The sequence below is a fragment of the Bombyx mandarina genome, chromosome 10, assembly GCF_030267445.1.
Source record: "Bombyx mandarina strain Sakado chromosome 10, ASM3026744v2".
NCBI classification, from domain to species: domain Eukaryota; kingdom Metazoa; phylum Arthropoda; class Insecta; order Lepidoptera; family Bombycidae; genus Bombyx; species Bombyx mandarina.
In genome coordinates, this window is record NC_143217.1 from 7,289,482 (window position 1) to 7,433,660 (window position 144,179).

At 36.0% G+C, this 144,179-nt stretch overlaps 11 protein-coding genes and 2 long non-coding RNA genes across 23 annotated transcripts; 6 read left to right on the forward strand and 7 right to left on the reverse strand.

Moving 5' to 3' along the window:
- Positions 1–6,202: 6,202 nt before the first annotated feature.
- On the forward strand, positions 6,203–21,282 carry MICAL-like (protein). Of its 3 annotated transcripts, none has more exons than XM_028185627.2 (14): positions 6,203–6,615; positions 6,693–6,877; positions 7,115–7,176; positions 7,298–7,655; positions 9,748–10,388; positions 10,630–10,751; positions 12,208–12,285; positions 13,056–13,251; positions 14,026–14,173; positions 14,438–14,614; positions 15,018–15,132; positions 15,566–15,665; positions 15,995–16,133; positions 17,370–21,282. In XM_028185627.2, the coding sequence occupies exons 1-14, from the start codon at positions 6,464–6,466 to the stop codon at positions 17,552–17,554; spliced, it is 2,658 nt and encodes an 885-aa protein (XP_028041428.2). In that variant the 5' UTR covers positions 6,203–6,463; the 3' UTR covers positions 17,555–21,282. The 3 variants fall into 3 exon arrangements, with proteins under 3 accessions (XP_028041428.2, XP_089586629.1, XP_089586628.1); XM_089730503.1 differs by having other exon boundaries at positions 10,636–10,751; XM_089730502.1 differs by having other exon boundaries at positions 14,438–14,608; positions 17,370–17,582.
- Positions 21,283–22,358: 1,076 nt separating this feature from the next.
- On the reverse strand, positions 22,359–27,090 carry LOC114251386 (uncharacterized). The gene is made up of 3 exons (XM_028185620.2): positions 26,674–27,090; positions 26,054–26,348; positions 22,359–25,232 (listed from the first exon to the last, which is right to left on the reverse strand). Exons 1-3 carry the CDS (start codon positions 26,773–26,775, stop codon positions 24,265–24,267), a joined length of 1,365 nt encoding a protein of 454 aa, XP_028041421.2. The 5' UTR covers positions 26,776–27,090; the 3' UTR covers positions 22,359–24,264.
- Positions 27,091–32,703: 5,613 nt separating this feature from the next.
- Positions 32,704–41,449, reverse strand: Poldip3 (polymerase delta interacting protein 3). Its single transcript, XM_028185623.2, has 8 exons — positions 41,198–41,449; positions 40,929–41,124; positions 39,438–39,513; positions 35,644–35,763; positions 34,547–34,739; positions 34,240–34,414; positions 33,784–33,968; positions 32,704–33,678 (listed from the first exon to the last, which is right to left on the reverse strand). Exons 1-8 carry the CDS (start codon positions 41,257–41,259, stop codon positions 33,588–33,590), a joined length of 1,098 nt encoding a protein of 365 aa, XP_028041424.2. The 5' UTR covers positions 41,260–41,449; the 3' UTR covers positions 32,704–33,587.
- Positions 41,450–44,312: 2,863 nt separating this feature from the next.
- Positions 44,313–52,378, forward strand: LOC114251379 (uncharacterized). Of its 3 annotated transcripts, none has more exons than XM_089730505.1 (7): positions 44,313–44,454; positions 44,534–44,686; positions 44,774–45,062; positions 48,571–48,602; positions 49,464–49,621; positions 50,469–51,118; positions 51,534–52,378. In XM_089730505.1, exons 1-7 carry the CDS (start codon positions 44,445–44,447, stop codon positions 51,559–51,561), a joined length of 1,320 nt encoding a protein of 439 aa, XP_089586631.1. In that variant the 5' UTR covers positions 44,313–44,444; the 3' UTR covers positions 51,562–52,378. The 3 variants fall into 3 exon arrangements, with proteins under 3 accessions (XP_089586631.1, XP_089586632.1, XP_089586633.1); XM_089730506.1 differs by having other exon boundaries at positions 51,537–52,378; XM_089730507.1 differs by lacking the exon at positions 48,571–48,602 and having other exon boundaries at positions 44,320–44,454.
- A 3,048-nt stretch (positions 52,379–55,426) lies between these two features.
- Positions 55,427–65,312, reverse strand: Miro (mitochondrial Rho GTPase). 3 transcript variants are annotated; one of them, XM_089730504.1, is made up of 12 exons: positions 64,933–65,312; positions 64,183–64,391; positions 63,922–64,074; positions 63,213–63,344; positions 62,893–63,089; positions 61,624–61,813; positions 60,360–60,495; positions 59,524–59,654; positions 58,891–59,118; positions 57,635–57,828; positions 56,056–56,083; positions 55,427–55,704 (listed from the first exon to the last, which is right to left on the reverse strand). In XM_089730504.1, exons 1-12 carry the CDS (start codon positions 65,123–65,125, stop codon positions 55,594–55,596), a joined length of 1,902 nt encoding a protein of 633 aa, XP_089586630.1. In that variant the 5' UTR covers positions 65,126–65,312; the 3' UTR covers positions 55,427–55,593. The 3 variants fall into 3 exon arrangements, with proteins under 3 accessions (XP_089586630.1, XP_028041425.1, XP_028041427.1); XM_028185624.2 differs by having other exon boundaries at positions 56,056–56,094; XM_028185626.2 differs by lacking the exon at positions 56,056–56,083.
- A 5,260-nt stretch (positions 65,313–70,572) lies between these two features.
- Positions 70,573–72,419, reverse strand: LOC149502190 (uncharacterized). The gene is made up of 2 exons (XR_016323687.1): positions 72,027–72,419; positions 70,573–71,519 (listed from the first exon to the last, which is right to left on the reverse strand). It is a non-coding gene; the product is annotated as an uncharacterized LOC149502190 (long non-coding RNA).
- Positions 72,420–79,123: 6,704 nt separating this feature from the next.
- On the forward strand, positions 79,124–92,573 carry RpIII128 (RNA polymerase III subunit RpIII128). 3 transcript variants are annotated; one of them, XM_089730508.1, is made up of 13 exons: positions 79,124–79,225; positions 80,130–80,376; positions 80,753–81,084; positions 81,686–81,798; positions 86,777–86,952; positions 87,136–87,323; positions 87,870–88,254; positions 88,332–88,695; positions 88,767–89,225; positions 89,302–90,096; positions 90,623–90,759; positions 90,828–90,991; positions 92,327–92,573. In XM_089730508.1, the coding sequence occupies exons 2-13, from the start codon at positions 80,305–80,307 to the stop codon at positions 92,541–92,543; spliced, it is 3,402 nt and encodes a 1,133-aa protein (XP_089586634.1). In that variant the 5' UTR covers positions 79,124–79,225; positions 80,130–80,304; the 3' UTR covers positions 92,544–92,573. The 3 variants fall into 3 exon arrangements, with proteins under 3 accessions (XP_089586634.1, XP_089586635.1, XP_028041419.2); XM_089730509.1 differs by having other exon boundaries at positions 79,157–79,180; positions 80,223–80,376; XM_028185618.2 differs by lacking the exon at positions 79,124–79,225 and having other exon boundaries at positions 79,906–80,376.
- Positions 84,397–84,791, reverse strand: LOC149502191 (uncharacterized). Its single transcript, XR_016323688.1, has 2 exons — positions 84,671–84,791; positions 84,397–84,472 (listed from the first exon to the last, which is right to left on the reverse strand). It is a non-coding gene; the product is annotated as an uncharacterized LOC149502191 (long non-coding RNA).
- Positions 92,574–92,951: 378 nt separating the features above from the next.
- LOC114251393 (sphingomyelin phosphodiesterase 4) lies at positions 92,952–102,108 on the reverse strand. Its single transcript, XM_028185629.2, has 13 exons — positions 101,395–102,108; positions 101,009–101,311; positions 100,675–100,777; positions 100,175–100,391; positions 99,421–99,595; positions 99,007–99,299; positions 98,131–98,311; positions 97,941–98,062; positions 96,586–96,803; positions 96,080–96,210; positions 94,129–94,233; positions 93,930–94,052; positions 92,952–93,319 (listed from the first exon to the last, which is right to left on the reverse strand). Exons 1-13 carry the CDS (start codon positions 101,410–101,412, stop codon positions 92,990–92,992), a joined length of 2,319 nt encoding a protein of 772 aa, XP_028041430.2. The 5' UTR covers positions 101,413–102,108; the 3' UTR covers positions 92,952–92,989.
- A 3,366-nt stretch (positions 102,109–105,474) lies between these two features.
- Dus1 (Dihydrouridine synthase 1) lies at positions 105,475–110,765 on the forward strand. 2 transcript variants are annotated; one of them, XM_028170972.2, is made up of 7 exons: positions 105,475–106,339; positions 106,484–106,643; positions 107,096–107,291; positions 107,589–107,837; positions 108,261–108,516; positions 108,716–108,883; positions 110,568–110,765. In XM_028170972.2, the coding sequence occupies exons 1-7, from the start codon at positions 106,127–106,129 to the stop codon at positions 110,715–110,717; spliced, it is 1,392 nt and encodes a 463-aa protein (XP_028026773.2). In that variant the 5' UTR covers positions 105,475–106,126; the 3' UTR covers positions 110,718–110,765. The 2 variants fall into 2 exon arrangements, with proteins under 2 accessions (XP_028026773.2, XP_089586637.1); XM_089730511.1 differs by lacking the exon at positions 107,589–107,837 and having other exon boundaries at positions 106,035–106,339.
- Positions 110,766–115,395: 4,630 nt separating this feature from the next.
- Positions 115,396–116,626, forward strand: LOC114240438 (palmitoyltransferase ZDHHC11). The gene has a single exon (XM_028170973.2). The coding sequence runs from the start codon at positions 115,533–115,535 to the stop codon at positions 116,574–116,576; it is 1,044 nt and encodes a 347-aa protein (XP_028026774.2). The 5' UTR covers positions 115,396–115,532; the 3' UTR covers positions 116,577–116,626.
- A 3,187-nt stretch (positions 116,627–119,813) lies between these two features.
- Positions 119,814–122,917, reverse strand: BI-1 (Bax Inhibitor-1). Of its 2 annotated transcripts, none has more exons than XM_028170975.2 (5): positions 122,593–122,917; positions 122,071–122,297; positions 121,575–121,801; positions 120,583–120,753; positions 119,814–120,005 (listed from the first exon to the last, which is right to left on the reverse strand). In XM_028170975.2, the coding sequence occupies exons 1-5, from the start codon at positions 122,640–122,642 to the stop codon at positions 119,973–119,975; spliced, it is 708 nt and encodes a 235-aa protein (XP_028026776.1). In that variant the 5' UTR covers positions 122,643–122,917; the 3' UTR covers positions 119,814–119,972. The 2 variants fall into 2 exon arrangements, with proteins under 2 accessions (XP_028026776.1, XP_089586638.1); XM_089730512.1 differs by having other exon boundaries at positions 119,814–120,001; positions 122,593–122,896.
- Positions 122,918–124,921: 2,004 nt separating this feature from the next.
- On the forward strand, positions 124,922–131,799 carry LOC114240440 (pre-rRNA 2'-O-ribose RNA methyltransferase FTSJ3). The gene is made up of 10 exons (XM_089730510.1): positions 124,922–125,163; positions 125,348–126,105; positions 126,191–126,340; positions 127,105–127,215; positions 127,399–127,560; positions 128,733–128,940; positions 129,545–129,823; positions 130,704–130,898; positions 131,010–131,209; positions 131,315–131,799. The coding sequence occupies exons 1-10, from the start codon at positions 125,097–125,099 to the stop codon at positions 131,750–131,752; spliced, it is 2,568 nt and encodes an 855-aa protein (XP_089586636.1). The 5' UTR covers positions 124,922–125,096; the 3' UTR covers positions 131,753–131,799.
- The last annotated feature ends 12,380 nt before the right edge of the window (positions 131,800–144,179 follow it).

Consider the following 144,179-nt stretch of genomic DNA (forward strand, 5'->3'; position numbering starts at 1 on the left):
GTAAACAGTCAACGGGCTTATAAAAGAAAGAAAAAAATTACTTTTGCTTGTAGACAAGTCGACAAAAATGTTGAAATATATTGTATTTTTATTAACTGTTTTCTCTGTTATAAATATTTTACCAGTTTCGGGATTTCTTAGTAGCGACGTTGGACAAATACGAAGAGAAGCGATAGCACCGGATAATGATTTCCAAATGTAAGTATTTTTGATAATGACAATTTCACAACTTTCTGCTACATTATGAATCATGCAATATTGTAAGAAATAATGGAGATGACAAAATTCGTGTTTATTAAGGTTAATTATTTTTCTAAGTATATTATTCCTATGTCTGGTTCGAGATCATCATGTTCAATAACACATGACTTTTCATTACGTGTTTTTAATTTGATGAGATTTTCTGTTCTATTTTTTTGGTGCTGATACAGAACGCATATTCAAACCGAGTGGGCCGTGAGATCGTTCAGCGATAATACGATTAAGTAAAAAATAAAGATCGCGTAGTGTGCGGCGCAGTCTCAATTCCCTCAGGTCGCCCATGACCACACCATTCACGAATCGTAGACATAGATAGATTTTTATTGCCATTATATAATCGGTATACAATAAGTACATAAGTCTACCTGAGAAGAAGTAGTCTATGTTGCTCATGAACAGCAGCTATTTCAGAGGTACAACCAGGCCGCTGCTCAGTGCTAAAACTGCTACATCTATAGTCTATAATCTCGCATTTATTATTTTCATGTTATTATTTCCGAAGTTTCGAATACTTTAATGATGTCGTAGTCACAAAGATTCAAATGAAATCAATACAATACAAGCGAGAAAATAATAAACCTTAAAAGATGTTTTAATTACATATACTTGTCGAATGCACAATAATAGAAGAGAAACCTATAATTAAAAAAAATGATCCTTAGAGATAGAAGACAATCAAACGATAGAACCGACCCATTGGTTATCGAATCGCGAAATATTATAACTGTGCCCCCAAACTGCCCGAAAGGACAAGAATGGGTTCAAGGGCAGTGTCGTGAAGTATGGCGTAAGGCTGCTATACTTCCTAAATGCTCCGCTTATCAAAATCTCGTCAAACGATCATGTCGTGACATATCTATTAAGACACTTGGAAGGACACTTTGGAAAAAAAACACATTGTTTCTCGCAGAGAAGATAATATTCAAATATGAATAATTTTGTTTCAGTAATCCAGAAAAAATCAGGAATGGTCTACCAGGTGCAACTGAATCAAGACGCGGCATACTTAAAGTACCGAATCTTAAATGTCCTATAGGTTCTAGATTAGACGCTTTAGGCAACTGCCGTAAAAGATTTCCTTAGGAAGCGCATAAATTACATAATGACATGCTTATTACATTTTGACATAAAATATTCAAAAGGCAAATTTCCACTAAGCGATCACACACTTGAGATCGTAAACACAGAGGCCAGTGTCAACAGCGACTATACATACAAATACCAGGGCTCTGTCATTTGTTCGAAAAAATAAAACGAACAAAATGGTATCGAATTTGCATGCAATAAATACTCTGTGTTCGATTGCCCCCTGGTGGAAATTAGTCTTTGTCTTGTCATTGAAATGTAAATATACTGGTTTTTAATAAAGGTTTCATGAAGACGCAGTTTTTAATACACCTTAATGGCGTTGATGGGCAAATAATCTTACGATCTACCTGATATTATGCAATTTACCAATGCTCATAAACTATCCCGTTCGCGATTTATTCATGGTATTTCGAAGCATACCAAGAAAGAAAAAATCTAAAAAATTTGGTCATCTTTCATCTACCAAAGCAAGCGCACTCCGTTACTTTTTTTTACGATTGAAGCATTACTGGTGGCCCGAAGGCCTTTCCAATTTCACCAGGACAGGTGGGCGAGCAAAGGCTCAGCCAGGAGGGGTGGGATTTACTAACAGCCACCCGAGCACCTCCGAAGCAGACCTAACAACTCAAGAGCAGCTGCTTCGCGAATGAATCTACTACCGGATCGGAATCGTGACTCGCTGAGAAGATTCGGCGAGAAACTCAGCGAGCTGATTCATGGGTTAGGTTGCACGGCGAACTCTTTGTCGAGTTCGACAAGTACGGTTACCGGGGTCCCTAAGCCTGCTCCTAGTGTTAGAGCTGAAGGCGTCTAATGCAAAGCTTATTGGATCTGATGGATCCGTAAGGACGTGTCTAGAGCGTCGACGGTGACTGGCTCCTGCTTGATCAGGATTCGGGGAGTAGTCTTGCGGCGGCAACGATAAGGCGATTATCATGACGCATAGCCTTATCGAAGTACCGTTCCGACGCTGACTTCATGTATTTCTGGATAGATTCGAGGCCCAGGTCGTCGTGTAGGTCAACGTTCCTCACGAACCACGGAGCGCTGACGGCTAACCGGCAAAAGCGGGATTGTAGAGATTGGAGGGTGTCTATGTGTGTGCGGGCCGCGTGAGCGAACACCACACTCGCGTAAGTCATGACGGGCCTTATGCAAGTTTTGTAAAGTGTCACCTTGTTCCGAAGGGACCTTTTACTCCGCTTACAGATCATGGGGTAGAGTCTATCAAGAATAAACGCGGCACGGTCACGGTCTGATTTTTTTTAATTATTCGCCGCTATGGCGAACTGTATCTTTCGGTGTGGAAAGAAGCAGACGTTATCGGCATACATAAGCCCGGTAAACCAAAAAATCATCCGACGAGCTACCGCCCGATTAGCCTCCTCATGTCTCTAGGCAAATTGTATGAGCGTCTGCTCTACAAACGCCTCAGAGACTTCGTCTCATCCAGGGGCATTCTCATCGATGAAAAATTCAGATTCCGTACAAATAACTCATGCGTTCAACAGGTGCACCGCCTCACGGAGCACATTCTTGTGGGGCTTAATCGACCAAAACCGTTATACACGGGAGCTCTCTTCTTCGACGTCGCAAAAGCGTTCGACAAAGTCTGGCACAACGGTTTGATTTTCAAACTATTCAACATGGGCGTGCCGGACAGTCTCGTGCTCATCATACGGGACTTCTTGTCGAACCGCACTTTTCGATATCGAGTCGAGGGAACCTGCTCCTCCCCGCGACCTCTCACAGCTGGAGTCCCGCAAGGCTCTGTCCTCTCACCCCTCCTATTTAGCTTATTCGTCAACTATATTCCCCGGTCGCCGCCGACACGACTGTTTACTATTCGAGTAGAAACAAGTCCCTAATCGCGAAGAAGCTTCAGAGCGCAGCCCTAGTCCTAGGACAGTGGTTCCGAAAATGGCGCATAAACATCAACCCAGCGAAAAGTACTGCGGTGCTATTTCAGATGTTTCAAGAACGAGATAGATATATGTTTATGTGTGTGCCTTCAAAATGGGTGCTATTTATATAAGCAATTGTACGTATAGAACAATATGTCGTGTCCCTACTATATAGGTCTATGACATAGACGCAATTTTCGATTAGTTTCTTTATTGGCGCGGCTTATACCTGCGTCTCGATTAAACGCCTCCGCGTTGATTAAAGCCCATAGATTATACAATTAAATTAAAGCCCATTGTCGTTCGAGAGCCCGCGTCCGAATGTCCGATAGGGTTGGTCGCAAGGCCTCTTTGCGAGTCTTCAAACTCGCATAAGACCTCGAAATACTTAGACAATGGTAACGAGTTTGTGTAAAGAGAGAAGAGCACTCTCTCTCACATTACCTGCTACTACAGTATCAAGCACTCTGAAGTGGAGCACTGCTCACCACGACTCGTCGCTGCTAAGTAGGCATGGCAGCCTCGACGCTCTACAGCAATGAGTCGATCACAATTCTTGCAACGAAAACATGGCGCCGCCTTCTCGATTTCACCGCGTGAATGTCTTGCACCCTATTTAAAAGCCATCTGCCAATGCCAATGATGGCACTCTGCTATCCACTCAGCTCAGATCCGGGGTAGGGCATTGACTGTACGGCATGATGAATTATTCGGTTCTTGTCTATTGTCTAGTCTTTTTTGCGGAGATGAGTGGACGAACTCACTGCTCACCTAGTTTAAAGTGAATACCGGAGCACATAAACATGACAACCTAAAACCACTACCTACCTTTAGACAAAATCAAGGTATCAATTGTATATAGCATTTGTAGCAAATTGTGCAAATTGTAACAGTTATCGCATGCTTTAAGGCTTAAATGCCATTCAGTTTGCTTAAAGTTTAAGCAAACCGATGCATGACCATGATGAGCAATGGCATGCTTGGTTGCAGAAATAGACCATATATTGATACTGGACCGTGCGAACTAACAATACGTTTTGCTACCAGGAAACCCCGTTAGGCGATGGCATTACGCTGGTTTAAGATATAAAACGCTACTGCCAACCCGTATTCGCGTTTGCGACACCCGTGGGATGAGTTCGGGTGGTGCCTAAAAGTACATAAACATTCCATATTTAACAGCAGTTATAGGGGGTACACATAAACCTAATATATTTCACTGAGACACTGACTCCGAATGAGAATCGAAATCAGGCTCCGGGGTATATAGAGTATTCGTGTTACTTAAGAGTTATCTCACCGACCGTTTTAGCTTGTAGTAACAATCACATCCCCAATAGATAATCTATTCAGTTCGTTATCGCATTTACATACATTTTCAGTTCTATACCGCATACCGCATTGCCTTTTGATCAATAACAAAAATACTATTATAATATTTACATATCTGTACCATAATTCTTTTTTTTAAATAAAAGTTGGCTTCTTAAGATACCATGCATAGCCTATTCCGAGATTATAAAAATCTTCAATTATAAAATACATAAAAAAAATGAAAAATTGTATGAAGCGAATTGAGTTGAATTTGATTTATTTGAGACTATAATCGATTGGAATGAACTGAAATGAAACGAGATGTGATGAGATGAAATAAAGTCTCAATAAAATGGTGGTTGTTTACTGTGTAGGGACACAGTTTGTTATGTAAACAAAATTGTTCGTAGTCATAACATGCGGCTGCGCCCGCAAGCTCCGTTGCTTTTTACTTTTTAAGTTCAGTCACGAATAAACTCTCCAAATAACCAGTTATGTTATTTAATTATCTCACTTCCGATAACGCCCTGAACCATTATTGACCAGTATCAAAATAACTCCTAAAACTGAAACATATTAGGTGTACTATCTATGATTGAGACTTCAGTGGATTAAGTCAGCGTCGGAACGGTACTTCGCGACAGAAACGGTACTTCATTCGTCTATGCGCCATGATAATGGCCTTATCGTTGCCACCGTTGAATACTCCCCAAATCCTGCCCACGCAGGAGCCAGCCATCGTCGACGCCCTAAACACATCCTACGGATTCATCAGAAGTAATAACTCTTGCATTAACTGCCTTCAGCTCTAGTACTAAGAGCAAGCTTATGGACTCTGGTAACCGTATTTATCGAACTCGGCAGAGTTCAACGTGCAACCTAATCCATACATCAGCCCGTTGAGTTTGGTCGCGGTAGTAGATGCATTCGCGAAGCTGCTGCCCTTGAGCTGTTAGATCTGACGGACGCACTCGGGCAGCTGTTAGCAAATCCCACCCCTCCTGGCTGAGCCTTTGTTCGCCTCCCCTGTCTTGGTAAACTGGAAAGGCCTCCTTCCTTCATAAAAAAAACAACTTCAGTGAATTTTTTGCAGGAACCTGAATAGCTACGTCCAGCCCCTTTATATGTTTTTTTCCAATTTTGTGAAGTTCCACAGTTCCTAAGCGGTAAATTAGTCACCATTATTACACTTTCAAACCTGCAGAAACACCAAATTACTCAACAAAATATAATAATTCACAGAACTTCGCTGCTCGTGTTCCCGCAAAAAGTGCGTACCGTAGATTTTTTATTTGATTCGTACTCCCGTCCGCGTGTAGCTGGAATAGCTCCTTATGCTATCAGCGAATAGGTAGAAAACGAGAACCGAAAAAAATTATTCGTCCATCAGACAAGTCAAGATTCTTGTGAGTCAATTAAAATCTGGAAGAACATGACAAGCTATAATTTTGTTCCATTATCCCACATTTGCGCACTTTCATAGATGCTAAATGGTAAATAATTTAAGCTATATTATTACACAATGAACTAGAAACACTACGGTACCTACATAGACGATTAATTCACTCTGCTTCTCGCGCTCCCGTCAAAAGTTAAAACCATAGACTACACGTCAATAATTATGAATCAACAGCATAGATAATACTCTATAGCAAGTATCAACAAATTGAATGGATTTCGGATTGCCAAGTGCCAACTAACCAACCAAACAGCAAAGCGCAAACTACAATTTTAAAGTTTTAAACAAAATACAATGGTTGAAATAATATTAAACTTTTCTCAATTTCATTAATAAAAAAATGCTTATAATCTGTAAAACTTATGCGAATATAAATGTAAGATACAATATTAATAAATAAATAAGAAAATAAGAAAGTTAAAAAAATTAATGAATCATGTCGGAAAGAAAAGGCACAAAAGCTCTGGAGTTGTGGTGTAAGCGTTTAATTAAAGATTGTCCGGATATACACATAGAAAATATGACAACATCTTGGAGAAATGGAATGGCATTTTGTGCTTTAGTTCATCATTTTAGGCCAGATTTGATGTAAGTAAACAACTAAATGCTTTAAAAGAAATTAATTAAACCAAATTCCTCATGTATTCTGCTTTCTCTAAATCCAGTGATATGTCGAAATTAAAACCTGAAAATATTTATGAAAACAATCAACTAGCATTTAACATAGCTGAAAAATATCTTGGAATACCTGCATTATTGGACCCTGAAGACATGGTAGATAATGACGTTCCGGACAGATTATCAATTTTGACTTATTTATCCCAATTCTACCAACGCCTCAGTCATACAGGTAAATGCACGAAAAGAAATTCATTTATCCAATATTGAGTACATTAAACAAATACAGGAGGAAATATTTGTTATTCCCAGTTAGTTACACTACATTAGTTACATAGAATCATTAATTCTATACTTAAACTATATTTATATTTAAATTAATCCAATACTAAAATATTATCTAAAGAAACACTTTGCTTAATATTACATTCTTCCTTCTTGATTTTACTAAAACACTTCTTACTTTCAGTGAACACTAAGGTGTCAGAAAATGAATCGAAAGCTTTACCTACAAAAACAACAGAACCACCTGTAAGTTTAATAAAAGTAAACCAGCCCTTCTGAACACAGCTATTTGTGAATGTTTGCTTCTTTACTTTTTTCTGCACTTTGTATTTCTACTCTTTAACTTTTTGTTAATACTTCTTTCTAGACACCAGTAAGATTTGGCAAGACCGGTCTTGATAAATGCACTTCATGTGGCTTACCTGTTTATTTAGCTCAACGTCTGATGGTAGCCCATAAACTCTACCACAGAAGATGTTTCCGTTGTTCAAAATGCTCAGGACATCTGAATCCTAAGAGTTATGAAACAGTTGAAGGATCTGATTTTACCTGTGATAGTTGTAAAAATGATAAAACTCTATCTAAACTTTTGAACAACAACAATGATCAAAATCTAATGGGCATGTTGGCATTCACTGATGTTTTAGATGAGCCAAAACCAAAAGGTAATTTGTGTGAAGATAAAATTAGTTTCAGAGAAAACAAACGACCACAGTCTGTTCTGGGTGAGTTATTGATGAAATATTGTATTAATATATAATTAGGGTGTAGTAGGATGGCTGAAAATCTAATTGCCAATCTGAGGTAAAGTAAAATGAATAACTACTGTCCTCTATGGAGTTGTTCTTTTTACATCTAAAAATATCTGGCCTCCTTTTACATTGGATAATATCAAGCCATCTCAAAAGGTCAGATGCTGCTTATGATTACAATTCAGGATGAGGTATATGAGGAGGGAAATGCTGTAAAGATGTCTATGACTGTATGTTTAACAGTCAGGTACTAACATTGCATTTGGTGTAAATATTCACAATTCATTGCCATAATAAAATGGAAATATATTTTCCTAGTAGTCCAAGTTTTGACCTCTCTGCTAAAATTACTTTCTGTTTACGAAAAATTTCCAATCTGTACGAAAACAGAAAAGAAATCAACAGTAACATGCTTCGTTTCTATCTCTGAGCATCCACATATTTACAAATTTTAACATTACATAAACTAATGATAATCAAGATTAGATCAAACAGAAATACAAGCAAAATTTCATGAGACATAAAATAACTTACAACTTTAGAATAATAACAGGATTGTTAACATTTATTGTAAAGAAACTCACTTTGCAGAAAGGGGACACTAGTGTAACTTCCTTATCATAAAACTTTATTAACTGATATAAATTATTCTTATGAAATATAAAGTTACATTTTATTTTAATGATTCAATCAAATTAAATCAATAAGTAACCCCTTTGCCTTAAAAGATGTAGTGAAAAAACGTGAGTTATGATGAAAGTTATTGTCTTGAAATACCACTTCGAGCATCCCACTCCCTAATAGGCGCGCAAACACCTCCGCCGTTAACCCCATCACTCTCTTTGGCCAACCCATACCGCGGGCCTCGAAAGTCAAATACCTAGGCGTCACCCTCGACAGAGGGATGACATTCCGTCCCCATATCAAAACGTTACGCGACCGTGCCGCCTTCATATTAGGACGTCTGTACCCTATGCTTTGCAAACGAAGCAAACTGTCCCTCCGTAATAAGGTAACTCTCTACAAAACTTGCATACGCCCCGTCATGACGTATGCAAGCGTAGTGTTCGCTCACGCGGCCCGTACCAACTTAAAGCTCCTTCAGGTTATTCAATCCCAATTCTGCAAGATAGCCGTCGGAGCACCATGGTTCCTGAGGAACGTGGATTTCCACGATGACTTGGAGCTCGACTCTGTCAGTATGTATCTACAGTCGGCATCGCTGCGCCACTTTGAGAAGGCGGCACGACATGAGAACCCTCTTGTCGTGGCCGCTGGAAAATACGTCGTCGTCGACTTCGCCCAAAGCACGTCATTACGGATCCTCCTGATCCATTAACGGTGCTTTTAGGAACCACAAGCACCGGTCACCGTCCACGTCGAAACCGTCGCTTGCGACGAAGGGCTCGACGACCGAATTAACCCATAGACACAGCCCACTGCGTTTTTCGCCGGATCTTCTCAGTGGGTCGCGTTTCCGATCCGGTGGTAGATTCTGCGAAGCACTGCTCTTGCTAGGGTCAGTGTTAGCAACACTCCGGTTTGAGCCCCGTGAGCTCACCTACACACGTTAGGGTGAAGCTGAAATATCCTCTCAAGGCTAACAGCATAGGCTAAAAAAAAAACATTGTCTTGAAAAACTAAATAATTATAAAAAAGTTGAATAATTTATTAGAAAACGGAAACTTGACAATATAAGTTTGTCCCTAGGAAATTCTTGTACGCCAAAGTAGTAAAAAGAAAATGTCACTACCAGGCGATTACCTGCAAATAAAAAAAAACTTGAAAATATTTTGGTATTACTTTTAAACGTATGTGTAATGTATGTATTTTCCGTGTGTTGAATTCTTGCTCTTTCCTGTATATTTCTTAGTTTTTCTGGATTGCTTTTTGTTTTGTATTTACTGTGAAAAACGTAAGAATATCTTTTCCATTTAATTTGACAGTACTCAAAATGATAAATGATACTCATGGAGTTTCAAGAATCAACAATAAAATTGAAGAACGCAGAAATTATTAAATTGCATACAACTATTATTATAATGAAAATTTTATGTGTTTACAGACAAAATAAGTATGTTCGAAAAAAATATAGAAAAAGATGTCCCCATAGATAACAGGATGAATAATATTTTAAAAGAAAATTCCACTCAGAAAAATATAGAAGTAAAAACTGAAATACTGAATGAGCATGACCCAAAAGCTGTTCTTGATAGAACAGAGAGTAGTAATAAACCAATTAATAATTTACCTGACGTAGTATACAAAAGTAATGTTAAAAAATTCAATTTCTTACAAACACAACTTTCTGACGGTACCTGCAATGACTCAACTGTTGAAGAGAAAACTTTACCTAAATCTGAACACAAGTTGCAAGAAGATGTGAGTATTGATGTAAAAAGTTTCAACAAAGATGTTGTCCTAGAAAACAGTGAACCATTAATAGTCAATGATTATAACAATATAACGGACGATAGCAGACTAGCGAACAGTGCTAACGTTACACTAAGTAGCACTGAACCGATTTCTGAAGAGCCTATCGTATTAGAACCAGAAATCAAAATAAATGTACCGCCGCGACGTAAAAAGCAAATGGGTCAAGATTTTAAAAAGATATCAAAACCAAAAGACGCACCAAATGTAACACCTCAAGAAAACGAAGAGTATCCTGATCATTTGAATCCATTTTCGGATGATGATGTTGAGGTAAATACAAATATTCCATTCAAAAATCAAAGTATCTTTATTTATAGGGAATACAGTGCCTGTGTCCTAAATACACATTACAATGACCCAACTTATCTCCTCTAAAACTATTATACGTTTTTTAAAGGTAATTTATAAAATATATGTGATTTCTCATTTTTTCTCAAGTAATTTGTGTCTTGAAATGAACTCTGTAATGTAGAATAGAAATAAATTCTAATATTTGCTAAATGTTGTATAGGTTCAGGTCTCCCAAAATCGTTCCAAGACAGTGAGCACTAATCCTTTCGGCAGCAGCGACGATGAAAACGAGGAACTACCACCAATACCACCGATTTCAAAGCAACCTGAAACACTACCAGTGTAAGCACAGTCTTTTATCATCATATTTTCTAGAACACATTAATTACAAGCCCAAACTGTTGAGACTTGTCTTCGCGTTCTTAAAAACAATGCGAAACTTATATCCGTGAACAAAGTCTTTACTTTGAAAACTTGTTTATAATTCATCAAATAAAAAAGAAAAGTGAATAAAAAAAACATTGAAAAAAAAACTACATTAAATAAAACTACAAACTTTGAAAACTTTAAAAACGTTTCAAATTAGGAAATACAATAAATTCCAATCAACAAATAAAAATAAATTTGTCATTAAAATTAATTTTACTGATGATTGTGTGTATTATAAGCATACACCCCTCTGCTTGTTTTTGATGCGAAGCAGACGTGCGTTCCGTTTTAACAGTTCTGTGTGCTTGGTGCGAGTTTTTTAATGTTCTCGATAGCGTAAAAATTAACTCAAATTTTTATGCAGTTAGAGCAGCGCCCCTAGCGGCAAACGTTCCACCTCTATACAATTTTGAATTAACTTTTACGCTATCGAGAACGTTAAAATACTCGCACTCAGCAAACGGAGAACCTTTACACAGTACAAGTGTGACTTCGACCTCATGTCTCAAGATGGGTAGCGTCAGTCGCTTTACTTCAGACGGGCCTTGAACACTTTCGCCCAACTATGCAAATATGTACTTTAGTACAATTATCTATATATATAAAAATGAACTGCTGTTCGTTAGTCTCGCTAAAACTCGAGAACGACTGGACCGATTTGGCTAATTTTGGTCTTGAATTATTTGTGGAAATCCAGAGAAGGTTTAAATATATATGAAATTGCTCGGAATTAAATAAAAATAACAATTTTGTTTTTCCTTTGATGTGTCTCCCGTCGGACGGGTTCCTTTTGTTTGTTTTATGTTTATTTTATACAAAAGCTTAGGTCTTTTATTTATAGATTGAGGCACTACGAAGTCTGCCGGGTCAGCTAGTAATTAATAATTTATTAAATGTCAAAATTGATTACTAACTACATGTCTTCAGAACCCAAAACCGACCGTATTATTCGCATTATACAATGACGCTGTCATGGTGCAACAGGATATGACTTCTTGTCCGTTTCACCATAACGTTTTCAGAGACACCAGGAAAAACAAATTGTGGTTCACTAATCGGCATTAACTGTCATTTGTTATTCAACTTGGATTGTGTAGACAAGGCAGTTTGTGACGCGAAAAAAACGCTGTCATTTTTTTGCCTACCTTAATTTTATTGTATGTCTATCTCAATACATAAATAATTTCTCGTTAGTTGCATTTCATTATGGATGACCAACTTCAATTTCCCCCCATAATTTATTGAAGTAATTGAATGAATACTGTATCAAAAGAATATTAAAAGAAATATAAAATTTAAATCTCATACATTTTTGAACGGTCAGGAACGATGAACTCTCCGTGTGAATTTGCTAACATTAATTTTACAGAAAACGTCTCATAGCCGTCAATCCATTTTGGTCCGACGGAGAAGAACCTTCCACAGACGATGAAATTGACGACTTAAGGTAATCTATACTTCTATACTAATATTATAAAAAGGAAAGATTTGTTTGTTTGTTTGTATTGAATAGGCACCGAAACTACTGAACCGAGTTGAAAAATTCTTTCACTGTTTGGAAGATACACTATTCCCGAGTGACATAGGCTATAATAATCTTTTTTGAAAGAAATTAGGGACCCTTACTAAAACTCCAATAATGTAACCCAAGCTGTTAAAAAATTACCTAAAATATTCTTTAAATCGCGTACCCTGCGAAAACGATTGATGATAGAATAAAATAATGTACTACGACTTTGTAGAACACATTATTATTTACAAAAAGTGTCGCGACAGCATATGTCTGACTGTTATAGTTATGCCGCAATAAGTGTTCTTTGATAAAAAAAAAAAAAAACTTCATATATCGTTGTAATTTTTGTTAAAGACCCGAGCGGAGCCGGGGCGGGTCGCTTGTATGTTATAAACTCAATATATTCATCTTAGCTCTTGGATCTACTACAATAGTGAAAATCATTTTACTGGTGGTAGGACCTCTTGAGAGTCCGCACGGGTAGGTACCACCACCCTGCTTATTTCTGCCGTGAAGCAGTAATGCGTTTCGGTTTGAAGGGTGGGGCAGCCGTTGTAACTATACTGAGACCTTAGAACTTATGTCTCAAGGTGGGTGGCGCATTTACGTTGTAGATGTCTATGGGCTCCAGTAACCACTTAACACCAGGTGGGCTGTGAACTCGTCCACCCAAGTAAGCAATAATTTTTTTTTACATTAAACAGCTCAAAGATGTACAACTCTTCTATGGCGACGAGCACGCCGAACCTGCCGTCGAGCGCGCCTCGACGTAAGAAACAGAAGGCCCCTCCGCCCCCTGTGGTACTGGTTTCAGAGCCGCAACAGCCGGGCACGTCTATGGAAGATGTTGCCAGCCTATCATCGCACAGTTCTTACAATTCTACTGCTAACTCGAGTCACGTAAGTATTGCCAGCCCAATAAACCTGTCGAAAAATCTTAAATTATTATCATTTAAATAAATAAAGAACATAAAGAAAAAAAGTATGTTTTAGCAGTTTTAAAAATCACTGGTAGCGTTTATTTATAGCATTCAAAATAATCTTTATTGAAATGCAGATCTTAAACTAGAATTTGAATTGAGAATTTCTTATGAGCACTCAAATGTATTATTAAAACTAAACAAAAATGTTTCTCACTGTCCTTTATTTATTGCCCGTTTTGATTTATTAAATACAACATTCTTATGTACAGCTATGTAAAAATTACGTAATTGTTCGTTTTGTTCTGCGTTTTCGCATCGTTTAGCCGACTCGGGTGAAGCTATGTGCAGTTGTGGTTTGCACTTTAATCTCCTTTAGTACTTACTACTAACTATAATGAATGTTCACCTATGAGTGTTAAAAAATGTTTGCACAAGTCACGATGAAGCTGTTTTTTTTTTTTTTTTTTATTGCTTAGATGTTTGGTCGAGCTCACAACCCACCTGGTGTTAAGTGGTTACTGGAGCCCATAGACATCTACAATGTAAATGCGCCACCCACCTTGAGATATAAGTTCTAAGGTCTTAGTATAGTTACAACGGCTGCCCCACCCTTCAAGCCGAAACGCATTACTGCTTCAAGGCAGAAATAGGCGGGGTGGTGGTACCTACCCGTGTGGACTCATAAGAGGTCCTACCACCAGTGAAAAAAGTTCGTTCATTAAGTCACAGTTTTCTTATCTTCGACTTACAGAAGTACGGAAAAAGCACTCCAGTGCAGCTAAGGAAGAACATAACGGCATCAACTCCTCCTGACAGCATATCGACGCTGTCCGAACGTGCGGGCTCTCTTGAAAAAGGCGTCGATACATCCGGTCTCGGAAGTAACAACTCTAGTTTAGGTATTAATTTACCTTGTGTATTTTTTTTAAATATTAATAGGTGTTCCAGGCTCTTTACATCCGTGTTACGTCTACAAAAAAATATTACGCTTATGAATTTGTTTAATAAAAATTAACTTAAGTCACTTAGTTCTGGCGAATATCATAACGTTCCTTAGCTACATAGCAAGAACAGCATAACAAGAAGCATAAATTAATAACTCTGCCAAACTGAATGTTGTATACTTACTTATAAAAACTAATCGTGAATATTATCTCGTACAGTTGGGCGACGGACAAAGGGCCCAGCGCCGGGCCTCCCGCTGCCGGAACGACGCGAAGTGAAACTTCAGATGTCCCCAGAAGAGTTGCAAGTGCAGCTCGATCTCCTGGAAACGCAGCAACTCGGCCTGGAGCGGCAGGGGGTACTCATCGAGAAGATGATACGGGATAAGTGTGAGGGTACACAGTACAAATGCACATATTCATATTTCCTGATTGCACGGGTCTCTTGAGGTTGTTGTGCACACGCGGAGCTTCTCGACGGGCGGCCGAGAGTGACACGACATCTCGCCGCTTGTATTCGAAAATCTCTCCCTGTATAAATATGCACCTATACAATTTTTTCTTTGGGAAGCTATGGTTTACTTAATTTTTTTTCAATTACCTCAAACTTTAATATAATCTTCTTCAATATTTAATATCTTTGTTACTTGTAAATTCTTCAAATTACAACCTAAACTGAATTCCCGATTGATTTAAATTTTGTAAATTTCATTAAAATGTTCGATTTTGTTAATTATTTAAATATTTTCAACAAAGTATTTAATATAAACTCAAAGTAATATATTATATTTTTTGACAGGCGACGAGCCATCCTCCGTGCCGCAAGAAGAGGTCGAAGATCTTGTGATACAACTCTGCGAACTTGTCAACGAGAAGAACGATCTGTTCAGGAAACAAACGGAACTTATGTATATGTACGTTAAAAACCTTTATCTGTTTGTACGTATGTGTGATATCAGTCTTTTATGTAGGCAGTATTGCCAGTATCAATCGGCGACAGTCAACAAGTTCCATTAGGTAAACTGCATTTCCGTCTGCTAAATAAGGCTATTTAAAAATATATGTATACCAGGTATGTTGGAAATAATTGTGGTGGAACTATTGATTTCGATAACACGATAACACTTGAGGAATGAAAAATGCATCTCGAAAATGTCCCTAGTGCGATTCAGATCTTTATCAAATATCTTTTATTCTTAATACAATACTTAATTATTACAATAACAAAAAAAATCAACAAAATAGCATAATTTATTAATAATGATTGAACGAACAAAAGAACAGATACATTTGTATACTATAATCTTAATTTTATAAATATATATTTCTACTATTATTATTTTCCAGCCGTCGACAACAACGTCTAGAACAGGAGCAAGCAGATATCGAGCACGAGATTAGAATAATCCAATCGCGTCCAGCGGTCAACCGTATTGACGCGGATAAGGTAATTTATCACTTCAGTTACTGGAGTTAATTCAGCGCTAGTTTATTTTTTATTAAATAGAAGGTTGATCCAGGCCATCCGTCATTAAGTGGTTAAAGGAACCAAAAAACCACAATGCGAATGCTGCCAACTCTCTTGAGACATGAGATCGAATGACCTTTGGAATCGGGACACAAGACATCTTTGTCGCGCAAATACACTTGTTTCGGTGTGGAATTAATGCTATTATTATTAATAACACACAGTAAATGTTGCTTAAATCGGTTAACATTTTTTTAAACATACTTTTTAAAAAAAGTGTTAGTATAAAATAACACTTAAATAAATAGGCGCGTGAAGAGGAGCTGGTCACGCGGCTCGTGGAGATAGTGCGTCTGCGCGACGAGTTGGTGCAGCAGCTGGACGCGGAGCGGCGCCGCGAGCAGCAGGAGGACCTCGCCATCGCGGCATCCATCGCCAGCAAACGAGGTACTCTCGCCTCCAACCTGACACTTATGCGGTAGTGCCGCGTGAACCCGCACCAGCTAGTATCGTAGTCATACACTTATGTTTTTTTGTATTTGTTTTTTTTATTGCTTAGACGGGTGGACGAGCTCACAGCCTACCTGGTGTTAAGTGGTTACTGGAGCCCATAGACATTTACAACGTAAATGCGCCACCCACCTTGAGATATAAGTTCTAAGATCTCAATATAGTTACAATGGCTGCCTTACCCTTCAAACCGAAACGCACTACTGCTTCGCGGCAGAAATAGGCAGGGCGGTGGTACCTACCCGCGCAGCCTTCATCAGAGTCCATGTCTCCGCCCCATATAAGAAGATAGAAAACATCTCTCTATCTAAAGGAATATTTTATACAAATTCTCAGTAACTAGAACTGTTTCCCGAGTGCTGTGACTTGTCTTTCTTTCTAACGATGCCTGTGCAGAATACTTAACGGTAGACAGAGGCTTAGCTCTGCCCCTGACATTGCTGAAGTCCAAGGGCGACGGTGACCACTCACCATCAGGTGGGCCGTATGCTCGGCTACCTACAAGGGCAATAAAAAAGAAATAACTTCATACCGTCCGAATAGCTTGAAAAAATTGCATACGTATCAAGGACCGACGACAACACAATGCAATACAATACATGATAATAATTTTATTACTTCGGTCTATTATTCTGAACAGGATATCAAATTATTATTTTTTAATTTTAAACTATTTATATTGTAGGAAAGTGTCAATAAGGCTGAAAAGCATAGTTTGAAATGCTGTGTGCATCAGTACAATGCAAACTACTTTAGGACCATTTTTTAATGACTATAGATGTAATTTTACAATGGAGTTACAATGGATCATAAAGAACTAATAAGAACGTGACTAGATAAAACTAATACAGGTGAACCCAGTAAGCTATTTATAATTCAAGCCGGACATCTACTTTAAAACTTGTCTAGGTACTTTACTTTAGACATATCTATGTATGCGGTGCCCTAACAAATATTATATATACAATTGACACTCAAACACTCCAACATTGGGTCTCCATTTGGGTAGGGCTTCCAATCTTTCAACATCAAATGAATCCTAAATTTGTAATTACACTTGATTTGAAGATAGGTTATAGCAATAAACAAAGTAACGTTACTTTTACTCAGTACGTATGTAACAGTAAAGTTACTGTTACTCCTGTTAAAATTCTTTATGTTGTGTATTTCCAGCTCAGAGACAAAGCGAATCAAACAGTTCTTCAATCAAATCAGTTGAGGTTGCAGCTCCGAAGAAGAACAAAGTAAAGGATAAAATGAAAAAACAATTCAAAAAAGCAAAACACACTTTAATTTCTAAGAAAAAAGACGATTCGCCTGAACACAAAGAAGAAAAAGAACGTAAGAAATCTAAATAAATAGCAGTTACGCGGATATTGATTGATATTAACTTTTTTTTTGCTTTGAAAGGTACTGAAAGTACTTGCAAGTAAGACTGAATCATTCCACTAAATATTTTTTATTATTGATAAAATGAAAAGTCAATTAGATCTTTAAATATGCATGGCTCTAGTACTCCATTCAATGTAAAAAACAAACTCAGCAAACTACTTTTTTCATTACCCCTATACATTGTTTTTTTTTTAAATACTGCTTGTGTGACTGAGGAAGGGAGATCGACACATTCATGCTATATCACTTAAGCACAAAAATGGAGTATAGATGATTTGACATATATTTAGGATAAATCAATATCGTTTTCGTGCCAGCGTTAGTATATAGTAAAATACATAAAAGAATACATAAATTCATTTATCCGTAACACACCAGATATAATACAAAAGCAACATATAATGAGTCTTATTATATTAATGACCAAATAGTAATGTTGTTTGACAATCTTTTGTTTTGTGTTAAGTATATATTTTATATCATGTGTAAATTAACGTAATTTTTTTTATTGTTATTTTGTGTAGAACAAAAAAATGAATACCGTTATACTAATATGTATAAATTTACTTACTTTTGTACTTAACTAACATAGTATTAATAACATGTTCACAATAATTCCAGTATTATTTGTACAATAACAGTAGTATGTTGTAATACTTATTATTTCTCATTACAAATTATTGGTTAAGTGAATTAATTCAAGTCGAATTTCAAAAGACATTTAACTAATACCATAATATGTATATGTTTATAGTACTTAATCTTATAATTGCAATAATTTTAAATGATTCCCAGAAGCTCGCAATTGTCATTCAACTTTAAAACGCATCGGTATAATGCGCGTATTCTGATAGTCGCGTTACTTAATATAAACAACTAAACACAAGCAACGACCTCACCTCGACCTTTAACTTTGTGTTAACTATTTACTAAAAAAGATAGATATTTACAGTGGTGGATTTACACTAGGGGCAATCGAGGCAAGTGCCCAGGGCGGCAAAATTTTGAAAGTGAAAATCTTTTTTTAGTCTTATCAAGATTGCTCAATATAATTAATTAATTATATTAATTAATAATTTTGTGTTTAACTGATAATTCAATTCATCTATTAAATTTTGAATTACAACTTTGGCACTTTTCATAAAAAATATTAATCAAAATGATTAAATCAATTTATTTCCTTGGACATTTAAAATAATAATCGATTTTTCCATTTTCTGGAATTAAAGAAATTTAATTAGTTTCTTTTTTTTGATGTAATATAATATCATTAGTGAATAGTGCAAAATTTATAATTGTTAGAAAAAAAACAAATATTTATTTATTAGGTTTTTGGAATATATAACATATGATAAAGTTTCTGCAATAAATTAGTTATTTTAATTTTGAAAAAAAAAATATATAAACTATAAGTTTTGGTAAAATTCCAGTATTGGGCCGGATTTTTTTCCGGTGCCCAGGAGCGGCATTAAGTCTAAATCCGGCCCTGGATATTTACATAGATATTTAATATATAAGCCCCCGCTGACCCTGCGACGTAAAGTTGAAGTTTCAATTGTATTGTAGTATTGTAAAAGTCGAAATTCCCTTAAACACGCTCCGAAGTATCTCATAAAAAAATAATTGCAGAAGATACTGTACTCCATTTAATCGCGACCGTGCCTTCAAAGGTAATCAGTGCATACGTCAGCGAAAGAACTGCTCGCACTTGACATTAAATAAAAACAAAGATTTAACTTAAAAGCATTATATGTTGAAATTATATCACATCTTTTAATATGTATATTTCTCATCAATGTCCCATGTATCCTTTAAATTCACTTAACAATTAATTTTGATAAATTAATACAAAATAACCAATTGATATTAATAAGAAACACTCGGGTGTATGAAATTCGTAACAAGATTCGTGTAGCCCATAGGTTGTTTTAAGTAGTTTATTATGACTGAAATATACAGGTAATTTAACTCATATACTGACAAGATAAACTCTAGATATCAGCTTCGAGATTTCATTTATTATCATATAAACAGTTAAAAATTTCCAATACAATTATATAATTTATTTCAACAAACAAGCAGTTTATTTATAGGAATCCGAAAATTTGTCGACGTTTCTGCAATATTTTAATAGTGCAATTTTATATTTCTGTATTTGTAAAACGAATCAGATTGTTGTATGTAGAAACTTTAAAAATACAGTTCGCGACAACGTTTGTAAGACAGCCCGAAGGCTGTGAGTAGCCACTCTATTTATTGTTTTATTGTTTTTGTTTGTAATCTTACAGTAGAAGGGACAAAAAACAACATATCAAATATGAAACGTTAATCTGGAAAAATAGGCAATACTCGGTAGAACTTAGTTATCTATTATTGGTGTGCAGACTCAATAAATGACTTACTTAAACTGTGAACTGCATTATTAAAATTATATTATAAATTATTTACATGTTATTAAATTTAAAAATATATTTTTACACTAGTCTTCTCATAATAGTATATAGATGTGCTTACAATTTATTGCCTAACAAAAGATATTTTCGCAGGCCACAAAATTAAACAATGGATCTTATTTAGGCGAATATTCTCGAAATTCATTATCACAATAATTTTCTATAATATCACTTTGTTTGTACTCTACTTTAACAGATGTCAATTAATTCACAGCCTACATTTAAGTGTCAACACACAACCCAAAAAAAATTCTGATGTTTAAAATGCAATAATAGGCTAATTAATGCCTATGAATAGATAGACAATTAATTTTGACTAACACGAGAAAGATTTTATTGAGGAAACAGAATCCTTTTTATTAATGTGTTGGTACTGTGTGCTTTAATGCGAGCTTTTTGACTACATAAAAGTTAACTCATATTTGTATGGACTTGGAACAGCTTCCCTTCGTTTGCTAGGGGCTAAGCCGCACTAAGCACACTGATGTAGGTACTGTTTAGATCCGCGAATATAGGAATTGGGTCGCATTTTTGTAATCCGCGTATAGTGAAAACGCGAGTGAAGGAAGCGGGAATAAGAATCTTTTACTGTACCATACTAGGTATATAAACACCACTAAATTTCGGTAATTTTGGTAATAACCATTTGACTACTAGTTGAAATCCTGGACATCATTTATCGTTGAATTCCAGGATCCGTGGGTCCAAACTATACTCGCCTAAACATGTTTTTCGTGTTAATCGTAAGTTTCTGTATAAAAAAATGTACCTACCACCACCATCTACCATCCATACCACCACCATCATCATATATTATATTATTATTGTTAGAAAACTGCTAAATTTATAACGTTGTTATACAGCTTGATTGTTAAAAATACAGTTAAGTTACTAGGGTAATCGCCTCTAGTTTTTATTTGTATTTGCATAATTTTTATTATTTAGACAAACGTTTCTCAGCATAATATGATTCCGTATTATAATTCTACTTTTAAACGTAAATATATAACGTACGTATTTTTATGATTTTTAGTACTAAAATTGTAACAGTGTAAATTCAAAGAAACTACAAATAATATACCAACATATGATTTATTCATTTATTTTAAAATTATTCGTTCAAATAACATCAACAAATTGACACACTAACATTATTATACTCACAGATTCAAGACACCAGTTAGGTACGTAGGTAATCTAAGTGCACAAAAGGCACAAAAATAAACTTCGTCAACTACCTATTTTGTTTCTTTCATTTATTAATCCCACATTTCAACTTATCCACTATTACAAACATCAATTTTTTGACTACTCATGAACAAAGGAGAATGATTAGAAAAATAGAATTTCGTCCAAAGGTCGACCACTATACAAACCCATGTAACAAGATAATCCAAAAAATATGGAATAATTTATACCCGACCACAGCCAAGAATATACTGTCATTAAAAGTTAATTTTCAGGGTGGAATTCGGCTTTTTTTTCTACCTATGCTGATAGCCTTGAGACGCTATATCAGTTACTTACCCTAGCGTGTAGGTGCGCTCTCGGGGCACAAATCGGAGGTGTTGCTAACACTGACCCGAGCAAGAGCAATGCTTCGCAGAATCTACCTTCGGAACAGAAACGCGACCCATTGAGAAGATCCGGCGAGAAACTCAGTGGGTTGTGTCTATGGGTTAATTTTAATTTACTCGCCGAACCGGTGCTTGAGGGACCTAAAAGCTCCGTTAGTGACGTGTTTAGGGCGACGTCGACTGTTTACCATTCGATCCACAGGATCGGGTCGGCTTCTTGCGAGTAGTGCCGTTTTGGATATTCATTTTATTCACGTACATACACACATAACATTATTAAAAAAAAAACTGACAAAACCTCGCTCCTCACGTTCCCTTAAAAAACAAAGGAAAAAATTGGGTAACCGTTTTGTGTCGAAACATCTTCTAAACATAATATACAATTTCATTTTACGCTTGTATTAATATCGAACAATAGTAAAAGTCCAAAATAAAACATTTATTTTCATTTTAAAGTTCAAGAGTGTAGTAATAAAAAAAATCTTAGTGTTTGGACGAGACCTTTAGAACCCTGAAATTTGACGCACTTTAGAATGGCAGAATTAAGCACAATGAAGTCTAGTCTCATACCCGATTGGTCACTTCCAGAATAAATACATTTCATAACATAAATAATTTTGGTTTCCTTTTCAAGACCATTTTCTGTAGAAAAAGCATGTTTTTATAAAAATTTAAACTATTGTATTTCTATTTGAACAAAAAAGGTACATTTTTAAATAGATAATAAAAAAATTACCAAATTTAAATGAATCATTTATTTTATTTTTTTGCAGTCTCTCTTTCCAATGTTAACAATCTGCAGGCACATGAAGATCGAACTACACATCATACCATTTTTCGTCGTTCTTGGTGTAAATTTGCTGGGACTGTTGAACCAAACTAAATAGTCGCCTTATAAGATGCACTGTCAAGACACAAGTGAACTGAGCTGTCGCCGAACAGGGAGATTGAATGGGTCTTCATGACCACAGCACACAAATTGTTACACCGATGCAGTGGATTAGGTTCATGCGTCATGCAAGTCACATAAGACTTGCATGATGCAATCTAAACCAGTATGAAGCAACTGTGGCAAATTAAGACAGCAGCTTCCACAGCCTCTTCCAGTTAACCAACAAATGGACACCAGTACCTTGGCCTATTGTTTACAATGATATTTTAGAACAGAAAAGGGGTTCATGTATTGATACGATCACATTTTTATTAATAGACACAGGTGGTAATTCCATTCTATATAGTCAGGTCATAAATTCTGTCACATGTTTAATGTAAAATAATTGAAACAGGTTTATTCATTATGTAACCATTCATATACCAAAATGAACTTAACAAAACATAGATTCTTATGACATTAAAGTTTATTCACAATGACCTCCGTGATTTTGAATACAGGCCTTCAATCTGCGCGGCCAGTCGTCTATCGCAGCACGAACGAGGTCCATGTCAATATCGGCGGCTGCCTTAATCAAGGATGTCTTGAGTGACTCCAAATTGGGATGAGGCTTTGAGCACGCCTTTTCCTCCAAGTGTTGCCATATCTTGTAATCTAACGGATTCAAATCTGGACTGGAGGAGGGCCAGTCTTCGTGCCGGATGAAGTCGATTTCACGCGCCACCAGCCAGTCTTGTGTGCTCTTCGCTCTATGAGCTGGCGCCGAATCTTGTTGGAATACCCAGTGCCTGTTATTGAACATGGTATGAGAAACAGGTTCCACAAGGTTCGTCAGGACTGTATTTTGATACACAACTGCAGTCGTTTTTACACCTTTCTCACAAAAATGTACCTCTGTTAAGCCCCAATAAGAAACTCCCAACCATACCATGAGCGAGGATGGAAAATGACCTCGTTGGACACGCGGAATACGGTTGCTCGCTTCTTCACTACTGTGTGCGTACACCTTATCATTTTGTTTGTTGTAGCTCTCTTCTACTGTAAAAATTTTTTCATGCGAAAAAAGAATTTCCCGATATTTTTTTCCCGCGTACCGCTTCAACAAAACGCGGCATCTCTTCAGTCTCAGGTCCATTAGACGAGCATTCAAACGATGTCCTGTTTTTCTTCGATATGCCCGAAACCCTAAGTCTTCATTTAACACCCTTTTCACCGTAGTTCTGCTTAACCCCATCTGAAGGGCCAACAGTTTCTGCTTACGTTTGGGATTTCTTTGAATTCGCGCCTTCACAGCTTTTATCACTGCTGGAGTCCTAACAGACCGAGGGCGACCACTTCTTGACCTGTCATCTACACTAGAGTCTTAATTGTATCGTTTGATGGTACGATAAACGAATCTTTTGGTTATATTCAAATTTTTCAGTATGTTAAAAATTTGAATTGGCGCGTAACCGCAACGATGCAACGCAATAACTGCAACACGGTCTTATTTAAGCGTCCACTCCATATTTAAAAATGAGTAAAATTCTAAAAGTATACATTTTTATTTTCATGAACAATTCGAAATTCGAATTCAATAAACTTTTTTGTGGCCAGCATTCTAAAAGAAAAGTTTTTACTGTGTGACAATACTTATGACCTGACTAGGTATTTTAGTGTTTACTTGTTGGCCACTCATAGAGTATGAGCAGAGCAGTACTTCTTACCAATCTAATATGAAGATAGCAATTATTGCATACTAAATTTATTGTGTGTTAGGAAGAGTTGTCTATTTCAATACGTAAATTTTCCTTTTTTAATTTTCCTATCCTGTCTCTGAGGTCATCATTTTTCTTCTTTGAAGTTATAAACTTGCGCAAGTCATTGTGCTTCTGAGGACTGTTATTTGTGTCTAATCTTGACCAAACGCTACTTGCACTTTTTGTTTGATCATTAATTTTCTGCACTTGACTCCTAAAATTATATCCAAAATTTCCAGAAACTTCATCACTTGAATTACTATCATTAGAGTACTCTAGCCTTTCACCTAACCGTAACTGAACACTTGATTTGGGTTCTGATGTATGATACTTAAATTTATCTGATAGTTTTGATGCTTCCCTTTTTATATAATTACCCTTAGAATTTGCTACTTGTATAGATAATGGAGAAAATTCATTTATGCTTTCTAATCTACATTTGATTAGACGACGACTCTTTTCTTGTTTTTTTTCTTCATCATCAGCATGCATCCTCATCCTCGGTACCTTTGATTTAGCTTTCCATTCTGAATCTGAATTGTCATATTCAGAATCAACAGAGCTTTTTGTTTCACAGACTCTCTTTCCAAGTCTGGATGCTAATCTACTACTTTTAACTGGTCTGTTTACATAATTATCCTCTTCATCACTCTTATCTGCCTTCTCATTTCTAGATTGCTGGTATTGAAAAACTTCTTGATGATCATATACACCCCACGATTTACACAAATCACCCCAAGGATTTTTTAATGCTGAATCAATTCTATTTTTAACTTGCCTGCCTTGTCTCCTATTTGTCAATTTTTTATCACTATTAGTAGCATATCTTATCAAAATCATTTCATTTTTAGGATGATGAACACCTTGCCTCCAATGATGATTTTTATCAGAAATCACAGCTGACAAATTACCATCTTTGATTTCATGAGAATGAGCTAGTAATGCTAATGCTGCTGAAATATGGTCTTGACAAACCACATTGCCTGAAAAAATATGAGTAACTTTATTAGTTATTAACATTTTTTACATTCATAACATTAACAGTGATACTTTTTATTGTCCTTATAGGCAGACAAACACATGGACCACTTAATGATTAGTAGTTACTTTTTCTCATAGACTTCAGCTATGCCAGGGAAACAGCCAAGCTACTGCCAAGCCTATAAATTTTATAAAGATGTATCCATATATGTTTGCACAAAAACCATTTTCACCAGCAGAAGAACCAGCTTATTTGGGCCTATAGCAAGCTTACTTGGTAGCCACTTGACAATGTCAATGCTGAGGTCTATGATCATGAGTACCACTCACCATTAAGTGGATCATAGTCTCTGAAAGATGCTTTATAGAAACTGAAATACATGTATTACATTCTAAGTGATTCTTGTGTTTTTAAATAATTTTTACTTATTTAACTTTGCTTACTGATTCAGATATTGGCCTATTGTGGTAGAATATTAGTAATATGCCCATAGTAGCCAAAACCTCTCTTGTGAAATAAATTACAATTAATCTGATTTCAACACATTTTTATAATTTAACTATGATGTAAAAAAAAAATTTGCGATTGCTTAGGCTTTGAGGAGGCATAGGCTTCCCCCAAACTGAATGTAGTCCTACAGTGACTTCTGTGGGCTGACAGAAGAACAAAAACAGATTCTTGTACTTCATGTCTCAATAAAATTGTGGTTTAAGATTTTTTACTTTGTGAGATTACAGCAACCAATTACAGAAATTCACTTTTTGTTAGTATTTAATTTCCATTAATAAAAGTTAATGAATTTTATGTAACAATTATACCTACATGATGTGTCATCAATCCATTCCAATGAAAGTGGTTTATAATCTTCTAAGTATTGAAATATTTCCTTTGTTGTCAGCCCATCCACTCCATTTAAATGAATGGTATCAAAACGTATGTGCCTTTCATTGCCACTTTGTATACCACAATTTTCATAAAGTTCATCTATTTGCTTCTGAGTTATCGTATGTGTTCCAGTTAGATTGAGGCCAAATCTTTTAGCTCTTTCATCTAGTTTTGCAGCATCAACTTTTTCAAGCTTCTGCACTACAAGGCCATTTTTTTCAGCTTTGAAAACCTAAAATAAAATATAATACTTTGTGTTTATTAACTACATCAAAAAACATGCCCAAATTACAGTAGGTACATAAAGTTTGTTGCGTCACACATCATTATAAAATATGTATTCGGTGTCATATTGTGATCAGAATCGCACCAATCAATTCTAATTATGTATCTATTGACATTTCATCCTCATGTTTTAGTTATAGAGCACATTTTCAATAAATAACAATGCAATTTATCATAAAAACAACTCACGCGTCCAGTGAGCTGCTTATAATTAAACAATTATTACCTATTTTATATTGACATTTGTAGAGATTAACTAAATTAATATCTACCATAGTACAATCATCATGCGTTGCTTGAAATGGGTCGTCGACGTCCATGTCATCTATAATCATCGAATTATCATCACTCATCTCGCCATCTTCTCGTTCCATTTTTTTCTGTCACTTCTTTAAACTTAGAAAATAAAATTCACCTGCTTTTGCTCAAATCTAAAAACTGTATAAAATTTTACAATTTCACAGTTTTCGCTTCAAGCATAGATCATAGATAACACATAATATTTATGATATGGGTATGGGCCATGGAATGGATGGAATTATGGACTTATTACACTTGGCTGAATGTAGTCGACTGATTTCGGAAGTTTAGATTCTGATTACAGTTCTAAATTCAGTTACTGAATCAATTGTCAGTTTAAGCGTAACGAAGTTGGACGTGTCGTGTGTGTACGAGGATCACAGAACACTATTACTTCTAGCGAAGACGAGGATGGCCCCAGTGTTGTCTAGACAACAAAAAAAAAAGTTTTTTGTTTTTGTTTTTTGTTTCAATTTCTCAAAATAAAAAAAATAAAAACAAGAATATCGGTGAAGAAATATTTATTGCTGCGCGGAATGTTAGCAAATATGAACATTATGAGTAATTTTGAACCAGCAGACTTCAGAAATTATCTACGAATGGATTCGAGATCGTTTGACCTAATATTAAACCTTGTGACACCGTTTCTTCAAAAGCAGGATACTATCCTACGATAGTCTATTATATATATATATTATATACCTATTACATATCTAATCCTACGATAGTATAAGTCCAAAAGAAATATTGTTTGAAACATTAAGATTTCTTGCAACAGGAAATTCGTATCAAGATTTAAAATTTAGTTCTTTAATATCCCAACTCCTGCTGACAAAAATTATCCCCGAAACATGTCGAGCTATTTTTAAATGTTTGGCATATTAAATAAAAGTGACCGAAATTAATACTTCTTATTCGGAAGTAAAAAACAAATTAAAACGTCTTTACGCACGGAGAGCTATGGGACGACTGAAATCATTAAGTAACTAAATGCGATTACACCTTCCTAAATGCGTTTCTAACTAGGTTTCTAAGTGATTTAGTCAGTCAGAAACCATCCTTGCTATTAAATTCAGTAGACTAACTTACTTAATGCTATTACACTTCACTGAAATCAGTAGCGACTGAAGTCAGTCGACTACATTCAGCCAAGTGTAATAAGCCTTTAATAAGGGGGACATAGCATTTGTTGTGGTAGTAGTCATAGACAATACTTAGTAGTTCCATTTTCCAACAAAAAAGACGGAGGTATCACTCTATATAGCCTAATATTTCATACACTCGTGGTAGGACCTCATGTGAGTCCGCACGGGTAGGTAACACCACCCCGCCTATTTCTGCCGTGTAGCAGTAATGCGTTTCGGTTTGAAGGGTGGGGTAGCCGTTGTAACTATACTGAGACCTTAGAACTTATATCTCAAGGTGGGTGGCGCATTTACATTATAGATGTTTAAGGGCTCCAGTAACCACTTGACACCAGGTGGGCTGTGAGCTCGTCCACCCACTTAAGCAATAAAAAAAAAAAACTATTTAAATGAAAAATAGTATGGAGTGAAAAATGATATTATGGATGAAATGAGGTGAAGTTGATTTATTCGAGTTTATGATAAATTAGGATTAAATCAAATGAAACCAGATGAGATGAGACTTAATAGTCTCCGTAAAACGATGGTTATTTACACAGACTTTAGTGGACTTTTTGGAAGAAGTCGTCTTCGCTGCATTCGTATCTACCCATGTATCAGTGTTCGAATCCCGCAACCAAGTACCAATTTTCCTAATGAAATACGTAATTTAACAAATGTTCACGATTGACTTCCATGGTGAAGGAAGTGGGCCACGAGTTCGTCCATCTGTTTAAGCGGATGCTCTCAAAATGGAAAAAAACGCCGATTTTGAAACATTATTTATTGGTGCTCCGCTTTTATTGGTCTTAGCGTGATGTTATATACCCTATAGCTTTCCTCAATAAATGAGCTATCTGACACTGAAAGCATTTTTCAAATCGGACCTGAGATTAGCGCGTTCAATCAAACAAACAAACAAACTCTTCAGCTTTATAATATTAATATAGATGTATATAGATTATACTCCCAGACAAAGAGCAAACCTACTGTGCAAGTCTGATGATAATCTGGCCAACAGCGCGAAAGAGAAGGCTGACCTTTTGGTCAAACTCTTCGCCTCGAACTTGAGTATGGATGACGGGGGAGTCACGCCACCGAACATCCCTGAGTGTGGTAGCTCTCTACCGAAGATCTGCATCACACAGTGTGCAGTCAGGCGGGAGCTCCGGCTCCTGGATGTTCATAAGTCGAGTGGGCCAGATTGCATCCCCGCAGAGGTTCTGAAAACGTGCGCCTCTGAGCTGACACCTGCCCTAACGCGTTTGTATCACTTCTCTTAAGGTGTTAACAGGGTTCCGTCTTCATAGAAGACTACCCATGTCACCCCTATCCTATGATCGGACTCATCGAGCTATAGGCCTATCGTGATAACTTTGCTTTCCAAGGTGATGGAGCGAATAACAAATACGCAACTCCTAAAGTATTTTGAGGATCGCCAGCTGATCGGTGACCGACATTACTGTTGCCGTCACGGTCGCTCAGCTGGCGATCTTCCTGTATACCTTACTCAGGTGGGCTGAAGCCTTGGAGAGCAAGGACGAGGCTATCGCTGTAAATCTTCATATCGCGAAGGCCTTCGACAGGGTCTGGTATAGTGCACTTCTGTCGAAGCTACCATCTTACGAAATCCCATAGCGACTCTGCAAGTGGATCGCTAGCTTTTTGAACGGGCGGAGCGTCACAGTCGTTCTAGACGATTGTTGCTCCGATACCATTACTATTAACGCTGGCGTTCCACAAGGCTCGGTGCTCTCCCCCACGCTTTTCATCCTGTATATCAATGACTTGCTGTCTATTGATGGCATGCATTGCTATGCGGATGACAGCAAGGGGGATGCGCGATATATCGGCCATCAGTCTTTCTCGGAGCGTGGTGCAGGGGAGGTGATGAACACTTTTGTCTGAAGTGGAGAGCTCTCTGGGGCGAGTCTCCGAGTGGGGTAAATTGAATTTAATCCAATTCAACCCGTCGAAGACACAAGTTTGCGCGTTCTCTGCGAAGAAGGACCCCTTTGTTATGGTGCCACAATTCCAACGAGTATCCCTACAATGTTCCAAGAGTATTGGGATACTTGGGGTCGATATTTCGAGCGACGTCCAATTTCGGAGTCATTTGCAGGACAAAGCCAAGTTGGCATCAAAAATGCTGGAAGTCCTCAACAGAGCGAAGCGGTACTTCACACCTGGACAAAGACTTTTGCTTCATAAAGTACAGGTCTAGCCTGCAGTACTGTTGCCACCTCTGGGCCGGGGCTCCCAAATAGCAACTACTTCCATTTGACTCCATATAGAAGAGGGCCGTTCGGATTGTTGATAATCCCCATAATCCCATTCTCACGGATCGTTTGGAATCTCTGGGTCTGCGGAGGGACTTCGGTTCCCTCTGTATTTTGTACCGTATGTTCGACATGGGGAGTGCTCTGAGGAATTGTTTGAGATGATACCATCATCTCGTTTTTACCATCGCACCGCCCAACACCAGAGTAGAGAATTCGTCCACAGTGCATTTTCAGATTTTTTGCTACGTACCATCCGGCTTTGGAATGAGTTGAATGGAATGAATTCTTCAACCGTGCAATATTTATTATTTATTGAACTATTTATTTGGACGAAGTCATGTCGGCCATAATTTGAGTTTTCTTTACAGTAAGGGGCAGTAAGGGCAAGAGCATAGAATATACACTTGTGCCGCGCCATTATAGAAACGAAACGAAAATGGCGTTTAAGTACCTGCACTGACAGATGGTAGGGTCAACAAATAAAAAGAAAGATAGAAAGAAAAAGTTGTTTATTGTAAAAAAATATAAAAAACCAAATGAGAATGTACTTTACTTTACTTTATGCGCTGGCAGAGGGGAGGTGTCTCATTTGGGATGCAATTTACGTAGACACTTTTGCTGCCAGTCATCTATGTCGCACAACTCGGAAGTGGAAAAACTCGAAGTTAACAACAAAGTCAGAACTGATATTTTTTTGCATGTAGTACGGGCCATGTGCGACTAAAGACAGCAATAGTTTAGAGTGAGAGCGCATGATCGCCGCCGCCATTTTAAATTCGTTTCTTTATTGGCGCGGCTTTTAAGGGTCCGTAACGGGTTTGAAGTAAAAATATGCAAAATATTTCATATTATATTGGAAATGTTTTTTTTTTTTTTTTTTCCTACCTAAGCTGAGAGCCTTGAGAGGCTATATCAGCGTAACCCTAACTTTTGTAGGTGAGCTCACGGGGCTCAAACCTGATGACGTTGCTAACACGAGCCCTAGCAAGAGCCGTGCTTCGCAGAATCTACCACCGGATCGGAAACGCGACCCACTGAGAAGATCCGGCGAGAAACTCAGTGGGCTGTGTCTGAGAGTTATTTTACTCGTCGAGCCCTTCGTCGCAAGCGACGGGTTCGACGAGAACGGTGACCGGTGCTTGAAGTACCTAGAAGCACCGTTAGTGGATCGGGAGGATCCGAGATGACGTGTTTTGGGCGACGTCGACTGCTTTCCATTCTGTCCGCAGGATCGGGAATGTAGTTACCGGCGGCCACGATGAGAGGGTTCTCGTGTCGTGACGCTTTATCGAAGTGGCGCATCGACGCCGACTGCATATACTTACTGGTGGACTCTAAGTCCAGGTCGTCATGGAGGTCGACGTTCCTGACGAACCACGGGGCTCCGACGGCTATCCTGCAAAAACGGGATTGAATGATTTGGAATGATTTTAAGTGTATGCGGGCCGCGTGAGCGAACACTACACTTGCATAGGTCATGACGGGGCGTATGCAAGTTTTGTAGAGTGTCACCTTATTTCTAAGGGACATTTTACTTCGCCTACATATCATCGGGTAGAGACGTCCTAGAATGAAGGCGGCACGGTCGCGTACCGTCTTGATGTGAGGGCGGAATGTCATCCTACTGTCGAGGGTGACGCCTAAATATTTGACCTTCGGGGCCCACGGTATGGGCTGGTCGAACATCGTGATTGGGCGAATGGCGGGGGCGGAGGTGTTGACGCGCCTAGTCGGGAGGGGGATGCTCAGCGTGGTGTTCGGAGGGCGACCCCTTTTGAAGAGCACCGCTGTGCTTTTCGTGGGGTTGATGTCGATGCGCCACTTCCGGAACCACTGTCCCATGGTGGTGGCTGCGGTCTGAAGTCGCCGATGAAGCAACGCCTTCTTCCTACACGAGTAGTAGATGGCGGTGTCATCGGCGAAGAGCGCCAGATGGGTCTCCGGAGACCGGGGTATATCATTGATATACAAACTGAATAGTAACGGGGAGAGGACGGAGCCTTGCGGGACTCCGGCTGTGACGTGACGGGGCCGGGAACGCGTTCCCTCGACTCGATATCGGAACGAACGGTTCGACAAGTAGTCTCGTATGATGAGCACGAGTCTGTCTGGCACTCCCATGTTATACAGTTTGTAAGTATATCAAACCGTTGTGCCAGACTTTGTCGAACGCCTTCGCTATATCGAAGAAGAGGGCTCCTGTCGGAATGGTTGGAAATGTATTCAGTGGTATTGGAACGAAGCTCCTTATCGCGCGTTGTGAAAGGGGGCTAGACGGAATTTTTTTTTACGAAAAGTTGTCACGACCCTTTTTAGATCCGTCATTCTGACCAATCAACGTGTAGGCGCTTATCGCGTGACATTGCTCGTATCCGATTGGTCCGCGTAATGAGTACAGTTTCTCGAGATAGCGTTTCAACAATAGTAATTTAGTTCATAGTATTGTTTTTTTCTTCTTCATAATGCCGTAATTTATTATTATAACTTAAAAAAAAAATTACAATTCCTTCACTAATTAATCGAAAGGAACTTCGTTCCATCCGGGTGTCCCTTGACACCTCTGAAGTTTTTGTTATACTATTAGTTCAAACACTTATTTATTCAAGGTTTATTGAAATAAAAATTAACATTTAGTGAACAATAAGTACCTTGTAATAATAATAAGACTAAACAAAATATGACTTTTCCCTGCAAGTAAAACATCGTGCCCAATGGTTATTAGAGGCAGAGATTTATTGATATCATACCTATATGACTGTATTGATTGAAACCATGTGTGTTATACCACTCTATATATCTACAACACCCACACCCTCGAGTACTAATGGAACAAGGTAAAACTTAAGGTATGCTTACTCAACAGCTTAACTGGATAGATTAAGCTAAAATTTGTATATTTACAAATCAGTTATGACATCCATTACAAAATGAAAACAACATAGTGTATCCTAATGCCATTTACTTACATGCATTTTACAGTATTCAATTTCTTAAATGCTGATTAATACTTTTAAATACAAATTGAAAAATCTATTTCATTGTTGTCGTTTTTTGTTTGTTTGTTAATAGGCACACATTTCTAATAAACCACTATCAGTTGAGGAATTTTACTTAACACTTTAATTATATCCAAACACTAAATTTACAAGAATCTAAGAATAAATCCGTACAGCCTTAAATTATTGATTGCAAGGGTTTTTTAACAGTATAAGCTGAAAAGCTTGCTATTTTCAAAAAAACCTATCTTTTAGTGTCATTTACTGTTATTACTACTTTTTTAGTGTGAATACAATTAAACATAATCAAACATAGGAAACTGCCTTTTCAACAAACCCAAATCTAGCCATAATATCTGTTCATTGAGATGTATTGATTGAGTAATCTGTTACTTTTCCTTTTCTTTAGATAGAAGCGTAAAACCTTCTACAAATTACAATAACACTGTATAAAATATATTATTACTGGTGTCGTTTTTGTAAATTATAAATTACTAAATAATACTTTGTGGAACGTTGATAAGTCAGGTTCTACGTTAGAGTTAGTGCTGTATAATGCTGGTTTACTGTTGTTTCTGAAAATAATAAAAGTTGACGTCAACATTATTATATATGTATATACCAAGTGCAAGTCAGCCGTTTTAGATTTTTATTAAAAGACTTCCGTTCAACAGTAATACCTCGAAGAAGAATTCAGTGTTCTAGGCACGACAAGTAAGCAATTCATAGGCTGTCCGTCTAGCTGTCGATTGTGATATAAATCTACAGCCCTCTGTGCATCTTCTTGAGTTTTATAAATTACTTCTGCAGTACCGGGACGAACCAAACGCGATTCGACCATGCCACCTACATCTCCAAATAATTCCTGAAATTAAAATTGTTTTTGTTCATAAATTTTTATACTGCGGCAATATATATCCATTATTAAATCAGATTTAAATAGCTAAAAAGTCGCAACAACATGTTTTTGAGTTTGAAGTTTAGGCTTTGACCCAATATTTCGTAGGGGCGACATTCAAGTTGTAATTAATGTATATGACTTCTGCTAACCAATTAATATCAGATGTGATCATCTTTCCATCCATTTACATTAATAGAAATTACATAATTTAATTAGTTAATAAGAAATTAATTACCTCTATATCTCCAGCTGTTACTGTGCTTTTCAAACTACTAACAATGATTCTAAATTCTGGAGCTGTCTTGTCAGAGTTGTAAGCTTTATTGTTAGATTTGAGAGCAGCCATTGGACGTTTCTTGAGAATCGAAGGTGGTCTTGGTGGGCTATACTCCCTTTCGCTTATGGCAGTTCTGAAGGTTTTTTAGATTATTAGGTTTATTTCAAGTATTCATGCTCTGTACATTACTTCAAAATAAATATTTAATAATTAAAGTGTGATTGCCCTACTTATTATTTTAGTTAATTTTACAATAAAGTATTACCGATTAGTGGTACTGGGTGGTTTATCTCTTGCACCATTGTTGTGAGTAATTATTTTAAGTTGTAGACTAGCTTTGCGGTTCAACAATTTTGTTGGAATATATTCTTCCCCCATTGGATCATCATCATCATCATCTATAATTTCTATATCATTTTCCACTGTTCTAAGAATTTTTTGGGGTTGTGGATTTTTATCTGAAATTGTACACAATATGTAATAAACCAATAATTCAGCTGAATACATGTGATATCGTGTATTCTTAAATTGATTGATTGATTAATTTGAAAATACATTACTATCTCAAATAAAAAGAATTGGATATTAGGGAAATCCCCATACTTATTTTTTATTTGAAATTATTTAGTTTTTATTACTTAACAGGCGTCCAGATAGATGGTGATTAGGCTAGCTGGACCAGAAGGGCAATCTCAGATGATGAAGTGGGATGAAAGGTCTAAATTATATCCTGGTGTTTAAGCTCCTATACCGATTTTTATCAATATGGATTCGGTGATTTAAGCGTGAAAACGTAACAGACAGTTACTTTCGTATTAATAATATCATTTGTTATATAGCTTTTAAACAGCATAAAAGTAAATTCTGAAAAAGTATATTTTTATTATTTTTCATAACATTCGATTTTATTGAAAAATTAACTTTTCTGCTCTATTTTCTATATGTATATTATATTCTGCTCCAATCTCCGTGACCCCGTGTAAACTTAGTGAAAATCCGTTCAGTAGTTGCGCAAACATAGACACAGAAAAAAGTACAAATCGCTGATTCTTCTTTGGTTATCCCCTACCTACTTTTGTTACTTTTCTTCAGTGTATAGATAGGTACTAAAGATTATATTGTTTTATTATATATTATGATTCATAATGTTTGTATTGTTATGATTTAGTAATACCATGCTCATTACTCTCCATTACATCTTGATTTTTAGTTAATTGTTAGGCACATCCCCAAAAAAGAGCTATTTGGTAATTAATTAAGATTAATTTTATTAACATTTTTATTAGTAATAAACAATATTATTAGTAAACAACAATATGTAATCAATTTACAAATAAATGGTGTGTGAAAAATCAAACTTACGTATTTTTTGTGTACCAACTGCTTTATTTCCTACAAATCTACGTTTATTGTTGATTTGACGTCTAAGATTAGGTGTGTTCAGAGGCTGTGAGACAACTTGCCTGGATGTATCTGTGAACACTAGTAAAAAATATACGGATATTAACATTCATCTTTTTTCGGTAGGAAAACAGTTGAATATTAATAGTTGTTATTTTTAATTCAAACCTGAACGAGCGATCGGTTCGTAAAATAAATAGCTTTTTTTATTTATTGCTTATATAGATAGGTGGACGAGCTCACAGCCCAGCTGGTATTAAGAAGTTACTGGAGCCCATAGACATTTACAACGCAAATGCGCCACCCACCTTGAGATAATAATATAAGTTCTAAGGTCTCAGTATAGTTACAACGGCTGCCCCATCCTTCAAGCCTAAACGCATTAGTGGTTCACGGCAGAAATAGGCGGGGTGGTAGTACCTACCCGTGCAGACTCACATGAGGTCCTACCACCAGTAATTACGCAAATTATAATTTTGCCGGTTTGATTTTTATTACACGATGTTATTCCTTCACCGTGGAAGCCGATCGTGAACATTTTTTTAATATTATGGTCAGGCTAGAAAATATACACTATAAAAACTATAAAAAAATATCTGAAAGTTAAACAAAAAACTTTTTAAGCAAGTTATTCCAATCAGTTAATTCATTTATTAAATTTATTGTATTGCTACCTGTCCTTGAGACATAAAATTTTTGAAGATAATCAGTAATTGGAGAAAACTGTAGTGAACAAACAATATTTTTGGCTTGGTTCATGTCCCTTTTTCTGTCTACTAACTAAGTCAGCCTTGCAATTTAGTGATTCAAATAATGAAATACACACATTCGCCTTTCACCACAATGTTTTTTAAATACAGAAGTTGTATTTTTATGACTGCACTTAATATTTAATGTTGCCATATTTATAGATTTTTAGACAGACACATCACTTTGATTCTTGGAATATTCAATCCTTCCCGTGTGCACTACTATATGCATAAATCCTACGATGGCTATTAGAGATAAATCTTCACCCCAGCAGTCTTTGCCCAAGATCTCCTTTGTTCCATGCCAGACCATCCCATGCATTGCACAGATAGATGGTTAAATATTATCCACCATCAATGAGACATAAAGAAGAGTTACTCAGACCATTCAAGTTAATATGTTAAGATATTTGACAGAAATTGAGAAGTCGAAATGAAGTTAGTAAAGGACAATGCCCATTTTCTTAGCGCGTTTGGGCCCCTAAAAAAAGTTGTCGGCTCATGATGGATTTAACTTAATTTGATAAACAAAGAAATATCGTTTCATATTCAGAAAACGATTTTTATATTTTCACCCAGGTTTAAAAGAAATCTGTTTTTTTCTGCAGCTAAAATTAAGTTGTTAATTGTTTTCTTCGAAATCAATAATCGCTCTCATCATTATTTACAGTATTAAATAAGTTAATTGTGGTTAATGTTGCTAGAAATAAGCCCTTACGTACATTTTATTATTATTATATCCTCATAATAATAATAAAATGAAATGAAAATCCGGAAGCCGGCAACGATATTGTTGTTGTTGTTTTTAAATTCGCCAATAAGCAGGCAAAGAGCGTAGCCTATACAGCCTAGTCTGTCATAGTTATATGTTTTTATGTCAATAAAAAGCCGGTGTATCTCTTTTTATTGCGTTTTGGGAGTTTTGACGTCAACTCGATGAATAGCACATTGAGTGAGCGTGAATTTCCGCAGATCTTTTATCTTGAAAAAAAATTTCCGCAGATCTTTTATCTTGAAAAAAAAACAGTCACTGCTATGTTAGCCACAGTTTTATTCCAATGCCTCAATAATCCTAAACAACGATTATTGACGTTTAATACACAAAACAACACCCAATTTATATATTATACATCACAATAAACTATTAAATAACTTTAAAATAAAACTTCAAGTGACGCTTCACTCGGGTTGCTGCCAAAACTCTCTGATCATATACCTAGTCAGGTCATAAATTCTGTCACATGTTTAATGTAAAATAATTGAAACAAGTTTATTCATTATGTAACCATTCATATACCAAAATGAACTTAACAAAACATAGATTCTTATGACACTAAAGTTTATTCAAAATGACCTCCGTGATTTTGAATACAGGCTTTCAATCTGCGCGGCCAGTCGTCTATCGCAGCACGAACGAGGTCCATGTCAATATCGGCGGCTGCCTTAATCAAGGATGTCTTGAGTGACTCCAAATTGGGATGAGGCTTTGAGCTCGCCTTTTCCTCCAAGTGTTGCCATATCTTGTAATCTAACGGATTCAAATCTGGACTGGAGGAGGGCCAGTCTTCGTGCCGGATGAAGTCGATTTCACGCGCCGCCAGCCAGTCTTGTGTGCTCTTCGCTCTATGAGCTGGCGCCGAATCTTGTTGGAATACCCAGTGCCTGTTATTGAACATGGTATGAGAAACAGGTTCCACAAGGTTCGTCAGGACTGTATTTTGATACACAACTGCATTCGTTTTTACACCTTTCTCACAAAAATGTACCTCTGTTAAGCCCCAATAAGAAACTCCCAACCATACCATGAGCGAGGATGGAAAATGACCTGGTTGGACACGCGGAATACGGTTGCTCGCTTCTTCACTACTGTGTGCGTACACCTTATCATTTTGTTTGTTGTAGCTCTCTTCTACGGTAAAAATTTTTTCATCCGAAAAAAGAATTTCCCGATATTTTTTTCCCGCGTACCGCTTCAACAAAGCGCGGCATCTCTTCAGTCTCAGGTCCATTAGACGAGCATTCAAACGATGTCCTGTTTTTCTTCGATATGCCCGAAGCCCTAAGTCTTCATTTAACACCCTTTTCACAGTGGTTCTGCTTAACCCCATCTGAAGGGCCAACAGTTTCTGCTTACGTTTGGGATTTCTTTGAATTCGCGCCTCCACAGCTTTTATCACTGCTGGAGTCCTGACAGACCGAGGGCGACCACTTCTTGACCTCTCATCTACACTAGAGTCTTCATTGTATCGTTTGATGGTACGATAAACGAATCTTTTGGTTATATTCAAATTTTTCAGTATGTTAAAAATTTGAATTGGCGCGTAACCGCAACGATGCAACGCAATAACTGCAACACGGTCTTCTTTAAGTGTCCACGCCATATTTATTAAATGAGTAAAATTCTAAAAGTATACATTTTTATTTTCATGAACAATTCGAAATTCGAATTCAATAAACTTTTTTGTGGCCAGCATTCTAAAAGAAAAGTTTTTACTGTGTGATAATACTTATGACCTGACTAGTTATAATAAGAATAGAGTAATGGTAGGCCATTGAGATTTTTACTAATGGAATCAATATATCTAAAAATATTAAATAATTCATGGTTTTAAGTAATAATTATTATTACAATATATAAATATTGAATTGAACAAAAATAAACTAAAAAGTCTGTGAATTATAACCATTAGCTATATTTTTTTTATTTGTTATTCAAGTCACAGACAACTCTTTCGTTTGACAGCTTAAAGGTTTACTATAAGGCTTTGTGGGCTAAGCCCTTTGCCTATTGGCGAATTTAAAAACTATGGCACTCAGTTTTGGGATGTTATCAAATAAGTAATTAATTTTTTTGTAAAACAATTCCAGGTTGAAAGAAATGTTGATACATAAACTAAGCAAAGTGAAAAAATAAGCCATAGTTTTTTAAGTACAAATAGTTTTGACATAAAGTTGGCCCACTTTTGGGCATTGTCCTTTGTATTTTAATATATGATTACTATGTACCTCTATCTTTGTTGACAACAGTTCGAGTAAATTTGGTGGCCTTTGGAAAAACATTTACAGGTGTCATTTGTCCTCTCTGTAAAATAACATTTAGAAATTATAACTATCCATAATATAGGAGTGATTTTTTACAACAGTGTATAGCACTGAAATGGGTCAATAATAAAGTACTACAAGAACAAAAACAGAAACCAATTTTTATTTTACCAGGCTAAGCAAAGACTTGTTGTAGAATGTTGTAAATTGTTGTAAAATGAATATAAGGCTTAATTTAATTTTAAGAACATAATTGATTTATTATTTTCTTGTTAGGAATTTTACTTTATCCTTGGGAACAGATTCTATGCATAATTTAGGTCTTTTAGGCTATCTAATTCATTCTCTTATTAGGAGATTCAGGTATGTGACCTTTAACTCCTTTTTTTCTTATAATATATATACTCTATTTAGCAAACAAACTCACAGTTCACCTACAGAAACCACCTTGAAATACAAAGAAAAACTCAGTTGGGTTACAATAATGGCTATCACTATTTTAGACAGGAGGTGCAAGTGCTTCATGGCAGCATAAAGAGAGGATCAAAGCGTCCATTCCCTGGCAAAAAAACTTAGAAAAAGCAAGGAGAACATAGTGTCTGTTCTTTCAGTCACCTGGCTGTAATGTACTACTACTCTATAGGCACACTTTTTATTTATTAAATGGATAGATAGACGAAGTAGCTCTTGGCTCATCTGATGTGAAATGGTTACTAGAATCCTTAGACACTATAATATGAATGCCTCCATCTTGACATTTGAGATTATGATGTCTTAATTGTATTATATAGCAGCCTTTACACCAGGCATCTAAGCAATAAAAAAAATGGCTTCAGGCCCTAGAATAATGAGGTCTCTCCTCAAGGCAATCAGCTACATAAAGAGATCAGATTACTTCTTGAAGGATCTTAGTTGGTGTTCATAAGAACTCTTTAATCACTAAGCAAACTGGGTACAATTTAGGGAAGTCTATTTCCTCAGAATTGTCTTTTTATTGTAATGTATTATATAACTGGCTGTTCCACCTTTCAGACTAAAAAGCATGACTTCTTCACAATAGAAATATGCATGATTGTGTTACCTACCTGCCCAGACTTACAATACTCTCTACGACCAGATACTTTGCAAACTAATTAATTTTGAGGGTTTTACTTCTATTACTTTATCATGATTATTATTCCTTCAAGAAGGGGCTACTTTCTGAACCTTCTTAATAAAATTAGTACCTGCCTATGAAATCTCAAGCATAGCTTAACATCACATAATACAAGTACATACACTTGGCGTTTTAGATAGTCTTTAGGCCACGGCAACTACAATATTCAAATATCATATTATTATGCTATTTAAATTTCTAATTATAATGTTTATTATATTTTGCAAATGTAGTTTTAACTTAGACATATGATATGAAGAATAGGTATAAGTATTTATTTTAGAAAATAACTAGCTTACTCTTTGCATTTTGAGATGTTCTAGCTTCAATCTAGCATCCCTCTGCTTTGCAAGTTCGGCCAATTTGTCTCGAGCATCTGTTATCTGAATTCTCTTCTTTGATATTATTTTATTTCTAGCATCCATAACTTGTGGTTTAGATTTGAGAGCTCCTTGCTGAACACCTTGCTTTCCATGTTTATTTTGTCGTTTAGACCTATAGAAAATTTAATTTTTGACAAATAGCAAAATAGCAAAACAAAACATTTTTTGTGGCTGGAGTTACACACCTGATGTTTATTTTCTTTTTCTTTATGATTTCCTCTAAGCTCATTTCGATCAAGGACGACATGATTAATGTTCGAGTTTGGGATATGGAGAAGTCTTCTAAAGAAAATAGGTAGGTACGGTACAGTTTATTTTCTGGGGTTGTACAAACTTATTTGGAAATAGACTTTAAATCTGAGCTGCCATATTAAAAAACACAGCAAGCATACCATAGCAAAAAAAATTCAATGAAAAAAGTTGAAATTTGTTGAATTAGTGCTACATAAACATTTTATTATATTATTATTGAATATTAAGGTGACGAGAAAATGATACATACATACATTTTTTTTAAATGATTTGCCGCAAATCATCTTGATGTAAACTTCTTAGTTGAAATTATCAGTCATAAGTTGACGTCATTGTCAATCTGTTTTATTCGTTATTTGTCAATGTATCTAATGTAATCAAAGCAAATTTTACTGTTAATTTTAGCTTATTAAAACCTTATATTCAGTAAAGGTTTTCTCTTATTTCACATCTGTTTCCTTGTCACTTCCTTAATTGGAGTTTTAGTTTGAAATAATCTATGGTAGTTATTTCAGAAATTATATAGATTAGACAACGCTGTATGGACTTAGATCCCTTTGCCTTTCCTAATAAGGAAAAGTTGTACCAAAAAATAAATCTATGGTAGTGTATAATAAATGAAATGGAGGACTTTTTGGCGGGAACGCGATGAATGAACTTGTGTGATTTGTTTTATTTAGTATATTTAGTATTTCTTCAGGTTTAAATGTGTAGTAACGGTGGTTTATTATCTTTTTAATATCTGTGAAAGTGCACAAATCTGGGAAAATGGAACAAAGCCGCTGGAAGTAACTTCTCGGGATCCTCCAAAAAGTCCACTGAAAAAATCTCAGTAAATGACCACCATTTTACTGAGATTATATTTCATCCCATATCATCTCATTTCATTTACTTTCATCTCAGTAGATTAATGTCCCAAATTATTAATTTTCATTTCATTTCACTCCATAGTATAATTTTTCATAACATTAAGAATATAAATTAAAATAAGACATGACTTAAAAATCTTAGTAACCAGGTCATACAATTCCTTAAAAAAAAGGAATGGATGCACTTAATAAAGTTATAGAATTATACCGTATTTTAATAATTTACTATTATAAGGTTATTACACTTAGCTGAATTCAGACGACTGAATTCATTCGCTACTGAATTCAGTCAAGTGTAATAGCATTAAGTAAGTTAGTCTACTGAATTCAGTAGCAAGGATGGTTTCTGACTGACTGAATCATTTAGAAGCCTAATTAGAAACGCATTTAGGAAGGTGTAATCGCATTTACTTACTGAATGGCTACAGTCGGCCCATAGCTCTCCGTGCGTGAGGACGTTTTAGTTTGTTTTTTTGCTTCCGAATGAAAAGTATTAATTTCGGTCGCCTTTATTTAATGTGCCAGACATTTATAAATAGCCAGACATGTTTCAGGGATAGTTTTTGTCATCAGGGGTTGGGATAGTCATGAACTAAATTTTAAATCTTGATACGAATTTCCCGTTGCTAGAAATCTTAATGTTACAACCAATCTTGCCTTTGTACTATTATACTATCGGAGAATGAAATATGTAATAGTTATATAATAGACTATCGTAGGATAGTATCCTGCTTTTGAATAAACGGTGTCACAAGGTTTAATATTAGGTCAAACGAGATCGAATCCATTTATAGATAATTTCTGAAGTCTGCTGGTTCTAAATTACTCATAATATTCATATTTGCTAACATTCCGCGCAGCAATAAATATTTCTTCTGATTCTTGTTTTTTTTTTTTTTTGAGAAATTGAAAGAAAACACAAAAACAAAAAAAGACAAACAAAAAAAATTTTGTTGTTTAACAATACTGGGGCCATCCTCTTACGCACACGACACGTCTTATTTCGTCGCGTTTAAACTGATAATTGATTCAGTAACTGAATTTAGAACAGTGTAATCAGAAGCTTCTGAATTCAGACGACTAAATTCAGCCAAATGTAATAAGCCTTCTAAAGAGGATAGAAAATAGAGTAAGGAGGACAATCTTGTAGGTAGGTAGGTATAATGGATAAGTTGAAAAAGGTGTCTGTCTACCTGTAGATAACAAGCTATTGTTGGAAGTTACACCGAAATAGCGCTAGTGTAGGAAATGGAAATGATCTGAATATTTTAAGCAGAGTGAAGAGTGCTGGGCTGAGTAGAATATTTTATATTTTTCGTGACTTATGCAGTATTTAAAATCTCAACTGTTTGTTTTTATTACTATTTGGAAGTATTTCTTCCCTTTTTAATTTTATATCCTACTCTAATAGCTTACGGCGTTCTTTTTAAAATCTTTCCACTTGCTTTTATGGCATCACCTTAACTGGCTCCCTTTCAGCGGATACTTATGAATACACTGAGGTGGTTCTCCTTACTTCTACCTTCCTAAATGGTCAATAGGATTTTTTTTATTATTATTACGATCTGTTCCATGCAATGTCGTGGCTGCCCATATAGAATTTCATATAAATTATCAAATCTGTAATTTTTATATGACTTATTCTATTTCAATTTATTTGGTATTCCATTTATTTAATATAATTCAAGTATAATTTTACTTTCAAATAAATCAATTAGAACGAGATTAATTTAATGAAATAAAACGACGTCCCAGTAATGGTAGGAATTTAGACTTTCGTGGATTTTTGGTAAAATCACCAGACGCTGTTAGCAATTCCGTTTATTTTTTATTTTTTATTGCTTAGATGGGTGGACGTGCTCACAGCCCATCTGGTGTGAAATGGTTACTGGAGTCCATAAACATCTACGACGTAAATGCGCCACCCACCTTGAGATATGTTCTAAGGTCTCAAGTATTGTTATAACGGCTGCCCCACTCTTCAAACTGAAACGCATTACTGCTTCACGGCAAAAATAGGTGGGGTGGTGGTACCTACTCGCGCGAACTCACAAGAGGTCCTACCACCACTAAAAACTTCATTATATTTGTGCACTTTCACTGACTGAGCTTTAATTGTCTTTAATCTAAATTTTTCATTCTTTCCCTTTGCACATATCGATGAATAGCCCCGATCAATTTAAGGTCTATGGTTTCTACTTCCTTTTGTCGATGGTGTGCGTGGCGTTACTTTTCTAATAATTTCGCGATAATAATTATTGCGACAGTATACACGAGAATCATAGTAATTAGTGCTTAATCCGGCAAGAATATGGGTGATCGTTCGTATAACATTAATACTGTCTTAAGTTTTGAAGATCCGCAATATAATCAAAATTAATTTATTAAATTACATCGTAGGTGAATATAGTGGCGGTGGATACGCGTCGCAGTATTCGGTGCCTCCACCGGCATCAGCCGATAGCAATAGTTATGGCGGTGGGCAAGGTGGCTATAACCAAGGCGGATACTCTGGGCAATCTCAAAATCAAGAATGGAACCAACAAAGTTCAGGTGAGGTTATAATGCTAAATTTCACATTTCCATGTAAAGGACGTATTTGATTTAGGCGTACGACTAATACGAAAATACAAATTTTAGGTGGTAATTCCTATGGAGGAAGTAATCAACAAAGTAGTAACTATGGTCAGAGCTATGGAAGTGGTTATGATAGTGGCGGTGGCTATGAAAGAAGTAATGATGGGTATAATTCGAGTGGAGGAGAGCGTGGCGGGAGCAATTATGGAGGCAGTGATCGTGGTGGTTCTGGCTATGGCGGTGACAGAGGCGGCAGCGGCTATTCTGGAGGTGGAGACCGTGGCGGGTATGGTGGAGGTGATCGTTCAAACAACTTCAGTAGAGATGGGGGAAATAGAGACGGTGGATATGGGTGAGTTTCTTTTCTTTCTTATTTTCTAAGATAATCATTAACGAAATGGTGTATACTTTATTTGAAAATTTTGTAATCTCGGACAGGGAAATGGAATTTTAGAGCTGAAAAGGAAATTATTAAACTTAAAAAAAAAACCAAATAGATGAAGAGCTTACTATCCAAATCTGACAGTTTTTTTTTTTTTTTATATGCTCTCTAATAATAATTAAGAAGATTTGGATATGTGGATAAAAATGTTTTTAATGTAAACCATTGACCTTCTAACTATACCTTAATTTGCACATCAGCTAACTCCACTGGTCTATTTTGCCTTCATTGGCCAAAAAAGACCTACCTGGTGGATTGATCACTGTTGTTCATCTATGTCAATATTGGCAGGAGCACTGCCAAGCCATTGCTACTTTGCACTATACTTTCTGTATGAAATTGTCACTGTGTGATTTATAAAATAAATAAAAAAGACTGAACTGCAACTGATTACTTGCATCAACAATGAACAGAAATTAATTAATATGCTGGATTTGTGTATTTGATATTATTATTAACAAAGATGACATCTCAAAGTTGGTTCACAACATCTACATATGTTGTGTTTTTAGATACATAGCATAGGAGAAACTTATCCAACAATTAACCTCACTTATAAAACAACAGTTCCAGTCTGCTGGTTAATGTAACCTGATAACTTTGATTTTGCATAAAAGTTGGATAATTTGAGTGTTTTCTTTATTTATTTTTTATTGCCCTTGTAGGCAGATAAGCATATGGCCCACCTGATGGTGAGTGGTTACCGTCGCCCATGGACTTCAGCAATGCCAGGGGCAGAGCCAAGCTGCTGCCTACCGCTTAATACTCTCCACAAGCCTTGTTAGAAGAAGGACATGTCATAGCGCTCGGGAAACACCATGGAGGGGAGCTCATTCCATAGCCGGATGATACGTGGCAAAAAAGACCTCTGGAAACGCACTGTGGATGACCGCAGTGGCTCCAGGTAGTATGGATGAACTCTACTCCGGTGGCGGGCGGTGCAATGTTAAAAACGAGATGCCGGTGTCATCTCGAACAATTCCACAGAGCACTCCCATGGAACATACGGTACAAAATACAGAGGGAACCGAAGTCCCTCTGCAGACCCAGAAGTTCCAAACGATCCGTGAGAATGGGATTATCGACAATCCGAACTTAATATTGTATGGGGGGGGGGGGGGGGGGCAATATCTGGGATATGTCATCATCTTTCAAGGGCCTAAGACAAGCCTGACCACCCAGGATGTTTGAAATCTTAGCTCCCTATGGCTGAAATATGTTAAAATTTATCATAGATGATGCAGTATTTTGAACAACTAACAATGTCACCAAACATTCATTACCAATTTGAACATAGCCAAAGGCTCCACCTGCATGACCGCTAAGGAGGCTACAAACTAAGTTTAGATTAACACATCCATTTTGCTCTGATGGAACTGATTAAGATGCAATGTTTAATCAAAAATATGTTATTTTTGCCAATTGCTGAAGAAGCTTCTTATTTAAACCATGTTTTTTTATTGCTTAGATGGGTGAACGAGCTCACAGCCCATCTGGTGTTAAGTGGTTACTGGAGCCCATACACATCCACAACGTAAATGCGCCACCCACCTTGAGATATAAGTTCTAAGGTCTCAAGTATTGTTATAGCGGCTGCCCCACTCTTCAAACTGAAACGCATTACTGCTTCACGGCAGAAATAGGCAGGGTGGTGGTCTTACAAGAGGTCCTACCACCAGTAATTACACAAATTATAATTTTGCGAGTTTGGTTTTTATTAGTTTGATGTTATTTCTTCATGGTGGAAGTCAATCGTGAACATTTGTCGAGTACGTATTTCATTACAAAAATTGGTACCCGTCTGAGGAATACCGGTGCATCGCTCAACATGAATGCACTGGACGTCTTATCCGTTAGGCCACGACGACTTGTATGAAGAATGAAATACCATAGCACTTAGATAGCCGTGCAGAAAAAAAGTTGTGTTAACATTGCAAAAACTACAATCAAGATACAAAGAATTACCTATCCACTGGTCAGGAAACACCACTACTGTGATATGAACAGAAAACAACTATAAATTTTTCATTACAGTCCTCTCGATCCATTAACAGTGCCTTTAGGTACCTCAAGCACCGGTCACCGTCCTCGCCCAATCCGTCGCTTGTGACGAAGAGCTCGACGAGTAAATTAACCCATAGACACAGCCCACTGAGTTTCTCGCTGTATCTTCTCAGTGGGTTGTGTTTCCGATCCAGTGGTAGGTTCTGCGAAGCACTGCCCTTGCTAAGGCCAGTATTAGCAGCACTCTGGTTTGTGCCCCATGAGCTCACCTAAACGTCAAGGAGAAGCTGAAATAGCCTCTCAAGGCTATCAGCGTAGGGAAGGAAAAAAAAGGATAAATTACTTAAGCCTATACTTTCCTTCTTAGTAACAGCCGGCACCTGCCTTCACTTACCATGTGTTTAAAAGGCTATTGATTCTCTGTGTTAGCAGATTTTCACTATGTTATTCATAAAATTCATAATGTAGTTTTTTTAAATCACAGCTTTATGGTATTGGGTCAGCAAACAAAAGTACTACAACCTGTCTTCATCTGAAGTTTTTGAGTATTCTCCTGTAATTAATCAAAAAGTTTGCCAATTAGCTGGTTTGCCAATTAAGGTATTAATGTTGCATAAATTAAGAATGATTAAATTTATTTCTAAAATGGAAAAATTTCAAGTGCCTATTTTTATAGGCGAAAAATTATTGGAGTTATTTTGATAAGAATTCTTGTGCTTGTGATGGAAAATTAATGTACTCAGAAGTTAGACCATATAACATACACCTTTTATTAAAAATATACTGAGAAATTGATGTTATAAGTATGGTTTCTGAGAAGCACACATTAAACACCAAGTTTATAAAAATCAAATTTACATCCAAGTAACTAGTATTTTTACTGTTTATGCATTTAAATGAGAATGCCCAATCCAATGACTACAAGATTTCAGATGCTTTTATAGAAATATAACAGTAAAGTAACATATGGGATTGTTACTAGTAAACATACTAAACCAAACAGAATATCGTCTTACAATTCAGTCATACTTCTTAGCAGTCCAACTTCTGAAATGAAAACTGGAAAAATAACTGAGCAAAAATATATCTTTTAAATATTGTCTCAATGAACTTGGTGAATAATGTTTTATTTCATAATTTGAGTGTTTAAAAATGAAGTAATTAGAACATGTATCTGTATATTGTATCCATAATACTGGTCTGCATGTCTCAAGAAATTGCTGCAATAATTTTGTCTTCAAGCATTGTTCTAAGATTTTCAAGGTATCAAGGTTAAAACATTATGGTAAAGAAAAGGACGCAACTCTTGGACTGAGGTCACTTATAAGTGAACCTAGGTGTGAAACAATCTACGTGCGACATACAGTGTGTCCCTTGCCTGCCTGTGTACTAAATGCTGTCCTTATTGTTTTAGTGGCGGAGGCAGGGGGGGTGGTTTTAACAAAGGTAAAGCACCTCGCATTATGCGAGCGATGCTGTTGTCATATTATTAATTTGTATTTATCTAAGGGGCTGCCAAACATGGTATTCTACTGGTTAACTGGCTCTATAATATAAGTAGGTTTTATCTTATTATATGATTCAATAAAGAAAAGTTGATCAGGTGTGAAAAACGTCAGCATGGAAATGTGTATTACGAATTACTAAATAGATTGTAAGGTAAATAATATTTTAGGTAAAATGTGCTATGTGTGTTTCACAATAATATCAAGAGTTTATTGAGGATTGTGCTTATATAAGGGAACTTACAGTATATGACAACCTCAAATATGAATATGTAGTGACATATGCTAGCAAGTAATAAAATGAATGATAACTACACAAAACATTTATTTTATCTCTAAGGAGACACCACTATTTATTGTAAGAGGCATAATCTTCAACAGAGTTATAATATTGTGACTGATGATAATTAGGTAGTATGGTTATTTGATTAAAGTGTATTTGACCAGTAATAATGCATATTGTTTTGGCAGCCCTAAAGTTATGGTATAATGTCATGCAAAGGTTTTGTCATCGACAAAGAAAAATAATATTTTTTAATATTTGTCTATGTTAAGAAGGTATTTAGGACACTTAATTCTAGTGTGTCCAAAGGTAATATTACAAGCGCGAATCCAAATATCATCTATTTTAAGAGGTGAATTGTACATTTTAGAATGACAAGCTAAATAACTTATTCAATTAGATACTTTTAGACTTCATTATTTAAAATTAAATAAATTATGTTGTTTATTTATACAGCAACTAGAATTGTTTATTTACAAGCTATTTATTCGCCCATAATTGAATAAAATTTTCCTTCAGGAGGCGGCGGAAGCGGTGGATATGCCGACCGTGGTGGCGGTGGTGGTGGTGGTGGTGATATGGTAACTCAAGAAGATACTGTCTTCGTTCAGGGAATGAATCCATCTACTACTGAAGAGGAGCTGTGCCAACATTTTGGAGCTATTGGTATAATCAAGGTAATTGAATGGTAAAATATAAATTTGGAAAAATGTTTCATTTTCCTTCTTTTTTGGATGTATGTAAACTATACTAAATCAAGCATAACATAATTTTGCCGCAAAACGCCCCAATATTGAAAAGAGAAATAATATTTAGAATTTCATATGTACTGAGTTTTTTCAATTTTAATGAACTGGTATTAGCAGCCTGCCATTAGTAGATGATACATTAAATATATGTTATACATAGCACATCTTCCTTATCTCTCTTACCGCTTTCTTTTCCTCCAAACCAAATGTTATGGCTTGTTTAGTAGTAATACAATTAGCCTTGGCTCAATTCCTCAAAATGGGAATTTGGGAGTTATGGAAAAAAATATAATTATTCTGCTACTGTGAATGACGTAGAAACGCCGATTTTTTCCCCCTGCCTAATCGTTGGTAGCCTAAGCCGCTATTCCAACTTTGCGCGGACCAGTAGATGAGCTCACGGATTGAACCTAAGAAATTTTGCTTAAACCAGCTCTAGCAAAAGCAGTGCTTCGCCGGATCGACATCGCGACCCACCGAGAAGATCATGGTACCAGTACGACCGAGTTACGACCGAGTAAGGACGCGGCTCGGTCGTGTACTTAAACGTTGAATTGGTGGCTGTAACTTAAGAAAAACTGTTTCGAATATCTGAACTATGAAATGATATCTTCGACTATGTATTGACTACACGCAGCTTAAAATTTAGCCTCAGAAACTAATAATTAATTAATATTTGTTCAATTTTCGCTACTCTTAATATCTCTAGGAAACCTAAGAGCAACTTTATAGTTTTAGACCAAAATTAATTAAGTAAAATCAATTTTAATTTTAGACTGATAAAAAAACACAACGGCCGAAAGTATGGATGTACAAAGACAAATCTACTGGCCAACCTAAAGGAGAAGCGACTGTAACTTACGAAGATTCCAATGCAGCTTCTTCTGCAATTCAATGGTTCGACGGCAAAGACTTTAATGGAGCAACTATTAAAGTTTCACTTGCCCAACGACAAAATACGTGGGGAGGTGGCAAAGGAGGCGGTGGTGGCTTCAGAGGAGGACGAGGTGGAGGCGGCGGGGGAGGAGGTCGCGGTGGTGGTGGAGGCAGAGGGGGTGGATCTCAAGGTTCTAACAACCGTGATGGAGACTGGAGATGTCCAAACCCCAATTGTGGAAACACCAACTTTTCTTGGAGGAAGAATTGTAATAGATGTAATGAAGAGAAACCCGGCGGCGGTGGCGGTGGAGGTGCTCCAGGCGGAGGGCGAGGCGGCGGTCCTCCAAGCCGTGGAGGCCGTGGCGGCGGTGGCGGGAGAGGTGGAGGAGGTGGAGGTGGCTGGGGTGGCCGCGGGAGTGATCGAGGAGGTGGTGGACGCGGCGGTAGCAGAGACGGTGATCGTCGCAGTTATGGAAGCAGTGGCGGTGGTGGAGGAAGGGACGGTGACCGCGGTAATGGTGGGGGCGCTATGAGAGGAGACGGCGGGTAAGTCTTACAGTATCATCATCATCTAATTTTTATGCGTTTTCCAATCACCAACCCCTAGTTTTTTATGATTTTTAAATAAAAATATGCTCAAATTAAGGTTTAGGTTTTAAATAGGAAGAAGTTGTTAAGACTATCAAAATAGAAGAGATAAGAATTTATTGAGAAATACCCACCTAAATAGTACATTGTGTGCTAAACAAAACTTATTTACTAGACACTACATTCAACAGTCTGAAATTTAAATAAAGACATTAATAATTAAAATTTGGCAACTGGACATACTATGTCCACACACTAATTATCAAGTGAGATATATATAGATAGATTGCCTTAGAAACAAAAAAATGTGAATGACATCATAAAATAAACATATTATACAAATTGATAAATGATTTCAAATATATTGTTTCAGCAGCAGAGACAGACAACGACCTTACTAAATATAATTTTAAGATTTAATCATAATGTTAATACTTCCTTCTGACTGAGATCTAAGTTTGTAAAAACATTCAATCTAAACTTTCCATCATATTACAGTGTATATAAGATATCTTGAACACTTTAGATGCATTTCAGACATGTATGCTTCTTACTGAATTAGAATTTACTTGAATTAAAAATGTAATCTTTCATTAATAACTAGAAATACTAACAATTGATGCTTTTCACCCATTTTTCAAATTAACTATTGTACAATAGATTTTTTTTTAGTTTTTAGTGTGCTAAATATAAAATCTATATATTTATAGAGATCGAGCCCGATGATATCAATACCATCTATTTATTTCTAATGTTGTCAATAACATGTCTCGCTTCGATAGCCTCGTTATGATTGATTAAAATATTGTACACGTGTGTAGAGAATTAAAATAAAAAAATTAGAATGGAGATGTCTTAATATTGATTATTAATAGGTGTAAAAAATATTATAAAGTTTTTAGGTTTTTTGTTTTTTTTTTATTAATTGCAGAAAAACAGTAATTTTATATGTAAGTGAAATGTACTTTTATTCGTATTCCTGTTGAGAGTTAATGTTTTTTCAGTTACATATTATTTTGGTCAGATATCTAGGATTTTTAATAAATAAACTTATTATATAGTACATGGACTTATCAACAACCCTGTCTCGGTCTCTATTTTAATAGAATTATAAACGTGTTGTATTTCTAATAACTGAAATGTAAATAGGATTAAGTTATGCATTTTACTACAACCCTTGGTATAGAAAAACCTCTCAATAAAAACATTTTGTAACTATCTCAAGTTTTTTATTAAAGGCAGAAAGGCACTTTATGTGAATATGGAGAATGACAATGAATATAACAACATACAAAATAATATTAAAAAATATCAACATTACGTTTATTTTCTTAGTTGAATACCTATCAGAAATAAATTACATCATACAATTTTTCTTATAATACTCATTTTTCTTAAAATAACTGGGTATCTCTTGTAACTCATTATTTCCGATTGCGTTTTGACAACGCCTGCGATGTTGATAATCCAATTTGTCATATTCTGATCACAAAGTTCTGAGATTAAGTGTTCACATGTGGACAAAGCGATGCAGAATTGTTAAATCTAAATCGGAAGGCCTCATCGTTAGGTGATAAGAAGACTGCATTGAGATTCATAGTTATTTCCTGACATTGGCGAAGTTTATATGAATGAAATATAGGAAGAAAACTTTAATAATACTTTTAATTTAATACTTTTCTTTACATGCCATAATTTATTGATAAGTTTTTAGTCAATTGAAAGGTTGAGCAAGAGCGAACCGGTGACAATGAAAATGCAGGCAGTTCGCCGGTCTAGCTGGCTATTTAATGACTTAATGTCTGACTACCCTCGGACAGGGCCTGCGCCCGTTGCGTTCCATTTCTGAATCTAAATCGGGACGACAACATTTATCGCCGATCGATAGGATATTTTCCCAAGGTGAAGCTAACGCGTTTGAGGTCTAAGCGGAGGATGGCGACGGAAGCAGTGTCACTAAAAAAAACAGCGTTTTTTTCGTTTCGTGGAAAGAAATCCCTACGCTGAGACGCGCGCTTGGTATGTGGGACTACCGAAGCCACGCACTAAACGATTCCCTTGAACTTTCGCCCGAATGTATAAACCCTGCCCAAGACAACACGGGACAACCACGATCAATTCTGCAATCAGACACCATGCCATCCTGAGGAGGCCTAATAGACAGTATTCGGCGAAAACGAATTTTTCAGAGTTATATATGGCCGCCCTTATCTTTAACCCGTTACACTCAATGAAGTTGCCAGCAGTTCATCAAAAACAGAGTTAGGGATAGGATGTCCACCTGCGACGCGGGACGGTTGTGAACACCTGAAACCATTGCTTTTACCTTTTTTTTTTTTTGGTCAGGAGGAAATCGCCGGTCTTCCGCCCTCCCCTGGGGATGAAGGGCGGGGCATGTCGGAGTCGAACTGACTAAAACCTCCTGTCGCTCAACAACCCGCGTCCGAACCTCGCATGAGACAGAACCCATGAAAAGGCAAAGGGGGGAAAGTGAAGCGTTTAGTGCGGAGCACATCTCTTCCATCACCCTCCCCCTCGGGACGCCGGACTGGCGGTCGTCGGCGCCACGACCACCAGCCCTCTCGGTCGGCAGGCTATCCGGAGCCCGCCTAGATGGCGCCGGTTAGAATGGGTTATCCTACGGAATACCCCGCTGGGTCAGAACCAGCGTGGGTCGAGGATAGCCGGCCTTCCATCACCCGGATGCTCTTGCGTAAAACGCGTGCAGAGCAGCTTGCACGTCGTCTTCTTAGGCCCCCTTCGCCGGTCCCCAGACCGACATGTGAAGGGGACCCGAAACCCTTAGAGGGCCAGGGCTTGGGCGAGATCCGCCTCCCTGGCCCCCGCCCGACGGCGGCGGGCTTGCGCGTCTCTCGCACGCCCCGCCGCCTCCTTCTGCGAGATGGTGCACTCGCAGAAGTCGAGCATCGCCTTCCACGACTCGTCGTCGCCGAGCATCGATGCCACAACACTCGGCAACGACAAGTCGTTTCCTATTTTTGCGACGAGGACACGGCGCCACCCCTCCCATGCGGGGCAGGCGACGAGCGTATGCTCTGCCGTGTCCAAGTCGCAACCACAATGGTGGCACTCTGCCGTCGGCTCGGCTGTGATCCGGTGCAGGAACTCACCGAAACAACCATGCCCAGTGAGCACCTGCGTGAGCCGGAAAGTGAGGCGTCCTCTGTCACGATTCACCCAATCCACAAGGACCGGGCGAATCGCTGCTTTTTTTTGGTTACGATCACTATAACGAAAACCGAATAAATGTGTGAGAGAAAATGTCGGTCCTTAGGAGCCCTGGGCACGGGCCCCGTGTGCCCTTATGGTAAAGACGGTATTGACTATCAGATCGAATTTATGTCCTAAAGACGTCCGGTGTACTCGTATTGAACAATGTAACTATGCAAATGTTCACATACTACACAGACAGGTTCCAATTTTTTTTAAAATACAAAGAACATTGCTGCCCATTCTCCGGAGAATGCCTTAGTGATATTTTACGTCAACCACCAGAAGAGATTTAGTGATGCCTTTCCATGGCTCCCAGCCCACGTCCTTACGGATCCATCAGATACAATAACCGTTGCATTAGACGCCCTTAACACTAGGAGCAGGCTCAGGAACTCCGGTAATCGTACTCGTCGATCTCGGCAAAGAGTTCGTCGTGCAACCTAACCTATCAGCCCGCTGAGTTTCTCGTCGCACCTTTTCAGCGGGTCACGATTCCGATCCGGTAGTAGATGCATTCGCGAAGCAGTTGTGCTTGAGTTGTTAGGTTTCTTTCAGAAGCGCCCGGGCAGCTGTTAGCAAATCCCGTCCCTCCTGGGTGAGCTCTTGCTCGCCCACCTATCCTGGCGAAAAAAGGCCTCCGGGCCACCAGTAATCCCCCAAACATAAAAAAGGCCCCAGCCGATTTATACACGGAATTGAGTAATAAAATCCGGAACTCTATTTAATCACGATAGTATCACTGTATGGTATCGTGAGAATAACCGACGAAGAGTTGAATTGAACATCTCTAACCGTAATTTATTACATTGAGGTTCTATAAAGATATTGCCGATTTAAATTATTTACATAATATGCATATCAATTCTGATGCATCGCTAGATACAAATGCACAGGACGTCTTGTCCTTTAAACCACGACAACTTAATTGTAATGTTGCGTGTTCGTTTGTTCTAGGGCCATTACGATATTTTTTGTGAAGTTTAATAAATTTTATCTTTTATACAAAAAAAGGAAGTTATCAATGAAGACAAATTTAATTTAACTTATGTTTTTATTCTCAACAAAAAACTGCAAACAAATTCTTTGGTAAGTATCTACATATATCAAAGATAATGCATTTCAATATTACTCCATTTATATACATTAAATAATTTTTAAGGTCAACAGTGGCAGTAAACTAAATCTATCGTTTCTGGAAGCTAAATATCTTGATAAGAACGAAGCCCACAACAGTTGCAGCTGCAACTCCAATACCAGCTTTCCACCAAGATGAGTTCTCTCCAGAAAGACTTGCGAAATGCTTCAAATGTCTAAAAATAATAATACAAATTAAAGATTTTTTTGCCGCGATCGGGGGTGATGCAATGATAAAATCAGATGTAATGTAATGAAATAATCTAAACATCTGAAATAGTTTCTCAGACATGGACTTGTATGAAGCATATTTTCAATCGGTAATGCTTTGTAGGAATAACGTGCTCGGTTAGTTACGATGGAGAGAGTACTTAACGGTAGACAGCGACTTGGCTCTACCCCAGGCATTGCTAAGGTCCATGGGCGACGGCAACCACTTAATACCCGGTGAGCGGTGGCTCGTCCATCATCTAGAAAATTAAAAAAGAAATCCCTTAAATATAAATCAGTATAAAGTAACTACTGACCTGCGTTTGCTGAATAAAATCCAAGCAGCTTGAAAGTGACTGACGAATACAATATTAAAATAACAATAACTACATGGGTACATACGTATATTTCAAATATTTTTCCGCTTATAACTTTATTATATAACAATTTAAAAATTTTAAATCGACTTCTTTTTTCAAATTTTAATTTTTGAACAGTTGTGCTTCGGTTTAAGTTTTGAGATAATAGTTTTACAACTGAATGGACGGCGCCATTCGGATTGCAATATACATAGGCTCCGACAACCACTTCAAACTAGGAGTGGGTAATATCGATTTTGCCGCGTATCGAATTGTATCTATATATCGAGTATCAATATCGGATATTGAATCTATATATTGATGGATGCTAGTAGATTTTCTCGATTCATGATATTTGAGATTTGAAACGATACGCTGATATAATATCGTAGTAGATATAGATTTAAGTCAACGTTATACGGTTGATTTTCTGATATCAATTTATAATATGATTTTAAAGTAATAAAAAGAACATGAAAATGAAATTTATCAAAAAAACTTTCCTTCATGCTTTTATCAGGCTTAGGACTTAGGACATTATTTTCAGTTTTTAGTATTTTGTGTCTTAATTTAAAATTACAAAATATACCAAAAGAGTGTAGATTTCAAAAGTTTAATACAAACACAAGAAATAAACTCAATTATTTGGATTCAACCAAAAATAGAGAAATGTGTACTTTAAAAATCAAACACAAAAAACTTTTAAGTATTTATAAACACTTGTCCAAAAATTCTAGTTCAAGGTCAAAGCGCGTGAAATTAAATTCAACGATGCAAATAGGCTATACTGCATTCAAGTTAGGGTCGAAAGTTGAAACTTCTTTCCTAAATTGTATCCTGCTGATACGACGCTAAGAATAATCTACAGACATATGAACTTAAATATAAGGTATGGATAATGCCTTTTTCTGTTTCATTCATCACATGATATCCCTATCGTGCGCTCACTCGCTCTGGCCGATTCGGTATGAACCAAACGAATATTGCTGATATTCACGAATCGGTACGTTATGCCGATGCGCATCACATCGAGCAATATCGTGTATCGGCTGATATCGATATATAGATTTCGATTCACGAATCGGTACGATATGCCGATGCGTATCACATCGAGCAATATCGTGTATCGGCTGATATCGATATATAGATTTCGATTCACGAATCAGTACGATATGCCGATGCGCATCACATCGAGCAATATCGTGTATCGGCTGATATCGATACATAGATTTCGATTCGCGAATCGGTACGATATGCCGATGCGCATCACATCGAGCAATATCGTGTATCGGCTGATATCGATATATAGATTTTGTGCGGGGCGATATCGGATTCAACGATATTGCTGCGATATATAGATATTGAATCTAGATACGATTTATATCACCCACTCCTACTTAAAACCAGGTCGGCATGCGAATTCACGATAATCTTTATTGAGCTGTTTGTTCTCAAGTCTAGAAATCTTTTCGGAGCCTGTAGTAGTTAGTAAAAAACACAGACATTCAATTTGAGAAATGAAACAAAGACTACTTACGGAAATGCGGCCATTGTTGCTAATTTAACGAAGACATCGTTTTTATTTTCTTTGATGAAAAAAAAATGAGGCGATAGCAGCTGGTACTTATTGCAAAACATTTCAGGTTGTAGTATATATTCCTGTCTGGCGATTAGTGCGTCTCCTCTTGTACCAACAATAAGGACAGGAATATGACTTTCCGCGAAATATTTCTGGATCGAAAAACATCGGTTTTATTTCAACTTAGAAATAAATATGTTACAGATTAGAATCGTTTAAAAATTTAATAATAAGGCGAAGGAGAACACAGGCTGGTTATAAGCTCTATGGTTGTTTTAATGTATTTTTTTATGATTGATGGATTACTGGCCCGGCCAGGAGGGGTGGGATTTGCTATCAGCTGCACCAGCCCCTCCAAAAGAGACCTAACAAGTCAAGAGCAGCTGCTTCGCGAATGAATCTACTACCGGATCGGAATCGTATAAGTGAGAGCTCTAAGAATCCGATGACCTATTCTATTTTCAAATATTGGTATTAGTAAATATATATATATTGTTGGTACATACCTATATCTGTACTCTATACTAATATATAAATCTAAAGTGGTTTTTACGGATGTTCCGTTATAACTACTGAACCATGCATCCGATTGACTTAAAACTTGGTGTCCATGTAGAAAATACATGTACTTAATGGATAGGATGAATATTTATATGAGTGTTGGACTCCCTACACCAGTTGCGAGGGCGTTAATGATGAGAATCTTTGTAGGGGTGAGAAATAATAATGTTAATTTTAAAAGCCCAGCGAAGCGGACGGGTACAGCTATTATTTTCATATAACGGGAATGCATCTAGTAATGCCTTTGTACGTGCACACGATCATGGTTGTGATATGTGACAAGGTACTTTGTAGATATTCCAGAGATTGGAGTTTTTTTTTTTTTAATAAATGAAGCGTTGATGATCAATATTTTATATTCTTTAAAAAATAATAAAAAATTAGAATTGGCATGCAATCGAAAATAATTAATTAACTACTAAAAATTTAATATTTATCAAATAGTTAAAATTTCCTTGAAGAATTTAAAGTTGAAATTAGAAAACGGAATAACATAATAATATGCCATAAAGTGAAAAACGGTTACAACATATTATGTGTATATGTTATTATTAATGTATTTAGCCGTTGATTGTTTTTTGAAATTCCCTGGGAAATGTTAAACAGTGAAATTGATGTTCTAATATGAATGCAAAAAAAAGTGTACAACTTACAATATAAATCCTAGCAATGTATTCGAACGAACGACTGGCTCCAACATCGTACACGAGGCACGCCACGTCGCAGTTCACTTCATGCGGCTGTAAAGGATCCGAAACTCGAGTTATGGGTATTTCCTTCAATACCAGATATTTCTCTTGTCCGTAAACTAATACTGTGTTAATGCAACAATTATCTGTATTGTTGCCATCTCCCCGTTCATTTGCGTGTGCTTTTATTTTCTGTGAATTATATAATAAATTTATTATACACATTTACAATGAAATAATTCTACAAAAAAAAAAACTGACTGTGCGCGTGCAACTTGGTGCACGTGAATAAAGTGAAACTTATTTTTCGATGTTATTGTGGTTTTCCTTATTTTTCATCCTTACATCAGATTACTCTTGCAATAGGGAATTGTGTATAAGAGACGCGACATCTTCACATTCATATTATATCTTTTAAAATTATAGATAGAAAAAACAGGTATACTACGCGCACGCATTCACTCTCGCTCAATCTCTTTCTAACATGGTAGCGTTAAAAGTTTAACGCAACCTTGTTGGAAGTCGCATTAGAAGTTTCACTTCAATAATTCTACAAAAATAGATCACGAAATACTGAATGTATTCACTAATATCTACCTTATGTCCTATTCCGAGAAAGCTTCTACAAATCGACGTCTTCCCACATGACCGGGGACCTATAACGTGACACTGATAGACATTACGACTAGACTGTTTCTTCGCTATGTCGATTTTCTTCTCGCGTGTTACTGAAAAAAAAAACTTAAGCTTTAGAAAGTTTTTATTTTATTTTATTTGTATTTTATCACTGTTTAATTTTTTTATTATTATCATCATTTATTTATTGTCAGTAGTTTTTCAAAAACCATTACACCGTTCTGTCGTGTCGTCGCGTCCCCTTACGCCCCCCGTAGGGATCCCCCTCTGCCCGGGCTTTTTGATCTCCCTGCCTATCGAGGCAGGAGTGATGCACTGCAAGATGTGCAGGTTTGGTTTTGTTAGGTGAAATGTTGCTGCATCTTCTTCTATTCTCTTCTCTTCCCTTCTTTCTTTTTCGGGGCGGCTTCTTCCTCCCTTTTTCCTTTTTTTTTTCCCTTTTACATTTTTTTTTTATCTTAACAAGTGACGGCAGCGCGCCGCTCCTTGGAATGCCGGGGCAGCGCGCGCCGTCACAAGACATTATACAGATTTGAATATGTTTTTATTGTTTTATATGGGCAGATGCGCTCAGCTGGGATTAAGAGGTTGCCAAAGCACATGGTACGATACAACCGTGAAGCAGTAACGCGCTTCGGTTTGGTTTCGGTGGCGCATTTACGTTGTAGATGTCTATGGGCTCCAGTAACCACTTAACACCAGGTGGGCTGTGAGCTCCTCCACGCATCTAAGCGATAAAGAAAAAAACATGTATATATAATATAACATGCAATACGACATTGAGAAAAAAAACTTACTATGTATTGCTAATTTTTGTGACTCGTTCTCAAGAAAATTAAATCCAAGATACGCTAAATATGCACTAGTGTTCTGTAAGTCCAGTAACGTCATAAGTGTCCATCGGCACATCCAACCTTGAAGTGTTAAGTAGCCCTGAAATTGTATTATGTATTAGCTTAAATATTCATCTTGTCACTAACAAGTGGCCGTAGAGACGCGCTTGTTCACAATAAATATTGTATGTTTTTGCAGCAAAATCTTCATCCGTCGAGTTCGAGTTTGAAGGGAGGATCAACCCACTGAGAGTTTGCTGTCGGATTTTTTCAGTGGGTCGCGATTTCGATCCGGTGGTAGATTCCGAGAAGCACCGCTCTTTCTAGGGCTAATGTTAGCAAATTCTCTCAGGTTGAGCCCGTGAGCTTGCCTACCCATCCGCGCATAGCTGGAAGAGTCCCTTAGGCTACCAACGAATAGGTAGGAAGTCATTTCAAAGCAAATTAAACTTCTAAGCTGTGCAGATTTCAATGTTTGCATTATTGTATTTAGAATGACCGTATAATAGATTAGGCCGCGTTAGTTATGAAAGCAATTTAAAAAATCAAATGCTGCCTTAAAATTTTACAATTCGTACATAGAATTATCGAGACATACGACAGTCGTTCGTTATCTAAATAATACCGGTCACCGTTCTCGTCGAACCCGTCGCTTGCGACGAAGGGCTCGACGAGTAAATTAACTCTCAGACACAGCCCACTAAGTTTCTCGCCGGATCTTCTCAGTGGGTCGCGTTTCCGATCCGGTGGTAGATTCTGCGAAGCACGACTCTTGCTAGGGTTCGTGTTAGCATCGTCGTCAGGTTTGAGCCCCGTGAGCTCACCTACTAGTTACGGTTACGCTGGAATAGCCGCTCCAGGCTACCAGCTTAGGTAGGGAAAAAAAAAGAAAATCTAAATAATTATAATTGAAATTATATTTTATGTAATAAAGTATTAATTTCCGTTGAATGTCTCGTATGAGCCGTTAATCAAATACTACTAATCTTTTTTTATTTAAGGTAAGAACAAGAATATTGAAGTCTAGTAACCGGGTGAGTTTCATCACCCTGTCTTTATCTGCCGCGAAGCAGTAACAGTATGAAAGGTAAAAGAGCCGTTAAATCCAATACATTTGAGAATTCGAACTGACGTCTCAAGATGAGGGGCGTACGTCATGATTTCTATGGCTAATTCATCGAAGTAATAAAAATAAATAAAATAACATAGTAAATCTAACTCTAATTACCTTTTCATTCGTCGGTACAGTGTACCTTAAATTGTGCCAGGGTATTCTCGGACAACATGAAAATACATTTTTTAATTCTGTCGGATTTAGCATGCCGTCTTTATCTTTGTCGTATTTTTCAAATAATTGCGTCAAAAACTGTTGTCCTTTGTACGATAATTCGGTGGTACATCCGACAGGTACTTTTATACTGTAATATTTGTGTAGTTCATTTTAATTTTTAATTATCAACATGTCGTACGAAATCTCTAAGGTTGAACATAGTAATCTAATTTAATTCCATTGTAACCATAGTTCGCGTAATGAAGAAGATTCCTATTATTGAGATTATTAAGATTCCTCGGTATTACTCATTTTTTGCTCGCCTATTTGGCAAGTAGAAGAAGTAAAGCGTCAACGATGATGGCACCATTCGGGGTCACCCGCCACGACTAGACTCGCTTCGGAATTTTGTCGGTTTTTTTTTTACTAATCAAAGGCGCTCACACGCAAACGGTATATTGCGCAGAAAGCCATAAAATGCGTTTAATTGACAAATGACATTGTTTTTCGAAATTTATTTCTTTATTAAATTTTACGCACAAGGATCCAGTGGCGGACTTAATGTGGAAGACATTGTCTACTAGACAACCAAAGGTGGAGTCGTATTGTGGACTAACTGTGATATTGACCAATGAATACGGTATGAAACTCCATTTAAAAAACATAAGACCTAAGAACAACATGTCAGGTCTTTAATAATAAGAAGAAATGGCCTATATAAAGAAAATATTTCACATGGAAGGCCAATTCAGAGATGTCAGAGTTTAAAATATTAAGCACAATAATTTATAAGCTGGGGTGTATGTTATTAATAATAAGTAATCATTAAGAATTAATTTCATTGTAAAGTTAGTGTTCATCTTCGTATATTATCAGAATCTAGAGACTAAGAGAGATCAGCAACCAGACTAAATTGTAACTTGGTCAGTTTGCAAGCTACATAATAATGTAGTAAGCATATCTCAATAACTCTTCCATATTATATTCACCTGTTTGAAATTCGTTGATATTTTATCAATACATTAATGAGAAAAATAACATATAAAAGTAAAAACAAGAGAATATCTAAAAAACGTAAAAAAAAAAAATTATAACTTTTCACTTCATTTTGATCTCAATTAATAAAGTGTATTTTAGTGTATTTGATTTTAATAATGTATGTCACATTACAATGTAATTCAGCTGAGTAATTACTGAATAGTATTTAAAAAGGTTAGATTGTTTTACCTTGCATACAAATAGCTGGGTGTCAATTCTAGACTTTCATCATAACCAAATTTTCTTAAAACTGTCCAAGTTGTCTCATTTCTGCCCCTTTGTATAAATAAACAATGTAAAAAAATAAAGCCCTTTATTGTTATACAATCATTTTCAATTCCACCAGCGACATTTTGAGCAATCACTGACTTTACTTCATCTAAAACCTAAAATAAGAAATAATTTTTTCACTAAAATACATACAATCGACAATAAATATGCAAAAATAGTCGAATTTATCATTTATAAAAATAATCTTATTTTCATAGTAAGTGTAAAAACGTAATTACCTGTAATTGCAAAGGCGAATCGAAACACTTTTTTTGAAATATTGTCACTTCATAATCATCAAGTAAGCCATCACCATCCAAATCACATATTTTAAATATCCTAGATAATGCTTTTTTGCACTTTTCCGTTAACTGTAAAGCAAAATATGAATTATATATTAAGTATAATAAAATTAGTTTCTTTTTTAAACTACTTACTACTACTACTTAAAAAAATCTTTACATTTTTTTTTAGCTTTCAATATTTTAGCACTGATCACGGCACTTGTACTTTTGTAACCAGAGACTGTAAATACTATTTGTGGACATGTGTTAGGTTCATAATACAAATACACTTAATACATTAGGAAAATTCTTACTTTACTGCTTTCATACTCAATAATAATGGTGGTAGGACCTCTTGTGAGTCCGCACGGGTAGGTACCACCGCCCCGCTTATTTCTGCCGTGAAGCAGTAATGTGTTTCAGTTTGAAGGGTGGGGCAGCTGTTGTAACTATACTGAGACCTTCGAACTTATATCTCAAGGTGTGTGGTGCATTTACGTTGTAGATGTCTATGGGTTCCAGTAACCACTTAACACCAGGTGGGCTGTGAGCTCGTCCACATACCTAGGCAATAAAAAAAAAACAAAAAAAATAATAATTGATGCTGCAGTTGTCTAATTGCCCATTTGTTCTCTGTTATAGTATTACATTCATCGTAACTTACTTCTTGTTCTTCTATGGAATAAATAGGATTGATGGGATGCAGAACTGCCTTTTGTGCATTGTAAAACATTTCAGATACATTTATTAGAGATTTCGCAGAACATTCTATACATCTGTCCACCTCTGGATATTCTTCTGCTATATCCCATATATTCTGAAATTATTTTAATAACACAATTATTATTAAATATTGAAAAAACCAAATGTAGAATAATGTAGTGTAATTGTATTGTAATAATATATAGAAAAAATATTCACATACATCAATCACTGAGTAATCAATCAAATCAATCTTATTTCCAACGAGAATAACTGGCTTTCTATAATCTTCTGGGCAATTATCTCTTACAAATGGTAACCAGTAGGTGGCTATTTTATTTAAAGTCTCTTGTCTATCCACTGAAAATACTATGCATATTACATGTGCCCTTTCTATCTCTTCAGCAACTTGTTCCAAAGATTGTTCAGGAACTGTAAACAGTAAAAATTCATTTTTATTTAATTTCTATTAAGTTTTTCCTTTAGTTGGGGTTTAATCTATCCAAAATTTTTTATAGATTTTAAAGTCTATTATTTCATATGATAGTTACACAGCCCCTATCTTCTTGATCGCAACACTTCTAAAAAAATACTCTAACAAAATCATTTAATTTAAAATCCTATCTAAAAAAAAATAGTTTAAGTATATAATATACACATTTAGTAGTCACATAATTAAATATAGAACATTAGGTACTCTAAAACTACACTTAACTTTGGAAATTATCTAAAAAAATTTATGGTAATAAAATTGGACAATGTTTTCTATAGAACTGAATTTAAATTATCAGATAAAAGTTACAAATAATTAAAATACATTTTATCTTATTTTACTGGTGGATCGTGTTTATGATTTGTGTGGGCGATTACATTGGCTAAAATCACAGCCACAAACCCAAAAAACAAACAAACTGAAGTGTTAGCTTAACAAACAGATAACAAAATTGTATCTATAAAATTTATTCTGACTTACTACAAATATCAATAATATTGGTTGGAACTTGTTCTGGCGTTACATCAGCAGGTATAGTTATTTCTTCAGCTTTTGGAGGCACATGTTCTGTAAATTCTTCAGTCACTAACGATAAAATAAGTGATGTTTTACCAACTCCTGGCTCGCCTAGAAGAAGTATACGTACGGTTCGAGGTACAGTTTCATAAACCATTTTGTAGTTTTATACTTGAGACATCTTATGTCTATTATTTATTTAGTTAAGCTGTTGTGAAGACAATCATTTTAACAAGAAAACGTATATAAATTATTAAAATCCAGATTAGGTGCTATGAAAAAATAAAAAACGTTGAAAACTATGTACACAACCCTATCGCTCCGATTTAGATTCTTACATAGATAATAATAATGGCATAGATTATACAAAATGAAACTAGGTTTACTTAATTTATCGGGATTCACTAGGTGAATGAAGTTAGCCCCTCAAAAAAAATTTTCTTTCCTATTTTCTACTTATTTTCTATTAATTCGTTTGTTCATCATTTGTTCTTGATTGTTCACTGTTAATAATTGTTTGGTCTGCATTTATTTATTTTAAAAAGATTATTAAAAATATATGTACAAGTTAGCCCCTCGATTGCAATTTTTAATATTTTTTCGTCCTTAATGACTCGTAAATATTCATTTTCGATTGTTATTATATAAAACACGTTTGTTCTCTTTCGAAATTACTCGTTTTTTGTTTAATTTACTATTTGTATTAGTTGATTAAATGTATGCAAAATATGTGTACTGCGCATGCGTCAACTATAATGCCTAAACTTTGTACCGTCTACGCGGTTTTAATCGAGAGAAAAAAAAACAAATATAAATCCTGAAGGAGCAATTGATTGGTATGTATACAGTTTAATTAAAAAAATTAAAAAATAAATAAATGAAATAATGTACATTGGCGTAAAGTTAGACCAAATACATTTTTTCCATCCTCCTACCTATCGTTATGAAGGTATAGAAAAGATTAAGTCAATAATATGTTCATTATTTATCTTTCAAGAGATAATGTAGGTATACATTATAATAACTTTTTTACACAGTCGAAATTATATTCCTAACATTAGTAAAATAACATTTTAATATTTTTTTTATAGGTTATGTATTGAAAGTGTTGGAAAATTATTTCATGTTTTAGCTGGAAAACGACATTGAGAATTATATGCAATACAAGATAATGGGCTCCATCAAATGAATTCGAATGAAACCAAACTGTTTACCATCCAAATTCGATTGTCGGGCAGATAGAAAACGAAAATTCACTCAAAGTGAACCTCGACCTGCATTTGTGAAACGGCAAAGACTCACTATTGTCAAGGAGATTGAAGAGACCATCTTTGCCATCTTGTAGTCAAGGTAGGTGTAACTGTCAATAATTAATAACACTCACAGATCTCATAATCAAATAACAATATCAGAAAAAAGGAGAATAGTTAGTTAGTTAGTGGAAGTAGCCAAAATGGGCAAGTGGACCTCAGTTCCTATTACATAAGGTACTAGGAAGTTTGTGATAATGAAAATTTATCACAGTGTAATATCACTTACTTTAACAGTGAAGGAAAACATTGTGATGAAACCTGCACACCTAAATGTTCTTAGGATTTTCTTAGGTGTGTAATCCACCAACCAGCACTAGGCCAGCGTGGTGGACTAAGGCCTAAAAACCCTCTCAATGGTAGTGGAGGCCAGTGTCCAGCAAGGGGATATATTATATGGGCTGATGATGATGACTAGGAAGTTACATACTACTACTACTACTACTACTACTACTACTACAGTACACATATAATCCTATATATTTACAAACTATAAGTTTGTTGGGTACCTAGAAATTGCTAACATTATTTCATATTTCCAGATGTCCAGCCACTTGAAAATAGGTGTAGTAATGACAAAGCTATCCAAGTAGCTCCAGCACAGGAACACAAAGGCAAGGCAAGTGTGTATTGCCACATCACCCCTAAATATATCTGAAGCAAGTACAAGTAAACAATCAGAACCAGCAAAAAGAAAACTGTTGTTCCTGAGGACAAATTTGACAGTGATGAGTCAAATGCACCAGCAACAGAAGGATCAACAGTTGACTATGAGTTATAGAAGAAGATTAATTAATATTTATTTAAATGAATATTAATGAATATAATTTTAATTATCGTGCAAAATTTGTGGTCAAAACATATATGTGTAAGCTTGAGGGTAGATATTATCTTGTTGAACACCAAGTAAAACGATGTCACTTTTGATTCCTGATTTAATCAACAATATGTTATCTTAACAATTCACTTAAACACTTGTCCAACTTTAACCAGTACGTACAACAGTCACTGAATCACACAACGTAACAACGATATAGTAAGTGCACCAGGCAAGCGCAGTCCAACGAATGTTCATTTCATTTTTATTTTTTTTTATTTTTTTTCCTACCTAAGCTGAGAGCCTTGAGAGGCTATATCAGCGTAACCCTAACTTTAGTAGGTGAGCTCACGGGGCTCAAACCTGACGATGTTGCTAACACGAACCCTAGCAAGAGTCGTGCTTCGCAGAATCTACCACCGGATCGGAAACGCGACCCACTGAGAAGATCCGGCGAGAAACTCAGTGGGCTGTGTCTGAGAGTTAATTTACTCGTCGAGCCCTTCGTCGCAAGCGACGGGTTCGACGAGAACGGTGACCGGTGCTTGAATTACCTAAAAGCACCGTTAGTGGATCGGGTGGATCCGAGATGACGTGTTTTGGGCGACGTCGACTGCTTTCCATTCTGTCCGCAGGATCGGGAATGTAGTTACCGGCGGCCACGATGAGGGGGTTCTCGTGTCGTGCCGCTTTATCGAAGTGGCGCATGGACGCCGACTGCAGATACTTACTGATGGACTCTAAGTCCAGGTCGTCATGGAGGTCGACATTCCTGACGAACCACGGGGCTCCGACGGCTATCCTGCAAAAACGGGATTGAATGATTTGAAAGGATTTTAAGTGTATGCGGGCCGCGTGAGCGAACACTACACTTGCATAGGTCATGACGGGGCGTATGCAAGTTTTGTAGAGTGTCACCTTATTTCTAAGGGACATTTTACTTCGCCTACATATCATCGGGTAGAGACGTCCTAGAATGAAGGCGGCACGGTCGCGTACCGTCTTAATGTGGGGGCGGAATGTCATCCTACTGTCGAGGGTGACGCCTAAGTACTTGACCTTCGGGGCCCACGGTATGGGCTGGTCGAACATCGTGATGGGGCGAACGGCGGGGGCGGGGGTATTGACGCGCCTAGTCGGGAGGGGGATGCTCAGCGTGGTGTTCGGAGGGCGACCCCTTTTGAAGAGCACCGCTGTGCTTTTCGTGGGGTTAATGTCGATGCGCCACTTCCGGAACCACTGTCCCATGGTGGTAGCTGCGGTCTGAAGTCGTCGATGAAGCAACGCCTTCTTCCTACACGAGTAGTAGATGGCGGTGTCATCGGCGAAGAGCGCCAGATGGGTCTCCGGAGACCGGGGTATATCGTTGATATACAAACTGAATAGTAACGGGGAGAGGGCGGAGCCTTGCGGGACTCCGGCTGTGACGTGACGGGGCCGGGAACGCGTTCCCTCAACTCGATATCGGAACGAACGGTTCGACAAGTAGTCTCGTATGATGAGCACGAGTCTGTCTGGCACTCCCATGTTATACAGTTTGAATATCAAACCGTTGTGCCAGACTTTGTCGAAGGCCTTCGCTATATCGAAGAAGAGGGCTCCTGTCGGAATGGGTTTCCGCCTGTTCAGCCCTAGTAAGATGTGCTCCGTGAGGCGGTGCACTTGATGGACGCACGAGTGTCTGGCGCGGAATCCAAACTGCTCGTCTATAAGAATTTTATTCGCGGATACGAAATCCCAGAGGCGTTTACGAAGGAGCCGTTCGTATAATTTGCCTATCGCCGGGAGGAGACTGATGGGGCGGTAACTCGCGGTTTCGTTATTCGGTTTGCCCGGCTTGTGTATGCCGATAACGTCCGCTTCTTTCCACGCCGCGGGAAAGATGCAGTTCGTCATAGCAGCATTTAATATCGTGGCCAACATCGTTATAAGTTGGGCTGGTAACAGTTTTAGCGCGCGGTTGCGGATGCCGTCGGAGCCGGGAGCTTTCCGTGGTTGTAGGCTATCGATCGCCTCCTTAACCTCGGAAGTGGTAATGGGGGGTAACGCGTCCGAGGGCGGCAGGGAAGCTCTGCGCTCGACCTCCCTGTCGACGAACTCGGTGTGTTCGGGGTCCGCGTGTTGAGTGCTGGTGGTGCACTGTTCTTGCAGTGCATCGGCCAGCAACTCTGCCTTGTCATCGTCATCGTAAGCCGGTGGTTGGCCTGAGGGGGTTCATTTCAAGGCACGTTCCGCCTTTTTATACTAGCCGGCGCAGCTGGCTTATGAGTCACTTCTGTTGCAGCTGTTGTTTACGAGTGGAACGACACGGCCGGCGCGCCTGGCTTGTGTGAGTCACTCCTATTGCACGTGCTATATAACATAAATATCGTTAACGCCGTCATATGTGTATTTTATAAATAAATATTCATTCTCAGTATTAATGTTGTTTTAATCTTCGATTGAAAAATTGGTTAATATTTTCGAATAACATAAACACGTGACTTTAAGCATAAACATATTTTTTAGGTAAATACTCTATTTAGCTTTGCTGGATTTATCCAATATTTCGACATACCAAAATTTCATACAGGAAAGACAGAGATAGATAGCTATCTGATTGAATACCTTGTAGAATTGAGCTTCGAAGAAAGCTCTTTTCTTCTCTTCAAAGTTTATTCTTATTCTTTATTAGAATTTATTCTAGTTTGCACAGCTTCTCTAACCGACACTGCATGGAATAAATAATCATTATAATTATAAAATATATTTCTGTTTACATACCATACAATTTTCATAGTTCAAATATTAATTTGGATTGATATGAATTTAGTTCGATTATCAAAATAATTTGTATTAAACATTTGTATTTCCTCAAAATTTCTATTTTTATAATAATGAATGTGACCACCCGATAAATAAAGAAATTAAAAATATTATAGATAACTTATTTTTAAATAATAGATTAATAATTATAAACAAAGATAGCGTATTAAAATATTATATTATGCCTATCATTCTTAAATAATTCAATAAAGAAATAATTTTCGCATCACCGTATATAATTAATATGAATAATAGGGTATTGCCCACTATGCTAAAAAAAATCATAAATTATGTTTTTTTGATAGATCTACAAAAAAGCAAGTGAGTAATGCTGTTTCCATAAAAAAAGGGCAAAAAAAAAAATTAAAGAAATATATTATGCACAAGTTCAAATGCATATGTATTATACTAAAAGTAAAACTTGCTACTTTTGTGTAGCAAACAGCAACTTTGAAAAAAATAATCAGGTCACTATAATTAGTATTGATTTTGATTCCGAGTAAGTTGCACAGTTGTTAGGTAATGTAGTTTCTTTTTGGAAGAATAACATTTTTCTAATCTTACACAAAAATGTAATGTTAAATACTTAAAAAAATCTTCATACCTATTTTCCTTTTAAGGAGTACAAAATATTGATGTGTACAAAGTGAATGTGATTTAATAAAAATAATATTTCAATTTAAATATGTTTTATTTAAAAATTATTCTTAACATACAGGTACAAAGGTTACATACTATAATCTTTATTCCTTTTCATATATATAAGCCCATATTTAGCACATTTGTGGAAAACAGAATCAAAATAATAATGAGTTGCTAGCCATTCAAGACCAGCATAGAAGTCTTATTAAAATCTGTTCAGTAGTTTTTGAATGAAGAGTGAAAATACTTACAAAAATTCCTATTTATAAGTAAGGATTACTTATTTAATTAAAGAGTCTTGTAGGTGGCAAACTATCTAAAAACTTTCTATTTTCCACCAAGTTGACATCAATTATCCTTCCTGCATATATATTTATTGTATTGTTTTTTTTATACTCTAACAAGGGGTGATATTACATTTGCAATTTCTGGGAGTTTGTTGAAAAATATATTGCTTGCTTGACTTACAGATAGATCGAAATCATCAGCCAATTGAGAGAATGTTCTATTTAATTTTATTCTCATCAAACATAATATAATATTTTGTTCAGAAACATTTGTATGTTTCTCAATCAAGCCTATTATGAAATATAATTCTTGTGGAAGACCAATATATAAACGTGGTTTATTTTTCACTTTAGATAAAATTGTTAACACATTCATTTTTTCAACTTTTTTAGTCTTCTTGAGAGCTATAGTCTGCAGTTCACAAGTCTTTGATGGAGTGGAGATATAGAGAGATGACTCATAGTCAACTGTTGATCCTTCTGTTGCTGGTGCATTTGACTCATCACTGTCAAATTTGTCCTCAGGAACAACAGTTTTCTTTTTGCTGGTTCTGATTGTTTACTTGTACTTGCTTCAGATATATTTAGGGGTGATGTGGCAATACACACTTGCCTTGCCTTTGTGTTCCTGTGCTGGAGCTACTTGGATAGCTTTGTCATTACTACACCTATTTTCAAGTGGCTGGACATCTGGAAATATGAAATAATGTTAGCAATTTCTAGGTACCCAACAAACTTATAGTTTGTAAATATATAGGATTATATGTGTACTGTAGTAGTAGTAGTAGTAGTAGTAGTAGTAGTAGTATGTAACTTCCTAGTCATCATCATCAGCCCATATAATATATCCCCTTGCTGGACACTGGCCTCCACTACCATTGAGAGGGTTTTTAGGCCTTAGTCCACCACGCTGGCCTAGTGCTGGTTGGTGGATTACACACCTAAGAAAATCCTAAGAACATTTAGGTGTGCAGGTTTCATCACAATGTTTTCCTTCACTGTTAAAGTAAGTGATATTACACTGTGATAAATTTTCATTATCACAAACTTCCTAGTACCTTATGTAATAGGAACTGAGGTCCACTTGCCCATTTTGGCTACTTCCACTAACTAACTAACTATTCTCCTTTTTTCTGATATATTGTTATTTGATTATGAGATCTGTGAGTGTTATTAATTATTGACAGTTACACCTACCTTGACTACAAGATGGCAAAGATGGTCTCTTCAATCTCCTTGACAATAGTGAGTCTTTGCCGTTTCACAAATGCAGGTCGAGGTTCACTTTGAGTGAATTTTCGTTTTCTATCTGCCCGACAATCGAATTTGGATGGTAAACAGTTTGGTTTCATTCGAATTCATTTGATGGAGCCCATTATCTTGTATTGCATATAATTCTCAATGTCGTTTTCCAGCTAAAACATGAAATAATTTTCCAACACTTTCAATACATAACCTATAAAAAAAATATTAAAATGTTATTTTACTAATGTTAGGAATATAATTTCGACTGTGTAAAAAAGTTATTATAATGTATACCTACATTATCTCTTGAAAGATAAATAATGAACATATTATTGACTTAATCTTTTCTATACCTTCATAACGATAGGTAGGAGGATGGAAAAAATGTATTTGGTCTAACTTTACGCCAATGTACATTATTTCATTTATTTATTTTTTAATTTTTTTAATTAAACTGTATACATACCAATCAATTGCTCCTTCAGGATTTATATTTGTTTTTTTTTTCTCTCGATTAAAACCGCGTAGACGGTACAAAGTTTAGGCATTATAGTTGACGCATGCGCAGTACACATATTTTGCATACATTTAATCAACTAATACAAATAGTAAATTAAACAAAAAACGAGTAATTTCGAAAGAGAACAAACGTGTTTTATATAATAACAATCGAAAATGAATATTTACGAGTCATTAAGGACGAAAAAATATTAAAAATTGCAATCGAGGGGCTAACTTGTACATATATTTTTAATAATCTTTTTAAAATAAATAAATGCAGAACAAACAATTATTAACAGTGAACAATCAAGAACAAATGATGAACAAACGAATTAATAGAAAATAAGTAGAAAATAGGAAAGAAAATTTTTTTTGAGGGGCTAACTTCATTCGCCTGGATTCACTCATGCACTCTTCTTTTAATCTTCATTAAGGGTAATAGGAATTTTATCTGTAGGAAAGATTGAAGTCACTTGATTGAAGTCACTTGAAATAGAGGAAAATATATTTTTGATGACATCTAAGCCATATGAACTTATGGACTATATGAAGCGAAATTTTTACCGTTAAAGAAATCAACAATGCCAGAAGCGATCGTGATATAGACATGATGTAATAATCTCAAAACTTCCTCATTCTTTATGAAATATACAGTAAAAAAAAACCAGAATCAAAATTTCTACGTATATATTTAGAAATATATAAATCATCCGTGAAGAATAACGATGATCGGAACAACTCTCTCGTATAAAAATTCTAATGGGAGAATACGGTCAAGCCGCGTGCCAGAAATAGTAGTAGACTCATCATAGGCACAAACTGTTCTCAACAAGTCTTAATCAGGCGTAAAAAGACGGTTTTCCGAAATCCCAGTATTTTCAGAATATATTAATAAATTAACTTAACTAATAACTTTACCTTAATAAGTTCATGACGATTCCGATAACTTTTCCAACAGTAACAGTTTTAATCAACGATTCCCTGTATCATCAGATTGATCTCAAATATTAAGTATATTATATATGGAATAGATAGGGCTGGATGGGCTTAGATCCCCTTGCCTTTCCTAATAAGGAAAAATTGAAAAAAAATAATCTAAGGATTTAAAAATAAAGATAAGGGAGACTTTTTAGCGGGAACGCGAGGAGTGAAGTTGTGTGATTTGTTTTAATGAAGTTATACTTCTTTAGGCGCGTTATGAAAAAATTATGAGAGTTAAATTTTACGATGCACGCGCACCGTGATACAAAATTAACAGAATGAAGTTGCCCACTAAATCGCTCATTACAATACGACCGACGTAACTTGGCGAGTCTGAATATAGCCGCAGGTGAACTTTCCGAAATGTTTTTTTTCTTTTTTTTTTTCCTCCCTAAGCTGGTAGCCTTGAGAGGCTATTCCAGCGTAACCTTAACTAGTAGGTGAGCAGGGTGAGCTCACGGGGCTCAAACCTGACGACGTTGCTAACACGAACCCTTGCATGAGCCGTGCTTCGCAGAATCTACCACCGGATCGGAAACGCGACCCACTGAGACGATCCGGCGAGAAACTCAGTGGGCTGTGTCTGAGGGTTAATTTGCTCGTCGAGCCCTTCGTCGCAAGCAACGGGTTCGACGAGAACGGTGACCGGTGCTTGAAGTACCTAAAAGCACCGTTAGTGGATCGGGAGGATCCGAAATGACGTGTTTTGGGCGACGTCGACTGCTTTCCATTCTTTCCGCAGGATCGGGAATGTAGTTACTGGCGGCCACGATGAGAGGGTTCTCGTGTCGTGCCGCTTTGTCGAAATGGTCAGAACCGTATTTTTTTTTTTTTTTTCCTACCTTAGCTTGTAGCCTAGCGGCTATTCCAGTGTAACCATGGCTAGTAGATGAGCTCACGGGGCTCAAACCTGACGACGATGCTAACACGAACCCTAGCAAGAGCCGTGCTTCGCGGAATCTACCACCGGATCGGAAATGCGACCCACTGAGAAGATCCGGCGAGAGTGGGCTGTGTCTGAGAGTTAAGTCCGAACCGTACCGAGAATTACCGAATTTATACCGAAGCTTGAGGATGTTGTTTAATCAATTTTTTTGCAAATTGATTAAAATTTAAATGAAAAAAACAAATAAATTTAATAAAAATAAAGTTTAACTTCTTACGCGCGTATATAAGTACACGCACCCTTTTTTTGTTTATTTAGTGTTTCTTCAGGTTTAAAGAGGTAATCGGTGATTTATTAACTGTCTATTATCTGTGAAAGTGCATAAATGTGGGAAAATGAAACAAGCCGCTGAACGTAACTTCTCGGGATCCTCGAAAAATCCACTGAAAAAGTCTCAGTAAATGACCACCGTTTTACTGAGATTCTAATTCATCCCATATCACCTCATCTCATTTTATTTCGTTTTCATTTCATTTCATTTCATGCCATGTTTTATATTAATCGACTTTATTTCATTTCTTAATATTATTTTTCATATACCTAAAAAAAGTTTTCATTAAAATTAAACTAAGACTTGACCTTGACTTGGTTTTAGTTACCAGGTCATAAAATCCCTTAAAAAAAGTATAGATGGATTTAAAATTTATTTATGGGCAACGCCTTATGGGCTTAGATCCCCTTGCCTTTCTTAATAAGGAAAAATTGTACCAAAAAAAAAATATCTATGAATTAGACTTGCGCAAAACATCACTCCTCAATGTAATGTGATATCGTCGCTGCGCGTGCAAAACCGCGTAAGAGCAGTTTGTAAATACCGCGTAACAGCAAAACGCGCAAAATTCCAATATCGCGCTGGTCGATTCTAAGCTCTCATAGGCATATATTAGACCTCACCTGATTTGAATTATCCAAGGAAAAACACCAGTTTTACTATCGAAACAATACCGCGGAACAGTAGGAGGCATGAAGTTGGAAGAAATTGCGCGTATTTACTACGGTCGTAAGGAAAATGTAACGCAATTTGTGTGTGCTCCCGAAAATAATTATTTTGCCGTGAATAACCACCATGTAAGTTTGTTTTAAATGTTTATTATTTTCCGTTTGTAATGTGCTTATCTTAGAATATTTAAATTACATATAATTATTTATCAATTTAATGATTCTGACTAATATAGCCCCTAAAAAGTATTAACGCGGTCTTGACATCGCTTGATTTAATAGTTTTGTTGAGTTACGCGGTATTGCATTTTACTAAAACTATTTATTTATTTCTTTATAGTTAAATCCTTGCATTTTCAGGTAAGTACTCAAATGATGGAGGACCAAGATAATTTTATTTTAGAAAATGCGGATATTAATTAAAACGTGGTAACTTTGCGAGAGCTATCTGAAAGGCGAAAAATATTATTACAGAAGAAAAGAGAAATATTAAATATATTTAACTATCAAAATTAAGCAGTGATACAACCAGTGTCCACACTTTGTCTGAGAATGAAAAATAAGAGGTAGAGAATAATGGGAAAAGAGTACATTGGATTTAAAAGGAGGGCACAAAACTTGTTCAGAACGATCCTGAGCCAGCAAGAATAATGGGTCCAATATGTTTGTCAACAAAATGCTTTAGTGGTTACTATAGTTCAAACCTAACAAAAGACGCTCGATCTGAAATATTTAATGATCACTAGAAGATGACTTTGCAAGAAAATAAAAATATATTACTTCAATGGTGGATAAAAAACCTACATCTAGAAAACGAAGATCTCTAATTCAAGACGAAATGACACTAAAATGTACTATCAAAAAGTTAACAATAAAAAAGTAAGGGTTAGCCTGAAAACGTTTTTGGAGAGATTGGGTATTAAAGAATGGACGGTTCGCTATTGGCTTGAAGATGAGACAAATAATAAGGAACTTAAAACAACGAGTGATACAAAAAATATCCAAAAAAGAATTAGTTTAAAAATATTTAACCACCGAAACTACCATCACATTACTGCAGAAAATCTACTTCAAAGTTGTTCTTAGAACCTATCATACAATCAAAATCACAATTTTATCGTCTTTATGTCGACTACTCGGTTTCAGAAAATAAACCTGTGGCATCTAGAAAAGTAATAGGTTGGGGAAAAAGTATTTTCGCATTGTAGTATGTATAAAATTGTAATAAAATCTCTTCGGCTATACTATTTGTATCTGGCTGATTTTGGTATCATTAAAAGTTCAAATTTTAAAGAAGATAATTTCAAATTCAAATTAGGAAAATGTGTCATTTTTATTTATTTTTCGCACTGTCAAGATGAGTGAATCTAATGAAGAAATTCGATACATTTTAAAATTTTACCAAAAGAAAAGTGAATTGCAAGGCAAGCCGTGAATTTTTTTTGCGATGTTTATGGACCTAGTACAGTGTCTATGAGAACATCACTTTGGTTAAAACGTTTTCAATCCAGAAATCTTGATGTCAAAGATGCACGTCGCTCTGGTCGCCCTATTACGGATAAAATGGATGCCATTTTTGAAAAAGTGGAGCAAGATCAGCCTATCAGTAGTTACGACGTAGCTGAAGAACTGGGAATTGACTACAAAACAGTTTTGGCGCATTTGAAAAAAACTGGGTACACAAAAAGCTCGATATTTGAATACCTCACGAGCTCACTAAAAGAAACCTAATGAACCGAGCACTGCTGATTTGTGATTCTTTATTACGACATAATGAAACCGAACCATTTTTGAAGAAGCTGATAGCTGGTGATGAAAAGTGGATCACGTACGACAAGAACGCGCGAAAAAGGTCGTGGTCAAAGGCCGGTCAGGCTTCACAGACTGTGGCGAAACCCGGGTTAACACGGAACAAGGTGATGCTGTGTGTGGGGTGAGATTGGAAGGGATTCATTATGAGCCGTTACCACCAGGCAGGACCATCGCTTCTGAAATCTACTGCGAACAACTGATGAGATTAAAACAAGAAGTTGAGAGACAGCGGCCGGAATTAATCAACAGAAGGAGTGTGGTTTTTCATCATGATAATGCTAGACCTCACACATCTTTAGCCACTCAGCAAAAATTAAGAGAGCTTGGCTGGAAGGTGTTAATGCATCCGCCGTATTGTCCTGACCTTGCAATTTCAGATTTCCACCTGTGTCGGTCTCTTCAGAATTCTTTAGGCAGTGTCAGGTTAAGATCACGAGAGGACTGCCAAAACCAATTGTCGCGGTATTTTGATCAGAAGCCCCAAAATTTCTATAGCAAAGGGATTATGTCCCTACCTAAAAGATGGCAAAAAGTTATCGAGCAAAATGGTACCTACATACTGTAGTTAAATGTAAATAAACTATACTAAAAAATGTTGTGAATTTTCTTACAAAATGCGAAGAATTTTTTTCCCCAAACTATTATTTAAAAGCGTTTTGCTTGAGGAGAATATTGGATTGTTTCAACCAAAAAAGGATCTTTGTGACCAGTGCTGTGCTCACAAAATTGGTAATTTATCAGACGAACAGTATGCTAAACATATTGAACGAAAGGACTTGGCTAAAGCAGAAAATAATTTTGACAAAGAATTAGCCCAAAAAGGAATCATACATGCATTAACAGCAGACCTTCAGGCAATTAAACTGTGTTCTTTCCTCAATGCCAGTGCACTTTATTTTGAAACTAATCGCGCCGTACATAACTTTTCTGTGTACAATCTTAGCAATAATTGAGTCACGTGTTACCGGTTCGATGGGACAGCATCCGCCTTAATAGCCACTACTTTCGCGTCTTTTTTCGTAGACTACGTAACTAAATTACTGGATAATTATTGAAAGGATGTTATATTTAGAGATGGTTGTACAGCACAAAACAGAAATAATGTTGTATCAAATGCGTTGTTGCACTTGGCTATGGCTAGGAACGTAATAATAACTCAGAAGTACTTGGAGAAAGGTCACTCGCAAATGGAAGTAGATTCAGTCCACTCGAAGATTGAGAGGAAGTTGAAAAATCGGGAAATATTTTACCCTCAAAACACGCCACAATAACAAAGGATCCCAGAAAAGTACCAAGTTTGAAGTAATTACAAAGGGGACCAGAAAAGTACCAAGTCTGAAGTATCAAGTCTGAAGTAATTACACCTGAATATATGTTTTTTAAAGACTTTGGTCTTAAAGATTACCTTATTTATTGAATCTATAAGACCTGGAATGGAAATCTGAACGCTTATAATAAGATCTCCATTAATGATTAAATATTAATGATCTACTAATTATGAATAGGTAATAAATATCCTTTTGTAAACTGATTTCGATAATAAATACATAATATTTTTGTTAGATTATACTGTTTCCGATTTGGTTTTTCTAATAATAAATACAACCCTTTAATCAATTGTTTCATTTAAAAACCGCGTACCTTTAATAACAGTGTAATTATTTTGTAATTAGTTAAAACAAAACCGCGTAAGTGACTTTACACAAAATCTAGACTAACTACGATTAAATTTTCGTTATTTTCCATTAAAGAAAGGTGTAAAGAACTAGCTGTTAAGTTCAGTTGGTAATAACAATTGAAATGGCTGAGTTATTCAGTTTTTTCTTCCTCCTGTAAAATCATCAAAAAGCAAATACGCGGTCTTTACAAGTTGCTCTTACGCGGATTCGCACGCGCAGCGACGATATGACATCACTTTTACAGACAGGTGATATTACTCGAAAACATTACACATCACTCTTAACATTACTCGGTGCGTTCAATAGATACTGTGACGACGAATACATTGTATCTATACACCCGAATCATTACCTAAGTGATGTGTATCAACACATGATTCGGGTGTGTCATTACAGTAGTGTATTACAATACAAAGTATGAACTTTGTATTGTAATACACTGTTATATTACTTGACAGAGATTGACTTACTTAATAATATAATAATTTTATTTTTTACTTAATATAATTTATTGTGGGATGAACGGATTTCATATGGCGACTTAGACTGCAAATTGAGCTCGACAATAATGTTAATATACGAGAGCAGTAGATGCATTGTTTCGGCGCGATATCCTCAAAGTGCATCCAAGGAGGACTGTACTTTCATTTAGACGCCGTTATTTCTTTCACTTATTAAACACGCATTAAAACAAATAATAAAACTATCTTCAAACAAGTGCTTAAGTAATTCAAATCAAACACAAAAATTAATATGAAATATTACTAAACAATTACGAGCGACTAGCGATTTTACAAAAGTTGCGAATAAAAAATTAAGTAAGTACTTGCGGGAAACTACCGGCTGGCCGCATGAAAAATATAAACACAAATACCTATATTAAAATTCAGACGTACCATAGGTATAAAAATGTACCTAGCGGCCGGGACATACGGTTCCAAATCACTAGGAATAATTCCGTGTCGCTTGCTCATTTATTTTGCGTCGATAGGTCTGTCTCGCTCGCTCGGTTCCGTTCGTGTATTAAGCAACATTACACGACAAAGAAAGAAACATGTTGGGTGATGGTGTGATGTTTGTTTCCTTCGCGTAATGTGTGACGTTGCATTACATCGTAGAGTAATATTACCCGAGTAATATCACTCGCATTACTTACACATGTCTACTATGAATTTAAAGTTTGTTTAAAATTTGCAGAATTGTGCTCGTGTTTGTTCGTTGTTATAAATTGCACGTATTGTTTACATATGTACTCATCTGATTTATTCCATTCTATAAAACAATTCCAAGATTCCATCGCTTGGTAAATACGGACAATATGATTTACTGCCGAAGATAGCCCAATATTAAAATAACACAATTAATTTACACGATGGGCGAACTTAATAAAAAACAAAATGAGTGGGATACCAAAGGATTACGGGACCCTGTCAAAACTCTTGAGGTACTAGCTTTATTACTTTTCTGAATAACTACTATTGTTTTGATACACAATTGAAAAAAAATACACGAACTATAATATTACTACTTACCAAACCACAAAATCATTTAACTGTCTTTAAGATTTTGTTCATTCATTGATATTTAATCTCTCCAAAGTTCAATTGTATAGTAACAAAAGTTGTAAGTGACAATATACAGTTGAGTTCAAAACCCTACCAATGTATGATCAAATTATTTGAATAATAAAATGTATGAATTTGATAGAATAACATCATAAAAATCTTAGAAAAAAATAGTACAATTTACTGAAGTCCTGATTTTATCTTAAATTTCTAATATTTCAGCTTAACACTGTTCATATGAATGTTTTCTTTCAGGATAAATGGAAATTAGTGCCTTCATTTCTTCAAGTTAAAGGTTTGGTGAAACAGCACATAGATTCATTTAATTACTTCATAAATGTGGAGATAAAGAAGATAGTACAGGCTAATGAAAAAGTATTTTGTGAATCTGATCCACTGTTCTATATTAAATATTTAAATGCCTATGTTGGTACACCTGACTTGGAAGAAGGGTTCAATATCACTAAGCCAACGACACCTCATGAATGTCGTCTTAGAGATATAACATACTCAGCTCCTATAACTGTTGATATAGAATATATTAGAGGGAACCAGAGGGTGATTAAAAATAAACAATTGATTGGAAGGTAACATCTTAAATAAATGCAAATTAAATTATAGAAGAAATGCATATTTCTAATACTAGCAGATGTAATGTTGCTTGATCTATTACTATATCTTGATTTTGCTCACTAATAAGCAGAACATTCCAGGCATTCTGTATTATACATATCAAATGAATTTAACATTCCGTACTCCCAATTGAAAAGATCCTATCTTAAAAACAATTCAATGAAAAGCTCGACAGAGAAAATATGTTTTATTGTTTGTCCACCCCACCCAATGTAACTCAGTTAAAAATTGATTGACTCTTGTGGGCTGCAACTATTGATGATGTAGGAATTCAAGTAGTTCACCATCTGCATTTTACCTATCTTCACGACACATGTATGTCAAAGTATTAATAAAGTAGTCAAAGTAAAAACAGTTTTTGTGTCAATATCAAAGTAATAGTATCACAAAATTTTAACATGTTAATGATTCCTTTAATTACTTTAACATTAGGTCTTTGCCTATGAAGTTTAACAATACTGGCCATTTGAAATGTAATTAAATTATATACCTATTATTAACGTCACTCTCATATTGCATACATAATTTTGAAATCTGTATTTTGATTCTTTACAGGATGCCCCTCATGCTAAGGTCTTCAAACTGCGTTCTTACTAATAAATCAGATTTTGAGCTTGCACAGTTAAATGAGTGTCCCCATGATCCTGGAGGCTATTTTATTATAAGAGGTATGAAACCAATTTAATTTTATACAACTAATATAAAAAAAAACTCCAATGTATGTAAATGTAAAATGTACATCAAATATGTAAATGTGTAATAATTATAATCATAAAGTTAAATTTTATTAATTTGTTGGATAACAAAGGATAGCAAATGTGTTTTGATTAGCAATTAGAGTTATTACCAGTACTTTACCATTTTAAAGTTTTATTTTTATTGGAACGAATTTCCTTACGGCAGGCTTGGAGGTAATAGGGATTTTGCTGCGCGACCGAACTGAAAAAAATGTGATAGTAAAACCGTAAGAAAAAATCCGTGGAAAAAAGTGCGTGGAATAAAACCGTTAAATGAGACGTGCCCAGGCGCGACAGTCGCATACACAAGCGAGTAGTGTATTTTTTTTTTTATTGCTTAGATGTGTGGACGAGCTCACAGCCCACCTGATGTTAAGTGGTTACTGGAGCCCATAGACATCTACAATGTAAAATGCGCCACACACCTTGAGATATAGTTCTAAGGTCTCAGTATAGTCACAACGGCTGCCCCACCCTTCAAACCGAAACGCATTACTGCTTCACGGCAGAAATAGGCGGGGCGGTGGCACCCACCCGTACGGGCTCACAAGAGGTCCTACCACCAGTAATTACGCAAATTATAATTTTGCGGGTTTGATTTTTATTGCACGATGTTATTCCTTCACCGTGGAAGTCAATCGTGAACATTTGTTGAGTACGTATTTCATTAGAAAAATTGGTACCCGAAAGCGAGATTCGAACACCAGTGCATCGCTCGATACGAATGCACCGGACGTCTAATCCTTTAGGCCACGACGACTTCAATCAGAAATTATTCAGAAAGCGTACGCCGTAAAAACAACACAACCGTTTGCAAGCGAACACGGACTCTAACCATTTGTTGCAGTTTTAATCTCCCCCTTGCTAATGATACTTTCCTTGTAATTTGCGGCCCCGTATTCTTTACACGTACATTCAGTAGTACTATCGAACGTTATATTCGAAACGGGAGTTTTGGTCGTTAGCTTTCGACCGCATCAAGAAAATCTGATCAACATTCTCCAGTCGACTGTAAATGCAAAGCGTATTCCTTGATGTATTGCCACGAGAGGCCTGAACGCTTTCACAGAAAAAGAACTGAAAAGACATTTTTATGTCCCATCTGATCTTTTGAGCCCTTACAAAGCTTGATTTACATAAGTATCTAAAAACACCACATGTCAGGGACATGAGGATATTCACTTGAAAAATAAACAGGACACAATATATTTGGTTCGCACTTATACAATACTGTTGTATGTTGCACATTTTTTTTTTTTTATTGCCCTTTTAGGCAGACGAGCATACGGCCCACCTGATGGTGAGTGGTTACCGTCGCCCAAGGACTTCAGCAATGCCAAGGGCAGAGCCAAGCCGCTGCCTAACACAAAAACTGCATTTGCAAGTATCGCTTAAAAAAATTCAAGTTTATTTTTAAATTTGTACAGTAAAAGTTTTAAGCCTTAAGCAAGACAAAAAAACATTCAAAGGCATTATTATTCATAGCTTAATTTCTTACGTAAATTTAAATTTATGCGCTCGCGATAAATATTTCAAAAAGCACCTGTCTTATTATTCTTTTATCATTCTCCGCCTCTCGCGAGCTACTGTTTTATCTTTCAATCCATTAAGCTTCGATCAATAATAGTACTAGATTACGGATCAGGAACAAAAATAAGACGCTCCAGTGGCCACGTTTGCAGACACGAAAACATCTTCATTTCTTAGAAAAAAGTTTAATAATGTTAACGACTTCAGTTTATTATAAACCTTAATACTTAAACATAAAGTTTAATTACCATTGCAAAATATATGTATTTAGGTCCTTTCGTCAGAAAAAGAATATTATGGAATAAATTTAAAATGTCACTTGAACATAAAAAGTCATCAGTACAAAAATATTTATTCTAAAATGATACTTAAAGCCTAATTTATAAGGTTAAAAATATTTGTTTAAAATTTCGTGCTTATTGTATTGTGGAACTAGATGTAGTTCTTGGTATTACATTTCAATGCTCAGAACACAGTAAGTATTGAAAGACATAGAGTTGCAGAATATACATATTTGTTTTAGGTTTGTTTTGTATGGTCGCAACTATTTTTGACCGATTCAAAAAAGTAGTAGATAATATTTTACATTGCCGCTATTACAATAAATAGGTGATAAAAAATAAAATTGAATAAAGTAAAAAAAATATGAAAGGAAACACGAAACATGTTTTCCACGTATTCTTTATACAGAAGTAATTAAATCAATAATGTAGGTTTAATTACCTTTAAACAGATTCAGTTTGTTATGAAGCTGTCTTTTAGAAGTCATTTTTATATGAGCGGTTTCTTTTTACAAATATAATGTAATCTTATATCAATGAATTTTTCTATAATCAGTTTAATTTAGGCTTATTTTATGGCTGTGTTCGTTTCCCCCAGAAAACAAATCCTTTTCAGCATATACGCTTAAAATATTTACACATACATATAAAGTTTTTTTAATACTTTTTTGCATTGATTTGCCACCACCATTGAACAATTCTAGAATTTTTATAAGAGTTCTATATTTCTTCTCCTCTTTCTTTCGCGACAATATATATCCATTGTGCACAGCGACAAGGGGCTACTAGGAAATCTACAAACAAAAATAACATTATAAAATAACAAAACTACTCTATGCATTCCCTGTCCAAGAATAGGTGATGTTTGTTACAATAGTTGGTGCCTTGTCGCAAACATTGGCCAAACAATTACAATATTCGTAAATTGTGTTTTATTTACAATATAATTGTGTTTATTATTTTATGAAAAACACTTAATAATATAAATTTACCAAAAAAAGATATTCCTTCCAAAACCTTGGTGTTACGGTGGTTTTTTACTCAGTTTTTGAACGCGCATTGCAGCGTTTTGACGTCTTAGTGTTGGCTATGATTGGACCATACTAATTTGAAATAAGACCACAAATTTATTTGTGGTCTTATTTTTCGGGCCGCTTTTGAAGCGCTAATCGCGAATCTAGTAGTATTATTGATCGAAGCCATTAAGAGATAATTTACGACAAATCTTCCGCTCCAACTCAATTCGCTAAGTTTCATTTAATTTTCATTTTGTTACAGACATGAAATTTCATTGATTACGTAATTGAAGTTTTAAATAGTAAAACTTTTTTAACAAGAATCTTTTTGAGCTTTGTTCAAGAGGCAAGTCTGGTTCGAGCCACAAACAAGCTATCAGCAGTAATATCCCTCGGGTTTTACCGCTCCACTGGCTAGATAATTCTATTATTACTTGCCACACCCCTCGGGTTGCATATAGAGAATATAACATTTAATACCTATACGGACATATTATATTTAAAAATGGGCACAGACTTATTAAGGCTGTGCAATTTGTTATGTAGTATAAGGAAGTTGAAAGTTTTGGGCTATATATTTCGGTCTTCACACTTTTTAAAAGCGAATCACATAGTTTTATCTAGATAAACTAGACTAGAAAAGACTAATATATTTATCGGTATGATTTACAATTAATCAATATTCTTTATTATACACAGTGACAGATCTGTAATATTTAAAAAATGCAGCATGATAATGAGTCTTCGATTGTAGGGTTCAACTCCCACATAAGAACGTGAGGGTGGGTACTTCACGGCCTCAAGGCGTGATAGCACGTGATACGAACCAAAAAAGTGGCAGGTGCGACTTATTTATAATGACGAAAAATAAATTCAGCGAACCTTCGCATTTAGAGTTGCGTTTTCCGTCTCTAATATATCATTGCGTGTACCATTTCAACGACGAAGGTCTCTCGTCACTATTTATAACATCATACTATTTCCAAAACATTCGAGGGGCAAGGAAACAGACTAAATTGAAGGAGCTAGGACACCGCACTACTGAAAAATATTCTCCTACTCTCTTTCTCCCTCTTTCTTTTCGTTCTCTCATCCATTTCTATGTAATTTTATGTTGTCAAACAAAAATAAAGAGACATATTTTGTTATTTTAGTTGATAATTTGAATTACGATGTCTTTTTATTTTAAGTAATTTATTATTTCCTAAAATACTGAATTTCCTAAATACTTTCTTGTAGTTAAATAAAAACTAATCAGCAAAATTTAAGAGAAAAATCAAGAAAACCTACGTAAAATTGATCACGATTTTTTTTGCAATTTGTGTCGATTCTACATTAGCCGAAGGAACTTCGTTCCTACCTGGTGTCCCACGACACCACATAATTTTTTTCTGACTAAATATAAGGCTCTCAGTTTACTTTACTCCTGGCAGGCAACAGTTTGGGCGTGTCCCTTACGTGAGCAACTGTGGCTGCTCATTATCAGATGGGTCACATGCTTGTATGCCTTCAACAAAAATTCTAAAACCAATCAAATTTTATTGTATTAAGTTCGTGTTAAAGTCTAGTGACGGTGTATGAACATTTGCATTGATGGTATATTTAATACATTATATGGTGTTTGATGCATTTATAAACCCCTTTTCTTCTTGTATATATATATATATTTTTATTGCTTAGATGGGTGGACGAGCTCACAGCCCGCCTGGTGTTAAGTGGTTACTGGAGCCCATAGACATCCACACCGTAAATGCGCCACCCACCTTGAGATATAAGTTCTAAGGTCTCAAGTGTAGTTACAACGGTTACCCCACCCTTCAAACCGAAACGCATTACTGCTTCACGGCAGAAATAAGCAGGGTGGTGGTACCCACCCGCGCGGACTCACAAGAGGTCCTACCACCAGTAAAAAAAGTTCAATGGATATATGATTTTTAAAATGAAATGTATTTTTGTTTTTCCCTGCATGAGTAGTACTACTAGCCCCGTACCCGCTTTACCTTGAGTTTCAGGACACCTGTATAAGTACATATGTAGTTTACTTGAGTAATGAAAAATGTATATTATTTTTACTGTCTGTAGGTCAAGAAAAAGTGATTTTAATTCAAGAGCAACTCTCTAGAAATCGAATGATTGTTGATGAATTCAAAGGAGCAGTACAATGTCAGGTTACAAGTTCCACACATGAGAAGAAAACTAGAACGAATGTGATTCTTAAACATGGAAAATATGTGCTCAGACATAATGCATTATCTGATGTATGTTACTACTTCAATCAATTTCATTTAACAAACAATATTCAGAGCTATATATGCATTAACAACTCTAATATGTTTTGAATTGGACTTTTTCCCTTCAAAATTGCAAAAGCTATTTCAAAAGCTAAAAGAAATAATGTCCAATTTTGTAGTTTCCACTAATTTGTATTTTTTTATATTCAGGATATTCCAATAGCTGTCGCCTTTAAAGCCATGGGCATATGTAGTGATCAAGAAATAATGCAGCTTGTAGGTACTGACGATAATACAATAAAAAAAATGGCACCTTGTATTCTAGATTGCCATAATTTGAAAATATTTACTCAAAATCAAGCTCTGACTTATATAGGAAGTAAACTAAAAGTTAAAAGGTAAAGTTTCATTTTACATCTAATTTATTACTGTTACCCCATGTTTTTAATTACTATTAGTACATATATAAATAAAAATATTTTACTACCCCGCTGTTTCTGTAAGCTTTTTTTTTGTAATCAAATGACATAATAGTTCCTAATTGTTTTAAACGTTCGCGACTGATAATATATTGAACGCGTTCATAATTTAATTTCGTTAAAAATCTATGCTAAATTGTGATAAAGTACGCTCTTTGTGTTGAAGAGATAGAGAATATATGTCCAAGGAAAGTATTAAGTATATGACAAATTGGGCCTGGAAAAAGATATCTATGTAGAACGCGGGAGAAGTTGAAATAAATCCAATTCAGCAGTGAAATGTACTTACAGTCTTCCATCCCTTGCGAGCATTCATATAAAAATACCGTTTGATAGATCTAATATGCTTATAGTTAAAAAATAAACGTACATTTAAACCTTAACCATTGCCATTACATATATTTAAATGCTTCCACATTTTCCATACAGTACCTATTAAAATCTATTTTTGTTTTAAATGTAAAGGTATCAAGGTGGAAATACGAAAGTACGCTCACCAATTGACGACGCTCGTGAACTGTTAGCTACGACTATATTAGCTCACGTATCAGTTGAGAATTACAATTTCTATGTAAAGGCCATTTACCTTGCGATAATGGTGAAAAGGGTAATTGAAGCCGAAACAAATAAAACTGCAATAGACGATCCAGATTACTATGGGAACAAAAGGCTTGAATTGGCGGGGTCTTTATTGGCACTTATGTTTGAAGATTTATTCAAAAGATTCAACTGGGAATTGAAGAGTATAGCCGATAAAATAATACCTAAAGTTAAAGCTGCCCCCTTTGATGTCGTGAAGCATATGAGACCGGATTTGATTGCTAATGGACTGTTTACAGCCATCTCTAGTGTTAGTACACGATTTTATCGATTTCTTATGGACATTAATTACTCATTATACCATGCTAATAAGATATAATATTTTAGGGCAATTGGACAATTAAGCGCTTTAAAATGGAAAGGCACGGGGTCACACAAGTATTAAGTCGCCTCAGTTATATATCAGCACTTGGTATGATGACAAGAGTAAATTCCCAATTCGAGAAGACCAGAAAAGTGTCTGGACCACGGTCATTGCAGGCCTCACAGTGGGGTATGCTGTGCCCTTCCGACACTCCTGAAGGAGAAGCATGTGGTCTTGTTAAGAATTTAGCACTTATGACGCATATTACAACAGAGTGCTCTGAAGAGCCTATTGCTAAGTTGGCCTGTAATGCTGGAGTTGAAGACGTAAGGCTGCTAGGCGGAGAAGAAATAAATCATCCTGCTGTTTACATCGTCTTTCTTAATGGTATTTGAAAAACATTTTAAAAAAATACTCATTAAAATGTTATCTGTACTTATAGTTTGTTTCCGTTACAGGTAACATATTGGGCGTTTCTCGACAGTATAAGCGGCTGATTAAAGTTTTTAGAATGTTCAGGAGAAGAGGATTGATTTCAGCTTTTGTCTCCATATATCCCAATCATAACCAAAGAACCGTTTATATCTGCAGTGACGGCGGCAGGCTCTGTCGACCGTACATAATCGTAGAAAGAGGAAATACCTTAGTGCAGCAATCTCATTTAAATGAATTAAATAGAGGTATAAGAAAATTCCAAGATTTCCTCAATGATGGTCTTATAGAGTATTTGGATGTAAATGAAGAAAATGATAGTCATATAGCAACACGTGAAGTAGATATTGATCCGTACGTCACTACTCATCTAGAAATAGAACCTTTTACGATATTAGGTGTGTGCGCAGGCTTAGTACCATATCCACATCACAACCAGAGCCCTAGGAACACATATCAATGTGCTATGGGTAAACAAGCAATGGGTAAGTCTGAAATATTTTGGAAATTACATCATTTATATTAAAGTTTATTCACAGAATTAATTATTTTATCTTTTAGGAACCATAGGGTACAATCAAAAAAACAGAATCGATACTCTAATGTATAACCTTGTTTATCCTCAATGTCCAATGGTGAAGTCTAAAACTATTGAGTTGATAAATTTTGATAAACTGCCAGCTGGTCAGAACGCTACTGTCGCTGTAATGAGCTACAGTGGATATGATATAGAAGACGCTTTGATTCTAAACAAAGCTTCGATTGACAGAGGATATGGACGTTGTCTAGTTTATAAAAGTGCGAAAACAACAATGAAGCGGTACAGCAATCAAACATCGGACCGAATTTTGGGACCTTCGAGAGATGCAGTTACAGGAAAAGTAATTAGAACTCATGATGTTTTGGATTCTGACGGCATTGCAGCTCCAGGTGAAATGGTTGAAAATAGGCAAGTTTTAATAAACAAACAGATGCCGCCGGCTACAATAAATCCCGTCACTCAAGGACAACCGCAACAAATTGAATACAAAGATGTACCAGTTACATACAAAGGGCCAGTGGAGTCATACATCGAAAAGGTTATGGTATCTTCAAACTCCGAAGATGCTTTCTTGATAAAAATCTTATTAAGGCAAACCAGAGTTCCAGAGATCGGTGACAAGTTTAGTTCTAGACACGGTCAGAAAGGTGTAACTGGCTTGATTGTACAACAAGAAGATATGCCTTTTAATGACAGAGGAATATGTCCTGACATGATCATGAATCCCCACGGCTTCCCATCTAGAATGACAGTGGGAAAAACCATTGAGCTCTTAGCTGGAAAAGCGGGATTATTAGAAGGCAAATTCCATTATGGTATGTATATAGGTTACAAGGATATATTATTATTTATGTATCTTAACGCATCATTTGAATTACGGAAATCTATAAATTTGACAGCATAGATTCTTATTATACGATATTATGGGATGAAGAAATTCATTCGTGAAGCTGTTATGTAATGGTGGTAGGACATCTTGTGAGTCTGCACGGGAAGTACCACTACCCTACCTATGAAGCAGTACCTACTGCGTTTCGGTTTGAAAGGGGGGACAGCCGTCGTAATGCTAAAACTGAGATCTTACAACTCATGTCTCGAGGTGGGTGGCGGCATTTACGTTGTAGATGTATGTGGGCTCCGGTTACCACTTAACACCAGGCCGTGAGCTCGTCCAACCATCTAAGCTAAAAAATACCTGAAAAGGTGTCAGTATTTATTAAATAAAAAAAGGTGACACTCGAGTCATTTCAATTAGTCTGTGTATTTCGTCTATTTAACATTAGTCACAGCGAAGCGCGGTGTCTAGTTTTAAATGAAAAATAAGTAAAATGGCCATTTTAGGTACTGCGTTCGGAGGTTCCAAAGTACAGGACGTTTGCAAAGAATTAGAAAAACATGGTTACAATTATCACGGAAAAGATATATTTTATTCGGGATTAACTGGAGAGCCTTTAGAAGCTTATATTTATTCTGGTCCTGTGAGTATTTCTAATCTCAGTTATTTAAGGAACAAGACAACAACTGCAGACATTTAATTTTCAAACAGGTATACTACCAGAAGTTAAAGCATATGGTTCAAGACAAAATGCACGCCCGAGCACGCGGACCTAGGGCGGTTCTGACTCGTCAACCGACTGAAGGACGCTCTCGCGACGGAGGACTTCGGCTGGGCGAGATGGAACGAGATTGTCTTATTGGATATGGCGCCAGGTAAACACTAATATATGTATAATATATAAGTAATGACGAATTTGAACTCCATATGCCCCCTGAGTTTCTCGCCGGATCTTCTCAGTGGGTCGCGTTTCCGATCCGGTGGTAGATTCTGCGAAGCACTGCTCTTGCTAGGGTCAGTGTTAGCAACACTTCCGGTTTGAGCCCCGTGAGCTCACCTACACGTCAGGGTAAACCTGAAGTAGCCTCTGCTATCAGCATAGGTGGGAAAAAAAGAAAGTAAAAAAAAAGAAAAAAAAGTCATACAGATTTATGTAATATGAATAACCTAGTTAGTTTGTACCGCGATTTAATTATATGGCAACTTTAGAATTGAAATGGTTTAATCCGACTTTTTGGCGGGAACGCGAGGAGTGAAGTTGTGTGATTTGTTTTATTTTGTCTATTTCGTGTTTATTCAGGTTTAAATGTGTAATAACGTTTAATATCTGTGAAAGTGCACAAATGTGGGAAAATGAAACAAAGCTGCTGGACGTAACTTCTCAGAATCCTCCAAAAAGTCCACTGAAAAAATCTCAGTAAATGACCACCATTTTACTGCGATTATATTTCATCCCATATCATTCATTTAATTTCATCCCAGTTGATTAATGTCTCAAATTAATCATCTTCATTTCATTTCACTCCATAATATCATTTTTCATAAAAATATGAATATAAATTAAAATAAGACATGACTTAAAGGTCTCAGTTACCAGGTCATAAAATCCCTTAAAAAAAATGGTTTAATCCAAAATTCTTGTTTTTTTGGTAAACGACAAAAATGTAATTGAAGAATTATAGTTTTTTAGTTTCTATTTTAATACTTTACGCCTTAAAGCACATACCGTAAAGTTTAAGGTACCTATTCGCGTGATTCAAAAGAGACAGAAAGCGTACTTTGTCCTTTTCTACACTAAAAGAGATTGTTTAATTTTATAAACTGACTAGCTGTACCTGTCTGCTTCGCTGGGCATTTAAATTTAACATTATTTATTCTCACCCCCATAAAGATTCTCACCATTAACGCCCCCGCAACTGGTGTAGGGAGTCCAACACTCATATAAATATTAGCTTATCCATCAAGTACATGTATTTTCTACATGGATACCAAGTTTCAAGTCAATCGGATGCATGGTTCAGTAGTTATAACGGAACATCCGTAAAAACCACTGTAGATTTATATATTAATATAGAAGTATAGATAAGGATACATGTTTAAAAGTTTAGTCATTCAAAATATCTTAAAATTTTTAGTAAAACCACTTCAATTCTAAAGTTGTGATATGTTATGAAACTTTTAGATTATTAATTTGAAATGTATTCCGCCAGCATGTTGATCATGGAGCGGCTAATGCTGGCCTCGGACGCGTTCACCGCGGACATATGCGGCGCGTGCGGGCGGCTCGCGAACCGCGCCTGGTGTCACACTTGCCGGTCATCGGCTGCGGTTTCCAGTGTCGAAATGCCGTACGCTTGCAAATTGTTATTTCAAGAACTAGCTTCAATGAATATCGTACCTAAGCTTACCCTAAAGAAATATTCCTAACAGACAATAAATAGGTAATGATTCTGAAAATAGTTTTAATTTTATCGACGATTTTTCTACCCGCTACGGTTGAAATAGGTACCAGTAAGTGTTGGTATAATTAATGTTAATGGTCATTCTGTATGTAAAAAAAAACCCTTGCCTACTTCTGCCACGAAGTAGTCATTTTAATTTCGTTATTCAAAACGTCGGGAATAACGAAATTGCAATAGCATAAATAATCTAGAGAATAATAGTACATAGATTATAAAATTATAAGTTCTTAACATGATAGAAGTGAGCTCCTTATATATCAACTACTTATTTATGATCTATAGTGAACTCGTTCACCAATCTAGGGCATTTTTTTTGCAAAGTCTAAATAAATTACTGTGATCCATTATTATTACGGTGTAAATAAATAAAAAGCAGGTTCAAAAAGGTTTTTAATATAAAAAATATTATTCTTAATTTATTCGTATTACTTTTAACATCTTGAAACTTCCCTTGATAAATACATACGACAACCATAAAGAAAACAATATTAATATGTAACTAAGGCCACTGAAAGAAAACAATCTCATAATTAAATAGCCAACAGTTATCCAGAAAATGAACGCCTGTGAGCCAAGTCGCCTTAACAGTAACCTTGGGGGTAGATCTTGCCGGATAACACGATAGTGATTTGTTATGTCTTTAACATACGTTTGAATCGTACATGGCTTCTGTAGTACTTCCCGAGCCGCGTAACCCCAAATGTCTTGTCGATTCCACAGGTTTGCGAACGTTGGTTCATACTAAAATATAAATCATTAATTTTTTTTGGTTGCTTTGATGGGTGGACGAGCTCACAGCCCACCTGGTGTTAAGTGGTTACTGGAGCCCATAGACATCTACAACGCAAATGCGCCACCCACCCTGAGATAGAAGTTCTAAGGTCTCAAGTATAGTTACATTGGCTGCCTCACCCTTCAAACCGAAACGCATTACTGCTTTACGGTAGAAATAGGCATCACCCGCGCGGACTCACAAGAGGTCCTACCACCAGTCATTACGAAAAATTATAATAAATAAAGGTTTGTTTATTTAACGGTGTGGATACGCGAGCAAGCCCATTATTTTAAGACCCACGTGAAGCGGAGTCCGTCAAGAACACAATTTACACGCCTCACGTCTCGATGTATTAAATCAAGACTGAATTTATATGGGTCACATTTCTTTTAATGAATACTTTTATATAGAGACATGGGTACGTAACAGTAAAAAGCTTAAAACGATTAGTGGTAAAAAGCTCCAAACAGTTACTAACACAAACAAATCAGCGAACAAACAGAAGTAGGGTGATTAACTGTTTTGCCTTTGCTAATTTATGCTTAACTAGAATGTTAATGTATTGACATAACTCACCAATTCATTTATTTTAGTTGAAATTTGATGCAATATTCTGACTAAAATTGTACTTTCATAGGATGCTATGGGCATGAGGTCTGGATTACCCATATAATGTACATTTGTTGATTTACTTCTCAGCTGTAAAATTGTATATATACTTTAGTATACTCTTCTTTTATTTTTTTAATTGGATATCATTTCTGTCAATATTTACCTTGTTTGTTATAGAAAATGGAAAAGCAGTTGAATTTACAAATGATGAGTTTTCTAAACTGTCATCCGCAATTGGTTCTGAAGGGAGTAGTAGTGCTTCACTTAACTGAAAAATTAAAATAGCTAGGTATACACACGCTCATAAAACTTCCTTCTTATATACCTAGTCAGGTCATAAATTCTGTCACATGCTTAATGTAAAATAATTGAAACAAGTTTATTCATTATGTAACCATTCATATACCAAAATGAACTTAACAAAACATAGATTTTTATGACACTAAAGTTTATTCAAAATGACCTCCGTGATTTTGAATACAGGCCTTCAATCTGCGCGGCCAGTCGTCTATCGCAGCACGAACGAGGTCCATGTCAATATCGGCGGCTGCCTTAATCAAGGATGTCTTGAGTGACTCCAAATTGGGATGAGGCTTTGAGCACGCCTTTTCCTCCAAGTGTTGCCATATCTTGTAATCTAACGGATTCAAATCTGGACTGGAGGAGGGCCAGTCTTCGTGCCGGATGAAGTCGATTTCACGCGCCGCCAGCCAGTCTTGTGTGCTCTTCGCTCTATGAGCTGGCGCCGAATCTTGTTGGAGTACCCAGTGCCTGTTATTGAACATGGTATGAGAAACAGGTTCCACAAGGTTCGTCAGGACTGTATTTTGATACACAACTGCATTCGTTTTTACACCTTTCTCACAAAAATGTACCTCTGTTAAGCCCCAATAAGAAACTCCCAACCATACCATAAGCGAGGATGCAAAATGACCTCGTTGGACACGCGGAATACGGTTGCTCGCTTCTTCACTACTGTGTGCGTACACCTTATCATTTTGTTTGTTGTAGCTCTCTTCTACGGTAAAAAATTTTTCATCCGAAAAAAGAATTTCCCGATATTTTTCCCGCGTACCGCTTCAACAAAGCGCGGCATCTCTTCAGTCTCAGGTCCATTAGACGAGCATTTAAACGATTTCCTGTTTTTCTTCGATATGCCCGAAGCCCTAAGTCTTCATTTAACACCCTTTTCACCGTGGTTTTGCTTAACCCCATCTGAAGGGCCAACAGTTTCTGCTTACGTTTGGGATTTCTTTGAATTCGCGCCTTCACAGCTTTTATCACTGCTGGAGTCCTAACAGACCGAGGGCGACCACTTCTTGACCTGTCATTTACACTAGTCTTCATTGTATCGTTTGATGGTACGATAAACGAATCTTTTGGTTATATTCAAAATTTTCAGTATGTTAAAAATTTGAATTGGCGCGTAACCGCAACGTTGCAACGCAATAACTGCAACACGGTCTTCTTTAAGCGTCCACTCCATATTTAAAAATGAGTAAAATTCTAAAAGTATACATTTTTATTTTCATGAACAATTCGAAATTCGAATTCAATAAACTCTTTTGTGGCCAGCATTCTAAAAGAAAAGTTTTTACTGTGTGACAATACTTATGACCTGACTAGTTATATACAAGCGGCCCGCTCCGGCTTCGCTCGGGTCTTTTTGACGCTGTTTTATTTTTTTTAAATAACTATAATAGTTAGACATCTGCTGTCGCGACACTTTTTGTAAGTAATAATGTCGTCTACAAAGTCGTAGTACATTATTTTATGCTATCATCAATAGTTTTCGCAGGGCACGCGATGTAAAGAATATTTTAGGTAATTTTTTTACACCTTGGGTTACATTATTGGAGTTTTAGTAAGGATCCCTAACTTTTTTCAAAAAAATATTATAGCCTATGTCACTCGGAAATAGTGTAGCTTCCAAACAGTGAAAGAATTTTTCAAATCGGTTCAGTAGTTTCGGAGCCTATTCAATACAAACAAACAAACAAATCTTTCCTTTTTATAATATTAAGTATAGATTACGAATTATGACTCAGGCAAAGATTACTGAGCTGCAGTTCGGTGCGGTATTGTTAGCTAAATGACAATATATAAATGCTTACACCAAATATAACTGCGAAATTGTGTATAGATGTATTTAAATAAGTTGGCACTTTTTTTACTTCTTCTAGATGTCCATCACTTTCATCCTGAGTGGCTATCATTAGCCAGTGCATTAAAGATGACCAAAGTCCTAAAACATAGTTGAAACTGTGTAATAATTAATTATTCATTATCTGCTCATCTATAGCATAATATCATTGAATCGTTCACATGTTCAAGTGTAATAGAAAATATAATTTGCATAATTACTAGTGGCAGCACGACTTGGGAGCCTGCTAGGGTAGTTACCACCGCCTATAGTAGGCATATTTCTACCACGAAGCAATCATGCGTTCCGGCGTAAATGGGATAGCCGTTGCTATAAAATTGTAATTTGTACCTCATGTTTCTAAGTGGATTTACATTTCCGATATCCGATAAGATTCAGTAACCGCTTAAAACTAGGTGGCTGTAAGCTTTTTCAAACGTTTACGTAATAAATAACTAAATACATACGTTTATTTACCTTGATTGCTCATGTCGATTTTTTTACTAAATTCTTCAACGTTCTTTTCCGCTATAGTTTTAGCAGAAATAATTTTCTTTACAAATTCTAAAGCAAAAGATCGCATGTTATCATTCCATATAGGTTTATATTCGAAATTTTCAGGCATATTGAATTCTGATATTGCTTGTTTTGCTATCGCTACCCATTTTTGCAACGACACTCCGTTGTATGTATAACTGTAAAAGATGTTGTTGAATCTTTATAATTAAGAAAGAGCGTTTTTTTTTTTTTTTTATTTATTGCTTAGATGTGTGGACGAGCTCACAGCCCACCTGGTGTTAAGTGGTTACTGGGGCCCATAGACATCTACAACGTAAATGCGCCACACACCTTGAAAAGAGTTGCGAGAATTTGCTGCATTCAAAATACGTAATCACTGGACGTTATCGGCTTTTAATGTACTTTTTTTTTTTTTTTTTATTGCTTAGATGGATGGACGAGCTCACAGCCCACCTGATGTTAAGTGGTTACTGGAGCCCATAGACATCCACAACGTAAATGCGCCATCCACCTTGAGATACAAGTTCTAAGGTCTCAAGTATAGTAACGACGGCTGCCCCCCCCTTCAAACCGAAACGCATTACTGCTTCACGGCAGAAATAGGCAGGGTGGTGGTACCCACCCGCGCGGACTCACAAGAGGTTCTACCACCAGTAAAGTAAAACCACCTCTCTTTACTTGTCGAGTGCACGGTCTATTTCTTTGATGATATGGCCTTTTTCGTATATATTTAAATATGTATGTCTATATATTATTATTTCGTATAGTATAACTGCTTAATAAAGTAGAAGTCTATAATTTATCAAAAAAAAAAAAAAAGAATCAAAGTGGTTATTCAAACATTGGATAAGCATTTCGTTGATGGTTGGGCTGACATTATAAATAAATAAATATAAATATTTTACTAACAATCACGCCACGTTAACTGGTCCCGTGATAAGTTGGTAAAGAACTTGTGTTACAGGTACCAGATAACGGAAATAAATGTAAGATTTTTATTATACACATACATATATTTAATATACATCCATAACCCTGGAAAAGACATTTATATTTATCATACAAATATCTTCCCTTGGCGGGATTCGAACCCGCGACCCCCTAGTGTAGTGACCATGTCACTTACCACTACACCAGACGGACGTATTCCAATTGAAGATTTCGACCTCATTTCTCAAGGGAGGTGGCGTCAATCATATTATGATGTCTATGTTTTAACACTAGATTATTATATTATTACTAACACTAGACGGGCCGTGAGTTCTTTCATCTATCTAGGCACTAAAACAAACTGTTTAAAAACAATAGTTCACCTTTGATCAGTCATTGAATTGCTAAAATTTAAGTCTGAACTGTGTGTCACTCCAGATCCACTATCCAGAATTGCATGTTCTAAGTTCCACAGAATTGGTACTAAATGCGGTTGGGAAAACACCTGCACAAAAAAAAATCATCATACTTTATGATGCAAACGAAAGATACGTAAGTAAAACAGAATATTACCTTTCCCAATCTAAAAAGCATCACAGCATTTTTGTACGTCGTGAGATCCAATCTCATAAATCTTGGCAGAATCAACTGGAAAATGCAAGTGTATGATGGAAAATTCTCAGCAATAAACTGAGTAAAGCTGGCATCGAGGGTGTGTGTTGGATTTTCATCTTGATGGTTGTTTGATGGAAACCTGAAATAAACAATATACTTACAACCAGCTGCATGTTGAAGAAGAGTATACGGTTATGCAGTTGAGATGAAAATTCAAGGTTAAAATAATTATTATTATCAATTTACTACTATCAATTTTATCTCAATATCTGAATATTGTTCAATATTATATATCTTTTGATTGCACTATATGTACAGACAATTTCACTGCCAACCCAGATTCAAATTGTTAGAATAGAAACAACACTTTTTAATTGCCTTCTTGGGCAAACGAGCATATGGCCCACCAGTGATTAGTCATTGTCACCCATGGACATTTGAAATAGCAAAAGTTGAGTCACCCTGCTGCCTACCTCAGTCACCACCACCACCAAGGGCATTCATTGTATAAAAGCTCTCCTACCCTTAAACCAAAACATATAACTGCTTCGGGGTAGGAAAAAGCAGGTCATGTAAGATTGTGATGAACAAGTCGTTGTCACTGTACAGAATATTAGTGTATTAAGCTGGCAAAACAATTTATCTTCCCATGTGTAAAAATATGTAAGAATTAACATTATATTATCTAAACACTCCATCATTTTATATAACAACTGAACATCCAGTGGACAGTGAGTCCTCCTATCGGGAGTAATAAAAACGAGTTTCAGTTGTTCGTGACCTATTTATTCCTTTCCAAAAATGTGTTATATGTTTAATTTACTGCAATATTACCTATCTTGATTAATGTTGTTGTTAACGTATCGCCAAGGTTGAATAAGGCTTAACCATAATTCCATAACAAGCCGGAATGAAGCATCTAGAGGCCATGTTGTAACCAAATGTTTGACATAATGATATGCACGTACACACAATATCTGGCGTGCGTACTTTCGTAATGCAGAAGAACGCACAGCTGGATCAGAAACGTATTTTGCTGAAAACGAATGCAAATGCTTTATAAGCACTCTAACAATTCGTACTCTTTCTGGACTTGCTGTATTGATTTGATAAGATCTTTGATACATCTGGAAACAGGGAAATAAATCTTTAGTAGTATTACTTATAACCTTTTAAATACATTAAAAAAACTTCATGAAAAAATTTGGATGATTGAAAATAAAATTAAAATAAATTTCAGCAACAAACCTCAATAGACCTCGCATTTAATTGTTCAACACTCATCCAGATATCAATAAAAACTTGCAGTACTGTTTCAGATCTCCATACTTCGTTTCTAGATTGTGTTTGTGATGTATGCTGATTGTTTATAACAGAACCAGTTAAGTCTGATATTAATAACAGTGATGGTGAGTACAGAGGCCTGAAATGTAAAAAAATTTTTTTTTTAATCATTTTACTAGTTCTTTTCTATTTTATCGAATTCTGACAAAATCGAATGCATTGATTTTAAGTAAGTACTACAGGACTAAACATAACTCTAATACATGAGGCTGTGAATCCGCTCACAGGACTTTTTTAAGTCAGGTATATTTATTTACTTACAGATACCTATGTAATGCTGTAAGTGTTTAATATTAAATGCATTTTATAATGTTCAACTTATTTTTTACAAAATACTATAATATTTTAATACAAAAAGAATCCTTAAAAACAAAGCAATACTTTCAACTTTATAGTACTTAACATCTCTTTTAATGTCTGTTTTCTAAGAATCATCTATCTGTCAGTTTGCTACTATGATTGCTGAAGTCACAATCTTTCTATTATTTCCTTAATATATTATTTACAAGCCTTTTAATAAACTGAAGTCTCAGTCTACTCCCTGGTGAAAAGGTTATTAATAATTATTGATGCTGCCCTTATAGAGGCTATGTAGCTTTATTCTAAAGTTATCAAAATAATAAAGAAAAATCTTGCAGTAAATGAGAATATCTATTACCTGTTAGCAGTTTTCAATGGAGCTGCTATAGGTACTTTTCCAGTGTAATTTGATATGTGTGGAAGCACAGGCATGTTGGGATCCAAAGGCAGAAAATGCATCAAATAATCACACGCTAATGCAAAGTACACACTATTCCAATTCTCCCATGTGTTCTTATTTTGATTATTATTAATCAAGTATAAGGCAAAATTGAAAATGTAATAATCGAAAGGATCTGATGATAAACTTTAAGGACCTTATTGGAGTGAAAAATTAGGTACTTAAGTAACAAGATCAAATTCTATTCTATCACTATTTTTTCACGTGATCTTATAAAATAAATGTTTTATTGTGTTATCTATGGGCTTCAATAACCACTTAACACAAGGTAGGCAGTGAGGTAGCTTACTAGATAAAATAAAAATTAGATTTATTAACAATTTTAAATATTATTAGCAAAAATGTTTTGCTGAAATGAAAATCTCTAAGTACATACTGCAGACATTTTTAAAGGATACTGAGTGCCAAAGAAATCATATTCATTGTTTGTGCATCTGCAGTTAACATGTCAGCATAAAATTGCGGGCATCTCCCTCTTTCTAATGTCACCTGTAGATCAAGCTGGAACATTTGTTAAATAGTTTCAGTGAGTGGTATCATGGAACATAATTCATACGATTTTTGTGAGATTTATTTAATATATGCTTTTAATATGTTTGAGATAAAAATAAAACTTCTAAAACTGTACTTTATGCTTAATTGAAAAAATATATGATACGGGAGCCAAAGATCCATCCAATCAATTTTAGCCAAAATGCTACAAATAATAATGTAATGTAGAATAATACTCACAGGTAATACATTTAATGGTAATTCGTACTTCAACTGAGTGTCAGATAATAACCTATAGCACAGTCGAAACATTGGCCCTTGAGGCTCCAAAAAACTTATCAGAGCTTCGAATTCATATCGATTAACATCGCATGTAATACTCTTTAAATCCCATCCGGTGCTGAATGAAGAGGAAAAAATGTTATTTATCAATTGAGGGAATATTGTTTGTAGATCTTTGGTCGAGCTGGACTGGTCGATTATTCTAGTTAATTCAATGACTTTCTCTTGTAAAGGCAAACTCAGACTTGTATAAAACTGACTCTGAAATCATATAAAAAAAATGATTATTGTAAACATAGATTTTGAATGAATATATGGTAGCAGAGAGAAATGAGTTCATTTACCATCAAATCGTGAGCCATTATTCTATTTATTTAATTTAGTTTGATGGTTAAATATATATTCCAGTGATTTATTTTCGTACAGTACTTATTTTCATAGAATTAAAAGTACATAAGTACGTAATTTGGTTCCTTTCCAATCTTATTTCTAACCTCAACTCAACGAACAACAGAAAATACACTTATTTTTTATAGCAAACAAACTTTCAAAACGAAGATTTCGCTCACTCAAATATATTGGCTTTTTTTTTAAGGGATTTTATGACCTGGTAACTAAGATCTTTAGGTCAAGTCTTATTTTAATGATACGTAACTTTTTTATATGAAAATAATATTATGAAATGAAATGAAGTTTATTATTATGAAACGTGGCATGAAATGAAATGAAAACGAAATGAAATGAGATGATATGGGATGAAATTTAATCTCAGTAAAATGATGATGGTCATTTACTGAAACTTTTTCAGTGGACATTTTAGAGGATCCTGAGAAGTTACGTTCAGCGGCTTTTTTTCATTTTCTCACATTTGTGCACTTTTACAGATACTAAACAGTTAATAAACCACCGTTTAATTTTTCAACAAAGCCGAAGCCAGGTTTTGTATGATATATATTAATATATCCTGAAATAAAAATGTTATTAAGGCCGAAGCCAAGTCCTTTATAATTTCCAATCCTTGTAAAATGGCAAATTCGACAATAAATTTATTTGAGCTCTTTTTTTACGACCTGGTGACAGAGACCTTTAAGTCATGTCTTATTTTAATTTATATTATTCATATTTTTATGAAAAATGATATTATGGAGTGAAATGAAATGAAGATGATTAATTTGAGACACTAATCAACTGGGATGAAATGAAATAAAATGAATTGAGATTATATGGGCTGAAATATAATCTCAGTAAAATGGTGGTCATTTACTAAGATTTTTTCAATGGACCTTTAGGAGGATCCCGAGAAGCTACGTCCAGCGGCTTTGTTTCATTTTCCCACATTTGTGCACTTTCACAGATATTAAACAGTTAATAAACCACCATTATTACACATTTAAACCCGAAGAAACACTAAATAGACAAAATAAAACAAATCACACAACTTCACTCCTCGCGTTCCCGCCAAAAAGTCATATTTGAGCTAGGGATGTAAACCGGTTCGAAGAAAACCGGAGAAAAACCGGTTTTTATACATACCGATAAACACCGGTTTTTATACATACCGATAAACACCGGTTTTTATTTAAGAATAACGGTTTTTAACTACGCGTTACATTCACAGTTCACACCAGTGCTACCAGATCAAATATACAAGCTACCTAAAAAAAAACCGTGTTTCAGACTCAAATTACCGTCCATTACATTTAAAAACTACAGTTCAATAACCACAATATGGTTGGTAGACTTTTAGCGTACGAAATGAGGACCGTGACCCAAATATCCACATATCTGCACCCAACACTCAGAAATGGCTTTCGCCAACCAGAGCACATGTTGTCTGCAAAAGAGATGGTGCGTCGTGATTTGGGGAATCTTCTTAAAGAATTTTCAACTCGCTTTATCATCGGAACAGCCAGAAGAAACCACAAACAAATTTAAAAAGCCTGGTATTCTGGATTTTTTGCATTGGCGAAAACGGGATATTCCGAACGCCACGGCGGCCGCAGTGAATATAGTGCGATTGTATATTGAGACTGAAGCCGCCACAGGAAACCACACCGAAATTGCTGGCACTTTTTGAATGAGGAATACTCAATAAGGCCTTTAAACAAAATTGTATTTAAATACCTTTCAGTCCCAGCAACTGTGCCTTCTGTTCTGTGCCTTCCAAACGTACGTTTTCGACGTCGGGGTACGTGCTAACATCCAGAAGGAGCAGGCTTCTGGATGACGCAGTGGACGAAATATGCTTCTTGCATCAAATTTCATCAAAAAAAATTAAAAAGCTTTTTATTATTGTACAATATACATATGATCATTAAAAGCCTATATAAAATATGTTCACCCAATTAATTGTATGAAGAAAACTCTTCGTTTGCACGTAAATTTGTTTTATTTAGTGATTATTTAGCTTTTATGGAAAAAACCTAAAAAAAACCGGTGATTTGAGAAAAAAACCGGTAATTAACCGGAGCCAGAAATTGTAATCGGCTCACATCACTAATTTGAGCTCCGATTGACTACGAGCATAGATTAAACACTTAGGTATCAATCAGTCAGAAAATAAGTCATAAAAATACAGTAGCTGTAATAAGAGAAAACCTTTACTGAATATAAGGTTTTAATAAGCTAAAATTAACAATAAAATTTTCTTTGATTACATTAGATACATTGACAAATAACGAATAAAACAGATTGACAATGACGTCAACTTATGGCTGATAATTTCAACTAAGAAGTTTACATCATTCTCCCGCACTATTTTAAATTATAATCTTTTAAAAATCCTGGCGTTTTATGGACGCGACCAGATCTACGAAGTGTTGGCTCCGGCGGTGGTGATGATGGTGATTCTGTCTCTAGCTCTCTGCTATTATCAAGTACCACAGGTCCCGTTTCATTAGATGAAGGAATCTCCAAGTTTTGGTCTTCTGTTTCCGGAAGTGGTTCTGCGACGTTATGATAATCAATAGTGTGTTCATTATCTATTCGCAGATCTACCCTTTCTGAACCCAATGGTGCTAGATGATGATTCGACACTGTTGTTTCTCGGCTATCTGGAAGCCGAATGTATGAAAAGTCAGGATGTAAAACCAAAAAATCTGGCTTTTGCTAGACATATGTTAGCAACAAGGAAACAACGACCAGAAGAAAGTATTGACACATATTTACAAGCTTTGAAACTACTTTCCAAAGATTGTGATTTTGTGGCTGTTGATGCAGAAACAAACAAAAACGATAGCGTACGTGATGCTTTCATATCCGGTATATCATCGCATAAAATCAGACAAAGGCTTTTAGAAAACTTAACTCTAACACTTGATCAAGCTTACAACCAAGCACTCTCTCTAGAAACTGCAGAGATCAACTCTCAAAACTTCAATACTGTCTCTTTAAATGCTGTTGCTCTAAAAGAACCAACATTAGTCTCTTCGAAATCACAAACTCTGCACAACGAGACCTGCTCTTCTGTTAATAATCCTCGACGACAAAAATGTTTCTTTTGTGGGGGTCAAATACATCCTCGTAAGAACTGCCCTGCCTTTGAAAAGACTTGTCAGCTCTGCAACAAGAAGGGGCACTTTGCCACTGTTTGTAGAAGCTCTTCTAAATCTACAAATTCTGTGGTAGTAGGTACTGAAGATCTTTCCGCTTGTATCACAGCAGCGTCACCTTCTTCATTACGTAAAGCTACTGTACCCGCTTATATTCGAGGAATAAGAGCAGAAGCACTTCTCGACACCGGCAGCTCCATCAGTTTTATAAATGACAACTTTGCAAGACTATGCAGGTTAAAAAGAAAATCCTGCAATCAGACTATTTCTATGGCCTCTCTTAATTATACTTCACAAGTAGAAGGTCAAACTTGGCAAACCCTGAAAATCGGAAATCATAGATATGATAATGTGAATCTTCTTATCGTGAAAAATTTTGGTGCTGATATAATTATCGGCCATGACGTCCTCGAAGAACATTCATCGCTAGAGTTCTCTTTCGGTGGGCCAAAACATCCACTTCAAGTATGTAGCGTAGCTGAAGCATCAGTACCAGCTGTACCGCTTTTTGCGAATGTATCTCCCAACTGCAAACCTATTGCTATAAAGTCTCGAAGGCACAACAAAGAGGATAGTGAATTTATTAAAGAAGAAATCAGAAACCTTATAGCAGAGGGCGTGATTGAAGAAAGTAAATCACCGTGGAGGGCCCAAGTACTAATAACAAAAAGCGAAACTCATAAAAAACGCCTTGTAATTGATTACTCTCAGACAATTAATCGTTACACAGAACTCAACGCGTACCCTTTACCAAACATTGAGGACTTAGTTTCGAAAGTGGCAAAGAATACATTTTTCAGTCTAATAGACCTGAAAAACGCGTACCATCAAGTACCTATACTACCCGAAGAAAGAAAATTTACCGCTTTTGAAGCACTGGGAAATTTGTACCAGTTCAAGCGTATTCCTTTTGGAGTAACAAATGGTGTTTCGAGCTTCCAGCGAACAATCGATTAGCTTATTAAATTGTAATAAGAGAAAACCTTTACTGAATATAAGGTTTTAATAAGCTAAAATTAACAGTAAAATTTGCTTTGATTACATTAGATACATTGACAAATAACGAATAAAACAGATTGACAATGACGTCAACTTATGGCTGATAATTTCAACTAAGAAGTTTACATCAGTAGCGTTCCATTTTCCTAACTGGAAAGGTATCAGTTCATCAGATATCACACATACAGCAAATTTTTTACTAAAAATGGTATGGAGTGAAATGATTGATTTCAGACATTAAGGAATTTCTCATTTTCTCCCACAAATCTTTAAAAGTCTAAGTAACAGTGATTTAATTACAGTTTATTCCTTTCCATTGCCCTTTTTGTAAAACTGACTTGGCTTTGACCTTTGGTTACAAGTGTATGGTAGTATGGGCTACGTTCCCACTGCTTGTCTGGCAGACGAATCAATAAAAAAATGCTGACATTGTGTATTGTGTCATTGTGTCATAAATCACAATGATTGTGCGATACGATAATCGTACAAATAAAAAATAATTCGCCTCGTAAATAATAATTACATAATGGCTAACTGGATTTTTGAGTTAAATAATGCACAATTTGTTGTGGCGCCTATGGTTGATGCTAGCGAACTAGCTTGGCGCCTACTCTGTAGACGGCATGGTGCAAATTTGTGCTACACTCCTATGTTACATAGTAATGTTTTTACAAAAGATGCTAAATACAGGAAAGACAACCTAGTTACTTGTGAAGAAGATCGTCCTTTAATAGTACAGGTACACATATAATTTAAAGCAAACGAAATTATTTTGTAATATTTACTAACTTGAAATACAAATAATTTTGTAACAACTGTTCTTAGACAGTACTACAATTAACTGACTTTAGTGAAGTTTAATTAAGTAATTGTTACTGTATAGTTTTGCGGAAACAACCCTGAAATTATGGCATCAGCTGCAAAATTAGCTGAAGAATATTGTGATGCTATAGACATCAACCTTGGATGTCCTCAATCTATTGCTAAAAGAGGAAGATATGGATCCTTTCTTCAAGATGACTGGGAATTATTGAAAGAGATCGGTAATGCTAATTGAGGTAAATATTATGCTTATTGCTGATATTGTATTGTATTTTAAAATTATGCAAACTTATCAAAATTATTTAATTAGTTAGGCATAATTCAGCAATAAATTTAAAACGTTAGAAATATTTAAAATTACAAATGTAGTAGAGCTGCATGCATAAACAGCAGCCTCTGCCTGAGTGAATTGGTAGCACAATTGGCTGGTTCATGTTGCTAAAGTAGTTAGAGGGTATAAGCCAATCCCAAAATGTATCTTACTGTAAAAATAATGCAGCATTTAAAACCTTTCCATAAACATAAACAAATAATATCTAGTTCAATGTGCTCTTATCATTTAAAAGTTAACATTCAATTATATTATGTATATATGTATAAAGTAGTCAAATATAATGTCAGCAGTAAGCAAACATTCTTTCCAAAATCAATTCTTATAAGATTTTTATTTTAGTGACTGCAATGTCCAAGGCTGTTTCCATACCAATCACATGTAAAGTGAGAATATTTGAAGATATTGACAAATCAGTAAATTATGCCAAGATGCTAGAAGCATCTGGATGTAAACTCCTAACAGTTCATGGAAGAACAAGAGAGCAGAAAGGGCCGTTGACTGGCATTGCTAGTTGGAAACATATAAAAGCTATAAGGTAATGTTAAAAAATGTTATTTTTAATGTATTTGAAGGTGGTTTTATTTATCGCGAATAATGCTATTTGTTCTACATAAAGCACTTCAAAAACATTGATTAGCCTTGGTACACTTTGGTGCTCAGTAGTTAATAAGTAAAGATTATGAATCTAAATTCAATGATTATGTTGACAAACTAAACTGCATTTTCACTGATGGCATTCCACTTAATTTAGATAAAATTGTTTGTTGTGAAATGTATGATTGCTTTTAATTATGATGGGAATAAAATAATTAAATTTTGCAAAATTTTCAAGGGAGTCTGTATCAATACCCATGCTTGCAAATGGTAATATTCAGTGTCTCGAAGATGTATACAGGTGTATAGAATATACCAAAGTTGATGGCGTAATGAGTGCAGAGGGAATTCTTACAAATCCTGCTCTGTTTGAGGGTATTAACCCAGTCACTTGGGAATTGGCAGAAGAGTATTTAGAATTAGTTTACAGGTATCCCTGTCCCTCATCTTATGTTAGAGGACATCTATTCAAAATTTTCCATAAAATGTGAGTTTGATTATTTTACCTTCTATTAAAGTCACTAAGATATCTTCATATTAGTAACATACTTTTCAAAATTATTAAATTTTACTGGTGGTAGGATGTCTTCTGGGTCTGCATGATTTGGTATCACCACCCTGCCTATTTCTGCTGTGAAACAGTAATACGTTTCGGTTTGAAATATGAGGCAGCCGACGTAGTGTAAAACTTGAAACCTCAGAACTCATGTCTTGAGTCGGGTGACGGAATTTGCGTTTTAGATATCTATGGGCTATGGTAACCTTTTAACACCAGGAGGGCTGTAAGATCATCCAACCATCTAAGAAAAAAAAAATACTATTTAAAATTATCACTTACAATTCACATCATTCACAAAATATTTTGCCACCAGTTTCTTCTTTTATCTTTTAATTTACTGGTACATTTTAGTTTCACCTTTGATGAGAACAATGATGACCGACAATTACTTGCTACAGCTCAGAATATAAATGACTTCAAGAAAGTTTGTGAAAATCTAAAAAATAAATATCAACCTTATCATGAAGGGAAAATACATTATGAAGATGAAGAAAATATATCCAGGACAGGGTACAATTTAATTTTACCACCATGGATATGTCAACCTTATGTGAGAATGTCACCAGAAGCACATACACAGAAAATGCACGAGCTAAGTAAAAACCAGGTAAGACCTTGTGTTTTTTGATGGCACATTTGTATCTTATTATATTTGAACCTATAATAATATTGTTTGAAACTATTATATTATACAAGTATTGAAAATTTTAATTGGTGACATAATATGATAGTATATTAACTTATTTACTCACGGATACTTGGTAAGACACTGTTATGTAGCTATACTGCATTTTAACATTTTGCAGAACAATCAGGAATGTAAAAGAATTAATGAAGACCAAGATGGAAATCATATATCACGTAAGAAAATGAAAAAGATGAAACGGATGATGCGAAGACCTCAGAAAGCAGATCAAAACCAGAATGGGCGAAATGGAGATATTTGTTTCAATGATAAATGTCCTAATCCTCTGGTTTGTATTCTGTACTTGATATATAGTTTAGTTATATATACACTTAAGTCATGAGAATCTTATGGATAGCCTATACAAAGAAATGTAAACACAAGTAACTTCTGCGAGATTGACTGTCAGTCTATGCAAAAAAACTTAAAGATTAATGTCAAAAGTTTTAGGTACCTCATAAATAAGTATTTTTGGAGAATAGTAAGTAATTTTTAATAGCCTTAACAGAATTTTTACATGCAAATATGCTGTCACTGTAGACAGTTATAGTAACAAAAGTATAGTTTGGTATAAGTACCCTTATACCCTGATTGCCTGTTCAGCGCGAATCAAGGTATATTGCAAATTGTTACTAAAAAAGTATTTTTGTAACTCTACGCAAGGGAAAACAATTTAAAATACGTGAACTTCCGAACTTTACATTCGCTAAAGATCGCGCGACTAACTGCGTTCGCATTACATTCCGTGTTCACTTAATATGGAGTTATTAGAGAGACAAGCATCTATATTTAACTTGATCAATGATTATCGTTTCCGGTAGTAGTACATTCCAGATTCGGGTTTTATTGATGGTTCCATGGAGTATGATAATTCTGTGCACTTAGTTGGGAAAGCATGAAAACCGGGGCCGTGCTTTGTGGCACTGTGTCCCTGAGTGACGGTGAGCAGTTATCATTATGCGGATCGTAAGCTTATCTACGTAGTAAGCTAATAACAAAGCAGCAGGTTACCGTAGTTTGTGCATTAGTCAGTGTCAAGTAATAAGATTTTTTTGGCTGTTTTAATTATTTACAGTTTATGAATAATGAAAAATGAAAGAAACTGTCCATGTTGGCCATTTGTAATATCAGTGTAAGTATGAATGAAATTAGCAGCGTGGGACGGTATAGATAAATTAGGTTTTTTTTATTGCTTAGATGGGTGGACGAGCTCACAGCCCACCTGGTGGTTACTGGAGCCCATAGACATCTACAACTTAAATGCGCCACCCACCTTGAGATATAAGTTCTAAGATCTCGGTATAGTTACAACGGCTGCCCTACCCTTCAGACCGAAACGCATTACTGCTTCACGGTAGAAATAGGCAGGGTGGTGGTACCTACCCGCGCGGACTCAGAAGAGCTCCTACCACCAGTAATTACGCAAATTATAATTTTGCGGGTTTGATTTTTATTACACGATGTTATTCCTTCACTGTGGAAGTCAATCGTGAACATTTGTTGAGTACGTATTTCATTAAAAAATTGGTACCCGCCTGGGATTCGAACATCGGTGCATCGCTCAACACGAATGCACCGGACGTCTTATCCTTTAGGCCACGACGACGGTTGAGAAAGTAATTCGATTACTGTAGTAAAATGAAGTTGATTAATATTATGAAACATGGCATGAAATGAAATAAAATGAGATGATATGGGATGAAGTATAATCTCAGTAAAATGGTGATCATTTACTGGGATTTTTTCAGTGAACTTTTTGGAGGATCTTGAGAAGTTATGTTCAGCGGCTTTGTTTAATTTTCCCACATTTGTGCACTTTCACAGATACTATACAGATAATAAACCAAACCTGAAGAAACACTAAATAGACAAAATAAAACAAATGATACGACATCACTCCTCGCGTTCCCGCCAAAAACCCAAACCGTAGATTAGACACATTAAACTACATTGTTTCCTTTTTATCATTTCAGGGCGGTAAATGTACATACAAACTATGTAAAAAATGTTGTAAAAATAAGTGTTACGAAGAAGACTTGGATTGTAGAGGTCACAGGATACTTGTTCATACTAGAAGAGAAATTGCCAAATTATTTGCAAATAAAAATACTGAGGAGACGTAGCTGTTAAGATATTTTTTTTGAAATAAATTGATTACCTGATTATTGAAATTGATTGCTTATATTGTGTCTGAGAAACATATGTTACCTCGTGATTCAATGTTATCAGTAGCGCTTCCCACGCAAGCTATTGCAGGATCAAAATGTAACTTTATACAGAACCCCCTTCGTATAAGACTGCTAATTCGTATCATGCTATATCTAAACCGTGATAAACGAAACCTTGAAGTAATATACGTAAAAGCAATGTGTACCATTTTATGTCGAAACCAAAGTAATATTTTATGATAACATACAGTAGCTTTGTTTAACTTTAATGATTTTGCATTCGATGTTGGCTTTTCTCCGCAATTTATACAATCTAAAATTCCACATTTTTCTTTCGACTGAAATAAATATTCGTTTAAATTTTTTTTTCTTGATGTTGTCAGACATTATCTAAATTCAATGTCCAAAATTAGAATTATTATAAACGTTACAATTTTTTACATACCACAAATTGAAATTACTATGCACTATAAACTTTTAAGAAATAGCCATGATTGACTTTTTTACTTTTCAGTTTCCCTTCCAAAATGTTAAAAAAATAAACCTAGACACAAGTTCTCAATTTCATTTAAAAAGAACAAAACCCACTTGACTTTCACTTCTCAAAATGAGATGAGAAATTTTTCAGTAGCAATAAAGTTGGTAAACTTTCCCATATTGAAAATCAAATTTTCAATGCATATTGGATTTTTTGAATCGTGACATATTAAAATGGTGTTACAATTATTCTCAATTCTTGTAACATGTAATATCGAAACTGTGTTTACAAGTACCGTGTTAACCAAGAGATACCTGTGTTTTGAAACCCATAATCTTATTCTTATATATATAGGTTTATACCGTGAGTATAGATATATACACGAATACCTGTTGTTGCGTTTAGATAATAATTAAAAAGTAAATATCAATAGCCATATTGGCGATTGTGACGTCACTGGTCTATGAAGGCAAAAAAATAATTAAATCATATATTATAAATAATTAAAATTCCTAGAAAACTTCCCTGCTTCCAAAATTATGTTTGTTTTATCCTTTCCGAAGCTTGATCTTCGTTTAGACGTGTTTATTTAAAATAGAATAATTTTATCGTCTTGTTGGTGTAATTGTTACTAATGCTCCACGGGTCCGCGCTCGGTTGGATATTGATTTTTTTTTCCTACCTAAGCTGATAGCCTTGAGAGGCTATATCAGCGTAACCTTAACTAGTAGGTAAACTCACGGGGCTCAAACCTGACGACGTTGCTAACACGAACCCTAGCAAGAGCCGTGCTTCGCAGAATCTACCACCGGATCGGAAACGCGACCCACTGAGAAGACCCGGCGAGAAACTCAGTGGGCTGTGTCTGAGGGTTGGATATTGAATATATGCATATACATACGAAATCTATTTTGGCAAACTAACTAACCGCTGAAATTCAGATCTGAAACATTACTTTCGTACTATATCGGTCAATCAGTTTTTTGCCATAAATGAGTTAACAATCTCGCGGCATGTTTGAAGTTGAGTTACTCCAATTCGTAGACACCACTATTCATACATAGTATATTCGTACTGTATCGCAATACCTCTAAGCACCATTAATTTTATGGGGCCATTTATTGCAAGTACCGTGCGTACTTGGATATTTTTTTATAACGTAGGTATGTTGAATTGAATATATCCGAGCACTGCTCTTGCTAGGGCTAGTGTTAGCACATTCTCATTCTCATTCTCATTCGAGCTAGGAAGTCGTCATGGCCTAAGGGATAAGACGTCCGATGCATTCGTGTTGAGCGATGCGACGGTGTTCGAATCTCAGGCGGGTACCAATTTTTCTAATGAATTATGTAGTCAACAAATGTTCACGATTGACATCCACGGTGAAGGAATAACATCGTGTAATAAAATTGAAAACCCGCAAAATTATAATTTGCGTAATTACTGGTGGTAGGACCTCTTGAGAGTCCGCACGGGTAGGTACCACCGCCCTGCCTATTTCTGCCGTGAAGCAGTAATGCGTTTCGGTCTGAAGGGTGGGGCAGCCGTTGAAACTATACTGAGACCTTACAACTTATATCTCAAGGTGGGCGGCGCATTTACGTTGTAGATGTCTATGGGCTCCAGTAACCACTTAACACCAGGTGGGCCGTGAGCTCGTCCACCCATCTAAGCAATAAAAAAAAAATCTCAGGTCGAGCCCCTTGAGCTCGCTACGTCGCAGTGTAGCTCCTAGGCTACCAGCGAATAGGTAGAAAAAAAACTAATATCCTAGTATTCCCTCGTAATTATTAGTGGAGTGTCGTATGACGAGCTCTAACGGATAGGTTTATTTTTATTTTTTTATTGCCCTTGTAGGCAGGCGAGCCCAATTGAACCAAGTTCAATTCACCCCATTTGGAGACTCGCCCCAGAGAGTTCTCCACTTCAGACACAAGTTTTGATCGTCTCTCTTGCACCACGCTCCGAGAGAGACTCTGATGGCCGATATATCGCGCATCCTCCGTGCTGTCATCCGCATAGCAATGCATGCCATCAATAGACAGCATGTCATTGATATACAGGATGAAAAGCGTGGGGGAGAGCACCGAACCTTGTGGAACGCCAGCGTTAATGGTCATGGTATCAGAGCAGTCACCGTCTACAACGACCGTGATGCTCCGCCCATCCAAAAAGCTAGCGATCCACTTGCAGAGACCCTCGGGGATTCCGAAGATGGTAGCTTCGACAGAAGTGCCCTATGCCAGACCCTGTCGAAGGCCTTCGCGATATCAAGGCTCACAGCAAGAGCCTCGCCCTTGCTTTCCAAGGCTTCAGCCCACCTGTGAGTAAGGTATACAAGAAGATCGCCAGCTGAGCGACCGTGACGGAAGCCGTACTGTCGGTCACTGATCAGCTGGCGATCCTCCAGATACTTCAGGAGTTGTATATTAATTATTCGCTCCATCACCTTGGAAAGCAAGGAAGTTATCGCGATAGGCCTATAGCTCGATGGGTCCGACCGGTCACCCTTCTTGGGGATAGGGTGGACGTGGGCGGTCTTCCATGAGGACGGAACCCTGTTAGCGCAATAAGAAAGACGATACAAACGCGTTAGCGCAGGCGTCAGCTCAGGGGCGCACCTTTTCAGAACCACTGCAGGGATGCCGTCTGGCCCACTCGACTTATGGACGTCCAGGAGTCGGAGCTCCCGCCTGACTGCACACTGTGTGAAGCAGATCTCCGGCAGGGAGCTATCACACCGGGGGGTGTTCGGTGGTGTGACACCCCCGTCGTCCACAGTCGAGTTCGAGGCGAAGAGTTTGACCAGAAGGTCAGCCTTCTCTTTCGCACTATGGGCCAGACTGTCATCGGACTTGCGTAGTGGTGGGAGACTAGACCTGCAAAAATTTCCTTCTGCAGCTTTGGCGAGCGACCAAAAAGCACGGCTCCCAGAGGGATAGCTCTTCAGTCGCTCGCCAATTCTAGCAACGTGCTCCGATTTCGCCCTGGCAATAACCTTCTTGTAGGACCTGGAAGCGGCGTTATATTTCCGCCTTTCCTCTGAGATGTTAGGATCCCGACGTCTCCTGGCATCATTCCATGCCACGTATGCGGACCGCTTGAGGTGTGCAGCATCCCTGCTGGCATTGTTATACCAGGGTCTGCTGCGACCCCCAACGGGCACTTCTGAGGAGGGAATAAACAATTCCATCCCCTGGAGCACCACGTCTTTAAGACGGTCCGCACAGACGTCAGGATCAGCAGAGGAAAAGCAGAACCGCCCCCATGGGTAGGATGCGTAAAATTCACGCAATCCATCCCAATCTGCTGACATATACTGCCAAACTCTTCGATACCCGGTCATCGTTCGATGACTAGGACGAGAGAGTGGTGTGGCAGCACGGATAAGGCAGTGATCAGACGATCCAAGCGGAGCGTCGACCACCACACTGTATCCGGCTGGATCGGTGTTCAGCAGAAGGTCCAACAAAGAAGGCTCGTGCCCCTCAATATCTGGGACACGGGTGGGCTGTGTCACCAGCTGGGAGAAGCCGTACCACCGTAGGTACCACCACTAACTATTAATCATTTAAAAAATTGCAACAATCATTAACACGATACAAAATTGAAACTTCATATTTCACGTTGCGTTGTGCCCCGACACCCAACAGCTTCGGTAAACACTTAAAACCGGGTTGGTCGTGAACAAATAAATTATTAAAAATAATTAATATTTAAACAATGAAGTTAAATATGTATGTACCGCTTCTGTTATGTATATAATTTCAGTTGCTATAGAAACTAAGTAGCTCTGTAGTGTACACAGCGAATAGGTACGGTAGGTACGGTAAAAAAAACAGTGTACATGTGTTAATATACATGCTACTTTATTCACGGACTATGTACCTACATTGATAAACTTCGAGTGCCTTGCCTAGATAATCTCTATGTTATTAATATTATTGAGATTTATAGATAATGAGTGACGCAGAAAAAACATGAATGTATTGTAACTTACTAAATCTATAATACCGAAACGTTTGCGCGCGCAAGTTCGTCGCATGTCTATGTAATCATCAATATGATTAGACGTTCTAAGACTACGTATCTGTGTGAAAGGAAGGTGTGTATTTGTGTTTAAAAACATTAATATTTATCGAAACATTAAAAACATTTATTGAAAAGCGAAACAATTTGTAAGTTAAATTAAAATGACTATGGAGCTAGCATGTGAACACTGTACACAATGGCCTTAGAAACAAAATTAATAATAAGATTAAAATATAAATAAAGTGATTACTTGAAAGCAAATGGCCGAATGCTGCATTATAAAAAACTCATCACCTCGACTACAAAGAAGATTAAATGGTTTTCAACTACCACTGAATTATCTGCAAGTTCTTGGGTGGATTGCTCTCATTGGAACTGCTCTAATAAATTTTATATTTTTGATACAAATACAGTTCAATGAATTAAGAATGATATCCCTGATTGTGTACACAGTGCTGTACGTGTCACATACTATCTCTCACGTTACTGCATCCATGCTAGATCCAAGTGAAACCGAATTGAGAAAGATGGAAATAAACATTATTCCGGAATTCGATCGAACTATTCACGCGCATGTCATTGAGAATGGAAGATGTCACTTATGCAACATACAAGCAACAAGTAGATATACTAAACATTGTAGTATTTGCAATAAATGTGTGGATCAATTTGATCATCACTGCAAGTGGTTGAACAACTGCATTGGAAACAGGAACTACTTACCGTTCATTGCATCTGTTATTACAGCTTTGATGATATCTGCGTTTATGGCTGCATTGTGTCTTACAGACATTGTTTTGTTTTTAACTAATCCGTATAAATTAAGTACTGGCCATTATAATTATATCAATTGTACTATAAGCAAAGAGTCGTACTCTGAATTTTGTACAATATCTATGCCATTGTTAGCATTTTTAGTGTTATTCTTTATAATAGCTATTGGGATATCATGTGCCTTGTTACATTTATGCTGTTTTCACGTTTACATCTCATATTTGGGAGTTTCCACTTATGAATATGTTATGAAAAGTGGCACATCAGAAGCAATACGCTGTCAATGTTTCATTTGTAAGTGTCGCAGAATAAGTTTACCGAAAATGTATATTAAAGACAACACGAAACCCGATGATGAAGTTGTTGATAAACACGACAAACCAGAATTAATAGACGGATTATACGACAGCGAAACTCGAAATGGCAGTAATCTAATTGTTTTGGTAAATAACCAATTGGATAGAGCAAGAAATTGGTTTGTATTCGATAGGAATAAAGTACATCCGCACAATGTTGATAGTGACAGATAATGTATCTATTTTTATACAAGCTTTTTAAACAATAAAATAAGTATACAATATCGTAAGTTGATTTTATTACAAAAATTTCAATATTTCTAGAGATCGTTTTATCAAATGGTGTCCCGTGTATTCTACGGTGAATTTCATAAATCTTAAATTTTCTATTTCTCGCCATACGTGAATAACGCGATCGACTTTGATTCCTTTTTTTTTTATATGTTTGAAGGATTACTGGTGGCCCGGAGGCCTTTCCAGTTTCGCCAGGACAGGTGGGCGAGCAAAGGCTCAGCCAGGAGGGGTGGGATTTGCTAACAGCTACCCGAACGCCTCCGAAGGAGAATTAACAGCTCAAGAGCAACTGCTTCGCGAATGAATCTACAACCGGATCGGAATCGCGACCCGCTGAGAAGATCCGGCGAGAAACTCAGCGAGCTGATTCATGGGTTAGGTTGCACGGCGAACTCTTTGTCGAGTTCGACGAGTATGGTTACCGGGGTCCCTAAGCCTGCTCCTAGTGTTAGAGCTGAAGGCGTCTAATGCAAAGGTTATTGGATCTGATGGATCCGTAAGGACGTGAGACTTTGATACATGAAAGTCTCAACTGTATTGTTTAATAACTGCCCTTGGTTCAAAACGTTTTGCCCCACTAAAAGGCAGGACGGTGGTACCTATAGAAAATACTGAAGAAGTGAAGTACCTACCACTTATCCGTTGATACTTCACTAGATACACCATATCATTAAAAGTATTTTTTATAAGATAAAAAATCTAGTTGTCTTTTAGAGCATCTGAGTTCAGAACTGAGTTCTCAACTAGTTGAAAGCCCTACATTTTTTTTAGATAAAATTATAGGTAGATGAGCTCTGCCACAAGAATCCAATTGCCGTTCCGAAAAAAAAGAATTCCGAAAAGAATGGTGCCGTTGACGGAATTCGTAACTGTATTGATACGTGTGTCCGATTTATTTGTGTTGGTATTGGTAGATATACGAGGATATCAAAATCACTTTTAAAAATTTAATTTATTCAAAACTCTCATTATTAAAATGGGATAAAACTTAACACAAAATTTGATTTTCCAGGAAAGTGCCACCTTCGGTGCTTCTGTCCAAGAGACAGATAAATAATCTAATTAAAATAAAACTGACCATTCGAAGGTACTGACGATGTTTGCTGTGCTCAGTACTTTGATATACATTACATTAATATAAGAGTAACATATAGGACAGGCTTGCCACATTCTCTGGTTCGTGGTTTAAGGTTTTTTTGTTAACCTTGTGGCTTAACCAGGAAGTTTTGAGGCCTAACAGCAAAGTCAGCAACAGCCAGTGCATCTACCACCAGATCGGAATCGTGAGACTCGCTGAGAAGCTATGAGCTGGCGCTATGGATTAAGTGTCACGTCGAACTCTGCGGAGAGTACTATAACCTATACTTTGGTTGCTGCTAGTAGAGTCCAACAGCACCGAGACTGGTTCAAAACAATTAGTAAGGAGAAGTGTAGGGCATCGACAGTGACATCGACCCAGGTTATCGTGAGGCGCCGCTGACGCAAAATAGCGTCCCGACGATGTCTGTGTGCTTTGGAGTCGTTGATATACGATAGGTTGAGGTATGCCGTATTATAATGAAATATATTCGACACTGATGCATTAATTGTTATCACATATCATTTGCCTCATCGAATAAACACAAAAATGGTGACGTTGTCAATCCTGTCTAAATTAACTATTTCTTATTGCATCCATATTAGAAAACAGATATTCTCAAAGAATTAATTCTGCAAAACAAAGTCAGAAATTGATTAAGGTACGATACATGATATGTCGGTTTTTTTGTTTGTTAAAAAAAATCGATGACTATTACGTTCGGTTAAAATAATGTAGGGTCATCATCATCAGCCTGCGGCAGTCCACTGCTGGACATAAGCCTCCCCCAAAGCTCGCCACTGAACCCGATCTTCGGTTCTACGCATCCAGTTACTGTCAGCTGCCTTGCGCAGGTCGTCGCTCCGTCTAGCAGGAGGGCGTCCTACACTACGTTTGCCGGTTCGCGGTCTCCACTCCAGAACACGTCTACCCCAACGGTTATCGGTTCTGCGACATATGTGACCAGCCCACTGCCACTTCAGCTTACTAACTTTGCGAGCTATATCGATAACTTTGATTTTTGCCCGAATGACCTCATTACGTATTCAGTCTCGCAATGACAAACCAAGCATAGCTCGCTGAGTAACTGTTAGTTGGTGGACTAGTCGCAGTCAGTATCCACGTTTCGGCTCCGAAGGTAAGCACGGGTAGGACGCACTGTGTAGGGTGTGATCCTTTTATTATAAATTAGGTACCTACCTACTTATGTCATTTGTTTGAAAACTGAAATGTCTGGGTTTTGACATATCACTAGAATTGATAGTTTTAAAAGCCGTATGATTCATTTAGAAATATTGAAATTAATGTCAGAGACATGCATAGCTTGTATAATCTCTAATCAATGACTAATTAATTTTTTCATTTTAATTATCATACAAAGCTAAGAGTCGAGTCACAACGGAATGGCAGCGTCGCGGCGAGCACTTTCTGTCTTAAATAATTTTAAATTTTATCTATATACTTAAAATATTAGTATCGCTTGAAAAGTTCGCGATATAACCGCTGCCCGCCCGCGGTGAAGCGAACAGCCGCACGCCACGTGAGTCTTGTCGGTGGTTGTGTCCACGGCTGCCAGCGGCGACAAAAGCCCGCTCGCGATACCGCGGTTATATGTAATAACCAATTCCATCCAAACACACGAGTACGAGTATCATTGCCGAATGAAGAAACTAAATTAGTCAAGAGGAGACTAGTCGCGTGCAGTCTGGAGGCCGCGCTTGGCCGCCAGCGGCGATGCCGGGGTCCGCTGGCATCGCCGCCGGCCACTGCCAATCCGGTGTGACTCGGCCCTAATCACAAACACTGTCAATAAATCATTTTTTATCTCTATTGAAATTAGAAGTTTTAAATACTTTATTTGAGATGCATATTAAGAGTGCATTCAAAGTTAAAGTTGAGTGTCAATGTGGACAGAAATACTACTGGGATAAAAATACTACAGATAGAATTGCGCAAAAGGAAGGTAAAAATTATTCTTTAATATACATTTCATTAGTACACTGTACCACACCTGTATATTTTGTATTCAAAATGACTTGCGATTTCTGGTTAATTTCCATTAATCATAGCATAAATTATAATAGATAAATAAAAGTACATTTTGGAACCAATAGATACTTTACTAAATAGTTTAATGTAATTTACAATTTTTCTGCATTGCCTAAAATATTTCAATCAGAAAATAAAAAAAAACAAATATCTTCAAACATCCCTATCACCATTCTGATGTGGGTAAATAATACCTTTTAAGTATATTTTTAGTCACGCTTGCGACGGCGGTTTTGTTCTTCCTGAAAAAACAACAATGGTTAAATGAGTCGACTATTATCAAAGCCGGCAATCTGACTTTTGGACAATGATTGGTAAATCAGAAAAACGAATTATTGACTTTGTATTCCATTGGCAGTCACAAAACTCTTCGGAACGACATCTTAGATAAATAACAGGTTAACTATTAACCTTTATTTAATGCAGGTTTTGAACCGTATTCTTTGAAGGAGACGATTATATTCAAATCAATCTGTATTGACATATCAATAATTTTTTTTGTCCAAATGCACAGATTGCCACCTTTGATAATAGACGACTCAAATATAGATAATTTCATTTGCCTTTTTAATTTTACTACTAATATTGTAATAGAGAAAATAAAAGTGACATTTTAAGGTCAGCAGAGTGTAAAGACTACCTTTTATCCCGAATAAACATCTCAGTCCCATGAGAAACAATTTTATTATCTTTTTAAAAATACCGAAACACTAGAAAAAACTATTAATACTTTCCTCGACCAAAGAGGCCAAGCTGCAGGTAAGAGCCAATTATTAATAAAGCATTAGCATGTGAAAGATTAAGCACATAATGTTCTACCTTTTGTGTCAAAATAATAACCAGTCTTCTGAACATTCCAATAAAGTCAATGAATAATTCCAATGCATGTTGCACAAAGTCTTTGCTTCCCATTCTGCGTTTCTCAATAATCAGTTGTGTGTCGAATAGTACAAAACCGCACATGAGCATGAGGCCAAGATAAAGATGAGCCTGTTAAATTAGAGAAATATTTAATTAGAAATAATAGAATAATTCAAATTACTTAAATTATTTTCAAAAGTCTTGCATATTCTAATGAGACCTAATACTCAAAAATATTATAATTATTGGCCAAGACCAAAATTTTATCATCTACATTCAATTACTTAAGTTCAGTAACTTTCTATGTGTAAAGGGAAAATTACAGGGTCTATTGCATCCTGATGTCATTGGCAATGAGACAAAAGTGATTTAAAACTCTCGACCGATCACTCAAAAGATATGGTGGATAAGGGCACTGTACTGAAGTTTTTCATGGACATTTTTGTTACAAGAAAGTTATTTTGTGAATTTTTTTTTCTGGCAAAAGGATGAGATGCCGTCCCACAACAACTTGGCATCACTCAGTAAAGTAGGAACTAGGCGTATTGGTCATGATTTGAGAAGATATAGAACAGACTGCCCAAGACCAATGCAAATAGAAGAGTTTGATTCGAGCCCTACACCCCAGCAGAGGGTAATAGGAAAGAAAGAAGATTTTGTATTTTAAGACAAAAAAACAGCTTTTTACATTTTATGGAATTGTTGAAATATGCTATGCTAGTCTATGTTGGTAAATGCAATATACTATAATACATTCATATAATAACTTTCTAGAATATTCCCAGCCAAATAAACAAAGATCACATAAAGATCATTAAACACATTAGTCATTAACTTGACTCATAGTCAATTCTTTGATGCAACACTACTTTGATATGTTATTGTATATTCTGAATGCTTATTATATTTAACTGTCCTATTGATATTTATGAGTGAAAAATATTACTCACTTGGTACAAGAAATGTGACTGCATAAACAGATTAACCAAAGTCATTAGTGACATAGATGTGAACAGTGTCATCAATGTGCCACCGAGGAATAGCCAGCTGCCTCGTTCAGCAAGCATAGCAGCAGCAGAGAAGCATACAAATACCAGGGTAGTGCCGAGCAGAGCAGTTATTATGATAGATGGGTCAACTACACTGACATATTCAAGCAGGGGACCCATGCTCATGCCTGAAATATAAATAAAAATTTAAACTACAACTTAAAATGATTTAAGCATTTGTGGATACTGGATGTTGGTACACATTCAGTTTTCAATATGTGAACCTGAAATAACAGAACAATATTGTTGCACTAAGTTGTGTAATAATAAGGCTCTAATTTCTCTCTATCTTCTAATGTTTTGATAGTAAATAAAATATTATAGTATTTACAATATTACTCAATAATTTGCATAATTGTCATGATTTCATCATTAATTGATTTTCTAGTCATTATACCTGATGTTAATCCAAATCCAAGTAGATAGCCGAGTCGTAAGTTAGTGTTCTTTCCATTATCGGGTGTGGCAATTAACATGAGCATTAGACCAGCACCAACGATGGCCGATAAGAATCCAGCTTGGAATCTTGTAAACATATCAACATAAACCCCAGCAGATGCAGAGACGCATGTCATCATTAATGTGGCGTAAACATTTTTAAGATGCTGACGAACTGGTGGTTCCCTAAAACATTGAATTGGATCATTTTAATCTGTGAATTAGCTTTACATACCATATAATCATATGTTTTAATGTTCATATCATTAACAAACAAGATACGCCAATCTCAGTTTTACAATATTTACTCAGATGGGCATTATCTATTAGCATTCATCGTATGAAGAAAATTCATAACATCAGTTTTAATGCAAAGTTCTAGAATGATCATTCAATGACCTTGTTTCGTATACAAATATTACGTATGTTTTTAACCTATATTTTCATAACTTAATAATTAAAACCGATTTATTATACTCACAGTCGATTCTGAAAGCTGTTGACAAAGGTTTGAAAATTTATTGTATTCATGTTTTTTTTTTACTTTCTGAAGGGTCTCTAAACAATGATTTCAATAATATGATCTATGTTTTTATATTTGAAGTCTAAAATATTTATAGCTTTCAATATGACGCAACAACAGTATTCAAGTTTCACAAGTCACAATAAAACAAACAAATAATTTTCGTTCTGCGCTGTAGAGAAGATGGCAGTGAATAAAATTGGGTGGTGTGGAGTGATTTTATTGACCAATGAGAATTCAGAAGTCGAACTTTGAAACACACGTATCCCATACGTCATTACCGGTGTTGCTAGAGATTGAATTATATGCACTAGGTGTGTAGAGTGTGACAACTGCATTCAATTTCAACTCACTCAAAAATAATTTAATATTAAAATTATATGGAAAAAATGTACCCTTTCCCCGCGGTTACAATAATACTAGCTACTAACTATGTGGTGAATGGTTTTTCACACACAGACTAGACATCCGGAAGAAAAGAAAGACAGGCTGTCAGATTGAGGAAAAAATGTCATGAGTTAAAAATTGGTGTTTTACGTTTTTAAAAGGTTCAAAAGATAAAAACCAATTGATTGTTAATGTATACGATTTTAAGGTGCGTGTGGAATAAATAAGTGCTTCCTATACTGCAGTTTGAGTTTAATCCGCAACGACGACAGTTGACAACATATTTCCTAAAACTATACTAAATAATAACCGTAAATATTTTATATGCACGTATATGTATTTGTATATATATATATGTGTATTTACACTTGTATACAGTACGTATGTATTTTTGTGTATGTATATGATGAAGATAGCTGGTAATTTAATTTAATTTTAATTTCAATGCATCTATCATTATTGACCCTGCATTACCTTTGGTTGACTGTTAGAAATGCCCCAGGCATGAAGTGTAATAAATAAATAAAAACCTTAATCCTTAATTAATAAAGTTCTCCTATTTAAAACAATATTATTTTGAATTGTTGGTGTTGTTTGATAGTTTAAAGAACAGCATCATAGTTTAAATCTTTCCACGTGTTACTATGGTGCCACCTTAATTAGCTCCTTTTCAGCTGACACTTTTTATTACACTGAGGTGGTTTTCCTTACCTCTATCCTCCCTAGTCTAGAAGACCAAACTTTATTCAGTTTTCTACGATATGATTATTAGAGCCTATACATATCGTAATGTTAATGATACTATCTACCTTGAGACGGAGTTGAATCCCTATTGTGACAACGGTTTATCCTACAAATTGAAAAGCAAAATAACTTTCCGGTAGGAAGGTGTTACCTTTTTTTTTTTTCTACGATTTCAGAGTATACATGGATATTCTCCCGATTTTACACTTTTAAGTCGGTAGGCTTTTTCATTAATGTTTAATGTTACGGGGAAGCCCTCAATATTAAGTATGGATGGACCTAGTACAGAATGTTCCATATATTTTGGGGAATACCCCTGTGTCCTACAGCTCGATGTTATAAGGGGCTCGGGAATTTACCTGTCTAATCTATATATAAACAGGAATTCGGTTTAATTTTTTTATTAACTTTTCTTAACTTTGAAGAGAGAGTAACTTTCCTAAAGAGTGCCTACAAAATAAGATTAATAAGTTCAAATGTCATCTGAGCCAACAAGCACAAGTACGAGTGTAAGAAGAGAAAATTATGTACAACATTATAGAAAAGAATGGGAAGAAGAATTTCCAGGCTAGCTACAAGATAGTCGGTTTCTTTTGTTGTCTAATTGCATCTTTAATATTTTATCACTTCCCCATTCATCCGCTAACGTTGAACGCATATTTTTACAAATTAATATTTTGAAAACAAAACAGTGAAATAGACTGTCTACTAAATCAATCACTACTTTATTACATGCAAAACGATTCTTTAAAACAGCTAATTGTTACGATTTTGAAATTAATTCGAATATGACTGCCGCTATGGTCAAAGAATATTGGTATAAAAAATAATTATACTTAAGTATGATTGTTATAAATTAATCTGTAATTTTTTTGTTCAATAAATAAACGAATTTGATTGAATATGGTACGTTTTTTGTCAAATACCTATTTTAGATACAAATATACCGATTTTAGCTGGCAGCTCTACCGATTTAGCTCTATGTCGTTCGAGATCACTGCGGTCGACCATCTATAAATATTTTTTGGTATGCTCTCTACGCTGCTTGCATTATTATAATTAGTTGAACAATCCATAACATCTTCTTCAGGTACATCAAATGTAAAAAAAGCCGATTTTAGCATAATGACTTTAATGTTGTATGTTCGTTCAACACAATAATTGAAAAAAAAAACTCTATGGTATAAAACACGAGAAAATAAACATAACCTCACTTGTACACACACTCGTAATGTGCATGTTGCATTCATTTTTATCATGTAATTGATTATAATCAATTGTTTTTAGAAATAACCCCAGAAGTCATATGCTTAAAAAAGTAATATACCACAATGGGAAAGAAAACAAAAGTAGGAAAACAACGGAAAGATAAATACTACCAACTAGCTAAAGAAACAGGTACATCTTTTTTAATTTGCATCATTTTATAACATCTAATTACTTTGATAATTTATCTGATTAAACCGAAATACTTTTAATACATCTGCTAATTACTTCAGATATAGGGCGGCGATGTAGGTATATATATATATTTATTAGAACATAAAATATATTTATATCGAAAAATTTATACTTCTTTCAGGATATAGATCAAGAGCTGCATTCAAATTAATACAATTGAACAGGAAATTTGGATTTTTGCAGAAATCACGAGTATGTATCGATTTATGTGCTGCACCTGGTGGGTGGATGCAGGTGGCCCACCAAAATATGCCAGTCTCTAGCATAGTAATCGGAGTCGATTTGTTTCCAATAAAACCAGTTCCAGGTTGTATAGGTCTGACTGAAGATATCACTACAGAAAAATGTAAGGCAGCAATCAAAAAAGAAATAAAAACATGGAAAGCTGATGTGGTACTTAATGACGGTGCACCCAATGTCGGTCTTAATTGGATCCATGATGCCTATCAACAAGCTTGTCTAACATTGAGTGCTTTAAAACTTGCAACGAACTTCCTCAGAGAAGGTGGTTGGTTTGTGACTAAAGTATTCAGATCGAAAGACTATCATGCACTTTTATGGGTTCTGAAACAATTCTTCAAAAAAGTACATGCTACAAAGCCCCAAGCTTCTCGTAATGAGTCTTCTGAAATTTTCGTTGTATGTCAGGGCTATATTGCACCAGATACAATTGATCCTAAATTTCTTGACCCCAAACATGTCTTTGAAGATCTTGATATAGTTAAAAAACAGCATATAAATATATTACATCCTGAGAAACAAAAAAAAGCAAAAGCAGAAGGATATAAAGAAAATGATTATACCACACATCATAAAGTAAAACTGTCTGAATTTTTGGGAAAAGATGATCCAGTAGATCTACTTCATGGTTGCTCTGAGGTAAAATGAAAATTTGATTATTGCCATTTAATTGTTTTTGTATGTTTTTTAAATAATTACATAACTACTTTCAATAATGTTACAGATTGTTTTCGATGATAAGGAAATAGAAACTCATCCAAAGACAACACCAGAAATAAAGGAATGTTGTAAGGATATTAAGGTGCTTGGACGAAAAGACTTAAAATCTCTGCTGTCATGGTTCAAGCAAATGAAAGAATATAAATCGTCTAAGGTTAGAATTTTATAGGATATAATCACAAAGTAAATTTTTGTTTATAGAGGCTTATTATACTTACTACATGGGGATACCTCTCAGACATTTGTATTTTGGTGGATAAAAAGCTCAGTCATGAGGATTTGATTATGAATAAGAAACTGTTTTTCATTTGCATCTTAAATTAGTACATCATTGAATGTACACTCAAATCAAGTAATATGTCTATGGTGTACAGTAAAGGAGCAGCTCTTTGCAAATCAATGTCCTCAAGTCAGGGTGTAGTTTTATTTTGTCTGTAGCTGGAGAGATTTTATTAACACTATCCCTGCTCATCTAGGAAGTTAGCTTTGGGAGTGAACTCAAAGAGGGATGCTTGTTATTGGGAATATTTGTAGGTTCTAATTATGTTTGTAGTTTGTAGTATTTTATCAAGTATATACATACTATACTATACAAAGTTTGTAAAATGTAGTTAAGGTGTACCTTCTAAATGAATACAGTAAGAAGCAACTTGCCTGTTCCCAAGGAATGGTTATATGCTTATGGTATTCTGTCTACAAAAGCAATTAACATCTACCAACAACTTCCAAAGTATAGAGTAATACAAATGTAGCTTGTTGAATATATACTATGACAATAAGAAAATGTCGCAAAGTAGATGTGGCCATATACATTGTGGTGTTTGATAAACTACTTTAACCACCTAACACTAGGTAATTTAAGAGCTAGCAACTAGAGTATTGAAAGCACTAAAGATTACAAAATAAAACTTATTTTAGGAGAAAAAAGATGATGAGCCCCAAACCAATGATAAAAACGAAGAACATGAAACAAATGAGGATGCTGATACTGAAGAAGGTGATGTGGACACACAAATTGCAGAACTGCAGGTACTAGATTGGGACTGTTTATACTATACTATGTTTGATCTGTGACTTTTGCTAAGGAATCTTTTGTTGATTTAAAAAGTAAATTAATACCACATTAAAATAAAAGACAAAAGCATTTTCCATTGTCACTTATTATTTTGAACAGGGGTAAAATAATAGTCCAAATTTAATAAAATATTCCAGGATGAAGAGAAGCGACAATTGAAACGTAAAAGGAAGCAGTTGAATAAACAGAGACAAAAACTAGCTGAAAAAATGAATCTTAAGATGGTATTGAAAGGAGATGATGGTCCTATTTTGGAAAGTAATGATATGTTTCAACTCTCTGATATCAAGAATGCAGAGGTATGTTTTTTTAACTACTTACTATAACTACATGTTAAATTCAGAACCAATTTGGTGCATCTCATCAAGTGTATAAGTTATTAAGTGTTAAAATTTAACAAAAAAATAAAAAAATTGTAGTAATGTAAATTAAGTGTCTCACTAACAAACAAGTATCTATAGTAAGACCCTGCTTAATGCAGGGTGTAAGTTCCATCAAAGTTTAGCGTAATATGAAACTTAAACGAGACTATCTCATCATGGAAATAATGGGGTTAGGGGAAAATGGTACAGAATTGGTCAGGTATTTAACCGTTAAAATTATTAATTATTTTATTAAATAATATTATATTATTCATTAATAATATTTGTATAACAGTAAAACAAACATTTATTTCTTATTATAATAGAAACATAATAAATGAGTACATCTACTGGTGGTAGGATCTCTTGTGAGTCCGCATGGGTAGGTATCACGACCCTGCCTATTTCTGCCGTAAAGCAGTAATTCGTTTCGGTTTAAAGGGCGGAGCAGCCGTTGCACTGTTAAAAGTGAGACATTAGACTGTTAAAAGTGGGTGGCGCTATTTAGTTGTAGATGTCTGTGGTCTCCGGTAAACACTTAACACCATGTGGGCTCATCCACCCATCAAAAGCAATAAAAAATAGCATAAAATTAATGAAATTCTAACTCAATATGTTTAAATTTCAGATCATTCAGTCTGTTCTGTATTTTTAATTTTCAGTCTTAAGAAAAATTCCAAATTTAATGCAGCAACAATTTGAGATTCACGTTCACCCTCTATCTAATCATTTGCATTTTCGTTTCTTGTTAAATGCTTTTTCTTGTTGCTTCATTTTCAGATTTTTTATCACTCATGATAAAAAACTTAAAATAATGTAAAATACAATAATAATATTTTTCACTAAATAAATCATATTACATAAATTTATACTTGGAATAGCATCAACAAATGCATGAAAAACGTTCGTATAACAACATAGGAAAGAAGAAACACAGATAAACTGTTTCGGTTGTCAAGAAGCATAACGCTGCCTGCAATTTCGAGAAATTCCACGATTCATATAAAAGAGCGTTAAGCTGCAACAGGCCTTCTGTACTTATGAAAATGATGTAGTTAATAATTCACAACCTATTAAAAATATATTATATAATTTTTTTTATTGTCTAGGAACTGAACACGCTTATAGATCAGCAGCCTGACACAGTGGTTGATGGAGATGATGCTTTTGATGATGAGATTCAACTTAAGCCAAAGTACTTGAAATACGATGTTGAGGAATCCAAGCTCGATTCATCAGGACTTTATTACAAAGATTCAGACAGTGAAATTGAAATGGAATCTGATTCAGAATCTGAACAGGAAAAAGAGTCATTAGGTAAATTATTTTTAACACTGTGCCATAATTTTATTACAGATATCTTTGTTTATTTATTTAGACTTTTATTTTTACGGTTAGCGTGGTATGGACATGTGATGCGTACAGAGGAGATGCATGTTACAAGGAGATGTATGGTAGTGCAGAGTAGAGAGGGAAGAGGCCGACCGAAGAAGACATGGATGGAGTGTGTGAATGACGATATGGGAGAGAGAGAGAAGTGAGTGTTGAGATGAGGCTGATACAAGAGAATGGAATAGAAAAATTCGTTGTGCAGACTCCACCTAGTGAGATAAAGTGGAGACAAAGAAGATACTTTTATTTTTACTTTAGAATTTTATTTGGTGCTGGTTTGGAATCAATGCCTAAATAGTATTCTTATTCGGTGTAGTATTACTGGTATTATCGGTAGTATTTAAAAAATGCATTATGAAATCTATTAAAGATGTATAAAGGTAAATTAATAAAAAAAGTTAGAGGTACCGGGGATATGCCCATACCTCTATCCTCCAAAGAAAAGCCAGACAAACTATTATCATTGTAACATTCTTTGACCCCAGTTTCATATATAAGAACTATTAATTTACTTATTTAATTTTTACAGCCTTCTCAGACTCAGACAATGAATCGAAAAAAATCAAAAAATTAACTAAATTGAATACTCTAAAAAACAGTCAAGTGAGTCCAGCAAACAAATTGAATAGATTACAGTCTATTCCAAAGAATAACCCATTGCTCACTGATCTGGACAACACTGACCCAGTTTCGAAGAGGACTATGAAAGCTCAGCTATGGTTCGAGAAAGATTCTTTTAAAAATATTGATGAAGAAGCTGATGAAGGTATAGATTTGGACAAGTTAACAGAAACATTCAAGGAAAAAGGTCAGAGTAAAAACTATTTACAGATAGACTATTTATGACATAACTGCTGTGACTTATAGACTAAATAAAATATTCAGAGTGCCGAGTATGACCGGTGTCAATAGTCATTACTGAAGAGTTAATTTTTTTTTTTTTGTGCCTTTTATTATTTTACATGCTTATCTATAGAGGCAGCAGTAGAGAGTAATGGACAGGCTTTCAGAGCTCTGAAGACTTACGGTGATATAATGAGCAAATGGAAGGGTGAAAGGCCCTTGGGTTTAAGCGACATCTTTTCAACATTACAGGAGGGCTATTTAAATTTTAAAATTTAGGAAAAATATAATAAAATAAAACAACTTCTTTAGCTATTTGAGTGAAGTAAACTGAATTGAAGTTCAATTAAAAACATCGTATTGTTGATGCTAATACCAAATAAAACCTATTTTTATTTACAAAATAAATGTAGCGTATCAAGCGAAATGTCGCTTAAATCAAATGACCTTTCACCATTTTTTTGTTGCATATATGAGTAGCCGAGCTCATAGCCCGCCTGGTGTTAAGTGGTTAACGGAATCCATAGACATCTACAAAGTAAATGCTAACACCCACTTTGAGATATGAGTTCTAAGGTCTCAATATAGTTACAACGGCTGCCCCACCCTTCAAACCGAAATGCATTACTGCTTCACGGCCGAAATAAGCGGGGTGGTGGTATCTACCCTCACACACACACAGGACTCACAAGAGGTCCAACCACCAGTAATCTCTCAATGTCGTGTTCTAAATACAAACAATTTTTAAGTGATTGAATAGCGTCTTTTCTTTTCCGAAAGCCCTTTGTAGACAAGAAAAATATGTTTTGAGAGTTAATCTGTGTTAAGTGTGTAATTTTACATAGGGAAGAAAGTCATTGAAGATGTGGAGTCAAGTAAACAAACCAGTGCACTAAAAAGAAAATTGTCAGACAACGAGAGTTCAGATGATGATTCCTCTGACAGTGATTATGATGTTGAAGAAAACGTTACTCCCAGTGCTTCTAGCGCTGGGCCAAAAGCCGGCAAAGAAGGTTTTGAAGTTGTCTCCCAAGATCCAGGTAAGCTAAGCAAGATTTTTTAAATTGCATAAAGAAAATTCTCATCAAATAAACGAGGATACTGAATTGTCTGTTAAAATTGTGTTCAATCAGCTTCAAATTTATTTACAGAACTGAAAAAACTAAAGAAAACTTTGAAAATGGACGCAGAGACACTTGCTTTAGGAACCATGATAGCTACATCAAAAAAATTCAAGAGGGATTTAATTGATGACGCGTGGAATAGATACGCGTTTAACGATAAAAACTTACCAGATTGGTTTATGGAAGATGAAAAGAAACATATGAAGAAAGACATTGTGATACCGGAGGTGAGTAATAATAGATATACTTAAATAATTTGTGCAAGTAAATATGTATATCAAAACATGATGACAAACATGTACATTAAAATTCATCATTTTATTTTATTACAGAAGTATACTGATGAATACAAGAATAGATTACAAGACATCAATGTGAAGCCTATCAAGAAGGTGATTGAAGCCAAAGCGCGGAAGAAGAAGCGCTTGATCAAAAAGATGGAACGTGCAAAGAAAAAAGTCGAGGCGGTAATGGAGAACGCTGATATGTCCGAGCGAGAGAAAGCACAACAAGTGAGACAACTTTACAAGAAGGCACAATCTGATGGTAAAAAGAAAATCACTTATGTGGTGGCCAAGAAACATACAACTGCTAAGCGTATGAAGAGACCACAGGGCGTTAAGGGTCAGTACAAAGTGGTAGACCCCCGCATGAAAAAGGACTTACGTGCCCAAAAGGCAAAGGAGAAAACAAAAGGTCGAGGTAAAAAACAACCCAAGAAACAAAACAAGCCTAAAAAAGTCCCCAAAAAGAAAGGAAAAGCAAAGTGATCACTTGTGTTGTTAAAACAGAAATAAAAGTTTCTTTTATAAATTTATTATTATTTAACTTATTTTTTATTCTGAACCTCGAAACTAATCTCGAAGGCCGAAACGGTAGCAGAACACACACCTTAACGTAAATAGAATGATCATTTACGTGCCCAATCTAATTTCTCGACCCAATGTAAAGGACGTAACGCTCATTATGTATTGCATAAAATTTTAAACTATTTAACAATTATTTTTAGTTATCGATTTTCATTCACCAACACTGCTACCTATCGTTTTTGGGAACATTTCTCTACACCCTCTTTAATACATATAGGGTGTTATCAATTTACTTTAGTGCTGGATGAATTATGTCAATTTAATGTAGATTGATTTATGTTGACCTTTGGTAATTGTATCAGGGTGGCTAGACCCATTAGCTGGCATTACAGAGATTATTTTTACTACTAAGGTCAGGGTTGATATTCGAATCCACGTGCGTCATTCGGCGGCGAGTTCAGGGACAGACATGCTATATAAATGATATCATTTCGTTTTGTGGCCTTGGTGTCTAATTCTGATTCGTTCCAACTACGCCGTCTGCCTACTAATGTTCTTTAGTGATTTTGCGAAGGATTGATTCGTATCAACAAATATAATTTTATACCCATTGTTTTAGTGTGCACAATAAAACAAAATAACCTTCCCGCCAGCAGACGGTCAAATAATTTCTCGTTACTTCCCAGTCATGACCTTTACCGATATTCTGTGGAAAATTATTAATAAATATATTGAAAATATTACCTGACATGTTTAGTTCTGGTTTTAAACTACAACATTGAATAGTTATTCACCGGTAAATAGGCTCTGTTCTGTTTTACTTTGGAAATTAATTTTCATGGTCTTTATTAAAAGTTTTTCTTAAAAATGGAAGAGAGCGAAGAAGAACAGAAATTGTAACATGGGATGAGTTTGGAGGCCTTGAGGGGGTGGTATATGGAGGCAAACGGAGGGTCGGCAGCGCTATATCGAGCGCACGATCACGGCCAAGGCCGCTCGCCGCCGACGCGCTACCGACCGTTCCGTGCCCTCTGCTGCCCAATCCCGACCACTTTACTACATATCAACAAAATATCTCAATAATATTAGCATATCTATACTAACTAGCATAAAGTTTGACAATGAACGAAGAGTACATGGTAGTGTGTGTCATGTTTCTTTTATTGATTTAATGTATTATTTAGGCATAATTTAAAAAAATATTAACATTCTGCAATCCTTCTCTATAGCTCTCTAAGTGTGAAAAATTTCATGCTCCTCCGTCCGCGCTATTTTCGTAAAAAGGATACAAAGTTTATCCTTTACGTATTAATATATAGATATATAAATCTACAGTGGTTTTTACGGATGTTCCGTTATAACTACTGAACCATGCATCCGATTGACTTGAAACTTATGTAGAAAATACATGTACTTAATGGATAGGCTAATATTTATATGAGTGTTGGACTCCCTAATAATAATGACAATAAATAATAATGGTAATTTTAAATGCCCAGCGAAGCGGACGAGTACGGCTAGTTCGCATTTATATGCCTAATTATATTTCAATATATTTCAAATATACTAATATTATTATTAGTATATTCGAAATTAGTTGTGGCCTAAAGGATAAGACGTCCGGTGCATTCGTGTTGAGCGATGCACCGGTGTTCGAATCTCAAACGGATAACAATTTTTCTAAGAAATATGTACTTAACAAATGTTCACGATTGACTTCCACGGTAAAGAAATAGCATTGCGTAATAAAAATCAAACCCGCAAAATTATAATTTGTGTAATTACTGGTGGTAGGTTCTCTTGTGAGTCCGCACGGGTAGGTACCACCACCCCGCCTGTTTCTGCCGTCAAGCAGTAATGCGTTTCGGTTTGAAGGGTAGGGCAGCCGTTGTAACTATACTGAGACCTTAGAACTCATATCTCATATCTCAACTCATCTCTCCCAATTTTTCTAATGAAATACGTACTCAACAAATGTTCACGATTGACTTCCACGGTGAAGGAATAACATCGTGTAATAAAAATGAAACCCGCAAAATTATAATTTGCGTAATCACTGGTGGTAGGACCTCTTGGGAGTCCGCACGGGTAGGTACCACCACCCCGCCTATTTCCGCCGTGAAGCAGTAATGCGTTTCGGTTCGAAGGGTGAGGTAGCCGTTGTAACTATACTGAGACCTTAGAACTTATATCTCAAGGTGGGTGGCGCATTTACGTGGTAGGTGTCTATGGGCTCCAGTAACCACTTAACACCAGGTGGGCTGTGAGCTCGTCCACCCATCTAAGCAATAAAAAAAATAAAAAAAGGTGGCGGCATTTACCTTGTAGATATCTATGGGCTCCGGTAACCACTTAACACCAGGTGAGCTGTGAGCTCGTCCACCCATCTAAGCAATAAAAAAAATATCTCTATTATGAAAACTTACCGTATTATGTATTATACATTCTTAAAGAATACAGTTCGCTAATATGTTCAAAGATTTATCAAGGGATATAAGCAAGAGCTTGTTTTCATTATTACAATAATCCTTAGTACTTGTTTAAATTTCTCGATTTCTGGAATCAAGACTTCGATTACGTGTCGCAACAGAGGTTGTGATGGGCTTCGGTAGACACTTGGGCCGTGCCATCAGTAAAACCAATTCTAAGGCTGCGAAAAATTGGTTTTTAATTAATAGATGATTTTTATAGTATCAAGTTGAGGGTTTAAAACGACAAGCACAGGTTCAGGTAAGTAATATAGGTGTAGGGTGCGGAGGCGTGTGGGGAATGGGCGGTTGCTTTGACCTCGCTCTTACAAGGTCATTGGTTCCATTCCACTCTGGCACGCCATACAACCCTCCCTGTTCAGTAATCTTCCATAATGGATTTTCGTTTCCAATCTATTGTTACGTTTATAGTCAACTTTGCGTCAAGATGTTGAACTGAATAGTATATCTTGACAGAAAATTTTCCATCAGGTATATACTTACTTTTCTTTGTAAAGTAACCTACAAGATCAGACGTTCTTGTGTGATTTTAGTACTTGCACGATTTCCTCATGTTTAGTCTACAGTCGTAGGATTATCACTTTAATTTCAAATTTAATTTGTTTAATTTTAGCGGAGATCTTTTATCCAATACTTAGTATTCTCAAGGAGGTTTGTTAGTAAACCTTGGTATTGACACAAAGGCCGCCGACCGTAATATTGAAAGCAAAATTAAATTGGACCGGAGACATGCGCTGTCTTCACCTAATGCGATCAACGGCGAGAAGAAAGAAATAGTATTGCGGAGGACCTAAAGTGATGTTGTAAATTGACTAAATTTAAATACCTTAAATTAATTGATACGCCTGGCACGAAGTCAGGATAATGTTATTCTTTGGTTATTTTATGCCGTCATTTCGCTTGGCGTTTGGACAAATATTTGTTTTAAATAAAATCAATTATTATTATCATTGGGTTGATTTTGCGAAGAAAGATAACAGATGTTTGTAAAATTACATCAAAGGAACGAAGATGAACTTACTGTAATAGCTAGAATAGGCGATGTTCTGGTGAACAATCCGAAGCGCTGTTATCATAATAAGAATTCTCGGATGTTATTACGTCGTATGCTTTTTATAGATGCTACTTTGATTCTTTGGACACGAGATCTAGCGGCAACGAGACTCCTGAACGCCTGTGAGAGTTATATACATAAATTATGTGCTAATGTTCTGTGTATCTTGTACGAAATGCAGGATAATCTATAATACATCATAACAATATTCATTTGATTTATATATTGATTTTTGTATAGCAAATTCTTTTCAGTTTGTTCGTATTTCATGAATCAGTAATCTAAAGCTATAGAGATATAGAGCTATAGAGAGATAGCGGACATCACAGAAATCTTGTGTAAGTGACAGTTATTCGCCCCCGCACTATAAAATTGTATAGTTTAATGTGAGCCGTACGGGTGAGCGACCACGTTCATGGCCAACGTCTTTGAAACAGCCAGCAAACGGAGACAAACAAAGCGAACGCTGACAGTTACTGTTAGCTGCAGGTGAACCGCGATTAACCTCTCGATGAGTGGTCGTTAGCCGAAATGGACTCATAATAGGCCCGTCGAAGGTGAACACTTTTCAGTTGCGAACATTATTCAGACGTTTTACGTTCTCGATACGACAATAAAAGCCGTGATGAAGTGCAAACGAGGACCTATACCTTTATCTTGATATACATATTATTATATACATTACGTGACACGTTGTTTGTCCGCGATGGACACCTAAACTATTGAACCGATTTTAACTTTTTTTTTAAATATGTGTTTTGTTCCAACTTGGCCCATAGGATGGTTTTTATTTCGATAATGGTCGCAATATTTATTAATCTATACTATTAATATTATAAAGCTGAAGAGTTTGTTTGTTTGAACGCGCTAATCTCAGGAACTACTGATCCGATTTGAAAAATTCTTTCAGTGCTAGATAGTTCAGTTATCGAGGAGGCTATATAACATCACGCTAAGACCAATGCAAACGGAGCACCAATAAAGAATGTATCAAAATCGGAGTTTTTTCCCTTTTGAGAGCTTCCGCTGCGTGCGCTGCAGAAACGGTTACAGTTTCGCTATAATAATGTTTGACAGAATTGTTCCCCTTTATAAGATCTTAAAAAAAGTCCGCGACACCATAAAATATGTCTATATGTTAAGGTTGGCTCACTATAACGTTTTTTATGCTAACCAAATTTGTTCTAAAATAAAGCATTATTTGTGAACTATTCCACGCGGACGAAGTCGCGGGCAAAAGCTAGTTAACAATAAAATGATTTCTTATGTTGATTATTGTTATTCATTCTAAGTTTCATAAGTCTAAAACAGATGGCGCCTTAAACCAGTTTTTATAACTAATTGTAATACTGTCTGACATTAATATCTCATAGATGGCGCTGTATTAAAAATACCAAAGTTTCACATAAGCTACAATTTAATGACATAAACACCACGTGTTGCTGAGGCTAAAGTATAAGTGAAAATTATTTCGTAGTAAACGCACTACAGTGAAATCCAATTTTTCTTACTGTGTTAATTTTTGGTATTAGCATAGCCGGCCACGTGTTATTTATAAACAAAAATCTTAGCCACAGCAACGTGTGGCCGGGTCTGCTAGGTGTAATATAAATTTGTCTTCACATGTAATTGTTTCGCCTTGAATGCGTCGACACAGTGACACAAAGCGAAGTCTGAAAGATATTTATTTTATTGAAAAAGAACTTGGCCGTGTTCGTTTATGAGATAAAAACATCCAATTTATAAGGGTAACCAGGATTCGGCAGAAATCAAAACGGTCTTCATATAAATAATATATAGGTGCTCTAACATATGAAGATATGTATGTATTACATGACCACTTTTTGCTAAATAAATAGAACTGATACCTTACATGTAATGTGATTATATATTATATAATAATGGTAATTTATTCTCTGAATTCTACTTGAAGTGATAGATAAATAAATAAATCAATCAATCATCCTTTTTACTTTTTTATTGTTTTTTTGTTCGTATGTTAAAATTCATATATGTCACTTTTTTTAGCACAAGATAAAACAGAGTAAGCGGTATCTGAAACTTCACGACCTCAAACTGCGATTTTAGAGCCCATCTACCAAATTCGACACAACCTTTATGACACAATATAATATATACTATCTGAAGTCGTCATGGCCTAAAGGATAAGACGTCCGGTGCATTCGTATCATGCGATGCACCGATGTTCGAATCCCGCAGGCGGGTACCAATTTTTCTAATGAAATACGTACTTAACAAATGTTCACGATTGACTTCCACGGTGAAGGAATAACATCGTGTAATAAAAAGCAAACCCGCAAAATTATAATTTGCGTAATTACTGGCGGTAGGACCTCTTGTGAGTCCGAACCGGTAGGTACCATTGCCTTGCCTATTTCTGCCGTGAAGCAGTAATGCGTTTCGGTCTGAAGGGTGGCGCAGCCGTTGTAACTATACTGAGGACCTTAGAACTTATATCTCAAGGTGGGTGGCGTATTTACGTTGTAGTCTGATAGTTGTATCTGATAGTAGATGTCTATGGGCTCCAGTAACCACTTAACATCAGATGGGCTGTGAGCTCGTCCACCCATCAAAGCAATAAAAAAAAAACATTAAATAGAAACGAATTCATACATATTTACAGTCATTAAAACTACGGCGACGTGTACATTGGTCATATTTACCCTTTGCAACATTTTAGTATCCTAAAATAGTACAGTGTCATCTCATATATGCAGTCGCACGTGGTTAGAAGGTTCTCGAGCTATTTAAGTGCGTGTTTACTGTGCTACGAGTTCGAAGACCGACCGTGGCACGGCGGCGCGGCGTTCACGCCCTGAACGCTACGTTATCTGACCGATTACTTATTGCAACTTGGATACTCAATGAAAACACATTTCAAGCTTGTACTAAGCGGGTTTTCACACGAAATTTCATTAGATTTCTTAAATTATCATTAATAATGATCTATATTTATCAATTTAATTTTTTTCACACTAGAAAATTTGTGAAAAAAATGTGTGCGATGAGAGAGAGGGAGACGAATGTTTTGGTTTTTGTGTTTGCGTAAAACAGTCGTATCGATCGACGAAGAAAATTAGAATGTTTGTGACACCTTTAAATTAAAAAAAATATTATAATTACATAAGCTAAGTTTTATTAATACACAAAATATTATTTTAATAACCTAAAAGTACATGTTATTATCCGCAACACGCTTCGTCAGTGTAAATGTTTAAATTGTATAACTGTTTAGTACTATAATATAATAGGAGATAATATTAAGGAGATACTACTTCTAGCCTTCAAACCTGAAGACATGATTACTTCGCGGCAGAAATATACACATATCGAACAAGAAGAAGTACCTATCTAATTATAACATAAAACAATCAATATAATTACATAATGCTTGCATATTATTCGCTATTCAAATCAAAGCAGTTCCAGTACACGTCATGATTTGATGGAAGTAGCACGAATGATTTAACAGTAAGTACACGAATTAAAGAACTTAAATCGGTAGGCTCGCAGCGAAATGATCATGGCGCGTAGATTGATGTGGCGAAATACGGGCGGCCGCGGGCGGTCGTCGACCGCGGCCCTTGACTCTACGCAGTTCAGCGACACCGCCGCCGCCGCTCTGAGCTCGGCACTTTAGTCGTCACAACACCGATAATTTCGTAAACTATGTTGCACCTTCATTAATTTCCCGTTTACACGTGGATGCATTCTCTTTTTTTCTTCTGTTATGCAACTCAACGCTGTTTATTTGTTTGTATGGATTAAATTGTGTTCTTTTATATTAAAATTATGGATGAGAATATTTAACGAACAGTTCTCAATCTGTTTAGGATTCATTTTTAATGTGCAATGCTGTTTCGATTTACGGTTACGAAGTTTATTTTAATTTTTTTTTCGACGAGCTCACGGCTCTCTTTGTGTTAAGTGGTTGCCGGAGCCCATAGAAATCTACAATGTAAATGCCGCAACCCACCTTGAGATATGAGTTCTAAGGTCTCATTATAGTCACAACGGCTGCCCTACTCTTCAAACCGAAACGCATTACTGCTTCACGGCAGAAATAGGCAGGGTGGTGGTACCTACCCGTGCGGACTCACAAGAGGTCCTACCACCAGTACATTCTATTAAAATGTAAAAAAAAAATATTAAGTACTTACACATGCTTTTTTTAAATATTTTTCTTTGTTCCTGTGTTGATGATGTGATGAATTCTTCCCAATTTATGTTGGATAAGTTAAAAAAATCAAATTTCATAATATAAGGAAGCGTGTTTAGAGTGCGGAAGCAAATGACAGGTAGATTCAGAAAGAGTACGAATAGCGGTTACAGCTTACAACAGAATATTACCGCATCGTTATCAAAATATAACTGTTACACATTTTCTGTAACGGTAAATGCTTTAGACGTATTTGTCAGCTACGTTAGAACTACTTTAATAATATTATGTTTCTGTTTGTTTTACCCCAAAAAAAGTCTTGGAATTTAGATATTTTTTTCCTTTTATAATTACTAAGTCTAAAAATATTATTGTCGTTGAATTCGAAAGCAAATTGGCTTCACAATCGCTCAGTGCCACGCGGTCCTTCACGCCTGAACGGTTTTTTCGTCTGAAACACAAGTCAGGATTTGTGCTGATATTAGAAGATGTAAATCACCTCACTCGCTCAGAGCTCCCCCACTGAGTTTCTCGCTGGATCTTCTCAGTGGGTCGCGTTTCCGATCCGGTGGTAGATTCTGCGACGCAATGCTCTTGCTAGGGTCAGTGTTAGCAATACTCCGGTTTGAGCCCCGTGAGCTCACGTACACGTTAGGGCGAAGCTGAAATAGCCTCTCAAGGCTATCAGCATAGGTAGGTGAAAAAAAAAAGGTCAGAGGTCTTAGCTATCGGGCTTCTAAATACCAGCTTTGGGTTCACGCACTGTATATCAAAACAGGATGCTCCAGCACTACTTATGCGAAAACATTGGTGTACAATGGTTTTGCATTGACGAGAAAGAAAATGCCAACTCCGCCCCAATCCCGATAGAACAGTCTGACCAAAAGTGTCAGCGGCTATCCTTGATCGAGAGAATATACTGCTGGTCTTAGTCATCAGTCATACTCAGTCATCGTGATTTCATATCAAGGAGGTTTTAGTCGGTTAGTTAGGTTAGGTTAGTCTCCGATATTGGGTAGGCTTGTAATTTACACAAAAACATCATTTCTGTCTTGGCTACTCGTAGTCTCATGGTAGGGTATATTGAAAGTTCACGAAGTTGACTGTCACTGTTCTGCTTAATTATATCTCGGGGTAGTCATACAATACTTCAAATATACATAATAATATATCGAAGTTGTCAAAAAAACAACGATCTAAATTTTAGACATTTATTTAGGTACAATATATCTATTATTGATTGAACATTATTTTTCAAGAATCTAATTATTGTCAAAGAGTACCAAGTGAAGCATTATTATAATCAGGCTTAAAAAGCTCTTCGGGAATTTACGATGACATATCTAATATCGATTAGAGTATCTTGTTTTTTTTATTTTTATGAATGTGTTTTCTATTGATACTAAAATTTTGTTTTAATATAGATTTTTTTTTTATTGCTTAGATGGGTGGACGAGCTCACAGTCCACCTGGTGTTAAGTGGTTACTGGAGCCCATAGACATCTACAACGTAAATGCCGCCACCCACCTTGAGATATAAGTTCTAAGGTCTCAGTATAGTTACAACGGCTACCCCACCCTTCGAATCGAAGCGCATTACTGCTTCACAGCAGAAATAGGCGAGGTGGTGGTACCTACCCGTGCGGACTCCCAAGAGGTCCTACCACCAGTTATTTGGCTTGACGCTTCATTTTCGTTCACCACTATAATAATTTAACTGAAACTGCAACAAAGTTTCATTATAAGAAACGTAATAAGGACGTATCGTTTAATGCGTTTGCAGGTTAATCAAAGGCAAATAAGGGCCAAGCGGGTGTCAGCTGCGCTCGCGCACCGCAACAGTGAAAGTGGGTTGAATACGACGCCATTACTTTCGGTTTCTCTAGCGCGCACGCCGCCGCCGCGCCGCACGCCCGATCGCGCGCTCGTTACAATAAACACCGCATCCCGTCGATTTCTCGCTCCGTTAAATTTCACCTTTTCCACTCTACGATCTCTTCGTGTTTGACCTGCTAGTAGAAAGCTGTATCTGTTTTTGTATCAAAAATATTGTTAAAATTGGACTAAGTTCCGTTTCATCTAGATTGTTTGATTAACTATTAATATTTTTTGGTCTTGATGCATTTTCTTAGGTTTTGATGAGTCTTGGGCATATGTATAAAACATTTGTGGATTAATTTCACGTTAGTTTCGAGTTTTTTTTTTTCGTGTTCCTGGTAACTGAACACTAAATAAAATAATATGTCCGATTATTTATAATTAACTACACTAAGATAAATTACTTCCTATACAGAAGCTACTAACCAATACTACATATCTTGAGATTAACTAGATTTTTTTTTTACTATTATTATTTTTCGCACAAAGGCTCAAATTATAAGTTCATAATACATATTTTTTTTCCTAGATCAAAAAAAAATTGGTATGTATTAGGAAAGGTGTGTGTTATAAAATCCGTGATTAGTATGATGGTGAAGATGACCTAGAAAGTTGTTACTTTCGACAGCTGTGTCGACGTTGCCTCGTGCAGCACTCAAACGCCTAAAAGTCATTTCACATTTTTAAAAACTTCACAATAAACACCAGGATATATTATGTGACCTCAATCCATACGCATTTACCTCGGAAACTACAAATATAATTAACGTTCGAATTTAAATAATGTTTTATTTATAATAATAAACGCTGATAGGGTAAATGTAGCATCGTTAATTTTATGATTGTAAACTAAATTTAGAAATGTACACCCATATTGATATTTTATTTATTTAATTATTATGGTATGATGGTAGACGAGGTTGCGTTCTGATATTACTTAGCACTAATAACTAGTCCATTATGCCAGAGCTAAGTAAATCCCGTTGCCCAATTTCGTACTTAAGGAGAAAGCCTTAAACGCATGATTGATTCGCAATTCGCAGTCTCACTGAATTTATGCGGAGATTGAGATAAGTATTGGGGGTAATTTAGGTAGGCTATCATGGTGACTATACTACAGATATGGGCGGTTTGATCAGAAAGTAGGTCGAGGAAGGCGGGTCTCATGCCTAACCGTATCTTCTGATATTTAGCCGATTATGATGTAAATATTGTTAAAATATTTATTCTCATTTATTAAAAAAAATCACTGCAAGAAATAACAAGAACAACTCTACTATTGTAAAAAGTATTAAAAAACTAAAAGATCAAAATGGTTTTAACATAATACAAGCGACCTTTTAGAAGTAATGGGGGAGGAAAAAAATCGTATAAAAAATTGTGTATTACTATGTAATATCAGAATAGACCCCGTAAAAGGTTTTATATGGCCTTTTTCACAGTACTTCTCGAAAGTTTATAAGCTTCTGAAGAAGACTCAAAGAAAAAGACTATCTAAGAAGACTATCAAAATTTACATGGTATTATTAATGTTTAATAATATTAATGAGTAATACCGATAGTGGTTTAATTGAAAACTTTTATAATAAATTGAGAAAGAAGCTTCAATAATAATAATAATAAGTGTGTAAAGAAAGGAGGTAATGGATACGCGCTAAGCGACACGGTAAATGTTCGCCGCGTTGCATCCGAAAAGAAATGAACGAAAATGAAAGTGTCCTACTTATCCGCCCCTCTCCCCGGCCGAGGGGGTCGCTTTCTCGGACTTTTTAAAGTCTAATCTATTAGTTACAGTCGTTTGTTATTTCACTTCCGGATTTCAATAATTATTAAGATTCGCCGTTGACATTTAACAAACCAAAGCTATTTGGCGAAATTCGCAATTGCCTATAATAAAAGCAATATAAATAAACATTCGTTTGCATGGTGCAGTAGTGTGTTGTGTTTTATTACTAAATTGGAAACTTTCTTCACTTTCGTTCTGTTAAGTCAATTAATATTTAATTGTGTAAACTTACAAATCAGACAGCTAGTTAAATTTACATGTTTATGAATTCCTTCCGTGATCGCTGTTCAATATGTTACTATTATGATCGACTACCAAGTCATTATAATATTATTAATCTCTCAGTTAGTTGGAAAGACTAGAAAGTTGCACATAATATCAATGTAACAATTGATGATACAAGAAAAGTGAAATGAGTTGAATAAAGATAATAAACAGTCCATTGGCAAAGTGAAAAATGAAACAGATGAATGTTATTAGTTACTTACGTAAAGAAGAAAGCGGAGAAAGCATTCTATAACAAATACAATGTGCTTTTCGAGACAAGGTATTTATGAAGCCGGATTAAAATATTGATGAAATCGCTCTAGTTTTATTTAATTCCACATCATTTATAACACTTTACTTATGATATGAAATGATATTAATGAAATATTGCTCACTTAAAGAACAACAGTTTTGTGATCATTTATGTACCTAGTGATTTACGCCAATTTAATATTTAAAAAATAGGTTATTATTACAATTTGATGAAATACAACTTAATAAACTAATTTCCGCGTTGTAATTAAATACTATCCGTGGTGTAGTCATAAACGTTCGATTGTAGATCCTGCGGTAGGTAAAAAAATAAGATTACTTTAACTACTTAACTTTAACGGTAGGCAGTGGTTTGGCTCTGCCCCTAGCATTGCTGAAGTCCATGGGCCACCACCATGGGTAACCACTCACCATGTGGGCCGTATGCTCGTCTGCCTATACGGACAATAAATAAAAAACTG

Coding starts and splice junctions, on each gene's coding strand:
- LOC114240440 (XM_089730510.1), top strand. CDS start 125,097: ATGGGAAAGAAAACAAAAGTAGGAAAACAACGGAAAGATAAATACTAC. Junction 128,941..129,544: donor ACAGGAAAAAGAGTCATTAG/GTAAATTATTTT, acceptor TAATTTTTACAG/CCTTCTCAGACTCAGACAAT. Junction 129,824..130,703: donor AGAAACATTCAAGGAAAAAG/GTCAGAGTAAAA, acceptor AATTTTACATAG/GGAAGAAAGTCATTGAAGAT.
- Dus1 (XM_028170972.2), top strand. CDS start 106,127: ATGGCTAACTGGATTTTTGAGTTAAATAATGCACAATTTGTTGTGGCG. Junction 107,292..107,588: donor AAACATATAAAAGCTATAAG/GTAATGTTAAAA, acceptor AAAATTTTCAAG/GGAGTCTGTATCAATACCCA. Junction 108,884..110,567: donor ATAAATGTCCTAATCCTCTG/GTTTGTATTCTG, acceptor TTATCATTTCAG/GGCGGTAAATGTACATACAA.
- LOC114251379 (XM_089730505.1), top strand. Junction 49,622..50,468: donor GAGCTATTGGTATAATCAAG/GTAATTGAATGG, acceptor TTTTAATTTTAG/ACTGATAAAAAAACACAACG. Junction 51,119..51,533: donor GCTATGAGAGGAGACGGCGG/GTAAGTCTTACA, acceptor ATATTGTTTCAG/CAGCAGAGACAGACAACGAC.
- RpIII128 (XM_089730508.1), top strand. CDS start 80,305: ATGGGCGAACTTAATAAAAAACAAAATGAGTGGGATACCAAAGGATTA. Junction 81,799..86,776: donor AGGCTATTTTATTATAAGAG/GTATGAAACCAA, acceptor TACTGTCTGTAG/GTCAAGAAAAAGTGATTTTA. Junction 90,760..90,827: donor CTTATATTTATTCTGGTCCT/GTGAGTATTTCT, acceptor ATTTTCAAACAG/GTATACTACCAGAAGTTAAA.
- MICAL-like (XM_028185627.2), top strand. CDS start 6,464: ATGTCGGAAAGAAAAGGCACAAAAGCTCTGGAGTTGTGGTGTAAGCGT. Junction 12,286..13,055: donor GATGAAATTGACGACTTAAG/GTAATCTATACT, acceptor TACATTAAACAG/CTCAAAGATGTACAACTCTT. Junction 14,174..14,437: donor AAGTAACAACTCTAGTTTAG/GTATTAATTTAC, acceptor TATCTCGTACAG/TTGGGCGACGGACAAAGGGC.
- BI-1 (XM_089730512.1), bottom strand. CDS start 122,642: ATGAATACAATAAATTTTCAAACCTTTGTCAACAGCTTTCAGAATCGA. Junction 122,298..122,592: donor AACAGCTTTCAGAATCGACT/GTGAGTATAATA, acceptor TCAATGTTTTAG/GGAACCACCAGTTCGTCAGC. Junction 120,002..120,582: donor TTATTATTTTGACACAAAAG/GTAGAACATTAT, acceptor TTTTTCAGGAAG/AACAAAACCGCCGTCGCAAG.
- LOC114251393 (XM_028185629.2), bottom strand. Junction 98,063..98,130: donor TGCTTTTTAGATTGGGAAAG/GTAATATTCTGT, acceptor TTTTTTGTGCAG/GTGTTTTCCCAACCGCATTT. Junction 94,053..94,128: donor CATTTTCTATAACAAACAAG/GTAAATATTGAC, acceptor ACAATTTTACAG/CTGAGAAGTAAATCAACAAA.
- Poldip3 (XM_028185623.2), bottom strand. CDS start 41,259: ATGTCGTCCTTGATCGAAATGAGCTTAGAGGAAATCATAAAGAAAAAG. Junction 41,125..41,197: donor AAAAAGAAAATAAACATCAG/GTGTGTAACTCC, acceptor AATTTTCTATAG/GTCTAAACGACAAAATAAAC. Junction 33,969..34,239: donor TAACAGCTGGAGATATAGAG/GTAATTAATTTC, acceptor TTTTAATTTCAG/GAATTATTTGGAGATGTAGG.
- LOC114240438 (XM_028170973.2), top strand. CDS start 115,533: ATGGCCGAATGCTGCATTATAAAAAACTCATCACCTCGACTACAAAGA.
- Miro (XM_028185624.2), bottom strand. CDS start 65,125: ATGGTTTATGAAACTGTACCTCGAACCGTACGTATACTTCTTCTAGGC. Junction 61,814..62,892: donor CCCAGCTATTTGTATGCAAG/GTAAAACAATCT, acceptor CAAATATTACAG/TATAAAAGTACCTGTCGGAT. Junction 57,829..58,890: donor ACATTGCTAGGATTTATATT/GTAAGTTGTACA, acceptor TTTTCGATCCAG/AAATATTTCGCGGAAAGTCA.
- LOC114251386 (XM_028185620.2), bottom strand. CDS start 26,775: ATGGAACGAGAAGATGGCGAGATGAGTGATGATAATTCGATGATTATA. Junction 26,349..26,673: donor CGCATGATGATTGTACTATG/GTAGATATTAAT, acceptor ATTTTATTTTAG/GTTTTCAAAGCTGAAAAAAA. Junction 25,233..26,053: donor ATGGATTGATGACACATCAT/GTAGGTATAATT, acceptor ATATTTTTTCAG/GCAATGTGGTTTGTCAAGAC.